The sequence below is a fragment of the Leopardus geoffroyi genome, chromosome B1 (assembly GCF_018350155.1).
Source record: "Leopardus geoffroyi isolate Oge1 chromosome B1, O.geoffroyi_Oge1_pat1.0, whole genome shotgun sequence".
NCBI classification, from domain to species: Eukaryota; Metazoa; Chordata; class Mammalia; order Carnivora; family Felidae; genus Leopardus; species Leopardus geoffroyi.
The window spans coordinates 136,400,363-136,544,541 of record NC_059327.1 but is presented as its reverse complement, the minus strand read 5'-3'; the positions used below and the strand labels follow the sequence as shown (position 1 = coordinate 136,544,541).

Genomic DNA, 144,179 nt, shown 5'->3' with positions numbered 1-144,179 from the left:
GTCAAGTTGCTTCTTTAGTAATTCCATTCATAAATACACATTGGCTGTCTAGTAGAACACTTGAAATCTTGATAATCAAAAGCTTATTGTATGTTTGAAAAGCTTGAAAAGGAAATTGAAGTTAATACCAAGGGAGCATAGAATAAAGTTAGCGGTTTTCCTTCAAAACCAGCGGGAGGTCATCTAAAGTATAATGTAATGCACAACTTTTAATTTTATGGACTTTTTCTTCTTTTCTTTTTGTTTTGCATTTACAGTAGTAAGGTTAATTTATCATACATAATTAACTTGCTATCTATAGAAGAAAAAAATTCACAGTTGTACTGGTGTTTTATGATAGGACAATAGACATGTTTGGCATTATAAATTTCTTATTTGAAAAGGTTTCAGAAGTGAAAAAGTTAAGGACTTAATATAATTATACCTCTGCCTAGTTATTTATCTCTCCCCCAACACATACCCAACATACAATCACAAAACAGAAACAGAATCACTGTAATGAAAAATGGCCATTTAGCAAAAGAGAGTATGGAAAGCAATGGTCACTAGGCCATATATAGCAACAAGAAGTCCCTCTGGGCAAAAATCATAAAGATTTTTGTTATCCCACCTGGCTGCCTTTCCTTCTGGTCCCTGGGAATCTCTCCATTGACCTTCATCCTCTGTGGGTCCTGGGTTCTGCACTCTGGGACTTTCTTTTCTACCATTTTCTTCCATGACCACATCAGAGGTGGGCACTGGAGTTATGCCCTCTTTTGGGGGTTTCACAGTTTTTATATCCTGCTTCTTGCTGGCACAGGTTTTAGAGTCCAGGGATTATTTTAGGAGCTGGACAGACATTTGCAGACCGAGTTTAGTTTCTTTGGTCATACAATCACCTCAGAAACTTAGGTTTCTGATATGTTTGTATCTAATCTATTCCATGCATGGGTAATCCTAGCCAAATATTTGATCTTTGAATATAACAGTTCTCACTCTTCCTTTCCTAGGTGATTACTCCTTTCTCTTTCACCTAGAGAATGGCTACCTTATACCTGTCTGAAGACAACCTCCCTAAATTGATACGTGCCTCTGAACTGGCTCCCATCATCTTGCAGGGAGCAATTATCAAAAGGCACTTGGAAATCCTGTTGGGAGACAGTCCTATCTGTGGTTGGGCAGTCTTTTCCTTTTACCACTCGATTTAGAATACAAATGAAGTTAGGTTTGTCATTCCAGCAAGACCCCAAATTACTGGGCCCTTGGCAATTTGCAGGCCACAAGCCAAGAATGTTCCTTTCTACTTCTATTTGCAGATGAGCTAGCTCTGGCCTGAGTTTATCTTTCTCCTTTGGGATTAGGCTGAAAGTGACATGAAGTGGACAAACACACACCAACATTCTGAATTTTCTCTATAGCTGCAATCAGCACATGGTTTGCCTTCCAAAGTGCTGCTGGAAATGATTTAACAAAATATTTTGCAACATGTTATTAGATCTTTTACTACCCTAGTAAATTCACTAAGCCAACGACTCATTTTGGATGTATTTACTTGCAATACCCCATGGCCAGTTACCATATTTTAAATCATTCAGGATTAGCTTTAGTTGAGAGTGACAGAAAGCCCAAAATAACCCATCTTAAATAACACATTACAGTAGCTCCCCCGTATCTGTGGGAAACGCATTCCGAGACCCCCAGTGGATGCCTGAAAATCCAGGTAGTACTGAACCCTGTATGTGCTGGTTGTTTCCTATACATACATGCCTATGACAAAGTTTCATTGATAAATTAGGCACAGTAAGAGATTAACAACATGATTAATAATAAAATAGAACTACTGTAGTGATATACTTTAATAAAAGTTATGTGAATGTGGTCTTCCTCTTTCTCAAAACACATTATCATACTGTACTCACCATCCCCTGCTTGTGCTTATGTAAGATGACAGAATGGCTGCCAGATGAGATGCAGTGAGGGGAATGATGTAGGCATTGTGATGTGGCATTAGGCTACTATTGACCTGATGATATGTCAGAAGGATCTCCTACTTCTGGACCACGGTTGACCAAGGGTAAATAAAATTCAAGAAAGCAAAACTGTGGATAAGAGAAGTCTAGTATACAGTTTTCTCACAGATAAACAATACCTGAGAATAAGCATCCCATGGTGGTTCTGTTCCTAAGTGCTTAAAGGCCCAACCTTTGTACCAACCACAATATTTCCCCAAGATGTTGCCCAATCCTCATGGTCCAAGATACCTGGCATCAAATCCACAATCCAAGCAGCTGCCACTTTAATCAAACTTCTATGGGGACAAGGAGGAAATGAAGAAAGGCATGCCCCATTTCCAAAGTTGCACAGACCACTAGAATCTACTCCCATCGCTATACCTGGGAGCAAATGTAGTCTTTATTTTGGGTAGCCATGAACTTAGCTAAAAATCAGCAGTCTGTTATTATAGAAAATGATGAGACTTGGTTTGGGGAGGCAAGAAGAGTAATCACAATTGAATAGATTGGAGGGTAAGAGGGATCAAACACTGGGATGGCACCAGACTTGAAGGCTGCATTTCAAGCAGTGCCCTGTGTCCCTGTGCACAGGAGCATAGTGTGGGGAGGCAGTGGTGAGGCTGGATAAACAGATATACCTGAGACCAGGAATTATAGAATAAAAAAGTTCCCTGGTTGGATGTGCTATCTGGTGGGGACAGGTCTCAGAGGCTTCATAGAAAACCTGATGAGAGTCATCAAATTGTTATGTAATGTGGAAATGAAAGATGCTGTTTGAAAAAGCCCATTAAGAAGCTCTCAACAGCTTGGGAAACAGTAGTGTTTCTTTTAGCAGAAACTGACTTTCTGCTAAAAAATGTGCTAACCTAGTCAAGAGGTGAAAAAAATGTGCTAACCTAGTCAAGAAAAAAAATGTGCTAACCTAGTCAAGAGGTGAAATGGAACTTGAGAATAAAGATCAGACAAAATTTAAAATTCCAGGCAGCTGAAAAAAAAAATTCCAGGCAGCTGGAGGACAATATGAGAGGAAAAATGACTGTGAGTATAGAAGAAACAAGTTTGATGGAATCTTTGTGTTCTCAGATATACACATCTATGGTGTGGACAAGAATATATTTTATACAGAGACTTAGAAGTGGACTTCATATTTTGATTTAAATTGTATATGTGGGGGGCGCCTGGGGGGCGCAGTCGGTTGAGCGTCCGACTTCAGCCAGGTCACGATCTCGCGGTCCGGGAGTTCGAGCCCCGCATCAGGCTCTGGGCTGATGGCTCAGAGCCTGGAGCCTGTTTCCGATTCTGTGTCTTCTTCTCTCTCTGCCCCTCCCCCGTTCATGCTCTGTCTCTCTCTGTCCCAAAAATAAATAAACGTTGAAAAAAAAAATTAAAAAAAAAATAAATTGTATATGTGATCTCATAGGCATTTTCAAAGCCTATGGATTTTTGAATAATGACATATCAGTTTACTGGAAAGATTTACTTTCCTCAAAATAAAGTGATATGATAGAGGTGACAGGGGACTAACTATGTATGATAACAAGAACGAGATGGAAATTCACACATCTGATTGCAGCAGCTTTATATCAACCTCTAAGAAATAAAAAAAGCAACAGAATGAGGCTGAAGAAGTGGGACCTAGAGCAATGGCTCCCAAACCTGACTAGATAGACTTAGGGGAACTTACAAAAGAACTGATTTCAGGGCCTCCTGCATGGCCTGCCAGATTTTATAATCTAGTATCCAGGACTCAAGAATCTGTATTTATAACTTAAACAACCACTCTCAGACTGTTCCCTCTGGAACTGGCATTTGGGAACTATTGCTATAGACAGAGACAAGGATGATAACAATGACACTTTCCAGATCACTTTGCAGATCACAAAACTGGCACAGAGAAAAAGCCTAGCATCTAGTAGGAGCGGCGCCCACCCACCATCATCTGCATGTTTCATTCTGGTGAATCAGAGCATCTGATGCTTTCTGGGCTTGAGACCTTGATGGAAATGCTATCTCCCTGAATGTTGAGGAAGAGATGAGGACAACGTGTACCTGGATTTAATTCCAAGGAACAAGCAGAATAGCCATGGATGGTGATGAAGAAGAGCTGAGCACCTTTCAGTGTGTGTCCCTGAGACACTCACAGACCCACAGTAGCTCACACCCAGGCCTTGAGAAAGAAGAGCAGGGGTGCTACCAGACCCAGAAGGAAAATCCTAGAGAGGACAACCTTATGAGGAGTGGGGTTCCAACTAAAACATTGCCATCCCCTGAGACTTCACAGGAAGGGGCCAGAGGAACAAATACCCAAACCTCACTTTCCTGCCTCTTTCCAATTTCCTATCCAGGCTCCTATCATTTGTTGAATCTAAAGGAAACCAGAGGGCTCAGAAATCTGCAATATGACTCATCCTGGAGAGGAGGGGATGGTGAGCATGTACCTGGAGGGATACATGAAGATTTCAGGTGCACTGAATGAGTAGAAAGTAGCCTGGCCCCAATATACAAATCTGTGTGACTATTTTTCCTTCCACAATCATGTCTGTCCCCTACATCTCAACCCATCCCAGAAAAACCTCTTACAGAAGCATCATCTCCATTCATAAAGATAAGGCCAGTCTGGCTAAAGAAAAGAACAAGCTATAAAAAGAGAGTGGAAATGCTAAGGCAGAAAACACAGGCATACCTGTTACTGGAAACATGTTCATTTAAAATGGACCCCTTACTGGGCACCTGGGTGACTCAGTCAATTGAATGTTGAACTCTTGATTTTAGCTCAGGTCATAATCTCACAATTCCTGAGATTGAGCCCTATGTCAGGCTCCGCACAGACAGCGTGGAGCTTGCTTGGGATTCTCTCTCTCCCTGTGTCTCTCTGCCCATCCCCACTCATTCTGTCTCTAAACAAACAAACAAACATTAAAAAAAAATAAAATAAAAAAGACCCCTTATTTATTCCTTCTTTCAGTGATGTCTGGCTAGTAGATCACACTCAATGCACCCTGGTACAGATGAGGTGAACCTTCATCTCAAAGAATAAATGATGGTTGGAAAGGATGGAAAATACAGGAGTCTAGATTAGGCTCATTTATTTATCTGAGGCTCAACTTTTCTTTTGACATCCAGGCATTTATCTCAAGCAGAAAGGAGCAGAAAGAGTTTATTTCAGTTTTATTTGCTAGTGTCTCCTTAAAGCTATGTCCACAGTTGTCATGTTGAGAAGCAGTTAGTTTGGTCAAAGAGCTAGGGGGTCAGTTCTAACTTAGAAAAGACAGAGTGTATAGATAGAGTGAGAATTTATGACATCTGAAAATTGGGCATAAGGGGTTTCATGGAGATTATTTCAAAGAAAAGGTTTTAAGAGGTTGTATAATCTATGTCTCCGGCTTCTGCAAGAATAAGTCACTGTGACTGTGCTGCTCTTGAATTAAATATCTCAAATTTTCCAGCTAGCATGGCCAGCAGAATTAGGTGGTGACATGGGAAAAGTATTAGAGACTTTCAAAAGGCACTTCTTTGAGTTTTCCCTTACTAAGCATCAACAAATCCTATCTTCTCTAATTCACTAGCACCCTTTTTATTTGTGCTTATCACAGTGCTGGATACATAGTAAGAAATCAATAAGTTCTTTTTTGTTTGATTAAAATTTTCCAATGTACAAACACAATTCTCTGTCAATATTTATTCAACAAATATATATTAATTCCTACAAATATATATTAATTCTTGTGCTAGGCCAGGCACTAGAGATAATGAAAAAAATAAACATGGTCTCTCCTCTCAAGGGGCTTGCATTCCAGTGGGGGAACCTGGTGTTAATTAAATACTCATGTAAATAAATACATAATTACAAACTGTGATACAAGCCATGAAAGAAAACTAGAAACTTCGAGTGGTTTTAACAGGAGCATGTAATTGAGTCTAAAGATCAAGCATATCTTCTCCAAGGAAGTGATGTTTCAGCTGAGATGTGAAGGTAAGTAGGAATGAACTCCTTAAAGGAAGGGAGTGTTCCAGACTAAAAAAATAAAATCAGGAAGGATGAGTGTGAAGAAGAAGGGTGCATTCTAGGAGATGAACTCAAGAACCAAAGAGGAGTGGGTGAGAGATGAAGCCAAAGAGATGGGCAGCAACCAGATTATAAAGAACTTTATGGGTCAGACTATTTGCTTTAAGAGTCATTCTACTTTAAGAGTAATTGAAAATAATGACCTGAAGAGAATCATGGTCTAAACTGTTTTTAATTTTTTTTTTCAACGTTTATTTATTTTTGGGACAGAGAGAGACAGAGCATGAACGGGGGAGGGGCAGAGAGAGAGGGAGACACAGAATCGGAAACAGGCTCCAGGCTCTGAGCCATCAGCCCAGAGCCCGACGCGGGGCTCGAACTCACGGACTGCGAGATCGTGACCTGGCTGAAGTCGGACGCCTAACCGACTGCGCCACCCAGGCGCCCCATGTTTTTAGAAACATCACTTTGAGAAAGGATGCTGTCCAGGGAAGAGATGATGTTAGTTTGGACTAAAGTGGTAGTGGCTAAAACAGAAGGAAACGAAGGAATTAAAAAGCTATTTAGAAGTCTACACTGATAAGACATGGCAATTTATCAGATGTGTTTGTGTTTGCTTGTGTGTGGGATAATAGAGAGAGCTGTCAAGAATAATAGTCCCAGTTCTCTGCTTTTATACCTGAATAAATAGCAGTGTGATTTCTTGAGATAGCACTGGTGGAGGATAAGATTAGAGGAAATATCATGAGTCAAGTGTTTGGTATGTTGACTTTGAGGTACCTCGGAAACATCCAAGTAGAGGGGCTTAGAAGGCAGTTGGAGCTCAATGGAAAGATCTGGCAAGGCTTGGAGGGAGAGTAAGTTGTCTTGCCCAACAACAATTCCCAACATGTTTCTCTTTCGCCCACCTATACTATACAAGTTGGATAAGCAGCACTCTGTTTCCTCGTCACTTTTGTATGTTGTGATGGTCACGTGACAAAGATCTGGTCAATGTGATATAAGATTGAATTTGTTAAGGCATTGCCAGGAAACCTTTGTTCCCTGAAACATATACTACCTCACCTTTGCCTTATCCTATCTCTTTGAATATGGGTATAATGGGTGGAGTTTCAGCATCCATAGTGTTGCCATAAGAGAAAATGCAGGAGAGTCATAAAGACTTGAGCAATAACGTCATTTAACAGCTGAAACATGCCAGCAAAAGCTACCTCCAGACTTTATGAAACAAAAACAAAACTATACTCATTTCTTTGAGTATAGTATACTTTCTTGTTAATTGCAGAAAAATATTTTCTAAATGACCCTGATAGACTTATAAATTTGACAATCACCAGCATATGGATGATAATTAGAGCCAGAAGAATTGTCAGCACAAATCTGAGGAAATTCAATATTAAATTCTGCCTAAAAAACAGCAAGCAAGAACAGGGTACTGAGAAAGAGTGTTAAAACATGTAGGAAGAAAACCAGAAGAGTGTATAAAACAAACAGAATGTGTTATAAGATGTTGGAAGATGAAAGAGGGTGTTATAAAAAGGAATGAATGGTCAATGGTGTAAGATGCTGCTATTAACTGACTCCTAAAATATCTACTAGATTTAGTGGCATGTTGGTCACTGGTGACTGTGATGAGAGTCATCATAGTGGGATTAGTGGAGTAGGTTAAATAGCAAGAATAGGCCAGGGTGCCTGGGTGGTTCCAGTTGGTCCAGTGTCTGACTCTTGGTTTTGGCTCAGGTCATGATCTCATGGTTCATGAGTCTAAGCCTCACACTGAGCTCTGCACTGACAGTATGAAGCCTGCTTGGGATTCTCTCTCTCCCTCTCTCTCTGACCCTCCCCACCTCCTCAAAAATCAATACATACAAATTTTTAAAATTAAAGAAGTAGGCCAAGAAATGGAAATAAGAAATACGGATAACTCTTTTGAGAGGTTGGCTGGGCTAAAAAAGATGAAAGGGTGGCAGGGAAGTTGAGTGCAGTGGAGTTCTATTTTGATTTTCAAATGGGAGATATTGGAGAAATTTTAAATATATGTGTATAAGATCATCCAGAACAGATAAGGAAACAGAAGAGAAAAAGGTTATTGGTAGTATGGGATTCCCAAGAAGGTGGGAGCAATTGAAGATCATAGCACATGTAGAGGGATTGGTCTTAAAACATTAAAAATATAGGCTCATAGAGTCAGGTAAACTCTGATCAATGAGATATCCTAAACATATCCAAGCTCTTATAGGTGGTCACCATTGCTTTCTGGATGTACCAATTATATAATTCACAATATTAAAGAAAAGATCTCCATGGAAATACGGAGAGCTCCCATAGTGATTTGGAGATATTACAGGACTGGGTAACTTTTATTATGTGGTAGATATATCATATTTTAGGATCTGGCTCTTAATTCTTACTTTGGTTGGTATATCATATTCTAGGATATAGTACTCTCAGTCTTGGTGTATATGATGGTCAGTTGTATATGTCAACTTGGCTAGGCTACAGTCCCCACGTGTTGCTGTGAAGATGTTTTATAGATGTGATTAAAATCCATAACAAGTTGACTTTAAGTAAGGGACATTATCTTAGACAATCTAGGTGGACCTGACTAATCAGTTGAAAGGCCCTGAGAGCAGAGTTGAACCTTCCCCCGATGAAGAAGAAGTTCTGTCTGTGGGCAGCAGCTTTAGCTCATGCCCTAGAGTTCCAGCCTGTCTTCCTGACAGCTTAACCTATGGATTTCAGATTTGCCTAGCTAGCACCCACAACTGTGCAATCAATTTCTTGTAACAAATCTTTGAATACATATCTTTTCTTTCCTGGTTCTGTTTCCCTGGTTGAACCCTAACTGATACAGTCCACAGTATTAGAGAAAGCTTATTTGTCAGAAACACCAAAGGTGGGCCTGATTCTCAAAGGCAGAACACTGAAGTGGTTAACTGAAACACCAGAAATACTCAAAGTTCACTATTGGTATATTCTCCTCCCATAGCCACACTCACATCCTCAGAAGACCTATGGAGTCAGACACAGAAACAGGGACAGTTGAACACAGAACTACAACAGGCTAAGAGGATCTATGCATCCATCTTGGCATAAAGACCCTTCCTTGCCAGAAGCAGCTGAAATAAAGTCCCTTTGATAAAGCACTCTTTCAAAGGGGTGTAAGGACAGCCATGAATGGTATTTGCCTCCTTGACTTCTTCTTTTCTAATAGGTAAGTAATGCTCCCTCATTGGTAGGCTTCTTTGCACATTTTGATACTGATGTGTTCAATATCCAGTTCAATCTCCCCGGCTTGGGCCTCTTTCTACCTACTTCCAGTGGTCTTTGCATATCTCTCTGACCCCCCTTTCTGTTGATGTTACAAACTAGCTCCCACAGGGTGGTGATTTTTCCCTATTTTGTGAAAGCCCATCAAAAGCTTTTATGAAATTAGCACTGCCATCCTGGACAGAAGGGTTGGAGCAGTTGGAAGAATATGCTTTCTTTGTCCGGAAAGTGGCAAAATAGACTGAGGATCTCAGACTTACCTGTTGTTCATCTTCAAGAAACTAGTTAGACTCCATCACACAATCCTACTTTCAACTTTCCCCTTTCATATCAGTGTTTACAACATGACAGTCTCTTTGCTGAAAGCTCTGTATGCATTAGTTTCTATAATCCTTATAATAAATTTCTGAGCTTATCTTCATAGTATGGGTAGGAAGTCAAAGCTCTTTTGCAATTTGCCTAATACAATTTAATTAGTAAGACACTGGGGATTGGGTCTGGGGTCAGGCCTGTGTGAACCCAACCCTGGTGCCCTCCTTTAGCAATTAGCCACATCTACTGCGAGACCACATTGAATCAGAAAGTTGTTTTTTTAGTGCCAAGGCAGATTTCTTCCCAGCCTCCTTTGGAATCTGCTATGCTTATGTTAAATACTGTTTTCATTTCTGGTCTCTCTTTTTCTGCACTACATGATTAATAATGTTAAATCTATTTTTTTCCTTCTTGAGACCAAATGTATATCAGTTCTTTCTAATAGTTTTATCTTCCTCTTTTTTCCCTATATCTCCTATTCACTACCATACAAATTCAAAAGATGGTATGGGTTTCAAATCATTTATCAGTATCTAAATGTTTAAATTTTGAAAAAAAATCACAATTTTGGTGCTATTTTTCTTAGACATTTTGTTTTAAAAATCACTTTATAATTATAAAGCATATTTATTCTTTTTTTAAAGTTTATTTAGAGAGAGAGGAAGACTATGTACACGTGTGTGTGAGCAGGGGAAGGGCAGAGAGGAGGGAGAGAGAGAATCCCAAGCAGGCTCCGTGCTGTCAGCACAGAGCCCAAAGTGGGGCTTGATCCCGCAAACCATGAGGTCATGACATGAGCTGAAATCAAGAGTCAGGTGGTTAACTGAATGAGCTGCCCAGGAGCCCCCAAATCATATTTATTCTTTCTAAAAACTTTCATATACATTATTTTGTATGATCCTTATAGTATCTTTAAGAACTCAGTTAAGATAGATCTTATTATTCTCTTTTCTTCAGACCAAGAAACTAAAACATAAAACTTAACTAATTTTTCCTTTTATGGAAAGATAGATTAGATATATGTAAGTTTACCTAGTAATACCTACTAGAGCTAATCCATACAATTGAACACATGGGAACTTAATGAAGAAATCAAGTCATCCAATTACACAACTGTGAGGACAACCAAATAAAATTAATGTGTACAGCCCTAAAAAGAAAATGTACTCTCCAATCTGATCTTGGCTAAACCAGATTATACCAGATTATACTAGCCCAAAATTGAATTACATCGTTTGGCCTAATTCTTGGATTTTTCTGCATACTTTTGTGAAGGTAGGCATAGAGAGAGAGGTAAGCTTGGTTTGCATATACTTTTCAAAAAGCATCCAGAAAACAAAACCAGGTAAAGGCATATTCTGAAATTCCCCATAAGTTTCATTTTATTCTTTACGTTTCCTCTTTCTCTCTTCCTGCCTAATGAGTCCCCACGATACCACACACACTCATACACTCACACACACACACACATATCTGCATGCTCCATAAATAACTCAGTGGCTATACAAGCACTAAAGGATATTAGAATAGCTCATTGACTTTCTTGGGTATGCTTTCCTCTCCTTGCCATTGAGTCTTCTTTAATGATGAAAGAAAAGACATTTATTTTTCCTCAGCCCCACCTATTGAAGGCATTTATTTAAAAATGCCTAGTTTTATTCAAAAATGACGCCAAGTGTCTAGGAGAATCATTTACAGTTAACCACTAGCTGCACAACATTCAGATTTTAAAATACCTATCTTCCAAGCAATTTGACTAAAATGCAGTGCTTGTGGGGAGCCTTCCAACTCTGTGCTGGGCTTCTTATCCATTTAGGTGTAGATATGAGCGTATCTCCATGAGGGAATGTACCTTTGTGTGCTTCTGTGTGCCCGCTTTCTTAATAATATGTGTGGATGGTATTATTGGGGTCACAAAGCTACCTAACTTACTGTGACCCATTATTTTGAAACTGCTTCAAAAACAAATTTTTAGGATTTTTGACTTTGGAAATTAAAAAAAAAAAAAAAAGGAGAGGAAGCAGCAGCAGCTAAGGAAGGAAGAAAGAAAAGAAAAGAATAATGAAAAGGAAGTCACTATTACTTCAATCTGATCCGGATATCCAACCTTTAAAAAAAAAAAAAAAAAAGTGTTCAAACCCCAAACCCGACAACCAAGAAAAACTCCAAGAAAACAATAGATATTTTAAGCTGAAAGTGTTCCAGATCCCTCTGACAAAGAGCCTCCCGAGGATTACAATGCAGTCAATGTTGCTTTAATTAAATTTAATGCTGTGTGAAATGCACTCCAAGAAACTTTGATGAATGACTGGGGCAATTCACGGAGCTCACTAAAGGGCATCCAGCCCTTGCCGCGGTGTCAAGCCACGATGAATTGGTTAGTACAGGCATGTTTATAGACTGCCTCGGGAACCTTGTATCTGTGTGGTAATGTCAGAGATAATGTTATGATTCGCTGGACCTAAGGGGGCTTTGATGACACGGTTAATGAGATGTCCCAGAGAGCATCCCAGCAGGTTGTGCTCAGACCTCCCACATCAAACGAGGCAGGCTTGCCCCTCCGGAGCTGCTGCCCTCCAAATCCCTCAGCTGGCCTTTTCTTTCCTTAGGGTCTTTCTCTGCTTTTCTTTTTTTTCTTTCTTCCTTTATTTTCTTTCTCTCTTTTTCTCTTTCTTTCTTTCTTTCTTTTTCATGTTTTTTTTTTCTTTTCTTTTCTTTTCTTTCTTTTTTTTTTTTTTTTTTTATGCTTCTTAGCCAACATTCACTTTGTCTGGCTGTTGAAATTCAAAAGTTGTTAGTTTTTAATTTGGCTTCTTGTTGACCTGACAGTGAACAAAAGATTTTCTGGGATTGGGTGGCAAGTAGGAGGAAAAAAAAGATGCTGGGGAAAGGAGTAAAGAAAAAAGAAAAGGACCCTGGCCTAGAAACATAACACACACAAACCACCCTACTAAAACAAAAAACAAAAAAATGAAAACAAAACAAAATACAGTTTTGTTCTTGCAGACTTTGGTGACACAATTTTGTCATATGGTTGGAGGCTGTGATAAGGGAACTGAAACTTCATTTGCTTTACTCAAGTCTAAAAGAAGAAAAATTCAGAAAATCCATTGATAAAAATTGAAAATTTGTTAGCCAAGGCAAGCACATAAGCAAGTACTTCGTTTATGATTATAAGGGACATGGTCACATTTCTAACAATTTTTCTCCTTATTATAATCTGTGGGTGGAAAAAAGGTCCTTCTGGGAATTGAAAAAAGTAATGGTGGCTGATAAATAAACATGATTGGAATATATCTATCTCTGCAAAAGTCCCCAGACAGGAAATGAACAGACAGTATTACCTCATTAAAGAGGATATGCATAGCATAGAAGGGGTGACAAAACTATATCAAATAACCTTTCCTGAGAAAGAAAATTGTTTTGTTTATTTTATACTTTAAAGGCATTCCAAAATATTTGCCTGTCTAAATGTAGCCAAATATATCCTCCTTGGGGAGAAAGTAGTCTTTATTATTAACATTTTAATATTTTTTCATAGAAGAACAGAGTGAAACTATGACTCTAACCTTTAAATTTCATAAATATACTTGCTACTGCTTCTTTTCTTGTTTCTACAGAAATCACTTGAAAATTCATAAGGAAAACAACAGAAGTATTTCCCTCTTTTCTATTGTATTCTTTCTTAATTTTTTATAAATACTACTAAGATATTCTTAATTCTTGATTGCCAAAAGGTGATTGATCCAGATAGAAAACCTCTTACGGTAAGTGACGTTTATTTAAAATTATACTTGCTTTTGCCTAATAACACTATAATGAGACTGAAATTAAATCACAGGAACAAAAGTGCCACACATGGCTTGCCTGGCTGTTTGCTAAAGAGAACAGAAAAGAAGCAAGAAGCTAATCTATTTTAAAACAAGTCTAGCTCCAAGATAGTGTGACGAAATAATCTTTGTACTCATTAAGGATCAATTAGTACTTCCTGTAACTGGAGACTTTCCCACAATTATAACCTAAAGGACAGAAGATCTCAGACAGCTGGATGAGAAATGTACACCTCAGTTGTGAGCTGGAAAGAGTAACGTTTTAAGTAAGATGGTATTATTTATTACAACAAAGTAGAAGTATGGGTTGATAGAAGAACAATAATTGATGGTTGCTTTAGTAAAGGTAATGATTTCAAAACATTAAATATTTCCTAAGGTGGAGAGGAAGAATTAAATTTAAGTGATTAAAGAGCAGAACTGGAGGTAAATGTGATGCCTCTGTTACATAAGGGGCAGCTTGCTGGAAGGTCTTTGTGAAGTGTATTTGCTTGTTTGTACATCTAGGCCCTGACATATCAGACATATCAAAGCCCTGACCACAGACAAGCTAACTGTGTGTTTAAACTTAGCATAGAGTATCAGACAATGCCAGACAGGCCTCTTTCTTTTGCAAGTGACCAAAGTCCAACTCAATCTGGTTCAAATAAACTATTAAAAAAGGAAATATATTGGCTTATATTAGTGGAAAGTCTTGAGAGATATGTGCCATCAGGTAGGGCTGCATTAGATTTCAAGCGGTATCCTCAGAACCAGTTCTCTCTCTCTGCTGTCCTCTACCTATTGTATGGATTTCATTTGTAGTTCCACATGATCACAAGATATCTACAATTGTTTCTGCTTCATATTTTTTTCAGGTTCAAGTCAAATGGATAGTCAGACCTGAGATTCACTCTGACTTCATGGGCTTAGATCATGTGCCCACCCCTAAGCTTACTATCATCATCAGAATTTGGTGCATTAATTGACTTAGGGCTGGGCCACATAAGCCACCTCTGGATCTGGCATAGCATCCCACATAGGTCACATGGACTCAAAATAGAGGGAATAGATACCCAAATAAAGAATTACACTGGGCTGCTGGATTAAGGGGAGTTCTATGATGAAGAAGCAAATAAAAATTGACTCCAATATGCCATATCTCACCATTCTTGCAGTAAATATGACACCCTTTTCACAATTTGGAAAGTCTATCCATATAGGTTTGGGCGGGGAATAATAAAGAATAAAGAGGCTATGTCTCCTTAAAATGGAGTTAGGAGACAGTACCAATTGTCTAACATGGGTCACACCTAAGTATAGTTGTACAAATATTCATTGCAGTCATAAAGAACAACATCAAAAGTGGGAAAGAAAGCACATGGTGATGTTGCTATCATAGGAAAATCTAGGTTTAGCTCATCAGCCTCTGTCACGTTTTGTGTATTTTCTTTTGAGGGGTTAAAGCCACAAGGAAGAAAAGAACCAAGTAGTTGGGCCTGGGCCTGCTAGGGTAGGCAGTTGGACTGGGAGAGAAGGAAGAGTGTGGCCAGGCAAATGGTAGGGCACTAAGGCAACTACATCTCTGAGGCACCACCAAGTGACTCTATGACACGGCATGGACCAGTGGTGAAGATAAGAAGAAATCACAGGCACAGATGGAGGAAGGTAAAACAAAGCCTCACATGCCACGTGAGAAGAAAACAGGCAGTATACGTTTTATAAAAAATACACTGCAATCCACAAAGTCCAAGAGTTTTCTGGATTGCAATCAAGACCAGGAAGGCCTTTGACTCTAAAAAGTGAAGTTTCATTAGCTGCAAAAGAGGGTCAAGTTTAAAAACACTTGACTAGATAGAAGGCATTGGTCCAAGACTAGGTATTGTATTCATTTACATCTAGCTTCAGGTAATACTTTTGTAAATTTTGATACAGAAATAAGATAGCAATTGTCTATTAAAATAATAAAAATTGTGAATTATAGTGTTTTTTAAACTGGAATTGGTTAGATTATGTTTTTTCATCTCATACCCCTCTCTGATAGCAGGTACACAATTACAGACAAAGGACCTTGTAGCAAGTGAACAACATCAGGAGAAAAAGCATTATAAATTTAGTGCTAATTCAGCAGCTATAAATGTCACAGGTTTATTCACTATGCTACTAGTTTTGGCTGCCTTGCTTTTTTCTTAACCTTCTAGACCCTCAGTACAAACAGATTTCACATTTGTGTTTTAATACCAAAAATTTCTATTCTTCACAATAATAAGAAAGACCTGTGAAATGTAATAATATATTTTTCTTATGTAATAATCATGATAATTAAATGAGATAGCTTTTAGTCCTTCACAAAGCACCTAACACAGGGAGTGAATCACTTAGCAAGTGACTTGTTCTGGCCAATTTCCCAGCCTGCAATTTTAGGGGTCTTCTTGAATGTGTGGGTTGGTGACAAAGATAAATATATTAATCCTGGGAAAGTCTGATGAATTTCGTTAATTAGCTCTACAATTTGACTTTAAACTCCTGAAGGCACAAACTTACATACTTAAGGTTTCCTCAAAGCTGAACACCAGAAAACACATACACTGAGAGCACTAGGGTAAAAAAAAATTTAAGTAGACAGATGAGAACTTCTCTTTAAAAAAAAATAAAAAGGTAAGAACTTGAGGTTTCTGAAAATTGGTATTTTGGTATGTGATTCCTAAAACATGTAAATCACTTAGTCATCTTAAGTTGATACAACACCTCCCAGAGATGGTGCTTGAGTTGAATTTTAAAAAAAAGTAAGTGCACACAAAGATAATCATTCCAGGTAGAGGATCAGCAAGCATAAAGGCACAGAGATAGGGGCTCTATATTGCCATAGAATAATATTATATGTAGATTTCACAGTACAGGTCATTCTCCTCCTTGGTTAAGTTTATTCATACGTATTTTTTTTTCATTTTGGTGCAAATATAAATGGAATTATTTTAGTAATTTCTCTTTGTGCTTCCTTATCAGCATACAGAAATGCTACCCAATTTCTGGGTATTATTTTGTATCCTGCAAATTTACTATATTCGCTTATTCTAATAATTTTTTTGGTGGAGTCTTTAGATTTTCTATATATAGCATCATGTCTTCTGCAAATAGTGAAAGTTTTACTTCTCCCTTATCAATATGGATGCCTCATTTCTTTTTCTTGTCTGATTGTTGTGGCTAGGACTTCCAGTACTATTTTGAATAAAAGTGACAAGAGTAGACATCCTTGTCTTATTCCTGATCTTAAAGGAACAGTTCTCAGTTTTTCATCATTGAGTATTATATTAGCTGTGAATTTTTGACATATGGCCTTTATTATGTTGAGGTATGCTCCCTCTAAACCCACTTTATTGAGAGTTTTTATCCTGAACTGATGTTGAACCTTGTCAAATGGTTTTCTGCACCTATTGAAGTGATTGTATGATTTTTATCCTCTGTTTTATTGATGTAGTGTATCACATTGATTGATTTGCAAATATTGAACCATCTTTGCATCCCTGGAATAAACCCCACTTGATTGTGGTGTATAATACTTTAATGTATTGTTGAGTGTGATTGGCTAGCATTTTGTGGAGGATTTTTTCATCTATGTTTATCAGGGATATTGACTTATAGTTTTAATGGTTTTTGTTTTGTTGTTTGTTTTTTTGTTTGTTTTTGGGTTTGTTTGTTTGTTTGTTTTTGCTGTGTTTGTCTGCTTCTGGTACCAAGGTAATGCTGGCTTCATAGAATATATTGAAAAGCTTTCCTTTCTCTTCTACTTTTTTGGAATAGTTTGAGAAGAGAATAGAAGAATAAATATTAAAATGTCCATACTATCCAAATCAATCTACTGATTCAATGCAATCCTTATTAAAATACCAACAACATTTTTCATAGAACTAAGATAAATAATACTAACATTTTTATGGAACCATGGAAGACTCCAAATAGCCAAAACAATCTTGGAGAAGAAAAACAAAGCTGAAGGTATTAGAATTCCAGATTTCAAGATATGCTGCAAAGTTATAATAATCAAAACAATATGGTACTGGCACAAAAATAGACACATGGATCAAGAGAACAGAATAGATAGCCCAGAAATAAACCCATGCCTATATGGTCAATTAATCTATGACAAAGGAGGCAAGACTATACGATGGGGAAAAGACAGTCTCTTCAATAAATGGTGCTGGGAAAACTGGACAGCTACATGCAAAAGAATGAACCTGGACCACTTTCTAACACCATTCACAATACACTACAAATGGATTAAAGACCTAAAGATGAGACCTGAAACCATAAAATACTAAAAAAGAACACAGGCAGTAATTTCTCTGACATTGGCCATAGCAACATTTTTCTAGATGTGTCTTCTAAGTCAAGAGAAACAAAAGCAAAAATAAACTGTTGGGACTATATCAAAATAAAAAGCTTTTGCACAGCAAAGGAAACGATCGACAGAACAAAAGACAACCTACTGAATGGGAGAAGATATTTGCAAATGATATATATATCCTATATATATCCAATTAATATATATATCAATATCCAAAATACATAAAGAACTTCTACAATTCAACACAAAACAAACAAACAAAAACCAAGCCATCCAATTAAGAAATGGGCAGAGGACTTGAATAGACGTTTTTCCAAAGAAGACATACCGATGACTAACAGACACATGAAAAGATGTTCAACATCACTAATCATCCAAGAAATGCAAATCAAAACCACCATGAGATATCACCTCATATCTGTTAGAAAAGCTAGAACCAAAGTAACAAGTTGGTAAGGATGTGCAGAAAAAGAAACCTTCGTGAACTGTTGTGAGCAGTGATAGGAAAGAGGTTACTGGTAGAAGGAAAGCCAGACTGGTAGACAAAAAAAAAAAAAAAAAAGGGTTATAGAGGTTTAACTTTCTATGAAAAGATACTTGTTATTTTAGATAGCTTCAACGGGAACCACTGAAGAAATTTTAGGAGAGAAAAAAACAAATGAAGCAGGAACAGGAAGCAGGAAGACCACTGGCAGGGCATTGATGAGTGGACATTTGTCACAGCCCAGGTTGCACATGATGAAGACCTGACCAAGGGCAAAGGCAGTAGTATGGAGGAGAGGTGATGGACACAATAGATAAGCATAAAAGTTTCCAAAAAACTGTTATCATAGTGGAATTTTTTTTCCAAACAAAATCTTGTGATATTACATGGAATTATGGCAGGTTTGTTTTGTTGAAGTGGAACCCTGCCCTCCCCTCTCACTCACCTCACATAGTTTGAAAATCCCTGTGAAATGCCAAGCTTTGGGTGATGGTCTGAATGTGGGTCTGAGCTACAGAATGTTGTCAGACAGGACTCTGAGTTTCCTGATATAGGCAACTTGGTAGATGTGATGTTCTTCCACATGGAGGGGACACAGGAAGAGCAAGAGACCATGACCAGTTCTTCCTGCCAAACCCCTTCTTTTTGTCCCCACTTTGTTCCTTGTTCAATTATCCTACTGAGATTTTACAATGAAAACTGCTACTAGGGCAGGAGCTTTGATCCAGTTAAGAAGGTGAGGTTACCAGTGAAGTCTAATGACCTCAATGTTAAAAAACTAAAAGTAACAACAAAAGGTGATCCTGCTCACCATTTTTTCTGGAAGTACAAAAATCCTAATGTCCAAAGATCAATTCTTATTTTCATATAGTTACCTGTTGTGGTTTGAATTTCTTTTTTGAGCTAAGTTCTAGTGACAATAATTATTATTGTGTGTGTGTGTGTGTATGTGTGCATGTGTGTGTGTGTGATGTGTAATAGATAATATTTTTATATAAAATATATTTATTTAATACAAATTTTACATATATAACTGAATACTTATTTAGATTTTATTCTTTACATTAATTTAAATTAATCATTTATTCTTTAAATTAATCATTTATCCATTTAGTAGCAAGCTTACTAAGTGCTTGCCATATACCAGAGACAAGGCAGTGCACAAAAGCAGGTCTATTCTCTTCTCTCATGGAGTTTACATTCTAGTGAGTTGAAAGAGCCATTTCTTGACTATACTTCAAGGATAAGGTCTGTTAGAAAATGGAAGCCCATTATCCACTCTGCCATTCCAATCTGGCAGTGCTTGATTCAGTGTTATAACTTGCAGCAACATAATAGGGATCACAGAGGCCATAAGAGTTGGGCAGTGACACCAAAGAGATGGAGTAATTTGGCCTTTGTGTTTCTCATCAGCATTGTTTTGCACTTTGGATCAAATCTTGACAGGATTGTCAGCCTCCCTTCAATGTCAAAAAGGTAATACAGGCTTCAGTTTTATTGAAACTTGGGATGTTGGGCAGGTAAATGATGACTAACTTTGGCTAGAGGAAGACTGAGTGACAGTGAGAATGACAGGAAAATTGCCTCCCACCAGGCTGTGTTTTACACAGAAGCACGTGGGGTTGAATACCACCTCTCTCTCCCTTTCTTTTGCATAGGCCTCCAGATTTGTACAGAAATTCTATCCCTTTTTGCCTTTCTTCATCTTTGTTCATGGGATAACACAGAACTAGGCCTTAAAGCCAAAATGGGCTGCAGATTCTATCCTTAGCACTGCTTTTCTCTTAAATGTATAGGACTTTATTCTGTTTAAATAGTCAGTAGAATTTCTGAGTATTTATTGAACTTTCTTTTACTTTACCTACACAGCTTGAATCCCACATTTATCCATTTCATCCAAGTCTTTGAAATGTGCCAAGTCACCTTGCTATTTCTAACTCAAGATTACCATATTTCTATAGTTCTGATGATTTCATTCCTCTGCTAAAAAATAAAATAAAATAAAATAAAACCCTTATCTATCACATTCCTTAGGAGACTTTGATCCTATTTCCAGGATCCAATCTTTCTTTCTAGTCAAATCTTTCTGTCTCTCCAAGTCCTTTCTTTGGCAGTAAGTCCCTTGCTCACATTGTTAGTGCCATCTGGAATGCCCCTTGTTGACTTCCACCTGCCAAAATAACTGCAGCTATGGTGAGGATATCCCATGTTATCTCTGGACTTGAAGTTTCTCAAGTAGATAAGAAACCATTCACCCTATTTGATTCAGTTGGTTAATATACCTCATTTTCCCATAAAATTTCTTTCTTCAAACAACAGCCCTCACTTCAGAGTTCCAGATTTATGCTACTTTAAATGTCATTAGTGTCATGTTTTTAATGCCGGCACAGATAAAATCAAGTCTACCTTCATTCTTGGTAATGATTTTGACATGAAAGCATACATTGTTTAAATGGAGTTGTATAGTTTAACCCATGCAGAATGAACAAAATATAAGAAACCTAAATTGACAATCAAGGGTGTGAAATTGTGAAACAAAATGACTAGTGAATTGAGTCTCCCTGAGGAAAGAACAGGGATCTCTTTAAATATCTTGAATACCAAAGGGAACTGAATTTAGATCATTGCCCAAAAATCCACATAAAGATTGACTATATCTCTGAATTCTGAGTATGGCAAAGCTCTAGGGAGCTCAGAACAGTGCCTGAAATATATAAAGTAAACAATAAACACTTGTTGACAGATTCACAGTGAACTCAGAAACAGAAGAACCAACTCTAATATTGAGCAAAACAAGAACTCATGACTTGATTTGAAATGCTCTCTCTGCAGAAAAGTATCTTGATGACCTGGAATTCCACCAGAATTACCTCCTTAAAAATGTGCCACTTTCTTTTCCCTTTAGATTTTCCACAGCTCCTAGCATGATGCTGATCAGTCAAGTATATGGGTATATATCTGATATAGAGTTTCTACGTGCTTCAGAGTATGTAATAAAATCCTAGCTTAATTGATATATCTCTTGGAGTCTTAGGAAAGGGTGCCTCCTCAAGCATGCCCTCTTGAAAGTCAAGTAGCTTTTTAAACTATCATGAGATAACTCCTCAGGGGGAAAGAGGCAGTGGAATTTATGACAATGGCTAAGAGCAGAACCCCTCAAAAATAAGGTACAAGAGGGGCACCTTGTGAGGATTGCATGAAGGAGGGAGAGGGGCTCAAAGAAAGGCCTGCTTTGGACAGTGGCTATATAAAGCCACAATGATGGAGAAGGAGACCCTAGTGAATAGGGCTGGATTTTCCCCCTTTCTTTTTGCTCAACATTTCCTTCCCTCCTTCTCTTGCTTCAGGCAAAGTAGCACATGGAAAAAAATCTCTCTTATAGACATCTTCCCCTGCTTCTCTTTACTTTCCTTTGGTTCTGCACTTCTTCGCTGTGCTCTGTGTCCCAGGAGACTAGCTTCTGTTGAGTATCCCACTGGAAAACATGGGCAGCAAACCAGAAGAAGAAAATAGAATGAGGTCTGAGTATTTTTTCTTTTGGTTCTCACTCTGTGGGGTTGTTGAAGGTGGAACTAGACCAAAACTCCATAGTCCCTGGCATCTTCTTATTTTCTCTCCCTCTCCCTTCCTCCCTTTCTTCTGGTAAGTGATCCCTTCCTTTGCCCTTCAGGTCTTGGGATGTAAGTGGCCCCCACATTGTATCCCTCACTTGGGATGTAAATGCCTGGAGTGGAGCATTATTCCTTATGATTTCCCAAATCCTTTCCCAATCCTTCATGAAAATATGCTTTTATTAAACTCATATTAAATTACCCAGCCTGAGTACACCATCTATTTTCTGCTAGGATATTGAATGACTCAACTTTTTCTTTTTGAACATTTATTTTTATTTATTTATTCTGAGAGTAAGAGAGAGTGCAAGAAGGAAGGGGCAGAGAGAGAGGGAGAGAGAATCCCAAGCAGGTTCCATACTGTCAGCGCAGAGCCTGATGCGGGGCTTGAACTCACCAGCTGTGAGATCATAACCTAAGATGAAATAAAAGTCAGACACTTAACTGACTGAGCCACCCAGGTGACCCTCAACTTCTTATCATACAGGGAGACTCATCTGAAACATGTGTATTCCCAAAGAGGTAAATATTTGATTTGGTAGCTCTTTGTATGAACATTTTGTTATGAAAGACTCACTTTTTGGTAGCTGTCAGATAAAAAATTTTTGAAGATCTATTTACAAATGGAATCCTTTATAAAATCCCAATTCCATAGGATGACATTAATCAGCTCATTAGGTAGAAAGGGGGAAGTGGGTTTCTTCTTACCTCTTATCAAACTATTATTAAATGTTTCTCTCCAAATACATATAATTTTTTTTCTTAACTGCCTACTAGAGACTCAAAGTCAGTATTTTATGGAAGAAATCTCTAAAGAGCAAAGACATTATTTTTCAGGCTGCCTGGCTTCTCCACAATTGAAAGAAAGAAATTAGATTGCATCAATTAAATGACTTTAATAAATTCATTGTTTTGCAATGTTGGAGTGGTATGTGGCTTTTGGAGGAAAGCAGGATATAGATTCCATTTCTCTAGCAGGACTCATTGCTGCTTCATCATCTTCAATATAGTAGCAGAGCCTTTTATTTTATTTTATTTTTTAATTTAAGTCCCAGTTAACACATAGTGTAATAATGATTTCAGAGGTAGAATTTAGTGATTCATCACTTACATATAACACCCAGTGTCCATCCCAACAAGTGCCCTCCTTAATACCCATCACCCATTTAGCCCATCCTACCACCCAACACCCCTCCAGCAACCCTCAGTTTGTTCTCTGCATTAAGAGTCCTTTATAGTTTGCCTCCTTCTATGTTTTTATCTTATTTTTCCTTCCCTTCTCCTACATTCATTTGTTTTGTATCTTAAATTCCACATATAAGTGAAATCATATGATATTTGTCTTTCTCTGACTGATTCATTTTGCTTAGTATAATACATTTGCTTGAAAATGGCAAGATTTCACTTTTTGATTGCCAAGTAATATTCCATTCCATATATGTATATGTATATACATATATACACACACATATATATATGTGTGTATATATATCTATACATATATATGTGTGTGTATATATATACACACACACACACACACACACACACCACATTTTCTTTATCTATTCACCACTCAATAGACATTTGGGCTTTTTCCATAATTTGTCTATTGTTGATAGTGCTGCTATGAACATTGGAGTGCATGTGCCCTTTTGAGTCAACATTTTTGTATCCTTTGGATAAACACCTAGTAGTGCAACTGCTGGGTTATAAGGTAGCTCTATTTTTAATTTTTTGAGGAGCCTCCATACTGTTCATCAAATCTTCGTCAACATCTGTTGTTTCCTTAGTTGTTAAATTTAGCCACTCTGACAGATGTGAGGTGGTATTTCATTGTGGTTTTGGTTTGCATTTCTCTGATGATGAGTGATGTTGAGCATCTTTTCATATGTCTGTTAGCCATCTGGATGTCTTTTTTGGGAAAGTGTCTGTTCAGGTCTTTTGCCCACTTCTTTACTGGATTATTTGTTTTTTGGGGTGTTGAGTTTGATAAGTTCTTTATAGATTTTGGATACTAACCCTTTATCAGATATGTCATTTGAAAATATCTTCTCCCATCTCATTGGTTGCCTTTTAGCTTTGTTGATTGCTTCTTTTGTTGAGCAGAAGCTTTCTATCTCGATGAAGTCCCAATAGTTCATTTTTGCTTTTGTTTCGCTTGCCTCAGGAGACATTTCTAGTAAGAAGTTACTGTGAATGAGGTCAAAGAGGTTTTTTCCTGCTTTCTCCTCTAGGATTTTGATGGATTCCTGTCTTACATTTAGGTTTTTCATCCATTTTGAGTTTATTTTTGTGTATGGTAAAAAGAAAATGGTCCAGGTTCATTCTTCGCATGTCGTTGTCCAGTTTTCCCAACAACATTTTCTGAAGAAACTGTCTTTTTTCCTTTAGATAGCCTTCTCTGCTTTGTCAAAGATAAGTTGGCCATACATTTGTGGGTCCATTCTGGGTTCTCTATTCTATTCCATTGTTTTTGTGCCAGTACCATACTGTCTTGATGGTTACAGCTTTGCAATATAGCTTGAAGTCTGGAATTGTGATGCCTCAAGTTTGGTTTTCTTTTTCAACATTACTTTGGCTATTCAGGATCTTTTCTGGTTCCATACAAATTTTAGAATTGTTTGTTCTAGGTCTGTGAAGAATGCTGGTGTTATTTTGATAGGATTACACTGAATGTGTAGATTGCCTTGGGTAGTAACAACATTTTAACAATATTTGTTCTTCCTATCCATGAGCATGGAATGTTTCTCCATTTCTTTGTGTCTTCTTCAATTTCTTTCATAAGATCTCTCTACTTTTCAGTGTACAGATCTTTTACCTCTTTGGTTAGGTTTATTCCTATGTGGTTCAATATCCACAAATCAATCAGTGTGATATATCACATTAATATAAGAAAGGATAAGAACCACATGATCCTCTCAATAGATGCAGAAAAATCATTTGACAAAATACAGCGCCCTTTCTTGATAAAAACCCTTAAGAAAGTAGGGATAGAAGAAACATACCTCAAGATCATAAAGGCCATATACAAAAGATCCATGGCTCATATCACCCTCAGTGGTGAAACACTAAGAGCTTTCCCTCTAAGGTCAGGAACATGACAGGGATGTCCACTCTCATCACTGTTGTTCAACATAGTAATGGAAGTCCTAACCTCAGCAATCAGACAGCAAAAAGATATAAAAGGCATCCAAATTGGCAAGGATGAAGTCAAAACTTTCACTCTTTGCAGATGACATGATACTCTATGTGAAAACCCTGAAAGACTCCACCAAAAAATGGCTAGAACTGATACATGAATTCAGCAAAGTCGCAGGATAAAATCATTGTACAAAAATCAGTTGCATATCTATACACCAATAATGAAGTAGCGGAAAAAGAAATCAAAGAATTGATCCTATCTATAATTGCACCAAAGTATCATAGGCTTTTAAACCAGAGGAAACAAAATAAAGGATTTTCTGGGGCATAGATAATCATACCCCAAAATGTGGCTAGACCAGCATGTCCAATACAGGAAATCAAACAAGGGAAAAGCATGGTTACAGAGCTCAAATTTTGACTCCAATTTGATGACAGTGTAATTCCTCTTCCCCAGTGACAAAGTAGACCAGGCAAATTGTCTGAACTTCTATTTAAACTACCTAATCTCCTCCCAAATCATATAAGAAGATCTTCAAATTGTGAAAATCTGACAATGGCTAAGTTAACAGTCAAGAGTAGTCTTTCAGAGTTTTCCTTTGAAGCAAAGTGTTTATTAGTGAAGGTTCATGTACAGCTCCAAGAATGGCTTCTACTTCACACTTTGGCTTTGTCAGGGCTCAAGAGTTCAGATTTGTTAGCCTTATTTTGGAAGGATTTTGTTCCACATTCTTGTATAATGATTTAGGCCCAGGGGTTCTGGACCGAGACTAGCTGGATTCAAGTGTTGACATCATTTACCTTTATGTGATGTCTTATTTCCTCAGTTTCCTATCTGTAAAATTAGAATAAAAATAATGCCTAATAGGATTGTCATAGTAATTAAATGATATAATGTATGTATTAATTAAAGTTATTAAATTAAAACTCATTGAAAGTTATGGAATGGATGAAATGCTTTTAGAACTGAGTCTGGAACATGGTAAATTCTCAATAAATGTGAGCTATTTATCATCATCATCACTGTGTAAAGTATTAAACATTTTGTAAAGTGGTTTGAAATATTAACCCTTTTTATCATTATCTTTCCAGATTTTGCTCTTCTAGCCATATTATGTATTTATCAATAAACTGTCAGAATAATATTTTCCACTAATTCTTTTTCCATGAGAGTATATATTGCTAGCAGTGATGAACATCTTGACAATAACTGTATCTTTTTTTCTCCAGGTGGAAATGTCAGTTCATCTCTTGATTGTTCAGGGGAAGAAAATGAGGGCATCATAAAATAGATGTGTGTGTGTGTGTGTGTGTTACAGGTTTCCCAACAAAACTCTTTTCACATACTGTTTTTTGTTCTTTTGTTTCTTTTTGAATCATTTGCTGTTGGCAGCCAATGTTTACCTCCAGTTATTCAAATGATAAGTATTTCTAAATAGCTTTCTATACTGCACATATGGGATAGAACAAGTTAAAAAAAAAGTGCCAAAATTTTGAATTCAAAGAAATTTTAGACCATTTACTGAAAAGATGAAATGTATCTGTCACTGCCCCCATCACCCACACACTGTCATCTATGACAGACATTGCTAACAGACTGTTAAAATCATACATGCAATCTTTTTTTAAAAAAATTAATGTTTATTTTTATTTTGAGAGAGAGAGACAGAGCGCGAGCAGGGGAGGGGAAGAGAGAGAGGGAGATCCAAAATCTGAAGCAGACTCCAGGCTCTGAGCTGTCCGCACAGAGCCCATTGTGGCGCTTGAACCCACAAACTGGGAGATCATGACCTGCCAAAGTTGGAGGCTTAACCAACTGAGCCACCGAGCACCCCTGAGCAGTCTTAATTACAGCCTCAGAATCCATTTAAACAAGGCATGCTGAGTAATTGCTTCTAATGAGTAATAAGATAAAACCTAATGGGCAAAATATAATGTGCCCCCCAAAGATCATGCACTTAAATAGCAGTAGAGTTAAATTTAATACTCAGTATTTCCAGATGTGAAAATTCATGTTTATGACACACTGAATAAAAATGTGATTAGAAACAAATTTCATGAAACTCTCCACAGATACTTCTATTTGTCAAAGCAGAGTGCATGAAGAGAGAAGCTTTATCATGTCTCATGTGAAGTATGCTTTGGGTCTTTATCTCAACAGGGGTCTGGGAATGGCTTTAAAATCTGTGATTTTACTTACTTCATATCTCATTTTAGCTTTCATAAAAAAATCAGCCAGAGCCTTAAAAATCCATAGGAAGATTTGTTTTGTGTCAGAAATAGAGTTGATTGATGAGCTAGAGATGTATTTTTGTCTTCAGTGTTGCCAATGGTAACATCAGTGAAATAATTTTCATGCTTGCCAGGCTTCCTGAGCTTGCTTGTCTTGCCATGAGGCCTCTTGAGAGTCTCAATCACCTTTTCCCCTCAAGTTCCATCCTGGGTGCTTCAGTTTTCATTTGGCTATGCTGAAAGGTCTAGCAAGTTTCATGTCTGTTATTGCCTCAGGGTTCATATTCAGGGAATGTTTCCTTAATTAGTAGATGACTCAATCTGAAGTAAGTCCAACAGACTCTCTGGCAAGTATCAGGAAGTAGCAATATTAGAAGGTTATGTAGTCATCAGATGTAATGCAGAGATGGAGAGAAAGACAGGTGCTGCCCTATATGATGCAGAATCTCATTGGTTCTCACTGTGAACAGTAGCATCCCTTTCTGCTACCTCTCACAATACCAGATCTGATGTAGGAGCATGGGAGAGAGGGAAGGTGGAAAAGGAGTGTTGTATCCCACTCCATTTTTTTCCAAGCCAGTGTGTTGCATTCAGTTTGATTTCAATTTGGAGACACTTTTGTCCTATGAAAGCTAACCCTCCTCTTCCCTACTTCCCAGAGGGGTATTCACATCAACCAACTTTATCACATTCTCTCTGCGGAGAGTGGAACGTTCTGCCTGGAGGATTCTTACAGACACTTCTAACAATTTTTCTTGGAGCACCAAAGTTATAGTGGCATAAGGACTAGATGACATTTCAGAGTAAAAAGATCTGCCATACCTATCCCTTTCCTCCTTGTTGAGATGGCTATCAATCATAATAATTCTACCTTGGATTTACTAACCTAGACAGTGTTTGAGGGCCTCCAGATGAATGATCTCGTTTGATTTCTCATGCTTTGCATGTGAGAAGAGGCTAATTGTTTATGAACTAACCATTACAGGAAAAAATTAGAAACAAAAAGGTTAGAATGACTAACAGTGAAGAAGGAGAAAAATTAAGTACTATTTCAATTTGCCCCATATAGGCATCAGAATAAAGAGGGTACATCAATACTTACACAGAATTTATTCCATTAAGAATGAGTGCTGGGATGCCCAGGTGGCTCAGTCGGTTAAGTGTCCAACTTCAGCTCAGGTCATGACCTCATGGCTCGTGAGTTCGAGCCCCGCATAGGGCTCTGTGTTGATAGTTCAGAGCCTGAGCCTGCTTCAGATTCTGCCTCTGTCTCTCTCTGCCCCTCCCCGACTTGCACTCTGTCTCTCTTTCTCAAAAATAAATGAACATTAAAAATAAATAAACATTTAAAAATTTTTCAAAAAGGATGAGTGTTAAAGATGATTCATAAACATTTGTCTACCAAAGACATTCTGTGGGCTTCATGTTTTGAAAAATAACCTGGAAAACTGCATTTATTAAAAAGCAATTAATTCTGTTCCCATTTTCATTGATAATAACTACATTTACATACAGTCAATTGACATAATTCGGAGTTGCTATAAACAGTCATCCTAGGAATAGAATTTCATTAGATTTTTGAGGATCATCTCAATAGTTCCCTGTCGGCTGTTATTAGTTTTATGATACCAAAGGACTTAAAACTAAAGTTTGGGAACCATTGATACAGTCTAGCCTCTTCCTTTTAAAGATGAAAAAGTTGGGGTGCCTGAGTGGCTCAGTAGTTTAAGTGTCCAACTATGGCTCAGGTAATGATCTCACAGTTCGTGGGTTTAAGTCTCAGGTCATGATCTCATGGTTCATGGGTTCGAGCCCTGGGCCAGCCTCTGTGCTGGTAGCTCAGTCAGTCCCAACCCTGCTCACACTCTCAATTACTCTCAAAAATAAATAAACCTTAAAAAAAATTTTTTTAAAGATGAACTAGTTGAATAAGAAAACTTAGAACTCTTGGTTAAAATTAAAAAACTAGTTGATGTTGAACTGAAACCAGAATACAAGTATTCTGTTTCAGTGTTTTATTCCAAAAATCTATAAATCAGACAAAAATAAAATCCTATTATGAACCATGCAGGTAGTTTAAAAATGAAGTCATTAGTCAAAAGAAAAACAGCATCACAGGCTTGATGATTAATGGCAAATGGCACTTAGCCTCAGCATTGCGGAGGCAACAGAAAAGGAGAGGACTATGGCAAAACGAAAGGGCATGACCTGTCAAAGAAAGACAATCTACCTTGCTTCAACTAATGGTGGTCATGCTGGTATGTTAACATTACTAAGTCTTCATGCTTAAAAGCAAGAGATAAAAATTTTTATGTGAAATCTCCCAATGTTCAAATGTTGCCAATTATTTCAAAAACTTTATTTTTTTTATTTAAAAAAAATTTTTTTTAATGTTTATTTATTTTTGAGACAGAGAGAGACTGAGCATGAACGGGGGAGGGTCAGAGAGAGTGGGAGACACAGAATCTGAAGCAGGCTCCAGGCTCCGAGCACAGGCTCTGAGCCTCAGCACAGAGCCCGATGCGGGGCTCGAACTCACGGACTGTGAGATCATGACCTGAGCTGAAGTCGGACGCTCAACCGACTGAGCCACCCAGGCGCCCCTCAAACACTTTAAAAGTACCATCTGGGCCAACATTTTGAGAGCCAAAGAAAAATATATGTGTGAACTGTTAATTTGCGGTTGCTCATAAAAGTAATCAATAACTGAACATGTGCTTATTGATAAGTTTATGAGATAAGAAAATTCCCTGAAGATCTTAGCAGACCTAGGGTTAGGGTTAGGGTTTGGATTAGGGTTAGGGTTAGGATATCCTTCCATTTACCCATGTGATAATTATTTGAGTTTTGAACTATGGGTGAAACACAATATTGGAAGCTGTGGGAGGCAATGAGCAGGACTACAAATCTGAGGAGAATAGAACACATAGAACACAGCTATCAAGGAGAGTTGAGTAATACAGTTGTTCTCAGAGTGGCTGTATATCAGAATTCCCTGGGTCTAACCTGTGAAAATTCTGACTCAGCAGTTCTCAAGTACCATCAGCAGTTAATAAGAAATAAATAAAATATTGAGTAGCAAAATGTCAGACCACATGAATTGCTGGTGAAGCCAATATGTATGATATAATGACTTCTAGTAACCCTAGGATAAAAGAGTAGAAGTAAGTGTGGCTGTGGAGGAAAGTAGATAACTGGCAAGGTGATCATAGTTGGAATAAATGACTGTTCGGTGCAGGATGAGGTAGTGGCTGATTTGCTGGTAGGTAAGCAGTATATGGGTCTTGACATAGAAATTTTGGGTCTGTAAACATTGTACTCATAGTGTTTCAAGACAAACAGAGGGGGCTGATGTCTTAATTTTCCAAGGTTCATATGAGATAGTCCAAACAATCTTGTGAAAACTGTTTGCTACACCCCAATTTCCTCATCTTTTAAATAAGGGAAATATTGCTGAGGAAGCAGTTTGAAACTTGTAGAAGCAGTTTTCAGTATGAAGGAGAAGTGATGCACAAATGCAAGTGTTATGTTTTTCAAATTTGTTATTTTGGTATTTTGAGTGCTAAAAGGAGTTTCTTGGAGAAGTCTTTCTCTTTCATAAATCCAATCAGAAATGTTCAATTCCTGCACACATGAGTAGGCAGCTACAACTGGGAAAATGATTCTGTGATTCCACATATTTCTTTGACAAGTCACAAATGGGTTTTAGTGACCAGCTGCAGCTTGTGTGTTAAATTCAAATAATTCATTCTTGGCACAGTTATTTTTTACATTCCCTTGCATTGGAAAAAAAAATTATGCTGCCTACCATTACACATTGTAAAGGCGATAGGTTATATCTATTTGGAGAGGATATTGCATGCTAAATGCATACAATGAAAATGTCAATGAATTCAATAGTATGTTTCGCCTCTGATCAGTGGTGGCAAACCTACTTTGGATCTTTAGTCAGTGGGTCTGCTAAGATCTTCGGGGAATTTTCTTATCTCATAAACTACAGGAAATGTAAAATGGAGATGACTGTTGACTCCTTTCCAGGTACTCAAATGAAAACTAGATTTTAGAGCTGAAGTTGATCTGGAATTCTTTTCCCCTCCCAAGGGTTAGCAACCAATAATAATAACAACACAGACAGACCATCAATCTGCTTAGTACACTTCTGGTTTTCAGAAACAAAGTTTTCTCTTCAAGTCCAAAGATGCTCTCACAGTGGACTGAATTCTTGTGTTGAAGGGAACAGTTTATCCATTAGCGTCCTGAGATCCACTTAATAAAGAAATACATTTTAAACTTATTTTATCTTTATGCTTATTCAAGCCTATGATGATGTAAATACACCTTAAGCGCAAAAAAAATGTGTATCCAGAGTAAGCAGAGTAAGAGATGCTTCAAGATAGATAGAATAATGATTAGGATTATTACATTGGAGGTAGTTTGATAGAAAAGCATCCTTGGGTGTTTGCATTTAGTCACTGACTAAATCAACATAGAATTTCTACTGACCTAATTAATCTTAAATTAAGCGTGCCTACTGTTTACTATGATTACCTCATCAGACAAGCTGTTTCAGCGTCTGTTTTTCCTCATGGTGAAAAAGGTTCTCTTTTACTTCAAAAGTGAGTTTTCCTGCTCTTAAGCTCAGTTGTTTGGCCATTTCTATCCAAAATAAATACTTCTTTCTCACCTATTAGCTGTTTAAGGCTGAATTGTGTCTTTAAATGCATGTGCACGACTCTCAGGGCAGACTTTTGACTTCAGTGGGAGCTATGAGTCTTTGAGGGCCTGATCTGACCCTGTGTTTGTGCTCAGTATATAAGTATTTATGTAATGTTTTCATTTCCTGACCCGCTCAGTATCATTTCTTTGGCAAAATATATTCATTTCCCTCACATTTTCCCCATCTGTTATATTCTTAAGTCTGTCTATTACTTTGCTTACTTTGCTTTGATCTTTTTTAGTCTGGATATCATTTCCCAAGGACAATGTGCACACACACACACACACACACACACACACACGTAAACCCAAAGAATATATAACATTTGTTTCCCACTCTACAAAGAATTTACATTACCTCATATAGCAATTTGTTTTACATAGAAAAAGATATGCATTCACGTACAGATTTTACCTCTACATATATCTCTATGAGGACAAGATTATTGGTCTTTTGCTGTTCTAAATAGAGACAATGAGTTCTTTATTTCTTAATTTTATGAGAAAGAGATTGATACGAGAAAGAACTAATATCTGAGTTTTCTTCATTTCCCTTCTCTGGGTCTAACTCTTGGATACTATCTAGATGGGGAGATTTTCAGTTTTTATTTTGATGAATCCATATTTGTTTTTCCTTTGTTCCCAAATAGTATGTTTGAAAACTTTGCTAGCTTACCATTATGGAAGACGTTAACATTCAAGAAAATATCAAACTGAGTATCAGGCATCTGTGGACTCATTCTGGATTCCAGGTGGGTGTTTGAGACACAACAAATGAAAAGGCCCATTTTAATATATTTGCCTCCTCTTGTTTTCTCACTTGACTTCCCAATCTAATTTCTTTGCTGCCAAGGGTTCTCACTCATATCACCATTTAAAATTTAAAAGCAATATATATTTAAATGCAAAATAATGTGCTTATATGGAGACTCTGCCACAGTGGAAAGTATGACAGTGGGTTTCATTTCAAAGAGTTCTGGATGATCTCCCGAGTGGTAGAGCCAGAAGTAAGAAATGTTAGATCATTCCAAATGACTAGAAATAAAACAAATATTATTCCCTGTTTGATCGTGGTATCTTTCCACATTAGAGAATTTTTGTTTTTATTCATTCCCTCTTTGTCATCTTCCTCTTGAATGACCATGGTTGCTGTGAATAGCACAGACAGCAGCTTCCAAATTTATTTTAACAGTAGGAAAGATTTTAAGTCATCCCTGCTCACATTTTGAGGAAACTGAGATATTCTATTAGTAATGTGCATGCATTTCAGGTTTTCCTTAAAAGCCTCCTTATTGACTCAAAATACCCTTCTGAAATCTTTCTGTTTTCTGGAATGATAATGGAATTCAGATGGGGAATCTACTCAACATCACATCTTATCAATCCACTCAGAGGCACCCAGTAGAGTGATCAATTACATGGAAATTGCTGCTTGCACAACCTTTCACCACAAAGGTTAGCAATGAAACAAAAATGTGAAAAGCTCAATAAAAACTGGAAAATATTTTATATCATGCAGCATGAATACTTACTGAGAATGCTCGTATGTTTTTTAATAGTAGTTTTTAGAACACGTAAGTAAGTTTATGTCTGGAGTCGGTAGTGACAAGTGTACTCCCAGAGCAAATATCAAATTCTTGTGGCAATGAAATAAGTGAGCAGACTACAGAAGGTGTAACTTTGAATGTATCTACTTCAAGCCTTCAGGTTTTGTTTTTAGGGTAATTCCCAAAAAAATAATATTCTGCTCTTACCTGTGGAAGCAACACCAGTAGTTAACTGAAATAAATCTACTTGTCTGGCACATAATTTTTTTCCTTCTGAGAAATTTCAAAACGGAGATACGTGTATGAGTGTGAGGTATATGTGCATGTGCGAAACCATACAGTTTGTGAGTGCAATTCACATTCTTGAAAAATTATGTGTATGTAAGTAGAAATGAAATCATATTTTAAATGATCCATTGAATTCCATCTAATGTCACCCCTCTGAGAATTATTTTTAAAAAGAAACTTTTTATGTTTATTTTTGAGACAGAGAGAGAGAGAGAGAGAGAGAGCACAAGTGGGGGAGGGGCAGAGAGAGAGGGACAGAGGATCCGCCCAGGATCCTCACACTGACAGCAGCGAGCCTGATGTGGGGCTTGAACTCACAAACAGTGAGATCAATACCTGAGCTGAAGTTGGATGCTTAACTGACTAAGCCACCCAGGCGCCCCACTCTGAGAATTACTTTTAAGTAAAGCCTACTTTAATAACATAGTTACCCCTACAGATATACGGGATATACAGATGAAGATTTTTCTGAACACTGTATATTCTGTAATTAGTTATAACCATGTATAAATATTGATAGACTTTGAAACTATACAATTTAAATGAGATAGATGGAGAGAATATTTGATATAACCTTACAGAATTAGCATCAGTATTTTGGCAGTTTTCTGAGGCAGGCATTAAAAATGAGGATGATGAATATGAAATCCGAGTACGTATAAAAGAACAATAATGTGCTCACCCTTCCATTTCCTTTTCCTTCTCTGTCTCATGCTTCTATTTTTGTGTAAGTTCGACAAAGAAAAGTATAGGCTTTGGTATTGGTGAAATTCTGTTGAGACAAGTGGCCTCCTAGAAGAATTGAGCAATCCAACCTTGGCAAGCCCTTGACCTTGTGGCTGAAATTGTCTTTGTGGATGATGGGATTTTCTTGTAAACTTTCAAGTCATATGAAAGGGTGACAATTTGATTTAAAAAACAATTTGATTATTAACATCTATATTCTTTCACTTTTGCAACTGGGTGGGACACACTTTCAGTACAATTTACTTACAGTTAACAAAGCAAATATTTAGCATCACAGTATTAGATGTTAATGACTTTATCTAAATCTGTAATTCTATCAGAGGTAAAAAGCATTATACTGATTTTCAAAACTCTTGACTCAACTGTGGGGTTAGAAAAATGGGAGGAGTGATAGAAGGCTACTATAAGAAACCTGAGATGGTACCTGATACAACATAAAGATATGGAACTAGAGGTGGATGAAGCTGACAACCACAGAGGTCATAGAGAAATCGTTTACATGCTTTTAAGCATTCTCTGTAAGAATGGCATCCTGTGATAAGAAATTGTAATTATGCATATGAAACTGGGCTTTCAGTTTTATATATGAAAGATAAACATGTTTGTGCATATATATTGATGAAGCAATAAGCAGTAAAGTCCTAATTAAAATTCATTAAAAGAAAATTCAAGTCAATATTATTAAAATCAGAGAACATATTATCTATAATTAAATTCATACCATAAATTAATATCAATTATTATCATTTAAAAAGTAGTTATATAAATGTTAAATAAAAAATAATTCATCATGGATAAAGAAATCGTGGTTTATATACACAATGGAGTACTACATGGCAATGAGAAAGAATGAAATATGGCCCTTCGTAGCAACGTGGATGGAACTGGAGAGTGTGATGCTAAGTGAAATAAGCCATACAGAGAAAGACAGATACCATATGTTTTCACTCTTATGTGGATCCTGAGAAACTTAACACAAACCCATGGGGGAGGAAAAAAAGAAAAAAAAGAGGTTAGAGTGGGAGAGAGAGCCAAAGCATAAAAGACTCTTAAAAACTGAGAACAAACTGAGGGTTGATGGGGGCTGGGAGGGAGGGGAGGATAGGTGATGGGCATTGAAGAGGGCATCTTTTGGGATGGGCACTGGGTGTTGTATGGAAACTAATTTGACAATAAATTTCATATAATAAAATTAAAAAAAAAACATTCATCTTTCTGGAAAAACTATACACCAAAAGTCACATTAGAAACCCACTTCAAATTAACTTTAAATTTAACTTCCTAAAACAAAATGAGTGACACATCTTTGCTGTCTATAATTCTGTCAGCTTTTCCACCTGGTTTTCTAATAGTCTATTTGGCCACTAGTAGAAAAGAAAGAAGTTTCATAATACATAGTGTCTCAGCCTCACTGGTGGGTATACCAGACATTTACTATTAAGAGTTAAATAATGTGCATTATTATTATTTAGTGTATACAATATACTTATTAAAATTTTTTTAATCTTTATTTATTTTTGAGGGAGAGAGACAGAAAGAGTGTGAGCAGGGGAGGGGCAGAGAGAGGGAGACAGAATCTGAAGCAGGCTCCAGGCTCTGAGCTGTCAGCACAGAGCCCAACACAGAGCTCAAACTCACGAACTGTGAGATCATGACCTGAGCCAAAGTTGGATGCTTAACTGACTGAGCCACCCAGGTGCCCCAGTGTATACAATATATTAACTAGAGGGATGTGTGTGTGTGTGTGTGTGTGTGTGTGTGTGTGTGTTAGAAGCTTGAATGGCAAATAATTATCATTTAAAGAGCATTGTGGTCCACCATTAGTGGTCAGATGCAGCTGGAACTTAGTTGGCAATTAGGTGTGTGGAGTTATGTACATAACGAAAGATCTGCTGGATTCCTTGCTGCAAACTTTCTAAAAAATAAAGCATATTGAGACTGTATGAAAATGCAGGCATGCTAGTGGCATATAGATCAATAAAACTAATCAATCTAATGTAACTAGGTTATTACATTGAATTTAGTCAAATCTATTCCATCTCTACAAGTAATCTGAGATTACAACTCCAGCTCTGCCTGCTGGACCCACATACACCCTGAAGGATGAAATGTAACCATTAGTAGATCCTTTGGGTTTATGTTGATATAAACTCTACATTCTTCTAAAATCTGACTGAAGGCCCACACAATTGGATGTGTGCTGGTCAATATAGGGTTGTAGAGTGGATAACTACTAAAAGTTGATATAAAAAAGTTGAAGATTGGTCCTGCATTTGTTATTGCTAAAGACATTGCTTACAATACTACTTGGTTGTCCAGGTGCTAAATATCTGTTAGTACTAGTATCACTATGCAAATCTCTTTAAGGATGGGAGAGCTTCTAATCAAATACAGAGAAACTACTGATCTTTAAAATATAATATATTCATATAGTGGAATACTACTCAACAATGTAAAGGAACAGACTATTGATAAACACAACACTTTGGATTAATCTCCAAAATATTATGCTGAAAGAAAGAAGCCAAGAGAAGTCCGTATAAAAGAGTATAAATTGTATGATCCCATGTATGTGAAGCTCTAGAACAAGCAAATCCATGTCAAAAGAAATCAGAACAAAAACAGCGAAAGGGGCAGAAGGACCATTTTTAAACTGATGGTTATGTTCTACATCTTGATAGGGATGCTGGATTACATGGATGTATCCATTTGTCAAATCCCTCAGAATCATAACATTTCAGAGTGGTCCAACTCATTGTAGATAAATTACCATAATATAAAATATTTAAAAGAAAAAAATGTGATGTTATTTTACTTTCCTTTTTTCCCAGCAAGGTCAAAGGCTTATTTTGTTTTATTTTATTTAAAAATTTTTAATGTTTATTTTTTTTTTTTAATTTTTTCTTTTTCAACGTTTATTTATTTTTGGGACAGAGAGAGACAGAGCATGAACGGGGGAGGGGCAGAGAGAGAGGGAGACACAGAATCTGAAACAGGCTCCAGGCTCTGAGCCATCAGCCCAGAGCCCGACGCGGGGCTCGAACTCACGGCCCGCGAGATCGTGACCTGGCTGAAGTCGGACGCCTAACCGACTGCGCCACCCAGGCGCCCCTTTAATGTTTATTTTTGAGAGAGAGAGAAACAGAGCATGAGCAGGGGAGGGGCAGAGACAGAGGGAAACACAGAATCTGAAGCAGGCTTCAGGCTCTGAGTTGTCAGCACAGAGTCCGACACAGGGCTTGAACCCATGAACCACGAGGTCATCACAAGCTGAAGTCGGATGCTTAACAGACTGAGCCACCCAGGTGCCCCAAAGGCTAATTTTAAATAGTCACAGATGACTAAGAGCACCATATGTTAGCATACTCTTTACCTCTTATTTCACTTTAATTACTTCTAATTTAATAACTTCATCATACATTTGTCATGTTATAATGTCCCTCAAAGTCCTTTTTTTTTTTTTAAAAAAGGCAAACGCATGCATCTCTACAATCATATTTGCATACAACAAAAATGGATAGAACTCTAAAAGGTACATTTCACAATTCAGAACAAAACTTAAATAATCCTGACCTGTTATCACTTTCAGTTTTACTCTTTTTCAATTACAGAAGTCTATCTGAATAGCTCAAAAAATAAATTCGACTCCTGATTTTAGTCATCACATCAAAAATATATTCTCTTTGGAAGAATGCAGCATTGCTCAAGTAGAATATTTACTTGAGAACAATGTTATATGAACATTAAGTATTTGATTGTGGTTTCAGGGGCTGTATGAAATTGTCCAAGTACTTCATGGAATTCCAAAATCTCTCAGCTTATATAACATTAAAGTTGTTTGAGTATGCATGATTAATATAAAATGGGAAAATATGGAATTTTCAAAGTTATTACTGGTCATAGTTAACATGTAGATAAAGGGCATGAATTGGAGGGGCATATATTTTCATTTCTTTTTTTTAAAAAAAATTTTTTTTCAACGTTTATTTATTTTTGGGACAGAGAGAGACAGAGCATGAACGGGGGAGGGTCAGAGAGAGAGAGAGAGACACAGAATCGGAAACAGGCTCTGAGCCATCATGAGCCATCAGCCCAGAGCCTGACGCAGGGCTCGAACTCACGGACCGTGAGATCGTGACCTGGCTGAAGTCGGACGCTTAACCGACTGCGCCACCCAGGCGCCCCTATATTTTCATTTCTATCAATGTTTGGACCTATTCTAACATCTGAGATGGACATGAACTGAGTAGGAGAAGGTTTTGTAATTCTTCCTTTAATTCAGATTTGCCTATAAGCTTTAATCTCATTATTTACAATCTTCCCAATAATGTGAAAACTCTTGGTAGGTGTAGCACCAAGGAATGTTGACAGTTGATTCAATATGATATCCACTTTCCTCAAGACAGGATGCTCAACATTTAGTAAAAAGTGGATTTCACAAATTCCTAAGTTCATGAGAAACTGCTACATAGAAGCTGCTATTTCATTAAAAACACTATTCAGCCATGAGAAAGAAGGAGATCCTGCTATTTGTGACAACATGGATGGGCCTGGAGGACATTATGAGAAGTGAGTTAAGTCAGACAGAAAAATACAAATACGTGTATGATGTCACTTATATGTGGAATCTAAAAGAAGCTGAACTTACAGAAATAGAGAGTAGAATCGTGGTTACCAGGGGCTGGGAGGTGGGGGAAGGTACCAACTTGGAACTAGTAGATAAATGAATTCTGGAGATCTAATAATCAACATAGCAATTACAGCCAACAATACTGTTTTAGAAACTTCAAAGTTACTAAGAGATTAGATCTTAGTTTTTCTCACCACTAAAAAAATTAATAGTTACAGGACCTAATAGAGGTGTTAGCTAATGCTACCACGGTAAACATATTGCAATATATAAATGTATCAAATCAACACACTGCTTAAAATTACATAATGTTTTGTCAATCATATGTAAATTACAGAAAAGAATAAAAGGAAAAAATGCTCCATTCTTAGATATTTCCCTATTATTTTCTGACCATCTTTATTACCTTGTAATGAATGGCTTCAAAGTCTATTGCATAACCACCCACAATCTTTTAAGAAAAACTATGTCAAGTTAAATTTCTATTTCCAAACAAAATTCACCCCAACAATTTGTTAAGGAGAAAAAAAAATGTTTTTAATGTGCAAATCTATCATTGAACTTCTTCAGTTGTTTGGGTTTTTTTCCCCCATCTCGATGCTGAGAGAGAATAGTTTATCTTTCACTAGGCAAGTTTTTTTTTTTTTTTTTTTTTGCCAAATAAGTTACTGTGTCGTAGCATAAAAACTGCTTACCTATGAAACTGTGCTGTTTCATAGTGCAAACATGTAGCATGGCCACTGGCTAAAGGAATCAAAGTTGATTGCTATTTTGTAAATTTATACATTTAGCCTCCTCGTAGAAAAATGCACTGAAATAAAACACCTACCACCTGTAAGATTTGAAAAAATACGAAAGTTCGACACCAGACTGTTGGTGAGGCTATAGGGAAAATAACACCCCAAATATTGATGGGGATGGGGTGGTGGTTAAAACTTCGCACAACTTACATAAAGGAAATCTAGCAGTATCTACTAAAATTATAGTTGCATTTACTCTTTGCATTCATTCAAGCATTTAATGCTATGTGTATATTTGCATACATTCATATAATGGTAATAAATGCATATAATTGCATTTATTCCAGCAATCCTACTTTAGTGAACCTATCCTACAAATATACATATGCTAAATGATGTGTGTAAAAGATTATTTTGGGGGGTATTGTTTACAATAGCAAAATACTTGAAACAATTGAAGTGTTCATTTATATGGAGCTGGTTAATAAACTATGGTGCAACCTCTCAATTAACATGAAAATGTAAGGAAGCTCTCTCTAAATATAAAAAAGGATCACCAAAATAATTGTTCAGTGAAAATCACAAGAAATAGAATAATGTATTGAGAATTCTACCATTTGTGAAAGAAAAGAGATGTAATAATATATATTTATGTTTATGTTTGGATGAAGAAATACTGCAAAGTACATGAGCAACAACAAAAATGTGGATGCTTTGAGGGAGAAGTGGAAAATGGGATAGATGGGCACGCAGGTGGGTAGCCACCTGATGGGAATTACAAAATGGACATTTCTCTTGTTATAAGTGAAGGTAGTTATAAAATGCATTTTCTATCCTTTAATAGGAAAAAGCCTGTATGTATTCTTTACCTATTTTTCTACTGAGAACTTAGTCTTTTCTTTCCCCCAAAGAAGTAGCCCTTTGTAATATTTGATGCAAACATTTGTCTTTCAACTTTCTTTTTGGTTGTACAGCTTTTCCTTGACTTATGATCAGGTTACATCCTGATAAACCCATTGTAATCTGAAAATATTGTAAGTGGGAAACTCATTTACTACATTTAACCTACCAAGTATAGCTTGGCCTAACCTACCTTAAATGTGCTCAGAACACTTACAGTTGGGTGAAATCCTCTAACACAAATCTATTTTCTAATAAAATGTTGAATATTTCATGTGGTATGTTGAATACTGTTCTGAAAGTAAAATACATGACTATAAGAATGACCATATGGGTGCAAGACAGTTGTCAGCGTATGGGTCATTCACTGTCGTGATCATGTGGCTGACTGGGAGCTGAGGCTTACTGCCATTGCCCAGCATCACAGAGTCACTGTACTGCATCCTGCTACCTCAGGAAAGGATCAAAATTCAAAATTTGAAGTATGGTTTCCACTGAATGTACATATTGCTTTTGCACCATTGTAAAGCAAGAAAATTGTAAGTCAAACCATAGTAGTCAGGGATCATCTATATTTGTCAAACAGAAAATTCTGAGTTTTCTGTGGGTGAATTTATTGCCTCTTTTGTGTGTGGTGTGTGACTGAAGATTTGTGTCATTCACAAATGTTTTCCTCATTCTGGCAATAACAAGGCAAGCATCTATATTTTCTTCTGGACTTTATTTAAATATATTATCTATCTGATTTTATTTTGATGCAAAGTGTTAGGTAGGAAGTCAACTTTTTTTTTCCTGGTAGAAATCTCTTTGTAACTTATTTTGCCACTAACCTAACATGACATCTTAAAATACACCAAATTTCTGTACATGCTTATGTCACTAATACCACACTTTTAGCTAATACCTTTAGAATATATTTTAATGTCTATAAAAGCTAATTTCTTCTCATTGCTGTAATTTCTCAGAGGTCTGTTATTCTATTTTTTTAAATGTTTATTTATTTTTGAGAGAGATAGTATGTGCACACACACCTGCGTGTGTAAGTGGGGGAGGGGTAGAGATAGAAAGGGACAGAAGATCCGAAGCTCTGTGCTGACAGCAATGAGCCCGATGCAGGGCTCGAACTCATGAACCATGAGATCATGACCTGAGCCAAAGTCAGATGCTCAACTGACTGAGCCACCTACGCACCTCTCTCAGAGGTATTTTGAACGTCCTTGTTTTTTATTTTTCCATATGATATGTAGAATCAAGTTATCCTTTTCTGAATAAATACCATTTGCAATTTAATTGGAATTACATTTAATTTAATCCCTGAAAACCATGAGAAACTTTCCATTTTGTCTTTTTTCATCATTTAAATTTTTTCTTCATGGATTTTACACATACCTTGTTGAGAGATTTTTAGTCCCTCATCTTTCTGGTTGTTAATATAGCTGTCAATCTATTTATTTTGATGAAAAATTAAGCAATATTGTGTTACAGTGGGTTAATTCACTCTTTGTCATTCATTGGATGAACATACAAAGATACTGACTGAAAGGTTTGTCAACCTAAATAGTCTGTGACTTTTACTTATTTTCCCATGGATAATGAACAACATATCTCATATGAAATACCTCTGTTTCCATGATTTTACAGCATCTTGTTTTAAACAGCCATTTTAACTCTATTGCCTATTAACAAATTTAAGCCATATATCAACTATTAATGTGGCTTTTATTTTTTCCCTCCAATCCAGGCATCAATAAATTCTTTAAAAATCATTTCTTTCTTTCAACTCGCCAAACAACGGTTGTGGTATATGAACATAAAATGAGTCTAAAAATTTAAAAAGCAATCAAGGCTAATAAAAAGAAAAATTGTGTGTACTTGGTGCTTAAATTTCAACATGCATAGTAACAGCATGCAGGGAAAGGAAAGCAAGGGCCATGACAGATCTCATAACTGCCTTCACAGGATGCAACAGTAAATATCCCCTAAATAATAAGACAGCAATTTGAACAGAACAGTGCTAGATTACTTAAAGATCATCCTTCTCATTCATGAGAAATTACATGACTATGAAAATTATGCATTTTGTATATCCACTTGACATGAAGGGCCTAGGAAATACCACAGCCATCAATCAGCTGCTTTCAGTAATACAGAAATTAACGTACATTCACTTTCTTGCTAAGGCTCTAAACTTCTATTTAGTGCCTTTTTTCTTATTTAGTCTTGATTTAATTTTACTGCACTTTTTATTTTTCCATATTCTTAATACCTGTATGCCACTACATATCATGTTAGACGACTTTTGTAATAATATGTTTATAGAATATGATAGGATACAAAGCACATATGTAGACATGTATTGCCCATGTACTGTAAAGGACAGGCAGGAAACTAGAAGAATGGGGAGAGTTTGTTCAAGAGAGTTAGAAGAAAAATACAAGAGTTTATCTGAAAAGCAAGGTAGAGTCAAGGAATACGTAGTGTTAAAGTGCCTCACTGATGCTAAGATAGTAATTGTGTTTTAGAGAAAGGACTGATGTAGCAGAGATCTCTAACCTTCTTTTTTTTTTTTTTTTTTTTTTCTTTTGAGTTCTTGTGTCTATCTAACTGAGTTTTAAATCTAATGCAGGGTTTTGGTAAAGATTGATTAGATAATAGGTTAATTCTACAAGGTGATTAAGCTAGTCCCCTGGGGGTGGTAGGCAGTTTGGGGAGATGTATTATTCCTTTCAGACCCACAGAGTGCCATTTAATCCAGCTGTTCAAACACAGAGCCACTTAAAGTGCTTTCTACCACTCAGAAGGAAATTCTAGATAATATAGATAATCAGCACTAATGACATATCCAGCGTGACAGGGGATCTAGATGAAGGTAGAGATTGTAAAGGGTCAGAATAAGGCATGCATGAGCAGGGAGCAAGTTCCATCATGGAGCTGAGAAGCAGTGTTAGGAAAAGATTGCTCTATAAATAATGAGTCCTAAGAATCATTACCCAGATAGACCCCAGATGACCAACTAAAGGGTGCACTTGGGAACAGGGAAAATGGGTATTTGCTTTCCTACAAGGTGATTCATTGATTCTGTCACCAAAATTCTTGCTCTGGGCTGTTGGGTTTCACACTATTATTTTGAAGACATTACTTAGTTTTGACTATTGTTTCATCATTAGGTTCTTCTACCTTCTTTGGGCAAAGAAGAATGTATAATTTTAGAGGGCGTGACAGTGGACCGTGGGCATCATATTGAGATTGTACATGTACAACGGGCTCCTATTTGGGTCTACAATTTTTCCAGCACACCAGATATTAGCACATACACAGGAATTATCAGGCCCAGATGGTATATTCAGTCTCCTCATCAAATCCAGCGGATGTAGGTATAAGAAACATGCATGGTTCTTGCCAAGCTCTCTACTGGATGGAATTGAGTTCAGGATGTCCATTGTACACAGAAGCATCTGCAGGAAGAAAGCTATATAGTTCATCTGGCAAAAGCTGGTCAGGATCCCAGTATGCACTTCCAGTAAGTTATATCTGGTATTAGAGCTCATATAAGGAGAGATAGACTCAACATCTTATATGAAGAACCTGGTGTACAAAGGTCTGTAGTAAGTTTTCATACCAGTAAATTTGACCTGCAGGTTCAAAGGTTCACCAAGTCCAGCTAAGTCAGTATTTCTCAAACTTAGTAAACATGAGAATAAACTGGGTGAGAGAGACTTGTTAAAAGTGCCTATCTCTGAGCCTCACTCCTGGTGATAATGACTCAGTATATCTGAGATGGGGTTCCACAATCTGGATTTTTTTAATTTTTTTTTTCAACGTTTATTTATTTTTGGGACAGACAGAGACAGAGCATGAACGGGGGAGGGGCAGAGAGAGAGGGAGACACAGAATGGGAAACAGGCTCCAGGCTCTGAGCCATCAGCCCAGAGCCCGACGCGGGGCTCGAACTCACGGACCGCGAGATCCTGACCTGGCTGAAGTCGGACGCTTAACCGACTGCGCCACCCAGGCGCCCCTCCACAATCTGGATTTTTAACAAGCACACCTACTGACTTGAATATAGGTGGACTCTAAAACAACACTAAGAAAACTTGTGCTGGGAAGTCACCGACTAAAGTCACCCCAGGGGTAGATGTGAGTGGAGGAAGGTATTGAGGTTGAAAATTGGCAATTTTTACAGGACTGGATGTTCTAGATTGTAGCTAAGGTTGAACTTCAACAGAAATAGTGGGAGAGAAGGCAGGATAGTTGAATGGCTGACAAGGCAAAAAGCCCTAGTTTCTAGGCTAGCTTCCCATGTTGGTATTTTATCTGCCCCACTGAATTGGAGATCATATGTCAACCTGGATGGCATGGCCACTTTAATTTCTGGAGCATTGTGGAGAGTCCTCCAGAAACGGGAGACAAACTGAAGACTGCCCAACATGAGGAAATGTGTCATCTGAATATTTCTGGAAAGTAAAGGACCCCTTAGAACTGGGGCTGGGTTTCAGTTTCTTCCATGACCTCTCTACCACAATGGAATGTCATTCCCAAAGGACTACAGTTTGGTTAATGAAGCTACTGCAGTTGTGCAATTTTTTAACTCTGTATATTAGGTGAAGTTAATTGGTATCCTTGAGGCTTAGTATCTCCATCCGTAAAGTTGGTATAATATCAATACACTGAATTGCTCTGAAGAATGAGGAAAATAGATATAAAAGCATCTTGAATAGTGTCTGTGTATACAGAGGTTCAATAAGAGGTAATTCTTGTACTTTTTTCTTTAATTAACATCATGAAGTAGTGAAATAATGTGGATTTTATAGTTAGACCTGACTTTAAGTCTCATCTTGATCACTTCCTAGCTATATGACCTTGACTAGTTCACTTCATTTCTCTACATCAAAATTCTTTATTTTTTAATGTTTATTTTTTATTTGAGAGATAAAGAGAGAGAGAGAGAGAGAGAGAGAGAGAGAGAGAGAGGCAGAGAGAGAGGGAATCCCAGCAGGCTCCACACTGTTAGTGAAGAGCCCTATGTGGGGCTTGATCTCACAAATCATGAGATCATGACCTAAGCCAAAATCAAGAGTTGGCTGCTTAACTAACTGAGCCACAAAGGTGCCCCCCAAAATTACTCATTTTAAAAATAGAATCACAATGCCTGTCTTGCAATATTGTTGTGAATATTATCAATAATATAGGAAAAACACCTGGAATTTTATAGAAATTGATCAATAAATAATACTACTCCCCTGCCTCTTTCCTTTCTCTTCCTCCTTCTCCTGTTCTTCCTGCAACTCCCTTTTCTATATATTTTAAGGTTTTAGAGCTCATGAAACCTGTGGGAAGGGAGCTGATCTCCCACCCTGATTTCAACTATCAGCTTCCAAAATTTGCACAGGAAAGCTAAAGCTGAAAAGAATGTGGATTCATAAGTCAACATTAGCAAGGTCTCTCTGAATGTTGGTCAGTCTCCTATGAAACGTCTGCCTGCCCTGATTTAATAGTTAGACCTCCTGTTAGTTCACTAAGTCTGTGCAAGAGGGCTGTATCAGTTTACTATTAGGTGATAATCTTGCAGCCCAAGAGTTACCTGGCTTGATGTCCAAAGGTGCTGGATCTTCCCTGGGTGAGTATGTGTGAGATGCCATTCTCCATAAGTCTTCCAGTCAATCCTTCCCTACTAGACAGGATCAACGACCATCAGTTTCTGGGCCAGGAAGCAGGTATTAAAGTGCTTGAGAATGAAATAATAACCTTTATATTGCAAGAAAATATTTGCCAACTTCCAGAAAAGCCCACATCTTTTGGACCTCATAATCTCACAGAAAACTTCCATTTCATGAGTAAGGAACTCTGGTTAGTACCCATTAAGTTGCTCAATCATCTTTCTCCAATTTAGGGATAATGAAATAAACCCACTTTTATCTTGTAGACTACAGGGACCCTAAAGCCTACATATAGGCAATGACCAGCACATGGAAAATCTACAATTCCCAAAGATTGCCAGGGACATTTTAATAGGAAAAAAATGAATGTGTTATGTACCCACAGATTCTATCTTCTTTCCAAATGGAGGTGTTTCCATTTGAAGGGTAAGGTCCTTCACTGTATTACCTCAAAGTGAAAAGTCCCCAGCAGAATAATGTCACAAGGGATGCTCAGGGCTAGAAACCAGAGTCTGGGGAAATTAGTACCAACCAGGTATACACAGTGAATTGCTAGCTTGGTCTGATATCTGAGGAGGAGCAATGGGGATTGTTAACCACCACCAGTTAAGGAAATCTACAATTAAATACTACAGCTAAAAGAAGTAGGTGTCAAAAGTTAAACTGAAGAGTGTTAGGAACTAGAAATAAAGGGCATGTAGGGTCACTGGATAACTCCAATGGATTGCACAGGAGAATATATTCCTTGCTTGTAGCTATTCTTATTGGGCCTCTTTAATGAGTTGTACTGTTCTAAGTATATGTTAACATATTTTAATCATGAACAAATCACCATTCAAAGTCAAATGCAAAACATTTCACTTGAGTATTCCCTACAAGCCAAGCCTTGTGCCAGATGCTGCAAGAATACAAGTCAAACACCACCACGTTCCCTACCCTGTAATAGCTCATGGTAATTGAAGAATGTGTATCTTTAGCAACTACTTTTAACATGCCACTGATCCAGGAGTAGGGGGTATGAAGATGTGAGATGCCTTCCCTCCATTTGGGCTTAGAGTCACTATATCAGATAGAGTAGCAAACTAGATGAAGAAGCCAGAGTGTGGAGAATGTAACAGAGAAGGATATAACAAGGAAGGAAGCAGCAATGCTTTAAAATGACTCCTTATTTCTTATTAAGGAATCTGGCTAGAGAAAAATCCAGAGAAAACTGCCAGTATTTGGGGTTCCTAAGGAGTAGAGAACCCTATCTCAGGTTTAACTGAGAACCTTGGCACATTTCTGATATAGAAATGCGGTGGAAGTTCTGAAAAGAAATGAAATTCCCTTCAAACCGAAGGACCAGAATGTATAATTCTATAGTCAATTAAGAGGTAGATTATGAGAAGAGAGGAGGTAGAAAAAGGAGGAGTAAACAAGAGTCAGGAAGCCATGACGCTTTTCAGGATAACTTGGGTTGAGATAGGACAGCCAAAAGACATTTTAGGAACAGAATGTCTATTTTATTTGTATTTGTACCTGCATATCTCTATCTATCTATCTATCTATCTATCTATCTATCTATCTACCTATCTACCAACCTACATACCTACCTATCTATAGAGAGAAGAGATATATTTTATGAAACCATAGAAAAATACTGTGTTCCAAAATTGGGATGATAATCTGTGGAACAGAGTCCATATGTGAGATGACAAGAAAATTCATAAACTAGTTCAAAAGAAGCAGCATCTTAAAGCCAGAATAGACCATGAACAGAAGTTTTTTCATTCTCTCTTTCTTCTTTCTTCAAACCCTAAATGTGAAGATGGTGGTAAGCTTTCTAAAAGATGTGCAACAAGCTTTGAGCCAACCTTATCAACATCTTATAGTACAAAGTGACCCCTGTTGGTATTTGTATTATATTTAAATTTGAAACTAAGAAATATGGACTTTCTACTACATTCAGAGTCAAATCGTTAAAAGATTTTGAATCTGAGGAGTAATTCATTTGAACACTAGTAACAAACATACCACATTTTGGCTAAAACATTTTAGGAAAATTTTTTTAAGTAACAAGACACTTTTATTCTTTCATTTTTATTATTTTTTACAAAATTATTGACAATATGCCTATGTTGTACTTTTCATCTCTTATTTATTTTATAAGTGGAAGTTTGTACTTCTTAATCTCCTTCACCTATTTCACCTGTTACCCCAACTAGCTCCATTCTGGCAACTGCTAGTTTGTTTTCCGTATTTTAGTCTGGTTTTTTTTATTTTACATAGAAGTGAAATCATAAGACATTTGTCTTTCTCTGACATTTCATTTTGCACACTTCCAGGTCCATCGATGTTGTCACAAATGGCAAGATTTCATTCATTTTTTATGGCTGAGTAATATTCCACTGTATATACCATATCTTCTTTATTCATGCATCTACCAAAGGACACTTCGGTTGTTTCCATGTCTTGGTTATTGTAAATAATGCTGCAATAACATAGGGATGCATACGTCTTTTTGAAGTAGTATTTTCATTTTCTTTCAGTAAATACCCACTAGTGGAATTACTGGGTCATGTGGTTTTTCTATTTTTAATTTTTTGAGTACCCTCCATGCTATTTTTCATAGTGGTTGTACCAATTTACATTCCCACCAACAGTTCATGAAGGTTCCCTTTTATGCACATCCTCACCAACATCTGTTACTTATTGTCTTTTGGATACTAGCCATTCTGATTGATATGCAGTAATATCTCTTTGTGGTTTTGATCTGATGAGCAGTGATGCTGAGCATTTTTCATGTGCCTGTGGGCTATGTGTATGTCTTTGGGAAAATGTCTGTTAAGGTGTTCTCTTTTTTTAAATCGGATTGCTTATTTTTTTGGTGTTGAGTTGTAAAATTTCTTCATATATTTTGGATATTAACTTCTTATCAGATATATCATTTACATATATCTTCTCCCATTCAGTACGTTGCCTTTTTGTTTTCTTGATAGTTTCCTTTGCTGTGCAAAAGCACATTTTAGTGTAGTCCCAATAGTTTATTTTTGCTTTTGCTTCCTTTGCCTGAGGAGACATATCCATAAATATGTTGCTAATGCTGATCTCCAAGAGGTTACTGCCTATGTTTTCTTTTAGGACTTTTATGATTTCAGGTCTCACATTTATGTCTTCAATCCATTTTGAGTTTATTTTTATGTATAGTGTAAGAAAGTGGTTCAGTTTCATTCTTTTGCATGCAGCTGTCTAGTTTTCCCAGCACTATTTATTGAAGAGACTGTCTTTTTCCCATTGTATATTCTTGCCCACTTTGTTGTAAATTAATTGACCATATAAACGTAGGTTTATTTGTGGGCTCTCTATCCTGTTCTATTGATCTTGTGTTTATTTCTGTGCCAGTACCATACTGTTTTGATGATAAGCACTTCTAAAATTTGACTCTTTTTAAATTGGGCCAGAGTTTGGGATGCATATGGTGAATATATGATTTTTTTTTTATGATAAGACAGAGGAAGGTTAAGAGGTGGCATAGGAAGATCCTGAACTCACCACTTCCATAGACACACCAAATCTATAGCTACATATGGAACAATTCCCCCTGAAAAAGACCTGAAAACTAAACAGCTGCTTCACAACAAAGGATAAAAGGATCACATCAAAACAGGTAGGAGAGGCAGAAAAACAGCCTCACCAAAAATCTAACCCCAGACAGCAATCCACAACCAAGAGAGACCTCACAAATACAGAGCTTCTCCCTGAAGAGTAAGGGATTTGTACCCTACATCAGACATCCCAACCCTTGGAATATGCATTGAAGAGGTTAAGTCCCTAAAATGTCTGGCTTTGGAAACCAATAAGGCATACATCTAGGAGAACCATAGGGCCATAGGAAATGGAGAGTTCACTCTTAAAGAGCTCACACCCAGACATACCGCAGGACCTACCACAAAACAGCAGTTTGAAAAGTGCCTAGACCATACACAAAGGAAGATTCCTTTGCTAATCCTAAAGTGTCTATCAGAGAGGCAGAAGCCTGTTGGGACTCTCCCCAGGGAAGGAGGCACTAGTGAATGTTATTTTCACAATCTCCATCTACCTTGCTACCACCAGTGGGCATGCCCCACCACCATGCTCACTGGCAGCCCCCTAAAGCTACCAGGCACACACAGTCTACACAGGGGACACCCCTTGAGTGCCTAGTTCTTGTAACCAGGAAGGCTTGTGCTTCTGGGCCCTACAGGTCTGAAACATTCAGAGACACAAAGGCTGCAACCCCAAGGCACTGCACAGACCACTGTGCCCCAACCTTTCTGTGAAAAGGCCCATTTACTTGTTTTGGAGCCTCTGCCTGAGAAGCAGGTTTCTGGTTTACTACATATCTAGAGGCTACAGAGGCTACAGAAGTGATTTTAGGGAATGTAGATTGGGAGGCACCAGATTTGCACTCTCCCTTGGCCACAGCTTGCCAGTAATTCCCAGAAAAAAAGCTTACACACTTGTTTTGAACCCTAATATTTTCCACCAACTATCACCAAGGGGACACATCTAGGTTGCCTGGTCTAGAGGCCAGCAGTGTTTATGTTATGGTCCCACAAGACAGTATATATTTGCATACTTTAAAAGCCACTGCCTATGAATATGACTTCCAATCAGCCTGAAACTAGGTGCTGACAGATCCTTCCCTCTGGATGGGACTTGGTGCATCCTCAACTGAGACTTATCAAGAATCAATCAGGCTGATTAGCCAATCATGAAGTTTCAAGAGACAACCAAGAACTGGGCAAGGTTATATAATAAGACTCATCTCCTACATAAGGCCACTCCTTCAAGATGAGAGAGATAGCTGTTTCCCACCTAATGCATAGAAAAAATGCAGAAAGTCAAGCAAAATGAGCAACCAGAAGAATATGTTCCAAATGAACAAGGTAAAACCCCAGAGAAAAGAAACCTTAATTAAATAGAGATAAGTAATTTACCTGACAAAGACTTCAAAGTAATGATCATAAAGATGTTCACCAAACTCAGGAGAAGAATGAACACAGTGAGAACTTCAACAAAGAGATAGGAAATATATGAAAGTGCGAAAGAGAAGTCATGGAGCTGAAGAATACAATAATCAAACTGCAAAATACACAAAAGGGATTCAATAAGCATACCACATAAGGTGGAAAAAAGAATCAGTGATCTGGGAGACAGAACAGTGGAACTCATCTAAACAGAATAGCAAAAAGAAAAACGATTATTAAGTTTTATTTATTTATGTATTTATTTTGAGAGACAGAGAGAGAGAACATGAGCAGAGGAGGGGAAGAAAGAAAGAGGGGGAGAGAGAATCTCAAGCAGACTCTGCACTGGCAGCACAAGCCTGATGGGGAGCTTGAACCCATGAACTATGAGTTCATAACCTGAGCCAAAACCAAGAGTCAAATACTTAACTGATTCAGCCAACCAGCCACCCCAAGAGAACAATTTTTACATTTTTATTTTTTTGAGTTTATTTATGTATGTTAAGGGAGAAAGAGAGGGAGAGAGAGAATGAGCAGGGGAGGAGCAGAGAGTGAGGGAGAAGGAGGGAATCCTAAGCATGCTCCATGCTGTCAGCACAGAGTCCAATGCAGGGCTCAAACCTATGAACCATGAGATCATGACCTGAGTTGAAATCAAGAGCTGAATGCTCAACCAACTGAGCAACCCCGGTGCCCTGGGAATCCAAGAAAATAATTTTCAAAGGTGACGATTCTTAAGGGATTTATGTGACCATATCAAGCAAAAATAATATTTGCATTATAAGCCCCAGAAGAAGAAAGAGAGAAAAGGGCAGAAAACTTATTTGAAGAAATAATGGCTATGAGTTTCCCTAACTTGGGAAAACAGACATCCAGATCCAAGAAACCCAGAAAATTCCAAATAAGATGAACCCAAAGAGATCTACACCAAGACAGATTATAATTAAAATGACAAAAGTTAGAGAGGAAGAGACAATCTGAAGCGCAGCAAGAGAAAAACAACTCGTTACATACATACATACATACATATATACATACATACATACCCCCATAATGCTACCAGCAGATTTTTCACTAGAAATTTTGCAGGCCAGAGAGAAATGCATAATATCTTCAAAGAGCTTAAAGGAAAAAACTTCCAATCAAGAATATTCTACCTGACAAGGCTGTCATTCAGAATTGAGGAATAAGTAAAGTTCTTTAGATAAGCAAAAGCTAAAGTTCATTACTATTAAACTGGCCTTATAAGAAATGTTAAAGGGGCTTCTTTAAGCTGAAAAGAAAGAGCACTAATTAGTAACTACAAAACCTAAGAAAGTAAAAATCTCACTGGTAAAAGTAAATATATAGTGAAGGTAGTGAATGAACCACTTATGAAGCTAGTATGAAGGTTGAAAGAAAACAGTAGTAAAAATCATTATAACAATAATTAGTTAGGTAATACACAAAATTAAAAGATGTAAAATGTGACGTCAAAAACATAAAACATTGGGAGGGGTGTTAAAAATACAGAGTTTTAGAATGCATTAAACTTATTACAAATGTAAAAAAGACTCATTGATATATATCTATATATGCCTCGTGGTGACCACGAGGTAAAAATCTATGAAGAGTACGTTAAAGAAAGATAATGAGAAAGGAATCTAAGCATCACACTAAAGAAAGCCATAAAACCACAAGGGAAGAGAGCAAGAGAAGAAGAAAGGAACAGAGAGGAACCACCAAACACCTAGAATATGTCTAGGCATTAAAAATGCCAATATAAGGGCACACCTAAATACTAATTGGACTAAATACTCCAATTAAAAGACACAGAGTTGCTAAATGGAATAAAAAATGAGAACCATCCTTATGCAGCCTATAAAGCTCACTTTATATGGAAGGACACACACAGACTGAAAATGAAAGGATGGAAAAGGGTCTTTCATGCAAATAGAAACTTAAGAAAAAAGCTTAAGTAGCTATATTTCTAGCAGCCAAAATAGATTTTAAAACAAACACTGTAATAAAAGACAAAGAAGGGCATTACATAATGATAAAGGGTCAATCCAACAAGAAGATCTAACATTTGTAAACATTTATGCACCCAACATAGACGAACCTAAATATAAAAAGTAAATATTAACAAACTTAAAGGGAGAAATTGCTAAAATTACAATAATAGTAGGAGACTTTAATATCCCACTTACATCAATGGACAGATAATTCAGATAGAAAATCAAATAAGGAATATTGGCCTTAAGTGATAAATTAGACCACATGGACTTAATAGATATATACAGAACATTCTATCTAAAAGCAACAGAATATGCATTCTTCTCAAGTGCTTGTGGAACATTCTTCAGGATAGATCACACGTTAGACCACAAAACAAATTTCAATAAATTTAAGAAGATTAAAATCATATCAAACATCTTTTCCAACAACTATAGTATGAAACTAGAAATCAGTTACAAGAGGAAAACTGGAAAAATCACAAATATGTAGAAATTAAACAACATGTTTACTGAATATTCAATGGGTCAATGAAGAAATGAAAGGAGAAATCAAAAAATATCTTCAGACAAATGAAAATGGAATTACAACACAGCAAAATCTATGGGATGAAGCAAAAGTGGCTCTAAGAGGGAAGTTTATGACAATACAGGCCTCCCTCAAAAAATAAGAAAAATCTCAAATAAACAATATCATTTTACATCTAAAGAAACTAGAAACAGAAGAACAAATGAAGCCCAAAGTTAGTAGACAGAAGGAAATAATAAAGATCAGAGGAGAAATAGAGACTAAAAAGAATAAAAAGGTCAATGAAACTAAGAGCTGGTTCTTTGAAAAGATGAAAAAAAATTGACAAACCTTTAGCTAGACTCACTAAGAAAAAAAGAGATGGCTAAAATAAAATCAGAAATGAAAGAAAAGTTATAATTGATATCAAAGAAATACAAATGTTCATGAGACTATTATGAATAATTATATGCCAACAAAGTGTACAATCTAGAAGATATGGATAAATTCTTAGAAACATACAATTTTCCAAGACTCACTTATGAAGAAATAAAAAATCTGAATAGACTGATTACTAGTAAAGAGATTGAATAAGTAATGAAAAACCTCCCAACAAACAAAAATCCAGGGGCCAAACAGCTTCACTGGTGAATTTTACCAAACATTTAAAGAAGATTTAATACCCATCTTTCTCAAACTCTTCCAAAAACTTAAAGAGGAATGAATGCTTCTAAATTCATTTCATAAGACCAGCATTACCTTGATACCAAAATCAGACAAGGTCACCACAAAAAAAGAAAATTACAGGTCAATATCCCTGATGAACATAGATGCAAACACCCTCAACAAAATATTAGCAAACAGAATTCAACAATACATTTAAAGAACCATATACCATGATTAACTGGGATTTATTCCAAAGATACAAGAATGGGCTTAACATCAATGTGATATACAACATTAACAAAATGAAGGGTAAAAATTATATGATATCTCAATAGATGCAGAAAAATCATTTGACAAGATTCAATATCCATTTATGATAAAAGCTTTCAACAAAGTGCATATAGAGGGAACATTCCTCAACAAAATAAAAGCCATATAGAACAACCCACAGCTAACATATTCAATGGTAAAAAACTGAAAGCTTTTCCTCTACGATCAAGAACAAGACAAGGATGCCCACTCTCACCATTTTTATTCAACATAGTATTGGAAGTTCTAGCCAGAGCAATTAGGTAGGAAAAAGAAATAAAAGCTTTCCAAATTGGAAAAGATAAAGTAAAATTCACTATTTGCAGAGGACATAATTTTATACAAGACACTAAAAACTCCACCAAAAAAGCTATCAGAATTAATAAATGAATTCAGTAAAGTTTCAGAGTACAAAATGAATATTCAAAATATCTACTGTGTTTTCATATACTAACAACAAACTATCAGAAAGAGAACTTTAAAAAATCCTATTTACAATTGCATCAAAAAGATTAAAATACCTATGAATAAATTCAACCAAAGAGATGAAAGACCTATACACTGAAAACTATAATACATTAATGAAAGAAATTAAAGAAGACACAAATAAATGGAAAGCTATTCTATGTTCATGGATTGGAAGAATAAATATTGCTATAATGTCCATATTACCCAGGGCAATCTGTAGATTCAGTGCAATCCATAGTGAAATTCCAATGCCATTTTTTCACAGAAAAAAAGGAAAAAAATCTAATATCTATATGAAACCACAAAAGACCCCAAATAACCAAAGCAATCCTGAGAAAGAAAAACAAAGCTAGAGGTATTATGCTTCCTGATTTCAAAGCTATAGCAATCACAACTGTATGGTACTGGCATAAAAACAGACACGTAGATTGGTAGAATAAAATAGATAGCTCACAAATAAACCCACATATATATGGACAATTAATTTATGACAAAAGAGTCAAGAATATACAATGGAGAAAGGATAATCTCTTCCATAAATGGTGGCAGGAAAACTGGAGAGCTACATGTAAGGAATGAAACTATGTTACACCACACACAAAAATAAATTCAAAATGGATTAAAGGCTTGAATGCAAGATCTGAAACCATAAAACTCCTAGAAGAAAACAGACAGTAAGCTCCTCAACAGCTCTTTTGTTGATGATTTTTTTGCATCTGACTCTAAAGGCAAGGACAACTAAAGCAAAAAGTAAACAAATGGGACTTCATCAAGCTGGAAATCTTCTGCACAACAAAGGAAATCATCAACAATATGAAAGACAACCTACTAAATGGAAGAAGATATTTGCAAATCATATATCTAATAAGGGGTTAACATAAAAAACATATAAAGAACTCATACAACTCAATAACAGAAAAAAATACAATCTGACATGGACATTTTTCCAAAGAAGACATATAGATGGCCAAGACACATGAAAAAATGCTCAACATCACTAATCACCTGAAAAATATAAATCAAAACCACCATGAGATACCTCCTCACACCAGTCAGAATAGCTAGTATCCAAAAGACAAGAAATAACAAATGTTGGTAAGGATGTGGAGAAAAGGGAACCCTCATGCACTGTTGGAGGGAATGTAAATTGGTGCAGCCACTATGGAGAACAGTATGGAGACTCCTCAAGAAATTAAAAATAGAGCTACTATTCCACTTTTGGGAATTCATCTGAAGGAAACAAAAACACTCACTCAAAAAGATATATCCACCACTATGTTCAGTGCAGCATTATTTACAGTAAACAAGATGTAAAAACAACCTAAGTGTCCATTCACAGATGAATGAATAAAGACAACCCCCCCCCAACACACACACACAAACTCAGCTATTAAAAAAAATGAAATCTTGCCATTTGTGACAACATGAATAAACTTTTATGGTATTGGGTTAAGTGAAATAAGACAGACAGAGAAAGAAAAATACCACATGATTCCTAAGTAGGATCTAAAAAATAGAACAAACAAACAAACAAAAAACCAAACCAAAACTAAACTAAAAGATGTAGAGAACAGATTAGTGGTTGCCAGAGGGAAGGGGACTTGAGGTAGATAGAGGTGGTCTAGAGGTACAAACTTTCAGTTATAAAATAATTAAGTTATAAGAATGTAATGTAGAGCATGGTGGCTTTATAGTCAATAATATTGTACTGCACACTGAAAAGTTGCTAAGAGAGTAGTTCTCATCATAGAAAAAAATTGTAATTTTATATGGTTACAGATGGTAACTAGACTTATTGTGGTGGTCATTTTTCAGGATACAAATGTTGGATTATTATGATGTAAACCTGAAACTAATAAATTAATATTGGAGGTCAATTATACCTCAATTTAAAAATTAGGGGAAACTGGGTGAAGGGTATATAAAAATCTTTTGTACTATCTTTACGACTGTTCTGTAAATTTAAAATTATTCCAAAACAAAAATCTTATTAAAAATTTTTTTTAATGACAGCATAGATTCAGGAAAACATTCTTTCACAGGTTTCGATTTTCTAAAGAGTATTTTGTACAGATACTGGCTCTGTAGTTTTATTTCCTTACAATAATTTTGTATGAGTCTATATGTGTTTTAATTTATGGCCAGTAGCAGAATTTCAAGCAAGAAAAACTTCACTTAATTTTTGTTCCTGAATGTAAAACATCTGACAGTATTTGCCGAGAAAACTTAAGTTGCCTTGCTTTGTTTGCATAAGAAAAAGGAAAAGTCCAGGGCATCCATCTGCAAATCAACATCAAAGGCTTTTCACAAAATGTAGGGAGGTGACATGTATTTGGAGAAACAGTATGAGATCCTTCTGTTACTAGGGCACTGCTGGCTTCGGCTTTCTACACTAACCACAGCCAAGGGCAACTGAGGTTTATGTGTCTTTATTGCTGAGGTAGCTGGTCTTTTAGAGCTGAAGCCCACAGCTCTGTATTTTGCCCACTCTCCACCCTTAACATCTGTTAATGATGGAGATTCACAGCACATTTTCTATGAAATGAAGCCATTTAAAAAACTTTCATAAAGTCGAAGGTTTGGGGAAAAAAAGAAGAAAAAGTCATTAAGTAAACACATTTTTTCTGAGACCTGATGCTAAATATGCTATCACTTGATATGAGTTGTTTGATACAGATAAAATTTTATTCCATAGAATTATGGCCTTGACACTTGACCAAAAAGTCTCTATTTCTTTCCCATTATTAATTGGATTATATTTTTATTTATTCATAATGAGATGACCACAATCATGCATTTTAGAGGTAAGGGGATAATCCAGATCAACCATGAGTTCCAAATTTCCAAGATTCTAATAATATGTATTCTAAGCAAGAGATGTCTTTGCAGGCATTCATAATTCTAAAGTATCAATATTTTGGAAGACAGATAATTCACACTGTCCCAAAGCTATGATAATTTTATATAAAAGCTATACAATTGCTTTCCTTCCTTTTTTCCTTCCTTCTCTGCTTCCTTCTTTCCCCTTCCTTCTTTTCTTTTCTTTCCTTTTTTCTTTCTTTACCCCCTCTTTACCCCTTTCTTTTTCTTTTCTATCTCCCTTCTCTCCTCTTCCTCCTCCTTCTTCTGTCTCTAATACTACTTTAATTTTTTTTTATTGAAGTAAAACATAATGCAGAGAATCATACAAATTGCAAGTGTGGCAAATTCTAACTTGGCAAATTCTCACAAAGTGAACAGTGTTGTGTAACCAGGCATCCAGTTCAAGAATAAAACTCTATTAATATCCCAGAAATCTTCCGGCTCCTCCAGGTTTTTAAGCACTCTCCTCACCTCCCCTCTAAAACCTCATCACTATTTTGATCCATAACACATTGATTAGCTTTTGTTTCTAAACTTTATACCCTTTATACCCTTTATACCCTTTATACAGTATGTACTCATTGTGACTTGCTTATTTTACTCAACATTATGTGTAATTTATCCATGTTTTTGCTTATAGCAGTAATTTATTCATTTTCACTGATGTGTGATTAGGAAAAAAAGAACAGATTTAGGAAAAAATTTCTTCATGCAATTTGGTTTTTAAGCAGGATCTGTAAATAAGAACATATCACACTTTAAATTTTTTTTTTAATGTTTTTATTTATTTTTGAGACAGAGAGAGACAGAGCATGAGCAGGGGAGGGGCAGAGAGAGGGAGACACAGAATCTGAAGCAGGCTCCAGGCTCTGAGCTGTCAGCACAGAGCCCAACGTGGGGCTTGAACTCACAGACTGTGAGATCATGACCTGAACTGAAGTCGGACGCCCAGCCGACTGAGCCACCCAGGTGCCCCAAGAACATACCACACTTTATTTATCCATTCAATTGTTGATAGGTATTCCAGTTTGGGGTTGTTAGGTTTTGTTTTGTTTTTTTTTAATGCTGCTAAGAACACTCTTATATGTGTTTTTTATTTCTGTTACATATATACCTAGGAGTAAAATTGCTGGGACATAGAATATGAATACGTTAAGATTTTGTAGACATTTCCAGAGTTGTACAAAGTGGTTATACTAAGAATTCCAGTTACTCTACAACTTTGCCAAGACTTAGCCAGATCATATTTGTTTTATACTGTCAGATTGTATTTTATTTTGTTTTAGCACTAGTGATAGATGTACAGTGATATCTCAGGGTAGTTTCATTTGCACTTCTCTGATAATAAGGATGAGACCCTGTTCATTTGTTTATGGGCTATATGAATATCTTTTTTTGTGAAGTACTTATTCAATACTAAAGAAAAAACATAAAAAGAAAACTATATACCCACAACACTTTTGACACCAAATGTATGGGTTTTCCACACATTGCAATCCTCTAATTCTCTGTAGACACCAACTGACTGTCCTACAATTTAATTCAATTCGGGCACTATCTTCTTGGAGTTAGTGCCAGATTCCACAAACGAAAAGGCTCAGTCCTGTAAGACTGCCCCACTTCAGATGCCAGTTGCAGTTCCCAGGTTATTGCCTGTACTCCTGACTGTACATAAACCCCTCCTCAAGTCCAGTGATTTACTATAACAGCTCACAGAAAAAGGGAAACACTTCACTCACTATAACTGGTTTATTATAAAGGATACAACTGAGAAATAGCTGAATGGGGAAAGTATGTGTTCACGAACGCTGAAGCTCTCTGAACCCTGTCATTAAGGATTTTTATGTAGGTTCCATTACCTAGGCATGATTGATTAAATCACCGGCCATTGATGATTGAACTCAATCTCTAGGTCCTCCCTGGAGATTGAGGGTTCAAAGTTTCAACCTTCGAATCACCTGGTTGGTTTCTGTGATAACCAGCACCCTGGCCTCTAAGAGTCACCTCATTAGCATATACTCAAGCTATGGTTGGAAGGGGCTTATTATAAATAACAAAAGATGCTCCTTTCACCCCTATCACTCAGGAAATTCCAAAGATTTTACTAGCTCTGGGCCAGGAACCAGGGACAAAGACCAAATATATTTTTCTTATTATCTCTCAATGTAACAAGACTTGCCCATTTTAAAATCAGTTTGTCCATCAGTTCTTATTAATCTTCAGGAATTCTTAATATATTTTGTACATGAATCATTTGACAGAAATGTATGTTGCAAATGTCTTCTCTCATTCTGTGGTTTGTCTTTTCACTTTGCATTCCTTATAAAGTTCAACATATCAGTATTTTGTTTATATGATTAGTTTTTTATTTGGTTCTGTTTAAGAAATCATTCCTCACCCACAGTTCATGAAGATATTCATTTTCCTTTGCTAACTTCTAGAAATTTTATTGTTTTATATTTCAAACTTGGGTCTTCATTCAATTTTGGAATGGTGTATGGTATGAGTTAAGATTTATTTGTAGATATCCAATTGATCCAGCACAACTTATTGAAAAGACCATCTTTATCCACTGTGGCATAGTTTGACTTTATTATAAATCAAGTTTTCATATATGTGTAGGTCTATTTCTGAACTGTGTTATCTGTTTCATTGATTTATTTGTCTATCTCTGCACCAAGAGTACACTGTCTCAATTACTACCTTAAAAGAATTCTTGATAACTTGTAGGGTAAACTCTCCAAATTGGAATCTTCCTCAATATTGTCTTGGCTTTTCATGGGCTTTGCATTTCCATACAGACTTTAAAATAATCTTGCTAATCTACCATCTCCCACATACAATTCTGAAATTTCAATTGAGATTAAAATGGATCTATAGATAAGTTTGGGAAGATTGTACTACAGTATAGTTCTGGGTAGTTAGTCCCACTGAATCCTCTACTCAGCTTGAGATATAAAGTTATAGGTATGTATATACATGTTTACAGAAATATGAAGTTGAAATCAGAATTATGATGTTGGCTCTTTAACACAAATTGCTTTAAGTATGGTATTTTAAAGAAATATCTTTCTACAATGACTTTTCTGTTGGTATGTCATTCATCCACCTTCCTGCCCCAGATCTCATTGTATAAGCAATTTTCAATAGAAGTGAGGTGGTGAGATGGGGAGGGAGGAAACCCAGTGCCCACTGGGGCTAATTTTGGTTAACTATTGCTGCATACCAGGTCAGTCCAAATCTAGTAGCTTAAAACAGCAACAATTATACAATCTTTCATGGTTTTGTGCAGTGACTGGGCTCAGTTGATCTGTGCCTCTGGTTTCACTCAGGTCCACCCAGATAGATTGTGACAAGGTTGCAAATAGATTGTAACAGAGGCTGATGTTTCTCTATCCAGAATCAGTGAGGATACAGAGGCAGTTGCCCTTTCTTCCTAATCCAAGTTGCCCCTCCGTGTCTCTCCTCTTCATGTGACTTCACTAGCAAGGTAGCTGGGCTCCTTATATGGCCATTCTGGGCCTTCCAAAAACAAATGGTCATTAATTACCTGACTGCCTATGTATAATGTGGAAGGAGACTCTACAAGGCTGTGAATACCAGGAAGCATGGCTCATTGGAGACTGTCTGGGGATTAACTGCCACAAGAGCTTTATCAGAATCCCTGGGGAAGTGTATGTGTTACTTGATTAAAAGAATTTTAACTACTATAATAAAATATGTGGGAAAAGAGTAAAACATTTACCTCTATAAAAAAACAAACAAAATAAAGTCAGACTAAACTTTGCTGTCTGGTGGAAAGACACAAATCATAACCCACAATTCTCAATTTAGCTGTATGATCACCTAGTCATATCAAAATCTTGAGGAAGTCATGCCTTTGTTTTGTTTTGTTTTGTTTTTTGAGGGGGAGTAGCACATCAAAGAATATAATGACATATTTAACTAATAACAATTAGGATATTAAAACAAAACTCTGATATGCTTACTTTCTCCACTTCAATTGAGGTTTGCATTTATGTTGACTTTCTGCTAAAACAGTCTTTTACCATGTATTTTTATTAGATTAAAAAAACATAGCATGTTCAGGACTAATGCATATTTGCTTTCAGAAGTTCCTTCTCTAAGACTTCTCCCCTCATCCTCACAAACATGTTCAAAGTTGAAATTTTTGCATTACTCTACAAAAGAACACATAACTTTATTCAAATTTGATCCTACTTTCTCTTTATGACCATCCAACTTATTCCCTTGACACAGAATTAAAACAATAAAACTCCCATTAGTTTTCATATTCATTAATGATAACATCTAAAATTTCAGACCTTCCTTTAACTGGGAAATTTTCAAGACCACTCCTCACAGAAACAGCACAAGGTCATTGAGGCCCTCATTAAAGAGTCTGACCCTTGGGAAGGTGTGAAGAGGCATTCTTCCAAAGATGATATTTTCACTACCCCACATGGAGTTCTACTTCCATAAATAAAACAGCCTAACTTGAGTAAGTTAGGCCATTTGAAGCTAATCTCCCAACACTACAGGCTGTGCTAAATAGCATAAGAAGATATATGTATGATACAGCCGATATTTTGAATGAAAGAAATCTACTGACAGAGACTTTTCAATAGCACCTTAATAAACCCAAGAATGCTTAAGCAAAAAATTTGTTTGAAATAGATTTGTCTTTTTTGAACAATAAATACTGGGTAACTTTATTCAGGTTTTGGTCAAATCTAAGATATAAATATTATTCATCTCCGAATTCAAAGCCTAACTCATTACCTGGCACTCAGAACATATTTAATCACTATTTGAAGAATAAATGAATCAATCAATGAATACATTATATGCCCTCTAACCTTCTTCCTTACCCTTCAACTGGAATCTTTGATGCCACGTGATACAATCTTTATGCCTTGATTTTCTACAACATAATACTGAAAATAGAATTGCAATAGAAAACCCATGTTTTCTTTTGCCCTTTATCTCCAAATTGTTAGAGCCTGGATTCTGTTAAATGTTAGCGAATCATATTCTTGAAGGCTAAATGGAAATATGCTCCATTCTGTAGTCATAATTTGGCTCCTACCATGTTTTTCCACATTCAAAAAGAGATAATAACTGAGAATGTTCAATAATTAATGAAAGACATGAACTCCTAGATTGTAGAAGCAGAGTGAGCTCAGAGAAAAATTAATAAAAATAAATCCAAAGAGCAGAGAAACTGTAAAACGTTAAAGTCAGACAGAAAAAAAAAAACATAACTCAGAGAGAAAAGACAGATTCCTTCAAGAAACAATAAACTACTCATCAGCAACATCAGAGACCAAAGGACAATGGAATACTATCTCATAAGTGTTAAACTATTAAGTAGGAGGGAGGGGAAAATAATGATATTTAAAACACACTGAGAGAACTGACCACACAAACATCCACTGTAAGTACTACTAAAAGATATACTTTAATAAGAATAATTAAATCTAAGAGGAAAAGAGTGGTTTGTGTGAAGCAATATACACAAATTGGTAAATATAATTAAAAATATTTAAAACAAGCACTAAAAAATAAAGACAAATTGGATGGTGTTTAAAACAAGAAAAGATAAAAATTCTAGAACACATGGAAATGGGAGTTGGTTATCAGATTTAAAGGAATTTAAGAGTCTTCTATTGTTTGAAAGGAGTATAGAGATATTAGACTTTATTAGCACAAATATGTATGTTCAAATTTTGAGGGAAGCCATGAAAATGAGAATGATAAGATATAACTTCCAAATCAGTAGAGGATGGGAAAAAGATATTTAAAAAATAAATGAATCTTGACAACATGGATGGACTTAGAGGGTATGTTAAGTGAAATAAGTCAGACAGAGAAAGAGAGATACTGTGTGATTTCACTAATATGTGAATTTAAATTACAAAACAAAGGAACAAACAAAAACCGAGATGACTCTTAAATACAGAGAATAAATGGGTGGTTGCCTGAGGGAAGGTGCGGGGGGAGGATGGGCAAAATGGATAAAGGGCATTGAGAGGTACTAACTTACAGTCACAAAACACATAAGCTGGAGGCATCACAATTCTGGACTTTAAGTTGTATGACAAAGCTGTAATCATTAATACAATATGGTATTGGCACAAAAACAGATACATAGATCAGTGGAACAGAATGGAGAACCCAAAAATTAACCCACAAAAGTTTGGCCAACTAATCTTTGACAAGGTGTGAAAGAATATCAAATGGAAAAAAGTCTCTTCAGCAAATGGTGTTGGGAAAACTAGACAGTAACATGCAGAAGAATGAAGCTGGACCACTTTCTTACACCATACACAAAAATAAACTAAAAGTGGATGAAATACATAAATATAAGACAAGAAACCATCAAAATCCTAGAGGAGAAAACAGGTAGCAACCTCTTTGACCTCGGGTAAAACAACTTCTTACTAGACATGTCTCTGGGAGCAAGGGAAACAAAAGTAAAAACGAACTATTAGGCCCTCATCGAGATAAAAATCTTCTACACAGAGAAGAAAACAGTCAACAAAACTGAAACGCAACCAACAGAATGGCAGAAAATTATTTGCAAATGACATATCAGATAAACGGTTAGTATCCAAAATCTATAAAGAACTTCTCAAACTCAACACCCAAAAAAACCCAAATAATCCAGTGATGAAATGGGCAAAAGACATGAACAGACACTTTTCCAAAGAAGACATCCAGATGGCTTACAGACACATGAAAAGATGCTCAACAACACTCATCATCAGGGAAATACAAATCGAAACCACAATGAGATACCACCTCACACACATCAAAATGGCTAAAATTAACAAATGAGGAAACAACAGATGTTGGTGAAGATGCAGAGAAAGGGGAAGACTTTTGCACTGCCGGTGAGAATGCAAACTGGTGCAGCCACTCTGGAAAACAGTATGGAGTTTCTTCAAAAAATTAAAAATAGAACTATCCTATGACCCAGCAACTGCACTACTAGGTGTTTATCCAAAAGATACAAAAATACTGACTCGAAGGGCACATGCACCCCAATGTTCACCGGACTATCAACAATAGCCAAATTATGGAAAGAACTCAAATGTCCATAGATGAATGGATAAAGAAGATGTACAATGGAATAGTAGTTGGTGATAGAAAAGAATGAAATCTTGCCATTTGCAACACTGGATAGAACTGCAATGTATCTATCATATGCTAAGCAGAATAAGTCAGAGAAAGAAAAACATCATGTGATTCCACTCATGTAGAATTTAAGAAACAAAACAAATGAACATAGGGGAAGGGAGGAAAAATAAGATAAAAACAGAGAGGGAGGCAAACCATAAGAGACTCTTAAATACAGAGAACAAACTGAGGGTTGCTGGAGGGGTATTGGGTATGGGGATGGGCTAAATGAGTGATGGGCATTAAGAAAGACACTTGTTGGGATGAGGACTGGGTGTTCTATGTACGTGATGAATCACTAAATTCTACTCCTGAAACCATTATTGCACTGTATGTTAACTTGGTTTTAAATTTTTTAAAAAGGAGAAAAAAATAAAAATAAATACAGTGGAAACATGTAATTAAGAAAAACAAAACAAATAAAACAAAACAAAACAAAACACATAAGTCACAGAGATGAAAAGTATACCATGGGGAATATAGTCAATAATATTGTAATAACATTTATTACAGACAGATGGTGACTATACTCATCTTGGTAAGCTTTGAGTAATGTATAGAATTGTCAAATCAGTATGTTGTACACATGAAACTGTTATAACACTGTATGCCTGTGCATCAGTGTATAACACTGACTGTATACTTCAATCAATCAATTAATCAATCAATCTAATGAACAATGGAATTTAAAATATAAAGCATGATATCTAGGAAACACAAAATAAAATAATACCAATAAGACATGATAAATCAACAATCACAATACATGTAACAAATTAAGCTCACTATTAAGGAAAGACACTCAGACTGGATTTTTAAAATCCTGTAATGTGCTATGTATAAGTGACACTGGGTTTCAAAAAGAAATCTACATATATGATGTTTATATTATGTGGACACTTAAAGTTTGAAAATAGTTATATACATAATAGTTATATAAATAAAATTATCAGAAAAAATTTAAAAGAAAAATGATGTAGCCATATTAACACTAGAAAATTATAAAGGTTATTACAAATTATGAGAAATGTAAAGAGTCTGAATTTCATGATAAAACAGAAAGTTACCAGGGAGATTTAAAACTCCTGAGCCTGTATGCACCCAACATTATAATCTTGAACTGTATGAAGCAAAAAATTACTATGATCACAAATAGAAACAAAAACATAATTATATTAAGAGATTTGAACATATCTGTCTCAAAAATTAGAAATAAAGCAGCCAAGAAGTAGGAAAAATATAGAAGATTCAAGTAACACACAAGGGAAGAAGTTACTCTAATTTCTCTAGAAGGATTATATCTTAAAGCATACATAAACCTACATATGTGAAATTGACCTAAAAAAAATCTTTCTAAGTCACTAAGGAAGTCTCAAAAAATACCAAATAATTAATATAATTCTGAACAAAATACTTTTAGTACAATACAGTAAAACCGAAAATTAATTTAAAAAAATGCTAAAAAATTCATGTGTCAAAGGATAATTCAAACTATAAATAATATTAACAATTAAGGCATAATAAAAATACTTTATATCAAAATTTTTGTGATGCAGCTAAAATTATATTTAAAGGATAAATTTATAACTTTAGAAAACATTAGAAAAGAAAAATTAAAAATTAATGAGCTAAGTACAATTTCAATGTAAGAATATTCATAGCAAACTAAACCTAAAGAATGTATGTAGGAGGAACTGGTTAAGATAAAAGCAGAAATTAATATAGTAGAATCAAGTAAACAAAAGCCAGTTATTTGGAAAGACAAAAGGCAAAACTCTGCCAAATGTGACCAAACTCAGGGTGGTTGGAAGGGACAGTGTCAAGAAAAGGAATCAATATTAGAAATGGAAAAATGGACATACCTACAGGTAAAAATAAAAATTACAATATAAAAGGTAATTAGGAATAATTTTATGCTACTAAATTTGAAAATGTGTGCAATATAGATAAATCTGTGAAAAACAAAGCATAAATGACAATATTTATTCAGTAAGCAATTAAAACACTGAATAGACCTATCCCCATCAAAGAAATCAGTCTCATCAAACTTGATCCCAAGTAGAAGAAAAGGGCCCATACAATTTTACAAATTTATAGGTGAGTTTTACCAAACTTCCAGGGAGAAACCACCCCCCCCCCACTTATATAGATTAGTTTGTGTACTACAAAAAGAAGAAAAGCTCTCCTAATGTTGTAAATAAATATTTGTGAAAGTTATTTTGTAAATGCTAATATGTACGTCATAAATAAACTGGAGTAGGAAAGTACAAGAAGAAAAATTTATAAGGTATTCTCAACTATAGAAGCAAAAATTTTAATTTACTAATTATTTCAGTAATGTACTTTTTAATTAACAATGACTAAAGAAAATTTATATTGGAACTGAAAGAATGATTTAACATTAAGAATTCTATCAAGAGCAGTGCCTATGTGGCTCAGTCAGTTGAGTGTCAGACTCTTGGATTTCTGCTCCTCATGATCCCAGGTCATGCGATCAAGCCCTGCAACAGGCTCTATGCTGAGAGTGGAGCCTGATTAAGATTCTCTCTCTCTCCCTCTGCCTTTCTCCCCCACTTGCTCTCTCTCTTTCTGAAAGAAAGAAAGAAACAAACAAACAAACAAACAAACAAAGAAACAAAGAAAAGAATCTATTAAGCAATTTAATACATTATTTCTTTAAAAGTGAATTTATTGTCTCAATAAGTATGGAAAAATATTATATAAAATTCAACAACTATTAATAATTGTAAAAATACCTTATACCCACAAGAAACTGAAGGGAGCTTCTCAAACCTGATAAAAGACAACTAAGAAAACCCCACAACAACAAATCTCTCTCACTGGCGACATGTAAAGAATGTGTCCTTTAAAGTTAAAATAAAGGAAATAAACCCATTACATTTACTTCTTTTTTTTTAATTTTTTTTTTAACGTTTATTTTTGAGACAGAGAGAGACAGAGCATGAACGGGGAAGGGTCAGAGAGAGGGAGACACAGAATCTGAGCGGTCAGCACAGAGCCCGATGCGGGGCTCGAACTCACGGACCACGAGATCATGACCTGAGCCGAAGTCGGACGCTTAACCGACTAAGCCACCCAGGTGCCCCCATTTACTTCTTTTTTAAAATATTTGTATTTATTTGTTTTCAGAGACAGAGTGCAAGGGAGGGGCAGAGAGAGAAGAGCAAGAATCCAAAGCAGAATCCACCCTCAGCACTCAGCACAGAGCCCACATGCGGCTTGAACCCACGAACCATGAGATCATGACCTGAACTGAAATCAAGAGTCAGAAACTCCACCAACTGAGCCACCCAGGCGCCCCATCTATTTAACCTTGTATTAATTATTGTAGCTAGTGTAATAAAGCAAGAAAAGAAATAAAACCTGTATGAGATTTTTATGAAGAAAAATATTGATTATTATTGAAGGAGATGAAAGATAGCTTAAATAATAAAAAGGTTTATAATATGCCTGAAATGAAAAAGTCAATATCACAAACAGGTCAATCATCTCAAAATAAACCTATACATTTATTGCATCTTCAAAACCTTCAAAATCATTTTTCAAATAACTTAATAAACTGAACTTACAATTAAAATAGGAAAATAAGTGGCCAAGAACTGTTTTAAAAAAATCTATGAAGGATAAAGCAGGAGGATTACCCTACCAGATATCTAAAATCTGGTAATGGTTAGTAGCAAATAATCAAAATAGTGTGGCAGTGTAAGGATAGACAAGTAGACTAATGGAACAGAGAATAGCACCTATAAGAAAATGCATGGATACATTGGACTTTTACATTACAAATGGAGAATAAAAAAGACTATTTGATAAGAAATAATGAAAAAATTGGTCATCCCTATGGGGAAAAAGTGTCTTTCTTTCTTTTTTTAACTTTTTAATGTTTATTTGTATTTTTGAGAGAGACAGAGCATGAGTGGGGGAGGGGCAGAGAGAGAGAGAGAGGGAGACAGAATCTGAAGCAGGCTCCAGGCTCTGAGCTGTCAGCACAGAGCTCAACGTGGGGCTTGAACTAACCAACTGCAAGATGGTGACCTGAGCTGAAGTCACTTAACAAACTGAGCCACCCAGGTGCCCCAAAAAGTGTGTTTCATACAGAGTACAAAATTCCAAAGTGCTTAAAAAGTAAAACTTTAGAACATAAAGTGATAGTATCTTTTATGACCTACTAGAAGAAAAAAAAAATTCTTAAAGAAGACATGAAAACGCATAAACCTTAGAAAATTGATAAATGTGAGTGCATTAATATTCAAAGCTTCACTTCTTTTCAATCCTCTTCAATTTGCAGAAGATACAATGCAAGTAACAGACAAAAGTTGGATCAAAAATATATGAAGAATCTATAAAAGGCAAAGAGTTTTTTTAAAAGAGAAAGAGAGCAAGAGAGAGGAAAGAAGGGAGGAAGGAAGAAAGAAACAGGAAGGAAGGAAGGAAAGAAGGGAGGGAGGGAGGGAGGGAGGGAGGAAGGAAGGAAGAGAAAAGTTGCTAGTGGTATGAATAGGCAATAGAAGAGGAAACCTAACTAGCTAATAAAACATAAGAAAATATAACCTTAATAACCTAGAAATTGCAAATTGAAACAACATTCTAACAGGTGGGTAGATTTTTAAATCTGGTGAGAATGAGAACAAATAGAAAGTGTTCTACACTGTTAAGAATGTAAATCAGTACAACCTGTTTAACAAATAATTTAGTAGCATCTAAAAACTATGAGATATATATATCTGAGGTTCTAGTAACTCTACTTTGACTTTTGCATCCTATGGAAATTCTTATTCATATGCTCAAAAAGACATTGATGGGGAGGTTTATCACATTTTTTTGTAGCGGTAATAAAATGGGAAGAAACTAAATGCCTATTCATTTACTGTTCTAGGCACTTTGAATACAGAAGGAAAAAAACAAAGTGAAACAAAATCTCTTATACTCCATGATTCAAGAATTCCAAATACTATTATTTTGGTTTGTGTGTCAGTGTATATAACAAATGCTATATTCTATTTTGTTTACCTCTAATCTTCCAGTAAATTAACTAGGAGCATGTATTCTTTTCCACAATATGTATAAGAAATTAAAAGGGTGTTTTGGTCTATTGCTTAAAAAGTGAAAGCATTTTGGTACATTTTAATGACATGAACATCTGAATGATTGTGTGGAATAGTAATGTAATCAGGTTGTGATGATAATAAGAAAAGTAAAAAGAAATTTGCAATTGTCATGTGTTATTTGTATACGAACATGATTTCAAAAATGTCACTGTTTCAATTGACTAATGAAGGATTAGTCACTAAAAACTTGATAAAAACAGTAGCCCAAAGGAAAAATTGAGCCTTACAGTTAAGAGAAGGCAGCCATCAGACCTTCCATAATGCAGACTTTGAGATTTGACAAATCTGGTCTTCAGTCCAGGCCCTGCCACACTTTATCCTTTGCCAAATCATTTAACTTCTTTGAACCCATTTTTCCTTCTGTGAAATGTGCCAATGCTTACTTCATAGGACCACCTCTACCAACTTGGACACAACCATCAGTGTGACTGATGTAGAGACCCACTAAGGTTCCTTTAGATCCTGGCAAGACCCAAATACTCACATCATGACCACATGCTTTCTAAGAAACTCTGGGCAAATTTATGAGCACAAGAAATCAAAAATTTTCAGGTTATCATTCATTACCTGGATTCTCATGCCATGTAGCTTTATACATCCCCAAATTGGACTCAATTTCACAGTGCATTCCAAATTTCTGAACCTTTTAGAGTCTGTCATGAGAAAAATTTCTAGAGCTTCAATCTCTTCCCTAATGTTTCTCTTCACTTTCTTGCTTTATCACAAGTTTACTCTCTCTTTACCAACACCCCTGTGGAACAGTGGCTGCTTCCCTCCTACACACCTTCTGCCAATGGGCTGCTCACCATGCATTGTTTCTTCTCTCTCTTTTAAACTTCACACTTCTTCTGGAGGTCTTGCTACAGACTATACCACACTCAACTCCTCCTTGAAGCAACCATCCCCGGATCTCTGTAAGACCTCATTTCCTGCAGATTTTAGTAATTGGTCTCTCTCAAACACTACTATCTTAATAATTCGTGGTCATTTCAACATCCACATCAATAATCTTTCCAAGACTTCTCAACTTCTTGGTTTCCTTACTTCCAGTAATGGACTCCACTAACCCAACTACTCCATTATTTCAACCTTATCATTACCAATAATCACATTCCCTCTATAATCTCAATTTCAATTATCCCAATTCCTTTCTTCCCAGTTTACATTTAAGTGCTTCTATTCAAACAGTTTGATGTATTCACATCTCTAACCCTTAACTGTACTATCTGCTTATATGCACACTTCCTTCTTTAAAGGCTCAGGAATGGTCTATAATGGTCTATAAATAAAATCATTCCTCTGCATAAACCTTCAGTGGCTTTGGCCTCCCCTTCAAACTTTCTCGATAAAACCCCAACCATGGTTTACTCTGCATCTACCCTTAACATGGTTATAATGGCTGCTCTCACTTTGAACTCATAGTTGATGTTTTAAAAATATTAGATCTGCAAAGCAGGTAAGTAGGAGCTGCCAGTTCATGTGGGCAGGACAGTAGTAATGGGCCAACTTTCTGTGTAGCGTGGATGCTATTTCCTGCTGCTCTCACCCCCAGTATTCTTAGAAAATTCTAGAACTTGTATTCAACTGAAGGAAATCATCCTTTTTCTGCTTCAGGATAGGCTAAGTGATATCTGAGTAAAACCCAGAGGTGTGTGTCTATTCAGGAACTTCTCCAGGTGTACTACCATACAGGCTCAGTCATGAAAGCCATCCTAGAGAAAGAAAGAAAAGAAAGAAAGAAAGAAAGAAAGAAAGAAAGAAAGAAAGAAAGAAAGCAAGAAAGCAAGCAAGCCATCCTAGAGAATCCAATACTGTTCTGCTCCCCGTACAACCCAGAAAGCTCGAAGCCACTACATGTGGCAGCTCAGATCAGCAACCCACCATCACTGGCTGGGGCAAGTCCCATTTAGAAATATGAAGTTGACAAAGCTGTTTTCAATACCTGGCAGGGTTCGTTTTCCTGACTTTTCTCCTTTCTGTTCCAATTACTTCTTTACCCTATCAATATCGGCTACTGGAAAAGAATATTACTTAGTCTTATTCCCCTTAGTCTGAGATTAAATCAATTATGGTATTAAAAGGTTAAAAAAATTTTTTTTAATCATTTAGGGCATTAGCAGACACATGAGGACATTTTTTTTTTTGATGGGGAAACAGTTCCCTCCTTTGTCTATACTGTTTCTGGGCTGGGTTGGGCTTCCTGGATCCACTTTAAATGTACATAGTACACAATCAGCATTTTTCTGTCCATACTCATTAATAGCACAATGGCCTGGAATGTGATAAGTCACTCACATAGTCTATTTGACCATTTGTCATTAATTTTGACACTGTAACTGTTCTGGGGGGTACATTCAAGTTTTCATTCATTGATACCCATAAAATCAATATAGATTGAGAATCTACAACATTCAAGTCCTTGTGCTAGATGCTAGACTGAAGATGAGAAATAAACAGCTTTGCTTAGTTATCATAAGAAGTAATAATTATAATCATGTACACTACAGAGGAATAATTTTTGTGAGGGGTATTAAAATTATTATACATAAATAAGAGTCTCACTATTCAATGTATTTAAAGCACCCAATAGAAGGATGCTAATTAAAAACATATTATTATAGTCTTTCTTTGAAGATCTTGAAACGTTAGTAAATATCTTTCACAAAATGTGCCTAAGAGATAAGATGAAAGAAAGAAACAGACGTGGAAACCTGTAATTCAGAAGCCATAGAATTTAGCAGCTGAAAAGCACATCAAAATTCAGTTAATCAAGTTTTCTGGAGAATGCAGTGATAGGGGCCTTTCACCCTCAAACAACCTTTTTGTCCACAAACTCTTCAAGATGCTCGCAGGGAAGATCAGGAAGAATCCCAAAAAAGCTTCCCTTGTAATGCCAGCTTGATGAAGGAGACGGTGGCCCTACTAAAACTATCCCCAGACCCATATCTCCTATCTCCCTGGTGAAAAAGTCTTAATCTACAGAGGAAAAAACAACTTTACTTCAGTGTACTTTAGTACACTGGTTGAAGCCCACTGCATCTGGAGTAAAGGAACATGAAATATAAAAATGTGCTGCCTTTTTGGGAAAAACAGCAATACATGCTAAGCCCAACATTAGAGCTAGAGGAAGAGCCGGAGCATTTAGAAGGACCCCAGATGCTGAATATCTGCCTTAGACTCAAGTTTAATCATAACATCAGAGAACGCTTTCTGTTCCACACCTCCTACCATCACACATGATTGTCTACATTGAAGATTTTACAGAATCTATAAAAAATGCTTCTAGAAATGTCAAGTTCAGTGAGAACACAGGCTATGAAGTCAATATAAAAAAGTCATTTATTTTCCCACATACCAGCAATGGCAAATTGAAAATTGAAATTTAAAAAATACTACTTATAATAGGGCCAGAACAATAAAGTATGTAGGTATAAATGAAAGAAAATGTGTGCAATTTCCATATGTTAAGTACAAAACATGATTTAAAAAGTTGAAGAAGCACTAAGTAGCTAGAGAAATAAAACCTGCCCATGGATTTTAAGATTCAATATTGTTTAGTCTGTAGATCTTTAGAATCAATGCATTTCTAATCAAAATCTCAACAAAGTATTTTGTAGATATTGACAAAATGATTCTGAAATTTACATGGAAATGCAAAGGAACTAAAACAGGCAAAAATAATTCTGGAGAGGAAGAGTAAAGCTGTTGTTTAATTAATAGTATCACGTCAATGTTACTTTCTTAGTTTTGATAAATGCTGCACGGGAATGTAAAATGTTAACAATAGCAGAAACTGAGTGAAAATTATATGGAAGTCTTTTATACCATCTTTGCAATTCTTCTGCAAATCTGAAATTATTTCAAAATGAAAGTTGAAAAAAAATCCAGTTAGATTCCCATTCCCCAAACTGGTGAATTTTTGAAAATAAATTGGTAATTCCAAGCCTGTTCTGCATAAGCCCTAAAACTGAGTTTTGCAGATGAACATTTTGCAGATGGGCTAAGGCAACATCTTGCGTCCTGTTGACCTTTTTCTCCACTCTCCACCTCCACATCGTCACTGCAATGGTTCTGCTGAGGACATTGGCAATCAGAAGAAGGGCAGGACTTGTGCCATTGCTCAGGCTTTCCATGTAAACAATTTTTCCCTCATCCTGTTTTCCTTAAAACTTTGACCTAATTTCTTTCACATGCTGAGCTAATTCTCATGACTGTTTAAAGGCAGCTAAAAATATCAGCAAGGTCTGCTAAAGTTCAGAAATGAAGACCCCATTCATTCAAGCCCTATACTCTTGAGTCATCATTTCTTTAAATGCATGACCCAATATGTTCCTTTCTCTCTTCTATTGATAATTTTACATTAAGACATCATTAGAGAGCAGCATCCGGGCTACTTTGCAAACCGCTCTAGCTGAACTCATCTTTTTTCCCTTTACTAAAAAATGTGCTTAGTTCACATTATGGATTTTCGATTAGCTATAATAATAGAGAGTAGGTGCTCACAAGACTTAACTGCTGCTTTCAAAGCTAATCTTGAAGTTCAATGAGCAAGTTGTTTCTTATACTTATGAAAGGCACATATTTATTCCTTCAGAAACTTAGTCTGCCAATCCATTTCTCAATAATCTTGACTCTGAGGCATCTCTTCGTACATGGGAGTATTTGTTCCTAGAGAAGCTCCACCCAGGCCAAGAGAAACGGGTTTACTAAGTAGGAAATGCACCTTGGTTTCTCCTTGTTTCCTTCCAGCAATCATCTTAGCCATTCTGCTTCTACCAATAGAGAAGCAACAAGGCTGATGCCTTGGGCAGAAGGATTCAAGGAGTAGAGAAAGATCCAGAAATCTCTTTAATCACTAACAGAAACCATCAACACAAATGTGGATCCCAAGGACAGCTTACAATGACTAATTCTGAGGATCAAATACATTAGCTTTTGCAAAGTGTAAAGCAAGCAAGTCAGTTACTGTTCTTTAGTGACCTTTTCTCTCTATAGCATCCTTCTTAGGATGGATTTTAGAAACATATCTCTTTCTAGTTCTGTGCTCTCAATCAAAACCTACTTTTAGGCAAAATCTTCTACCAGTCACTCACAGTCTAGTACGAGTTTAAGCCAACATAATATTGCCTCCAGGAATATCTGTATTTTGAACTTTAGTCCTAATTGGGAAATAGGTGATATTTTTCCAAGATTAAAAGCCTTTAGCTATTGATGATCCTAAAAGAAGTGGACAGAAGCTAGACAGATGGGAACCTTAGTGCAGTCTCAGAAATCTATCTGCTCCCAGGTTGGCACAAATGAAATTACTCCAAGCTGTTTGTGACTTACTATAGTTTCAGCTTAAATCATCAGGGCAAGTGTTATTTTTCCATCTCCCATTGTTCACCTTGTTGCCACTTTAATCTTGGTTCAATTCCCCAAAATAGGAATTTTGTCAGCGGGTTAAAGAAGGAATGAGCTGACAAATCCACCCATATTCAAGGCATGTGCTGATGTCCTCTCCGGTTTTAATGAGCCATATGGTTTGGTGCAGTGGCATTTCTCTCCCTTCTAAAACACCCGTTAGCTTGTGTGGCATCCATCATTTTGCTTGTTGACTTAGTTTCGTTTTCTGTTTTTCTGGCCTGCTCGACTGCCTGTAACAGCATTAAATTATTCTTCTGATCTTTCCATTTTCCTGAGTTCACAAACTGGAATTTATGGAAGTCTTTAAACATAAAGGGTTTTCTGATAAAGATAGATGCCAATAAAATGACAAAGGTCAAAGGAAAATTCTACACCTTAAGGAGGCAACACCCTTCATAGAAATGCCATATTTTCATCTTTTACATTAGAGAAAATATTGCAATATAGAAATTTAGAAATGAAACAGGCCTTATAGAATGTGCAGCCCAAACTCATTTTACAGCTGAGGCTTCAAAAAGGTAAGTCACAGAGTTATTTGAGGGCAGAAGAGGAACTTGAACTTACCACTGCCAGCTTACTTTACTGTTGTATTCACTGCATTGTGCTGACTCTTAATTATATATTCTTAGTGATGAAAGAATGTGGTAAAAGGGGAATCGCTACCAAGTCAGGAAAAAAATACACAGAATGTTTTCAAATTTCCTTTTTAAAACCAGTCTACTTTAGAGTAATTTGTCTAACACTAAATGACCATTTGATCATGAACATCAAGCCATGGTATGGGGTGGAGGAGATATTTTATTTCTCTCACCCCCCCCCCCACACCTATATCCATATGATCCCTGAGCCCTATTCCTGCTCCTTTGCAGTGTCCTTGCTGCCACCCTTTTGTTCATGTCACCCTTCCTGTAGTTCGTATGCTACAAAGGTACACCTACATCTTGGAAGTAGACTTTTTAAACTATTGATCTCCTCTTTCTCCCTTTCAATCAGTGATGATGAAAAGAGCCACTAAATTAATCTTCCTGAAATACCACTTTCAACATGACGTTATCATTTGACTTCTACTTCGTATGACTTATTATCCTGTAATATTGAGGCCACGGTTCCTTCACTGTTTTCCTGTTTTCTAGGTTTTGTTTTGTTTTTTAAAAAATTTGGCCCTAGTTTAGCCATCCCAAATAACTTTGGTCTCGGGCACAGATGAGAGTTGTGTGGTACTAGAAGAATGAAAAGGGGCTTCAGGGATTTTCACAAAGTAAAGGTAGCCCTATTTTACTTCTGTTCAAATTACTTTCTCTTATATTCACATTTCCCCAGTGAAAAAGGTCAAGCAGTGACACATCACTCACTACTGTTTTCATTTTAGCCCTTCTGTCTTGACATTGTCATGAGAATGAATTACCTGCACTTGCCATGCAAGTAGTAACATGGTCTTGCTGTGCAGCTGACCAGCAATGCTCTTGGGAGTTTTCAGGCTTTGGCCTGGGTTATGACTATTTCCACTTGGGAAAAAAAAACCCAGCCTTATATATATGTAGTTAAAGCAGCATAAAGGATTTTCTTTCGGTTTAGTAAACATCATTAATGTCTTTGCAAGCACTGTGTTCAAGGCTTTGGCAAGTTGACCTACATCAGAGAAAATAAGACCAGGAAGCTTAACATAATTCCAAAAACCAGTTTTTGTCATTCAAATTGTGAGCTATCCCTCAATATTTACCCAATATATCTTATTCTTCCCACATAAATCATATTTTCTGCAAAAACAACAAACAAAAAAAACCTCTCAATTGTTACCAAAGACTGTGCCTTATTTTTTATTAGTCTTAGGTTGAAATTTATCTTCTAAGATCACTTAGCTACTTTGATTACAGCTGTTTTTCCTCTTGAAATTAGTAGAATGTATAATCAAATGAAATAATGTGTACAAACATAATTTTAAAATATGTAAATTTCTAAGTATATACAAAAATTATTTCATATTTTTAGCAGCACTATTCAATTCAACACTTTTGAGTAAGTTTGCTGTGCCACATGGTCTTCTGTAAGACATCACAGATACAAGGAAGAGTAAGTCATAGTCCCCATTACCAAGGGTCTCATCATCCAGCAGAAGAGACTGATATATAAGAATCCATTGTAATTAGATGTTGCAATATGAGTTGCAATATGAGCATATAAATAAACTGTCACATGAATTTTGTCATGGAAATTACAGGCTCCTAACCTATAGATTTTTTGGAAACTTTAAAAATCTTCCCCCTTGCAATATAGAATAGGGATGGAAAATAAACACCCTGCTTCGTCGCCAGAATTTAAAAGTCACAATATTTTACATAAACGTCCAGATTTTTGGCTTCTGGCAACTTAGGCCCACATGACAAAAATTAACTATAGCTTAATAGTGGCTTCCCACAGCAGTCTAGCTACTCATGGATGCTTCAGTTTGCCACAGTTACCAGCATTTTGCACTCTTTCCTCTGCACAGAGAACAGGTGGCAGTGACTTGTTTCATGCCACTTGCCTTGTTATTTTCCTTACATCGGTCCACGTCACTTGTTTCTTCCCTGCCAGGCATTTGAGTTCATATCAGTTCTCTAAAGGCAGTCCCATGAAAATCAGAAGTTAGAATGTCCACAGTCACCATTACTATTCAACATTATTCTGAAAGCTTGAACCAAGACATGAAAACAAAATCTAAAGCATGAATATTTGAAAGCAGAAAACACATTTGCAATAATTTGGAAGTCGTGTAATCGTGTATCTGGCTAGGCCAATTCAAGTGTTATTAGAAATAATGTTCAGCAAGATGCTATGTTATAGGATAAATATACATATAACAATAACTATCCCATTTAATACTAATAATTTGTTAGAGAATATCATGGATTTTAAAAAATCCCACTCACAATGATAAAACACCTGTTATATAAGAATTAATTCACTGGGAAATGTTTTGTATCTGTGTGAATAAAGCTATGAATTTAAAGTCCAGAAATTATCTAAGCATATGTAAGAATTTGGTACATGGAAATAATGGCATTTTGAACCAAGGGAAAAAAACGGTTGGACAATACCATAAATCATGATAGGATGATGAGTTAACTTTAATTGCAGAAAAAGAATAATATAGTTCTAGCTACACTCATGCATACAAATGTATTTAAAAAGCCCCACGTGTAAATGAAAACCATAACAAAGAAGAAAACAAAAGTTAATGGTATACTTATTTCAGTGAAGAACTTTCTGAGCAATGTGAAAATAAGAAAATAATAAAAAATTTGATAGATCTGAAACTTAAATTGTATATATTCTATGTATTACAAAGATACCATGAGTAAAATAACAAGATCAAAGACAAACTAAAAACAAAATTTGCATCGCATCATATCATAGTCAAGGACGCATATTTTTATTGTATCAAGAATACTTACAAAATGATAATAAAAGGTAAATAAACCAATGAAAATAAGCAAAGGCATGAGTAAGAACTTATAATAAAAAATGATAAGCAATACATTTTCATACATCCAGCCTCACTACAACAAAAAGCAGGTACACTACAACCTTCATTAAGTCGATATTAAGTGGTTTATGATGATGATGATGATGGCGACAACTATACCAGTATTGTTCACTCCAAAACCATCTAGTATTTTCTGATTACATTTCCTTTCTTATATAAATTTCCATTTTTCCTGGAGTCAATAATTAGTTATCAATCACATGTTTGATATGTTAGATGGCTCCTAATTTTCTTATTTATTCTATTCTACTTTCCATCTGTATTTTTTTTTCTCCCTTCTCAACTCTTAATTTTAACTTTCAATCCTTTCCCTGAATGTGTTGTTCGGGCTATACCTGCTAGTATTTCCTGGAGCTACTTTGTATTCTGTGAATGTTTATTTCTATCTTTCTTACTGCTTTACTATGTAATACCTTCTCTCATCTCTTGGGAAATAATATAGATATTTTTTTTTATGTTTTCTTCTGTTTTCTGTATTGTTTCCAAATCCCCTCACTGCTTTTTTCTGTTTACTGGTTTTGGTCTCTGGTTTTTGTATTAGAGGCTTTTTTCACATGTCCTGAGATCATTGTCTATCTGTTCATGTAGATAATGGCAGACATGGTGCAGTCTATCAATGATGGTTAGGGAGTTAAAAACCTGGCTATTTTTCTAGGACACTCCAAATGGTCAGTATAAGTGTTTTTCACAAGTCATTATATTTCCCCAGAAAGTAGCTCTCCAATCTTCTGCCTGGTTGCTGGTATTCTGGAAGCCAAGGGGAAAGGGTCTGTGTCAGAAGAGGATTTTCCTAGTAGATCTCCTCAGTTTCATTATAGCACCTCACCCCTGCCTTTTCAAGGTCTGGATCCAGGGCCTCTCTGGTTGAGTTTCTTCAGAGTAAATTTCAGGTCATCTGGCCCCTTAGGAAGGGGGATTTGAGTATCTCTGATATATATGCAGGGCGGGGAGGTCCTTCCGAGGTTCTCATAGTTCCTTGTAAAGACTTTCAAGCAATACTCATGTTTTCAACCTTCTTATGCACCCTCTTCATCAGCGGTAACTAGTGTCTCTTTTCTTGAGACTTTCAGGTGTTCAATGGATAGATTGGCTACCTTCTTGCTGGCCTTGTTGGGCTAAGATTTTGTCTCCCACTCTACCAAGTCAATAATCATCTGCCCATTAGCTTTACAGCTTCTGGAGTTTTACTGTCATTTCTCACTTGTTGTCCTTTCCAACCATGTTGTTTTTAATTTTTGTAAGTTTATGCCACTTCTTTTCTTCATTACTATTTTAGTTGGAGTTTAGAAGGGACCGGAGATAAATGCTTGGTTTCTATTTGATATGTTCAACCAGAAGTTACAGTTACAACTGAAAAAAAAGAGCACTTAGATTGTAGGTACAATTTTCATAGTTTTTTACAGCTGGAAAAGGGTTTAAATATTATCTATTTCAAATTATTGCTTTAAGTAGAGGGAAAGTAAGTCACAGATAATGTGAATGAACTACTGGAGATATCTGGGTTATTAGAAGCAAAGTCAGGACCCTCTTTATATGCACCTTTAGCAAATGCTTTTTAGTTGTGTCTCAAAGAACTGCCACCCACTAGTAACTGGCTTTATCCACAGTGCACAGGACTAGACTCATTATCTCTGCTTCCACTTCTGAGCCCAATCCTTGTTATAGCTGACTGGAGCAAGCTAGTTTATCAAATCCAACCTGGGCCCCAAAATTCTCTCCCATAGGCATTTGGAGTTGAGACCCAAAGACACTACTTTCTCCGACTCTAAGATAGTCTGTTTAATGAGAAGAAGAAAGCTCAGATGCGGATGGTAGACATCTTTGGGCACCATGTGTGTAAATGGGATTATTTTATTAAACTGGCACACACTAAATAAGAAAGACAACAAAAGTGGATATTACCACACACCTTTTAGAACTGGGTTCATTTGTTCTTAACTAGTAAGTTTGTCACTATCACCTCTTTTTCCCCTGAAAAAGTCTTAATGACAAGTGGCTCCAACATGAGTAAAAACAACAGCAGAGATGTGTGTTTCTCAGAGTGGACTCAGTCTCAAGTTGCAACTCAAGATACCCCCAACACCTAAAGATGACAACTCTTCAACTTTTATGCTGCTGTGGCTTTGAGTAATTTGGTAAAGGACAAGGAGTGTTACAAGGAGAGTTAGCAAGACTGACTACAGAAAGAAACAGAGAGAGAGAGAGAGAGAGAGAAGAGAAAGAGAGAGAGAGAGAGAGAGAGAGAGAGAGAGAGAGAGAGAGAGTAGGCTACCATATAAGAATGTATGTGAAAATAAGGACATAAGCTACCAACATGATTGTGTAATTGTGTTTGGAGGATGATTGATGAAGATATGTCTGCAACATGTACTTTTGTAAGGGAAAAAACAACAAAAACAAAAAATCCCCAGTGCAGCTGGACCCCTACTGCTGTCCTTTCCCCATCTCTTTCTGGGGTGGATATATGGCTTCAGTTTCTTTCAAGTGTCATCTGGTGACTGCTGGGGCTTTCTGTAACTCTCCAGGACTTTTTAGTTTCTATGAGCATTAAAAACTTTCCCAGTGGCTTAAGGAAACCACACACATACACTCACTTGAAGCTCATCACAAGAACAAATCCACCATGTTGCTGCTTTCTCTTATCTTTGTAAACTGGTTGTTCTCTTCTCCCAAGAATTTCATCCTTCTACTACATGAATTTGGTTGAAGAAGAGGTTATAACAGAAGTGTAAAAGGTTGATTAGTGAAACAGTAGAAGAGTTTTTAAATCCCAAGTTAACGATTTACTCCAGAGAAGCTGGTGCTCCCTGTGTTTCTGTTCTTGTTTTCTAAGAAGCTAGAAGCAGGTAAAGCTGCCCCAACAAAAAAATCTAGCTCACAATCCCCCATGGCTTCAAATAAAAACAAGTATGGACCAAGAAAAAACATAAGGGAGTAGAATTCATGAAAATAAAGCAGCAGAACAAAATAAATGTAATATATCCATTTCAGTCTTTCTGGTTCTTACAACAACAAATATGGCTGGCAACGTATAGACTAAACACTGTGAAGGTAATTTAAAATCCATGGTCTCATTTTAATGGAAAATGTCCTCACACCTGCCCTTGCTCCCAAGGAAAATTGACCACTCCATTCTTTGTCCACGCACAGTAACATACACGCCAATTTATTATGGAGTCACTGTGTTGCACTTATTTGTATACACACCCATGTCACTGCCACCCCTGGTAGACCATGAGCTTCTTAAGAGACAGAAATGTCTTAATTTGTCCTTGGATTAACACATAGTACAGGGCTGGTACAACTGAGGCATTTGATGTTGAACAAATAATTTTATTTTTTTAACTTTTTCAATGTTTATTTTTGAGAGAGAGAGAGAGAGAGAGAGGGAGAGAGAGAGACAGAGACAGAGACAGAGACAGACAGACCATGAACAGGGGAGGGGCAGAGAGAGCAGGAGACACAGAATCTGAAGCAGGCTCCAGGCTCTGAGCTGTCAACACAGAGCCTGACGCGGGGCCGGAAGTCACAAACCATGAGATCATGACCTGAGCAGAAGTCTAACACTTAACCGACTGAGCCACCCAGGTACCACAATCACCAACTCATGGAGCCAAGTGATCACCAGTCAACCTTGGTTACCCCAAGACTTAGTGCTGGGCAGAGAGGAAAATGGGGCTCATTAGACATGAATTCTGACTCTGTTACTTTAAACTAGTGCCATGAGAAAGTCACTTAATTGTTTGAGCCTTCATATACTTACCTGTAAATTGGGCTAGAGTATCTTGGAGATGATAAGTGTAATTAGATGAAATTATAAAGTCATGTCACCTAGTTCACAGCAGGAGCTCAGCAAAGATTGTATCTTCTATAAGCAGCAACCTTCTCTACTAAGAAATTCTGGGGCTGGGGGAAGATTCCTAACAAATCCCCCCCTCCTTTTAAAAAATAACTAATATAGCTTTGTGGGCTAGGCTATTTGAAATGAAGAATGAATGCTGATATGCCAGCTACTTTTTTATCCCTTTTAAGTTTTATTTCTTTTATAATTGATGTACTAAACCAGATTTTAATTGTTTAGAAAATGTCTTCGGGCACCTGGGTGGCGCAGTCAGTTAAGCGTCTGACTTTGGCTCAGGTCATGATCTCATAGTCTGTGAGTTCGAGCCCCGCATCAGACTCTGTGCTAATAGCTCAGAGCCTGGAGTCTGCTTTGGATTCTGTCTCCCTCTCTCTGTTCAAGCTCTGTCTCTCTCTCAAAAATAAACATTAAAAAAAATTTTTTTTTTTAATTTTTTTTTTTTCAACGTTTATTTATTTTTGGGACAGAGAGAGACAGAGCATGAACGGGGAAGGGGCAGAGAGAGAGGGAGACACAGAATCGGAAACAGGTTCCAGGCTCTGAGCCATCAGCCCAGAGCCCGACGCGGGGCTCGAACTCACGGACCGCGAGATCGTGACCTGGCTGAAGTCGGACGCTTAACCGACTGCGCCACCCAGGCGCCCCAAAAAAAATTTTTTTTAAAGAAAATGTCTTATGTTGAGACTATCTATGGCTTTCTTTAGAAAGGGATTTCTGTAATTTAGGAACTCGAACAAAGCAGACTCCATAAATATGCAATGGATGACTGAATGAGTAAAAGACTTGATCAGTCAGTCAATCAGTGTGGCTAACGACAACTCCTGGAGAGTAGAGAAGGGTTTTTTTCCACAGGAAAATATAAACACTCCCAGTGTCCCAGCTCAAGATACTGTTAGAAGGTACAGAAAGTAGAGGAAGACACTCAAGACAGTTCTTTTCAGTTTATATTTATGATTCTGGTTTATTATGATCTTGGTCTAGTCAGCAGCCAAAGAATTTGGATTGCAGTTGGAATTTTTACTCCATGAATTATTTTGCTCATTTGGGAATTACCTCCTTATGACTCCATCCACCTCACAGAAGCTGCTATTTCTTTGGTTCCAACAGCTAAATTGCCCTGCCTTGAGAGTCAAAAGGCCTGGCTCTGCCATGAGCCAGCTTTGCAAAATTGTATATTTTATGAACTTCTTAGATTCTTTGTATTCTTACCTTAGGAAACAGATGGTTAGAATTGACAATTATTAACATCTCTTCTGATTCTAAAATTAGAAGGTTATCCCACAAACTGGTTAATCTGGGGAAGTGACAACAATAGAAAACTCAGAAAAGCTGAGTGGAGCTGCCTGGCACGCTGTGTGGAAAGGCTGGGTCTGTAGGTCGGGAGTCCCCAGACAGTGGGGTACACCCCTGCGCTCTGGACTGCTCTGGGTTCTAGGTTTCCTCGCTCCAGCTGTGTGAACCTGAGAGCTCTTTTGATTGGTTTCTCACCCTCTTACTCACTCTGCCTCTTCTTTTACTCTCCCTCCAATTTTTTCTCTCTCCTCTGTACCAGTTCTTACTCAGTTTTGTGAATTAAAACTGCCTCACAATTCCCTCTGGGTTCAGATCTCCAGCCTGATGGTGGGATTTATAATGTCCCCTAGATGTGTTTTTCTTTTCTTAGCTGCTGACAGAAACAAAAATGGGCAAGAGCCCTAGCGAGGGCTGGGTAATGAATGAGGGATTAACAATTAGCCCTGAATATAGATGTATTCTAGGGTATTCGGTAGAAGCTGAATGCTGTGTGGGGAGAGAGTGCTGTCTGTGTGGTAGGGAAACATTCTGAACTCTCAGCAGGGAGGGAACCCTGCAGCTTTAGTGCTAAAGGGGGGAACTGCCAACGATAAAAACAAATCTCCAAAACCTAAAGCAATGAGAAAAAGTCTTCATCTGTCCTGTGACAGGAAGCACAGATGTCTAAATATACAAACATCCTACTCTTAGGGGGCAAATACTAGTCAAAAGGAGCTCTCCTTCTCTTGAAAAATATTATGTGTCTCTAGAAAACTTTGGTGATTTGGTTGAGAAGACAAGGATATTATTAGAAGTGAAAAGATACTTGAATTTTTCCTCTTTCTCTGAAATTAGGTCAAGCAAACTCTTAAGTGCATGCTTCTAGAATGTCTCCATGTTTCAGAACTCTTGTCTTCAATTCATATTATTTTTATTTTAACTTCATGCTGAGAAGAAAGATTAAGCTAGAAGGGTCTCTAGCTCTTAGCACAGTGTCTCCCAAGTAGCAAGTGCTTCTAAATGTCCATTGAATTAAGTGTCTGATGAAGGCAGGAAAGTTGACTTGTTTATTTTACCAGAAAATAAATAGGAAAAACTCCAACAGAAACTCTTTACGTATAAAACTGTACCTTCAGTGAGCCTGAGGTAAAAGCCCTCCCCATCTGATGAGGCCATATAAAAGCCCTCTGACCGATGAGGGACCTTTCCCTTAAAAAGAATGAAATAATAATTTGAGTGGAGGCTGGAGAAGGCTAAAGGGCAATTCTATTTTTCATGGTCACTTGCGATGCACAGAAGCAGCCCAGAATGGGTGATGCCACAGCCACTGCAATGCTGGGCAAGTGTTACAAGCACCAGGGACCCTGCCTGTCATTTTCATTGATAATTATGACATACCGTTTATTCCGCCATACACTCTACCCAGTGGAAACAAGTCTTCACCCACCTTGTGCAGTGCAGATATCGAAGGCTCATTATTCCCGCTCAATCAGCTTCGGCCAGTGTGTAAATATTGAAGCAAGTCTAAGGAGTCAAGGAAGGGAATGATGATTACTACATTAATACTAATGAGTGGAACAGAATTGGGAATGTGTTTAGCTAATGTTGCTGCTGAAGGAAATGACTTAAAAATGAGAAAGCGATCAACACAATGATCATTGATTTTTTAAAAACGACCAAGATATAAAATCCACATAAAGTAACAACCAAAAAGAGAAATATACGGCCCTAGAAAATGTGTGTCTGTCTGTCTGAACATTTAGTTCATTCAAAAGATTCTGTGTGTGACTCCAGCAGCTCCTATATGCTAATAAGAACAGTCTACACACAGCTTTCTTGTTCCTCTCCCTTGTTTGTAGCCTTTCTCCGTACATAAAATAGATGTATATATACCCACAGCAAATGCAGTGAACACTATTATCAACATACACCTTGACTTTTACTGTAGTGGATGCCAAAGGATCCAGAAGTGGGTCTATAAAAGTGAAATTTGGGGGAAAGGGAACACAGAAGAGAAAATAATGACAGCCATGTGAACTTATGAAAGTCATTTTTCCCTTGCACCTCATTAAATGTTGTAACACCATCCTTATCAAACCCACCCGATACTCACACAAAAGCCATTTATTTGGGAGCAGACATGGTGCTTATTTATTTTAAGGGGTCTGCCCCATATTCAGTGGTTGCAATAGCTCCTCACATCCCTCACTTTCGAACGTTTGCACTTCAAAAGAAACTAAATTTCTTGCTATGGTGAGGAAGGTTTAGAAACAGGCTATTCTCTAAATGCTTTTTTTGTTTGTTTGTTTCCACAGTAAATCTAACCCCCAAGTTCTGTCCAAGCTTTAAGGATATTTTGTCAGCAGCATTTCATTTTCCTCTACGGAGCACTGTGGGCTTTTTGAGCCTGGCACCGAGCTGTGCTGCTGGCATCCAGAGCCCGACAGTTGTCAGTGTCTCGGAAGGTCTATGCCTGAGTCAGACACAGCCAGCACTTCTACGAGTTAGAAGCTCACACCCAGTGCTTCTCTCTCGGCAGACACAGGGAGGCAGTGCGGGAAAGCTTGGCTTCTGCAAGCCAGGAGGACAGAGACCACTGCTGCAAAGCGTCCTTACCTTTTCCACGGTTAAAGTCCTAAAGTCTCCTCAATTGCTGGTTTAACTTTCATAGAGCTAAGAAATTGTAAAGAAAAAGGTCAGGTTACCTGACCAGTGAAACAACCCCCGCCCCACCAATTTTTTTGAATGATGGTGTGTTCAGGGACAATGACACTTTATAAAAGCTATTAAAAGTGGCAATTATTTAAAGCAGTCTTATAATACATAATATATCCAATACCCAACACCCAATATGCATCACAGACACGTACCTAGAGTTTCCTTGATGATCCTGCCCTCCTAAAAGGATTTACAAAAGCACTTTAAAATACATAATCTCACTGACTTCTTCCACTAGTCCTTGAGATTATAATAACCATGGATTTGTTTCCATTTCATAAGGAAGGAAACTGAGCTTAGAGATTTTGTGTGGTTTAAGGACATCACACAGTGACCAGGGAGCAGTAAACTGGCGAGCAGTGAGTCAGGACTTCAATCTCTGTTGTCTGACTCTATGTCAAAGGTCATTCACTTTACCCTTCTCAGATTTTCACAGGTATCAGAAATTAGCAGTTTCCCAGACTGCTTCTCCTAAGATCCTTAAAAGGGAGTGAATTAAGAGGTATTACCTTTCCTTTGTCCAGCATAGAAAACAAGATATAAGGTTTACAACATCATAATCCCTATCCCAAGTGTAATCTCCCACCTCACACCCAAGTATTCCAACAATCTCCTTCTGCTTTCCTTCTCCAACTATTCTATGAAACCAGACTTTTGCTCTTATTCTCCATTCTGTTATCCTCATTCCCATGGTTAGTTTCTTCTTCCTTACCTACACCTTGACCCTGTCAATGAGTTTTCAAAATAGGTGGCTATCTCTTTTTTAATATTTCCCCAATCTACCTGTTCTCCCAATTCCCATTACGATCACCATGGATGTTGTCTCTTTTCCTAGAACTGGGATTTTCCAAACACATGTCCTTATATCCATATCTTCCCTGTTCTAATTCATCCTGCATAGCACTTCCAGATTAACCATTCTAAACTGCGCTGGAATTAAATCAGTGCCCAGCTTCAAAATTTTCAGGGGCTCCCCTTGGCTTTTGTAAACAATATGCAAACTGTTTTCTGCATGCAGTTAACAAAACACCACAAAATCTGACTTTACTTCACTTTCCAAATGTAGCCCTTCTGTTTTCTCTCACTCAAGCTTTGCCCCTTCTAGCTGTCCACATAAAGTGGTGTACTTTTTGCCTTGCCCTTTCTCACTATGCTTGCACCTCCAAAATCAGTATTCATCAGAATCTAAGTCAAACATGGGGTCTTTCATGAGGCCTTCCCTGATTCACACAGAGACAAGCAATTTTTCTCCCTCAAACTCCTATCCACAGTCCAATGCAAATTCTTTTACAAATAGACTAAGTATAAATAGTACATAAATGAAAAAACTTCCAAAGCACCTCTCATCAATCGTCTCTTGAATTATAGTTACTGGTATACATATTAATCTTCTCTCCCAGGGTATAAGTGCAAGAGGGCAGGGACCAGGTCTCTTTCTTTGAATTCACAGCAGCCCTAGAACAGCTTTCACATATTTGGTGTTTAGTAAGTAAGTGGATTAATGAAGAATGGGTTGTGGATAAGCCAAACTTTCCCATTTGCCTCCGCTATACTATACACATAATATCATGTAATATTTAGTTGGATTTTCTATCACTCAATAAATTAATTTTTCATATTTACTAATTGCATAATATATGTCAGACACGGTACTGGGTACTACAGTAAACAAAACAGACATGTTCCAAAGCACTAGGGAAGATAGATGATAAACAAACTAGTAATTCTTGAAGATAGTGATGAGACTATAAAAACATGCAAAGCAGGTGCAGGGATCAAGGAGGGGCTATAAAGGAAACCTAGGCTGGAGTTTAAGCACAGTTTCTCAGGAGATAAATGAGACTGGAGGGTGAGAAGAAAGTGCCATTCAAAGGCCAGAAGGAAGTTTATTCCAGATAGAGGAAACTGCAGGAATAAAGCCAAGAGGTGGGCAAAAGCAGAACATGTTTTGGGAACTGAAAGAAAACCAACCCAGCTGGATTATAATGAATGAATGGAGAGGGTAGGCCAAAACTGGGTTGGAGAGGGAGGCGAGGACCAGACCACACAGGTTTTGCAGACCCTACTAAGGAAGTGGATTCTCTGTGGCAAGACATTATATGGGTAGAATACTGTGATCTATTTTTGCCTTTAGACCATTCTGGTAACTGTGAAGACAAAAGATTAAAGAAAGATAAAAGCAAAGAAACTGGAAGGGGGACCATCGCAGGGGTCCAAGCAAGAAATGATGTGACTTAAGCTCGCACAGCAGTGTGCTGGTGTGGGGTGAAGGACAAATCTAACACAGCAACCACAGAGCTTGTTAAACATGAGGCATGAAGGAAAGAAAAGAATCAAGGTCAGTGCCCAGGTTTCTGGGCAATCAGGCAATCAGTGTTGCCATTTACCAAGATAGGAAAGATCAGAAGAAAAGGTTTGAAGGGAAAAAAACCCATTAGTTCAAACTTTAAAGTCATCTTACACTATAATTATCCATGTGACAAATACTTGATGCATGTTTTTGAACACCTGTTATGCTGGACACTACATTAGATGCTAAAGTAAATCAGATAGACAGAATCCCTGCCCTTATAGCTCATACCATCTGGAGAAGAATACCAATGTCTTTAAACATTTTTTCAAAATCAGATGGCTTACAAGATGGTGTGCAGGCATGCAGACTCTGTGGCTGGAGATTTTATAGAATGCAATGTCACACTACTTTAAAGATTTCTTTTCTTTGGATCCTTTGTTCAGATTTGAAATACAAAATTTACTTACTATTTTGCAAATGAATCCTAGGAATCCATGGAAGCAGAAGTCCAAGCCAAACACATAATAACTTTGGGAACAGCTGCTCACAGTTTGCTTTCATTATGGCTCTTAATGTCTTTTAACCTCAGCCTCAATTATCCTCCTTGACAAGCATGGCTGGAACATGGTCTGAAGTCATCATACCCAATCTCTGCTGCCATGGCTAGGCTTCTCTTTAAAGTGGCCCCTTCGAAGAAAGAAAAGATGAGAGTGTGAAGTATCATCTTACAGCCTTATCAATAAGAGTGTGAGACAAAAAAAGAATCTCAAACTGTGAAACTTCTGAAAGTTAAATCCTGCTTTTCAGTCTGAATGGAACTTACATGTACCCAAATGTTCCTCTGTATACACCATAGTTTATGATCACATCATTCAAGAGAATAACCTATATAAGGTTAAAGGAAAATGCAACATCTTTTTAATGGTTTACCCAAATCTTCCCCAGCATATCTGCAATAAATTATGTAACCAAATACATCACACATTCAGTAACTGACCACGTGTGGAAAACTCAGACACTGAGCCCAAGTTAATAAAATATCCATAAATTAAAATTTGGCCAAGGACTTTTTTTTCAGGATTGACTGGCAATTTATTGATCATGCTCTTAAAATTCCTATCATAAAGTATCATATTGTGAATGTGATGATATTTTGCCTTAGAATTTGTAACATTTGCCCATTTATAAGGATTCCTTTTTTCTTATAACATGTTCAGATTGGGTTTATTAATTTTCTAAAACAACAGTTTACATGAATTCACATTCTAATAGTCACCTTCCTAATGCTGAAAATCTTGTTCTCCTTAGAACATGATCTGCGATTTTCTATAGATGCTTGCCCTGGCATACTCTCCAACTGTTTTCACTATTCACTGAGCCCAGCAGAGAAGCTCTGACCACATGCACTGGCTAAATCACTATACTTCGTCTCTGGTAATATCAAATATATACAGCGGTCAGCTGTCTCCCTTTGATCTTCAGCTAGCACAAGTGCTTTCTCACTAAGTTGTCCTCTGTGGTTTGTTTTTGATATTTAAACAGTTTGGACATCTCTAAAAGTGGAGTGACATTGACACCAAGATAAGGTGCCAATCAATTTATTAAGTGATTTTGTACAAAAATGGCAAACTTAACGTGACCCTGGAGCATGACTGATTCACCCAATAAGAAGTGTGAAGAAAGCCATTCATCTGTTCCTGTCCCTTCTGGCTGAGGACATCTACGTGGAGCTCTTCTCGAGTTGGAGCTATCAAAACTCAACAGAAATGAGAGATTTTTTAATTAAAAATTTTAACTAATAAGCATCAGCAATATCTTTATTTCTACCTTTATTTGTTTGGTTAAATTATGAATGTAGAGTAGATCACGGGGACTTGCTCCACGTCCTTAGGAGGGACATTTTTTCTTTTAAGACGAGACTTCAATACGTTGCAAGCCATCAAAATTACCAAACATAACATTTACAATAAATAATTTCCAATGAAGGAAAAATGAGTTATAACAGGCAAATGTGTTTCATTTATCTCAGACTAGTACATCCTGGGTAGCCTAGAGATAAACCTAGCTTAAGAGTACTGAATTTTTTAGCATTTTGTGTTTCAAAATAAAATAAACAATGCCTACGTAAGAATGAACTATGGTTACCTTTATTCCTTATTCTATGTGAATGCCAAAACAATAGATTACTCTGAAATAAGATAATAAAAAAGTATGACCTTTAGATAGCATTGTTCCTAATAAAATAGCTAACTCTTAGAATGAATTGGCCTGACTGACTCACAAGACCAATTTTACATAAGTGGACTCAATCATCCGTGTGTGGTAGGATCAAAAAGCAAGTGTAATTTAAACCAGTTGCCTACTGACCAGACACAGCAAAAAAAAAAAAAAAACAAAAAAAAACAAAAAACAAAACTAGGGACAACTGACAGTTTAGACAGAATGTCATATTTAAGGGACAGATGAGAAAGAGATTATTAAACTACGAGGAATGATCAGAGAAATAGTTGGAGAATATTATGTAATAAAAGCCAATTGAGGTGGGACTTACAAGATGACAGAGTCCAAGAAATGATAAGAATAATTCAATTATTATTGACCCCTAAGCCCTGAGAATATGGATTATCCTGGTGCCCAAGAAGAGAGGTTTTCAGGCCTGAGAGCATCCCATTACCATCTTCCAGATTGTACATAACCCTCTTACATTATTTATTTAAAAGATATGTTTAAGTCCTAACCCCCAGTACCTCAGAATGCGACCTTATTTGGAAAGAGGGCCTTGCAGAGGTAGTCATGCTAAAATGAGGTCACTGGGGCGGGCCCAAATCAAATATGCTGGTATCTTTATAAAACAGAGAAATTTGAAGACAGAGACAGACAACTCATAGAGGGAAGACGATGTAAAGGTACAAGGGAAAGACAGCCACATGACAAGGGAGAGGAATCTACAAGCCAAGGAATGCCAAGGATAGCTGGCAAACACCAGAAGCTGGAACACACAAGAAAGGATTCTCTCCTACAGCCATCAGAGAGAGTGTATGATCATGCCCACACCTTGATTTTGGCCTTCTAGCCTCCAGGACTGTGAGACAATAAAGTTCTACTGTTTTAAGACACCCGGTTTTGCAAACCTAGGAAACAAAATACACTCCTTATCCTGAAGTTGCACCATAGTGACAACCACTTGACATCCACCAACATGATCCCCAGGCAGGAAGATTTACAGACCAGAAAGATCTCATTGTATCGAGCTGCCCACGGCCTGGTCCTGATAGGGACACCTTCTTTGGAGAATGCTTGCAGAATGTCTTTTGAGTCAGACCTTCCTCCCCACCTTTGACTTGTCCACCCACTGGTAAATGGTCTAGAAACAAGGTGGGGGTGGGTGTGCGTAAAATAGTGAACAAGGGAAGAAGCATCCGGGACTTGGAATTGGGATCCGGAAGTTTAGTTGTCCATCACTTATCTCATACACTCATTACTTCAGCATATATATACTAAGCACTTTTTACATGCTAGTCATTGTGCTAGATGAGTAAGGAAATAGCTGTGAATAAGACAGACAAAGAAACTACCCTCATGGAGTTTATGTTGTAACCTGATTTCACTCAATCTCATACAAATAGATGTTTATTAAACAAGTTAATAAGAGAGTTTAGTCCTGCTTACATCATGCTTTGAAAAAGCTGGATTCCTCACATGGTTTGGAATAATTTGAAACTGCCTTTCAGTTAATATTTATTTTCTATGGACACTATAGTTTAAATAAGCTAATTTACAGCTTCTCAAAGCCTGCCCTGAAAGAGTAAGCTAATATACCTCCTTCAATAAATGTGAATGTGTGTGTGTGTGTGTGTGTGTGTGTGTGTGAGAGAGAGAGAGAGAGAGAGAGACAGAGAGAGACAGAGAGAGAGAGACAGGGAGGGACTAGGAATAGAAACATAAATTATGCTGCTAATACTTATATGTGCAGCTGGCATTTCTACTGTCCTATCTCTTCTGACAGTGCCCTCCTCTGGAAGCTGTTAGGATAAGAGCTACTAATGTCGGCTGTGCCACACAAAGGTGATAGCGAATTGATGAGCCTGTAAAGAGATTCGAAGGCGAATAGGGAAATGCATTGTTAATGCTATTAAATATTACTTAGCCTACAGCAAGCTGCATGTTCAACAGTTTAAACTTTAATTGCTAGCTGATGCAGAAACAAGCCTGGATATATGTAAATCCTATTGAAAGCTAATATCATTTTGGCTGCTCAGATGGATTAGCAGCCACTACAATTAGCAGCATGTGCAGCTAATGATATTAGGGGAGAATCCATCATGCAGCAGTCTAGGCCTTTAAATCTGAAAAGTTCAGGCTCTTCTCCCCACAGAAACCCCATAGTGGGGAGTCCTGCCAACTGATGCAGCAGACTGCAGGGGTGAGCCAAGCAGCTTACAGAACTCAGGAGACTGACTCCACTATCACCTTGAATTGTTCTTCCTTATGCCCTTTCTTGGCTATTCCAGCTAAGCACTTTATGGCCAGTGCCCCCTCCTCCCCACCCTCCAGGGATCAGAGTAGAAGCAAAAAGAAGCCTCTTCAGTTTCTGAACTTATGACTCACTCTGGGTATGGTGGTTGCGGTAGAAGGAGAAAGAGCAGGGATCTTCCTCACATGTGGCACCACCAGACGCAGGTTATTGTATGGAGAATTTACTAAAATGTTTATGATGACATAAGAGAGCCCCAGTGAAAATAATTCTCATTTAAAACTTTACTACTTTAGAGTAATCTATGGAAACTGTCATATTTTGAGTGGAACTTCTGTATCTGTTCTACAAAAATAAGCTTAATAATGCCCTTTTAGGTCACCAGCTATATGGAACATGACTGGTAGTAATTTCTAAAAAATTATTTTCTGACCCTGATAAATACTAAAGTCAAAGTACTTGAAAGAAAGACTTCCCTTTATTAGTAAAATTTCTAAAATATGAAAGGTTGTAGTTTTATTAACCTTGTTTTAAAAAAACTACTATAGTCCATTAAAATAGAACAGCACATACCACAATTAAGCTAAAATGGCTACTTACAAATAATTTTAGATAATCTAATTTTGAGAAGAGAACTATTTCATAATCAAAACTCTAAATACTCATATAAAGAGCTATTAATATCTTGATCTATGAGGCTATTTATTTTAGACATTTTCATCAATGAACTCTAAATTTTAACTAACAATAATCATGTTTAGCCACAAATTCTGAATGTATTTGATAATTATCAATTAGGAAAGTCTTGCCTTATCAATATCACATAAGTAGTGATTATTAGTTTGTTTTTTCAAGTTACAGTAAACCGAATGTTTAGGAAGATGAAGGCTTAGAGTTGCATATATAATTACAATTTTGTGAAAACATTTACTGTGGCTTACCTTTTAAAAAAATTTTTTAATGTTCATTTTTCAGAAAGAGAGAGAGAGAGAGAGAAAGAGAGAGAGAAATGGCATGAGACGGGGGAGGGGCAGAGAGAGAGGGAGACACAGAATCCGAAGCAGACTCCAGGCTCTGAGCTGTCAGCACAGAGCCCGACTTGGGCTCAAAGTCACAGACCACAAGATCATGACCTGAGCCGAAGTCGGACGCTTTAACCGGCTGAGCCACCCAGCCGCCCCCTGTGGCTTACCTTTTTATCAAAACTACAGGAGATAATCAACTCTCACTGTATTTTGTACAAAAACTTATGTTACAAGAAGATGATGAATAAAGATCTAAGAACAAAAGGTTAAGCTACCCTTTTCACGTCCCATCATTTAGAAGAAACTTTTGCCAATTTTGCTCATCTTGGATTTGTCCTATACGGATCTCATCTTAGCATGGACAGCAGCCCTCAATGAATCACTGTTAGTACAGAATGGAGATGATTTGTTGTCATCAGCAATCCCTTCATGTTACTCTGAGAAAGCTACATTCAGTAGAGGTTCAAGCATCTCCACTCTGCTGGAAACTTCCATCCCATCTCACGCACTTCTCAATTGTTTTATATTGAGACGTCTTTAGAGTTTTGTGGGACAAAAGCAAAACTGATGGCATTTTCCCTACAGTCTTTTTCACAATAAATTGTTGATACCAAAATTTTCCCCTCACCAGCCCTTCTCTATTCTGCACTGTGTTCAGAAGCATGTCTCTAGTCTTCCATAAAGAAGAATGGGATTCTAAGATGTGTGAGATGTCAGGTCAGAGGAATGATTTGATGGCAACTTTGCACATATGAAGAGTGAAAACAGCAATCAAAAGGGGTTACATTCATTTGTTCTTAAATTTAGCAGACATTTGTCGAGGACCTGTTGAGTGCCAAGCACTGATATAAACATGCCTAAGGTATTTCCCTTGTTCTCAAGAAACTTACAGCTTATTGAGGGAAAGAGTGCTTAAGTCTAACCAAGATAGAAATATTCACAGGCTCAATGGGCACATACAACTTAGACTGGAAGCAGCCAGAGTCTAAAAAAAGTTTAGTGCCAAAGAAAAACTTCAATGGTGAGTATTATAATATACAGTTTAGGTATCAAGAGGGATTGCAAGTTTGTGGTATTTTTAGGAAAAAAATTTTAGAATGCATATGGCTTTAATTATATGTGTGTGTGTGTATCAAGTTCATCTGAAGCTTCCAAGAGAGTTGGGTCTAGGAACACCACACCAACTTGGTAACTCTGACCTTTCACTGTGACCTTTTGCTGTCTGGCACAGAAGATGTGTTCCCTGTTCCACCGCTCAGCTCATCCAGTTTCTGCAAACATCAACACCCTTCTGTGTCTTCTCAGAGGTCCCTCAGCATTTTACCAAAGTTTACCTTCACATCTTGAGTTCATCACAAATCAGCTCATTTCTCATGACTATAAATGATTTGGTTCAGGAATGTTGAGTGGTAAAATAACTGGAGAATAGATTATTTCTTTTCATCTCCCCTCTTTTTCAAAAACTTGAGTGTAAAATATCTTGAATCTTGCCACCAGCCAGTTTTTTACACTGTGTTACACTATTACAGTGTAAGCAGAGGAAAAACAAAACAAAAAACCAAGTGCTTATTTTAGCTTACCGTGATGTCTATTTGTGGGTAGTGCACAGGTATAGGAGAATGTTTAAAAATAAAGGTAATGGGAGGTGCCTGGGTGGCTCAGTTGGTTAAGCATCCAACTTCGGCTCAGGTCATGATTTCATGGTTCGTGAGTTCGAGCCCTGCATCGGGCTCTGTACGGACAGCTTGGAGCCTGGAACCTGCTCCAGATTCTGTGTGTGTGTCCTTCTCTCTGCCCCTCCCCCACTCACACTCTATCTCTGTCTCAAAAATAAACACTGAAAAAATTAAAAATAAAGGTAACGAATGACTATTTCACAAGGCATTTTTGGAGGAATTATTCTAGACAGAAGCCTTGAATGTCATGATTTTGAAGTGAAACCTCCAATGTTGCAAATCCAATATAACTAAGACCCATTCTCTTCTTTTGAACTTGTTTCTCTTCTTGTTCTTTCCAGTTTAGTATCACATTCCACTTGGTCATATAAACTAGAATATTAGTTTTACTTTGACTTCTTTCCACACGTATTCTCTCACATTGGCCAAAAAAAACCCATCGCTTTCCTCTTTCCAACATCTTTAAACACTTTCCCCCACTTCTTTTCCCATTGCTGCCACTATCTCAGTTGTACTAGTTGTCACCTCTCGTCTGGACTATTGGCAATGGTACCCTAAATGGTCTCTTGCCTCCAACATTCTCTTCTATCACTTTTACCCTTCACACTACCAGCAGCATTCACTTCCCAAACATACTGTTGCTTAAAAATCTTATGACCTAAAAGATAGAGTATGAAATCCTTAGGGTGGTATTGAAGCCATTTTCCAGTTTAGAACCAAGGAGAATTTTAGACTCATCTTCTCCATTTTCACTGTGAACATGTGCGTCTAAGCTCCGGCCAAGCTGGATTGATCCAGTTATACTGAGAACTTATACTTCAATGTCTTTATTTATGCTGGAGCACCACAGCACTCATGTTATCTAGCTCATACACTTCAACATGGTGAGATATTTTTTTTCTAGGCTTGCTCAATGTGACCTCCTCTCTGAAGCCTTCCCTAATTCCTCAGACCAGTTACTCATTGAACAGCTCTTACAGCATAGACCTCAAAAGGTCTCATAGGAAAATGCTTTATATCTTTATAACTTTTTTCCTTCCAAAACATTTAGTGAGGGGCAACAATGTACCAGGCATTGTAATAGGTGCTAGGAATACAGAAGTGAGCAAGACAGGTAAGATTAGTTTCATGGAATTTCAATTTTAGTGGAGAAAATAAGCAAATAGGTATCAATCAATCAATCAATCAGTCAGTCAAAAAAATAAATCCAGAAACATGAGCAGAGTAATGTGCTAGTGTAACTGGGGTTGGGGGGGGGGGGTAAGGCACAATTTTATATTGGCTGTCAAGGGAAAGCTTCTTTTAGAGTTACTATTTGAGCTGAGACCCAAATAATAAGAGTGTCTTTCAATATCAGTTTTTGGTTTTTTGCTTTAGTTGGGTGTTGGTGTAGAACATTTCAGGGGAAAAAAAATGAGTCTCCATCATTTAAAGTTCCTGCACTTATTTCAGAGAATATTCTGAGAACCTCAACAACAACAACAACAACAACAACAACAACAACAACAAAATCTAATTTTACCTACTGCTCCATAATAAGCCAACTCAACCCAGTGCCTTAAAATAGCAATGACTTACTTCTCATGAGTTTGTGGGTCAGCAAAGGGTTAAATGATCTAGGCTTGGCTTAGCTGGAGAGGGTTGACTCCAAGCTTTTCTCATCCTCTTCTTCCCACAGAAATGACAAAGATATAAGAGCAAGCAAGCCGCATTGGTGCAAGTGCTTTTAATAACTCTATTTGCAACACATCTGCTACTACCTCATTGGCCAAAGTAAGTCACATGGCCAAGCCCAGGAACAAGGTGGGAGGACAGGACAAAGTTGCATACCTTAAACCATGGAAACAGAAATGGGAGTAAATTTTTGCTACAGTATCAAATGACATACCTGGATTCTAGTATTGCATTTACCACCAAGTGTATCATTTTAGGCATGTCACTTGCTCTCTCTGGGTGTTAGTATCCTCATGTGTAAGATTCAGCTACTTGACTAAATAATTTCTAGATTCCTTTCAAGCTCTAAATTTCTTAAGATCTTTTAATTTTGGAAGGCTAGACAGCACTTAGAGCAACTGCACAAATACTCAAATCTGTTATGAAAAGAACTAAAATCTATCATCAGCTCTTATCAATAGTTCAAAAAACGGTGTGTTGACCTTAATGATATTGCTGAGTAGTAAAGATAACAATGGAAAAAAGAGAACAACAATGAGAATAGGAAATCAAGAGGATCACAGGTCATTTACACACCCCTACATGGACTATTTTTCAACACTTACAAGAGGATGGTTGTGCACTCAGAAAAGTGTAACGTTTAAGCATTTGGGTCCTGGAGTGAGTACACAGAGGCTCGGGTGGGAATTGTTTGACTGTCTCATTCACGATCTGAGCGATCTATCTTGCAGTGCCTCGGTTTCTCACTTTTCATAAGATAACAATAAGAATATATATGTCAGGGGCACCTGGATGGCTCAGTTGGCTAAGCGTCTGCCTTTGGCTCAGGTCATGAGGGTTTGAGCCCCACGTCAGGCTCTCTGTTGTCCATGCAGAGCCTGCTTCGGATCCTTTGTATCCCCCTCTCTTTGTCCCTCCCCTCTTTGGCACACACACTCTCTCTCTGTCAAAAATAAATAAATAAAAACGTCAAAAGGAATATATACATCATAATATTGATGTATTACGTGAAATTGCACATAAAGTGCAGGAGGAGTACCTGGAACACAGTGCTCAATAAGTATCAGCTCTATGTATTATTTAAGCTACCTGAAAGCGAAGTATATGCATGTTTATATATATGCATTACATGTGTATATAGCATATGTGTGTATATAGTGTGTGTATAGTACATACACGTATGCATTTAAATGTAAAAGTCTCCATGACTTCACTCTTTCTGGGCTCTATAGATATCTGCACCTTCAATCTCTACTCCAGAAAATTCTAAGATCTCCTCCAGTTTCTCCAGGTGAGCGTTGGGCTTCGAATGTGAAACTACTATAGACTGGTCAGTAATCTTAGTGGTTCTTTGAGCAGGTAAAGCAAACTCAGAAGGATATCTTCCATTAAAAAAAAAATGCCCAGAAAAAGAAGCAGCAGCCTTTTTGCCTCCTTACTGTAGGCTTTTAGGCATCACGGTTATGAAATATGGCTGCAACATTCTTTTAAATCCTTTTAAGTAGCAGTCATCCTCCTCTCCCCTCCCTATCACCCTCCTCCCTGATACTATTAAGCCCTTCACAGGTATCAATCGTAGGGAAGTAGGAAGAACTGCGCTTTAAAAGGATTTTAAATAATGTCTCCAAGAAATATAGCAGCAGATTGTTCAATAGGGATTATCAGCCAAGAGTGTGCTAGAAGGGGGGAGGGTTCTCTCTTTTAAAAGGTCTTTAAATAATGTAAGTGTACTTCTTGGCAACATTACTCAGAGCCATTTAAAGAGCAGATATCTCTGCTGCAACTAACCACCAGGAGTGTGCACCCGCAAAAGAGACATGAGAGAGACACACAGCGATGATATTGCCACACCCTTGACACTATTGTGACACAAAGATTGTAAACTTTATCCCAAATGTTGAGAGTACCAAAGACTTACTTCATAAAGAGATCCTCTCTCCTTCTAGGAGTCAAGATCAAATAACCTCAGAGAATATTTGAACATTTGCTCAGTTACCTTTGTGGGAGGAATGATTTTTCTGTGCTTTCTAGAAGTTCTTGAGCAAGGGTCTACTGCTCTATTTTATCTTCTTTGCCCCTTTCTAAAACCAAACATGAGGTCTCAAATCATCAAAATCCAAACAGCATACTTCTTTCAACCATTCCATCTCCAACTCCCTGCCAGTCTGGCCTCATTAATATCTACAGGATGGGTAGAGGAGGAAGCGGTGTGGCATGGGGTAGAAATTCAGGGCTTTTGCTTTCCAGACAGAAAATCTCAGTTTAAAAGCTGGTTCTGCCACTACTGGTGACTTTAGGAAAATGTTATTTCTCCATCTTGGCCCTTAGTCTTCACGTATGCAAAACAAGTTTAAACCGTGCCTGTTCCTGGCATCATTGTTAGAGTTCAATGGAATCTAAGAGTGTAAAGCACTCACCTCCATGCCTAGTACATCCTCAGTGCTCAATACATGTTATTCGGCATGCTGTGACTTAAAAGCCATGATTTTGTGAGCGTAATTTTAGTTGTTTAGGGTACAGGCTGTCTTGATATACATGACTTGGTCAGCCCAGGGTTTGAGTCTGATACACAGCTGGTACCAAGGATATTTTTTTTTAATGTTTATTTTTGAGAGAAATAGCACATGAGTGGGGGGGAGAGAGAGAAGGGGACAGAGGAACTGAAGCAGGTTCTGCACTGATAGCAGAGAGCCTGATGTGGGGCTTGAGACCACAAACCAAGAGATCATGACCTGAGCCGAAGTCGGACACTTAACTGAGTCACCCGGTGCCCCTGGTACCAAGGATATTTTAAGGATTGTTTTTATGATGATTGTGTTCTGCCTGAGATCTGGGGTTCAAGCAGAGGTTTCCTCTTGAGATGGAAGAATAAACAACCAATTCCAATATTTAATGTAACATGGAGGGTCCCTTATACCATTTTACAGATAGGCCTTGTACAAATTGCAATGGAAGGAAATTGCAGGAGAATGATGTTGCTTCTTTGCTTCAGAGATCAAATATAAAGCAGAAAAGATGGCTCAAAGACTCACTGCTTTCCTTTACAGCCTAGAAGAATTTCAGAAGTGAAAGGTACCTTTAACCAGTGGATCCCATTTACATTACATTCTTGGGAAACTGTGAAATGTTAGGGCTGGAATCAAAGAATACCCCCAAAAAAGGACATTGAGCTGACAGGTGAGTGGAAATAATGCAGCTCAAATGATGGGAGGGAAAATGATGTTCTTCTAGCATTCAGACAGTGGAACAGGTCTTGTGTCATTGACCACAATGACAGAAAATCAAACTGAGCCCCATTAAAGGAAAAAAGCCATCTATTTTAGTTAGCCCAGCAGGCACCTGAAAGCTCCTCTCAGTATGAAAAAATGGAAGGGCACTTGAGAAGACGGAGGTCTCGGTTCTAATGACTGTGTTTGCACCTCCTGGAGAGGATGGATCTCTCTTTTAAATATGAAGGATTGATTTTGAAAATAGTCTTCTCTGCTGTGTTAGTTCTTTTCCTGCCTTTCAATGACAAGAGGACATGATTAGGTGAGGACCTTTTCAGTTAACTGAGATGAACCAAAACAAGGAAACCATTGTTTAACAGCAAAAAACTGGCAAGGGCATTATTTGTTCTAATGCCTTAATTAATTCCTGTGTATTAAACAACAGTGCTTCAATTGGGGAAATTTAAGATAAAGCATCAGAGAAATACGAAAAAAGAAAAATGCTTTTTGAGATTTTCTTAAAGCACTTCAAAGAACTCTTTGCCATATCATTGCTACCTGGAAAGAAAAGCTAGAAATTATCTTTTTCCAGTTGGCGCTCCAGGTATCTTGGTCTTCCTGACCATCACCTGTTTGTGGAAATACACATTGACTCTTTGGTCCTTATGAAATAGGGTGAAAGTCCAAAGCAACTACCTGGATAACTAAAGCCCCCCAAACTCTGGCTTCAGCTATGCTGTGGGCAGTCCATAGAGAATTTTTAAAATTTTGGTATCAATTTCCACAAATACTTCTCCATTGGCTTCACTATGATAAATGGCAGTTTTTCTAAGCCATAGGCCCCTATCATTATTATTGTTGACATTATTATTATTATTATTATTATTATTATTATTATTCTGCTTTACAAGCTAAAATGGAAGGGGTTATATTTACATACCCTTCAAGTACAGCATGTGGAGTATTTTTTCCTGGTCATATCTTGATTTCAATGTATTTCTTAACTTCTTGATAGAGTTCTAATAACTCACAAGCCAACTTAGGGCAATCAGCATCTTACTGATGTTCCCCAGATAGATGGTATTTCAGGACTTTTAAGTCATATTCTGGGAACATTTTATCTGCCTACTCATTCATGCCTTATATTTGAATTTTACTTCCTAGCTGAATGTAAATATGTACTAAGTTCTAAATAACTGCTGCCATGGAGCAAAGCAAAGATATACATTTGTCTACTAAAAACAAGGTAAGAAACCATTAGAATATCAGACCTCAAAGCCTGGCTTCACCCAGGAACAAAAAGAAGGGGGTGGGAGGTAATAGTTCTTTGGTAGTAAAGTGTTACTGGTTTTAGAGCACTGAGGTAGGTATTGAGAAAGAGGGATGGAATGGCGCATATAGAGAATGACTTCAGAAGGTTCTACCACTACTCAAGAATGACAAGATAAAATCCAGCTTCTGAGTCCCAATGTACATGGTAAAAGAATAGAATTTCATAATAAAAGAGGAAAAGCATGCACCCATCTTAGGTAAAAATCTTTTGGGGTCAATGCTGAATTAAATCCAATGACTCATTGAAATACTGGCAAGTTCCTGCCATTGGCATTGATGCTTTAAACAGAGATGGGGGGCACCTGGGTGGCTCAGTCAGTTGAGCGTCCGACTTCAGCTCAGGTCATGATCTCGCAGTTTGCGAGTTCGAGCCCCACATCGGGCACTGTGCTGACAGCTCAGAGCCTGGAGCCTGCTTCAGATTCTGTGTCTCCCTCTCTCTCTGCCCCTTCCCGCTCATACTCTGTCTCTCTCTGTCTCTCAAAAATGAATAAACATTAAAAAAAATTTTTTTTAAACAGAGATGAGACATTTGAAAGGTAGCAAATTTGATTCCTCAGCATTGGACCAGCCACAGTTTTTGCCTTACTCAGCCTGGTGGTTGTGTTGATTCCAAATCATACGAAAAGAGTACACCCATGGCTTAAAACATCCCCACGGCGTCTCGATGATTAACTCAGCAGCTTGAGCTATTCCAAATGTTGCTCTCTTGTCGGAGAAAAAGAATAAATACATTGGGTGTGAGTGATGGCCAGCGAGGGAAAGCTGGAATGTTTGCTCAGCCTCAGTGTTTTGCGAGTTGAACAGCTTTCCAAAGCCACTTTTTTTCCCTCTCCAGATGTTCCTAAGGAAGATGCAAATGAGCATATTTTAATGTTGCAAAACTGTCAAATCCTGTCCAAGGAACCTAACAGAATGTCATCAGGTCCAGCAGGTCTCCTTTCGGATGGGGAATGTCTGTATTGCTATCAATCATATAATCAGAGGACTCCTAACAAAATACATACTATTTTCCTCTTTCAAAACTACAGGCATTTCTCAATATTTTCATCCACACTATCTTAAATTAGTTTATTTTCTTGTAAATACTAGCTCATAAGTGTTATCCTATAATGTAGTTGCTGACACATTATTTCACAATATTACCTCTGATATTTATGGGTGACTCTACTTCACAGATGCGTAGCCTGAGAAACAGAGAATGTAAGTAGACTTGCCCAGCATCTCTCCCGCCTGAATGGAAACAAGTATAAAAAAAAAAAACAACAACACACATTTCCCCTTTAGTTTTCCCTCAAGCTATCATTAGTTAGTTTTGGTTGTTTGTTTTCTTCCCAGGTTACACCATTTTTAAGGTGTTAATAGTATCACAAGGTTTCAGTTCTGAGTATAGCAAATGAGAGTTCAGAGATTCTCTGTTGATCTCCTGGCAGAAAGAAAGGGCACTGCAGGATCTGTGCCCAACCCTGATTCATCCTATCCAATGAGAGCATCTGTCCCAGTCTGGATTAGCCAGAACTGAAATTTGAGAATATTTTCAGAGGCTCAACTAGAGGAAGGCCTTAGAATTTGGGCTAATAAAAGAATTCTGTGGATGCCAGAAAAGGAAAAGAAGTGAACACAAAGGTATAATAGAAAAGGCACAATCCCTACAGTATACACAAGTTATGACTCTGCCTTGCCAAAAAGCTGATTAAAATAGAAAAACTTACTCATCTAAATATTTGCAAATATCTTCATCACCACATAATTTAGGAAACATGAAATTTGACTAAACAGTCCAGGTTTCATCAGATTTTTTAGCTTAATATGAAGTCTGTCTAGAATGTCCAAAATGAAAAATAAATCCATCAATTATCTGGTTCCCTTCTGATATATTTGTTATAGTTAGTGAGCCAATATTGGTATATTATTAACTAAAGTCCATAGTTTACTTAGTTTTTACCTAATGTCCTTTTTTGTGTGTGTTCTAGGGAGCCCATTCAGGACACCACATTACATTTAGTCATCATGCCCTCCTTAGGCTCCTCTCATCTGTGATAGTTTCTCAGGATTTTCCTTGTTTTTGATGATTTGACATTTCTGAAGAATACCAGTCATGTATTTTGTAGGATGCCTCACTATTGGAATTGCCTCATGTTTGCCTTGTGATAAGACTGGAGTTATGGGAGTTTAAGGAGATCATAAAGTTCTCACCCCAATAAAAAGATATTTGTAACTATATGAGGTGATAAATAGCAATCACTCACTACACACACACACACACACACACACACACACACACACACACACTTATATAACTCCAGATTATATTATAAATATAATCATTACATTATATACCTTAAACCGATACAGTGTTACATATCAATTATATCTCAGTAAAATCAGAGGTCTTAATAAAATCTGGAGTTATGGGTTATTCAAAGGAAAACCACAGAGATAAAGTGCCATTCTCATATTATATCAAGGGTACATGCTATCAACATGATTTATAGTTACTGATGCTAGCCTTGGTCACCTGGTTAAGGGTGTGTTTGTCAGATTTCTCCACTGTAAAGTTACTCTTTCCCTGCCTTTTCATAGTATATACTTTTGGAAGTAAGTCACTATGTACAGCCTAAACTCAAGGAGTGGGGAGTTTTGCTCCCCCTTCCTGAGGATTGAGTATCTGTAGTTTATTTTGAATCCTTCTTCATCCTTCAGAGATTTTTCTCTTCTTCATTTATTAACTTATCAAATCATTTATTTATATCAGCATAAACACATTGATATTTCATTTATACTTCAATATATACACACATATACACTTTATATATATAAAGTATATACTTCATATAACCTGAAGTATATAATATTATATAATGAAGTGTAATCCAATGCTACATTATTTACTTTGTTGCTCAAATTGTTCCAGCTTTGGCCCTTGGGTATTCTTTCAGTTGGTTTCTGATCAATGTGTGGGATCTTTCTTTCCTGCTTTCTTTCCTTCCTTCTTTGTTTTTTATTCTTTTGAACATTTCCTTATTTTCTCACACTACAAGATGCTCTAGCCTCACCTTTTATATCTCTTGTTGCAATCCTAGAATCAGTCATTTCCCCCAAGAAACCTTTACCCCTTTTATCAGAGAATAGTATTACAAACCAAGATCTGGGTACTAAGTGTGGTCCTTGCTCCTATAATGTCATTTCTTTTAGGCCATCTCATCTGACAGAGCAAAAATATATGTTTTTATACTAACCCATGTATATACATAAATTCATAAGTCTTTCTATATGTAACCATCTGTAGCTATATTAAGTGAAACACATATTGAACTGGTATTTTCAGCTCTAATCCACTTCCACATGGATCCTTCTCACATCTTCTTCTTGTTTATGTGCAAACTCCTACTCCAACAGTGAGAAACTTGACCCTGCCATCAATTTTCTTAATCCAGTATACATGTATAGCAGTATCAGAATTGCTAATCTGAACTCCTTTGAGAAACAACTTCATCAACTTCAGTATAGTGTCATATACTATCTCTTTGTCTTCAGTCTTACATACATCACTTTTCTCCAAAGATACTTAGTTCAGCCCCTTTTCCCCATATTCTTCAGTGAGTTTGTATCATACATCTGTAATATAGTTAGATGTTCTTGTCAGGGTCTGCATTCTTTCCTGAGCTCCCCTAACCTTCTAAATGACTTTAAAAAGTTATTCCCAAGGCTCAAGGCAGTGGTTGCCCCACCATTTGACCAAGGAGGCAGCCCCGATGATCTCTGAATCACCTTTGGGTTCAGTCTTCCCTTTTCTCGAAGAATAATGCAGCTGAATAGTTCTATTTCCATCCTGTTCCCTTTGGTCCAAACTGGCAGTGTTTGTTGGTATAATCCCTTCTTTATTCCTGGCTTCTGTGGAGATGTCTGATTAGATCTGTGGTTCACATTTATAGTAATCCCCTTATCAAATGGTTGTCCAGCCATACCCTCAGTGTTCTCTTCAGAGTATATTTTCTCATTAAAATTTTTTTAATGTTTATTTATGTTTGAGAGAGAGAGAGAGAGAGAGAGAACGAGTAGGGGAAGACAGAGAGAGAAGGAGACACAGAATCCGAAGTAAGCTCCAGGCTCTGAGCTATCTGCACACACCCCGACATGGGGCTCGAACTCATGAACCATGAGATCATGACCTGAGCCAAAGTCGGACACTCAACAACTGAGCCACCCAGGTGCCCTTCATTTTTTGCAATAGACATAGGCTGAGCATTTTCCAGATCCCTCAATTCTGGTTTTTTTTGCTTAACGATTCCTTCAATTTATCTCTCTCCTCTCAAATTTTCTGTAAGTAATAAGAAGAAACCAAGTCACTCCTTCAACACTTTGCTTAGAAATCACCTGCACTAAATACTAGAACACCAACACAACTCAAACAAATTCTTTGCCATTTTATAACAAATACTACCTTTCCTCCAGTTTCCAATGATTTGTTCCTCATTCCACCAGAGTGACCTTTAATATTCATATTCCTGAGAACTTTCTGTTCGTGATGATAGATGTATTCCCTAAGACCATACAGGTTTTCTCTTTAACTCTCATCTTCTTTCTAAGTTCTCACCACTTAACTTCCATATTTCTACCAATATTCCCTTCGTGAGCTAATCTACGCTTTTTTTAGTATGCACCTCAAAATTCCTCCAGTCTCCACCCATTACCCAGTTTCAATGCTGCCTCCATATTTTTAGTTATTTTTTATAGAAGCAGCCCACTTCTTGGTACCAAATCTTGTATTGATCTGCTTGGGCTGCCATAACAAAATACCACAGACTGCATGGCTCAAATAACAGAAATTTATTTTCTCACAGTTTTGTACAGTGGACGGTCAAAGATCAAGCTTCTTGCAGAGTTCAGGTTCTGGTAAGAGCTCTCTTCCTATCTTGCAAATGGCCATCATCAACTTGCTGTGTCCTCATGTGATTCTCCTTGGTGTGTGCACAGAGAGATATCTCCCTTTTCCTCTTCTTATAATGTTACCAATCCTATTGGAATGTAGCCCACCCTTGTGATCACATTGGTGGCTTGGGCCTCAACATATGAACTTGAGGTGTGAAAACACAATTCAGTTCATAGTAGTACACATTACAGCTCATTCTTTGCGCTATATACTTTTATGCATTTTGACAGATGTGTGACATCTCATATTCACAACTACACTATTATACAGAATAATTTCACTGTCCTAAAAATCCCCTGTGCTTCATTATTCATCCTTTACTCCTCCCACTGAACCCTTGACAACCACTGATCATTTTACTCTTTCTATAATTTTACTTTATCTAGCTATTTCGATCATTATAGACAAGCAAACTGTGCAAAATTTCTGTACCTAGATTATGTATATTCGAAGTGTACAAACATAATCTCTCAAGACATCTAAAAAGTTAAAAGTTTGAACTAAAAGAACTTCTAGATCCTATTTCATCTCAGATACTATAAGATATTATGATTTGTCCTGTTATTTCCCTATCAAGAGTGGAAGCAATTCTCTAAGCTTCTGTTGACATGAACTTACAACTGCTGAATACACACAGACCTCTGTATGTTATCTCTTATCCATCATAAAATAATGTCTCATATTTCCTTCTTGTTTTCTCTAATTTAAACTTAGAATTCATGACCAGACTAAAATATATGAAAGTACCAAGTTGTAACTGATGTTCAAAAATGCAATTACATGTATGATTAGCTTCAAGAAAATCCATATAAGTAAACTCACTCTATTATTCCCATTAAAAAATAATTTACTGAAATATTTATTTAAATAATACACCCTCTCAGTGCATTCCAAATTAGATTAAATTAACAAAAATGAATTTGATATGTCACTCCTCAGCTGATTTATAGCTACACCTCTGCAAATAAAAATCATCAACCTGGCAGAATGATAAAATAACAAAACTTATAAATCTAGTTTTTCATATCTTTTACAAAAGCTTTATTAAGGAGACTGCTCTTTGTTAGGAACCAAATCCTCCTATTTACAATAATTCTCTCTTAGTTTGTGTGGAAGTTTTAAAATATGTCTGCAAGTTTTCTGACATGCTTCCCATCAAATCTGAGCCAATTTAGTAACTGGCTTATAACCAAAAAAATGTAACAAAAGTGATCCTACACAAGTGCAAAGGTTAGGTCCAAAAGAACCATATAGCTTCTACCTGATTCTTTTGGGAAACACTTTGGAGGAAGCCAGCAAACATATAAGAAGAGTCACCACCTTGAGACTTCCATGCTGCAGAGGCTACCTGTGGGATCCCAGGTCCCTACTTTCAGCTGAGCTCAGCAATTGAGTTATTTCAACCCAGGCTTCAGATTTGTGCATCAGGAGCTTTCAGGTGATTTCGGACAGTAGCTGCCATCGTCAGCCTTTGAGTATTGCCACCTGAGGTCCCAGACATTATAGAGTGGAGACAAGCCAACCTCATTGTGCCCTATTTGAATTCCTAACCAAAATAATCAATTCTTTATGCCACTAAGTTTTGGGGGGGTTACTGTAATGGTAGTAAAAACTGGAAGAGTTTGTTTCTCCCCAAAGCAGACCCTTGATTAGGATTTGATTGCAAGTAGATTATTTGGGAGCTCATCCCAGGAAACAACACTTTGAGAGGAGGAAAAGTAGAATAGAGAAGGAAGAAAGTCAATATAAGTATGTCAGTGAGTAAGTCACAGCTGTGCTCAAATGGGATCCCTTGCTGCTAGGGACCTCTGGAAGATGGTGCAGAAAACGCTTCTAAGTTGTCCTACCTGATGTGTAAGGAAACTGGGGTATTTATCCATCAACATTCATTCACCATTGGTTGAGAAGTGTTCTAGGGTGTTAATATCCAGGCATCTGACCTGCCCTACACATGGGCTGAGCACTCTCCTGCAGAAAATTCACAGGAACTTAAAGGAAAAAGTTGTGAACTTGGAATGATGAGTGCAGAGGGGGATATAAAAAGAGCCTCAAATCTGCTGAGCAGGAGTTTTTAAACTGACATCCATTGAGCCATGATTGGATTTACAATGGTCTACCAACTTTTGGAAACTATTTTTCAAATTCCACATATGTGAACATGTGTATATTTTTCTATGAGGGAATTCCGGATTTCGTCCAAATGGTCCAAGTGGTCTCTGAGGCAAAAAATGGTTAAGAGTAAGAAGCCAAGATAACAAAAAGGGTTATTCACCTTAGGCTCTCTTTCTTATACCAGATAACCAGAATCAATAATAATTGTTTTTGTTATTAAATAATAGATCGGTATACAGTAATTAAACAGTAAGTCTTAGGAAACTGTATGGAACTATAGCAACCAAAACTTACTGGCAAAAAGATTGATTATCATACTGTTCCCTTGGCAGAAGAATTTTGGCAGATGAAGAAACTAGGGAATGTCCAAGAAAAAATAGTCATACTTCAACCACTGCCAAGATATGTGGTTTCACAAACAATACTTAGGCATCTGGTGGACAAGGTGATAAGTTATATCTTTATGAATAGTCTAAGAATGACACATTTAAGCACTCCTTTCTCATCAATGATGAATATTTTTATTAATACAAGATAATAAAGCAATAATACTCCAATGGCAACCATAATAAGAATGGAAATCAATAAAATGCATTGATACCAAGACAATCTCAAAGGCATGTCCTCAGCACTACCCTCAAGCAAAGTTTTCTTCTTTTAGTCAACTCCCTCCAGACTCAAAGAAAGGAGATCAGTTCCAAAAAAAAAAAAAAAACAAAACACAAAAAAAACTGTCAAATTATGCCTGATGGAATTTGGTATTCAGTTAATTGATACCTTAAGACTACCTTACTACATCTCCAAAACTGTAGCCACTCAAGGGTACTGTTTGACTAAAATTTTTATTTTTTCAATTAGTTATGTTGGCTTTTGCATCTCATTTCAATTTACAGCTATAAGACTAGTCCACCATTGACCATACTCCTAAATACTTCTCAAGTATTTTGTATGAATTCAAAGACAGTAAAAGCAAAGTGAATTTGAGTATAGTTTACAAATTCCTAAGCTAAAAAGTAAAATGAAAGTACTTCTAACTCTAGGGTTGCAAAAGACATCATTTGATTTCCTTTAATAAAAGATGCCTGCCACCTATGTCTGAACCAACTATTTAAACTGTTTTTCCCAGCTCTCGGAGTAAGGGGCTGTACCTCCTGTTACCAAGCCTCTCTGCACTCCTTCACCCCATGAGCGAGTCACTCATCCAAATACTGTTTTGTTAATGTTTTCCTAAGAGTGTCTGTTGATGATAATTTGTTACTAAGAAGCCCATAATGACTTTTAATTATAGTATCTACTGTCACATACTATCATTTAAATCTCAATGGATGTCACTTTCTCCTTCTCACTCAGAAAAAAATACAACATTTTCCCCTTCAAACATCTGCATTAGCACATAGTTTATGTTTTCCTTGGATAGGCTAAGTGAGTTACAAAAAGCTGGCTTCTGAAATTACTATCTGATTTGAATTAGCCCAAATATGGAAAAAATCCTATTATCTGTCTGTCCATAATCTATATATAAAAGACACAATCCTATTTCAATAAGTACAAAAAAACTGTGTTGTAATGTTATTGGAAAAAAGTCTTAGAATATAGCTTTGTAGTTCTTAAATGTCTTCACAGCCTTTCAACTGTGAAGTTGATATAAATATTATTATAGAAAATGCCACCATATATTTGAACTACTTATCATTTTGCATGCTGCAATAAATTCCATGGAAGTATTACGCTCTCCCTTATCAAAATTAAAAACCAATATAAAACATGCGAATACTAAACTTATCTCAATCAGGGATTGGTAAGATATCCCTGGGAAAGTTGTATTATTAAATTATGAGCTCATTTATATATGCTTATTACTATCTGGCCACATGATTAGACTTCAGATACAGCTAACTGAAAGCTTTTTTTTTAATCAGTAAGGCACCAATTGTTTTATCACTTTAATTTCATAGAACAAGTATGGTTATCTTTTTACTGATTTATCTGATTTTATTAATTCATTGAACCATTTAAGTTATTTGTATATGTGGACATAATTTTTAGCTTATATACAAAAGAAAAAAATTAGAAAATAAATTATAATAAATTTGTCAGCTATGTCTCAAGGGGTTATGACTAGTTAAGAAATGGTAATGACCACTTAACTGCAAAGAAACTCACTAAGAAGAATAACATACATTCTAAATCCTCCTCTGATGGGAAAAGGAGAAGATAATCAGTGGTAGACTATGCTAGTGGGCTTCTCTGAGCAGCACCAAGCAAGTGTATCTTTCACCTAAAGTTGCAGGCAATCAAAGTTGCACAGTGTCAAGAGCCAAGTGGGAGACATAAAGGAATCCAAGACCAAAACAGAGAGAAGAGTTTAAATAGGTCCACCAGAGCAGATTTTAAGAATAAAAGACACCACGAAGTCCACACTAACAGCCACAAAACCAAGAAGGGTGATTAGGATCAGGATGAGAAGAAACAAAGACTGCACCTGGGTAATTACACTGGGCAATATATGGGCAATCGTTGAGCAAGATCTGAGGGATATGATGCATGAAACACCTGGAAGGAATCATTCCCATCCTACCAATACACAGAAGCCGGTGGAATGGAAGACCAACTACCAAACCAAGTAGAATCAGAATGATTACCTGGAAATAATGAAAATGTAAAGCACAAGACTGAGTTTCAAAACTCTAGTAAAAAACAAGGATAAGAGGGGCGCCTGGGTGGCGCAGTCGGTTAAGCGTCCGACTTCAGACAGGTCACGATCTCTCAGTCCGGGAGTTCAAGCCCCGCGTCGGGCTCTGGGCTGATGGCTCAGAGCCTGGAGCCTGTTTCCGATTCTGTGTCTCCCTCTCTCTCTGCCCCTCCCCCGTTCATGCTCTGTCTCTCTCTGTCCCAAAAATAAATAAACGTTGAAAAAAAATTTTTTTTAAAAATAAATAAAATAAAAAAAAAAAACAAGGATAAGAACAAGGAAACATTCAGCTCCTAACTCTGTAGGTTTTCCATGTCAATCATAGATTCTGCTTTTCATATGGAAATCAGAAATAAGAATGATTGATGCTGACTTAATTACCAAACCACAAAATAAAATAAGAACTCACTGAAACATGTACACTACCGATAAAATTACAGTGTTTCCAAAAATCTTATTTTCTGAGTACATAATGAAAGACTAGAGTGAAGAAGGTAAATATCTATGTTTTAAAGAAAAATACTAAGAATGATAAAAACATTTCATTTTAAAGATAGAACCAATGTTTCTATCAGGTGTAGATAAAAACTAAAGCTATCAACCTGGAAATCTTCCAGCAGGTCCTGAAACATTCTTAACTCTTGGGTGAATACTCAGCACATAAAAAATTAAAAGACTTTCATCAGTGATAGGTTATTTTCCCATTTGTAAACAATTAAGAGTATTTGATTACTACCAACTATTTGATAATCCATTCAACAAATATTTACAGGGTATCTGATATATACTCAGCACTTTACTACAGGTACTAATCATGGTTCCTCTCCTCAAGTAACTCATAGTTAGTCAGGAAGATAAGAGAGAAACTCAGCAAAGAATCAGAGAGCAATTCAGCATTAAGCTATAATGTTGAGCCATATTTTGGTTATTTTAGGAGAAAAGGGACAGGATACTGGCTGACAATATCCATTTGAAAAGGGATGATAATAATGAGAAAGTGGAAGAGAAAGTGAAGAAAGGGAAAGAGGAGGATGACAATCAGTTTTTGTTATGTGTTAGGCACTAGGCTATGTTCTTTACATACAGTAGCTGTTTTTTATAAGCTCATATTAATTACAACAATAAAAACATCTAATAATTTTTACTGCTCTTATTTTTTGAGTGCTAGACAAATATTTACAAATATCAACTCCTCCAACCCTTACAATGTCCTGTAAAATGGGTTTTTCCCCCACTTCACAGATTGGAGCCTCTCTTGGGTTGCACTCTAGCACCACTATACCATAAATTATCAGTGTGTAGCCTGAAGGTGGATTAATCTCCTTTATTTTTAATTTAATTTTCTTCTGCAGAACTAAGAAAGTTTAGAACTTTCTGAAGGAATACTACTAAAATAAAATAAGCAAAGGTAAAACACAAGAAAAGAAAAATTAAAAGGCAATACCATGACCTAAACAAACAAAATACAAAGTGTATTGAAAGATCATGTGTTCAATTTGAGAACACATGTGTTCAAAAAGATCATGTGTTCAATTCTTAAGCCCATTTCTTCCAGTTCTCTTTTCCTAGATACCTCCTACTCATTCTTTAGGATTCAGGTCAAGAGTCATGCCCCTGACCAAGACACGCATGTGCAGACACACACACACACACACACACACACACACACACACCTCATCATTGTGAAGTCTGATCCAAGTACTCCTTTGGCTTTCCATACATAACACACTACATCTCCCTGACTTCGAACACATCATACTTCAAGGTTGACATATTGTCAACATATTCTGATACCCATTTGATGGAGATAATTCTTACCACCTCTGAGGAAAGAGCCTCTCTGTTTTGATCAGTGACCAGACTAAGAGCTCAAGGTAGGAGAGATCTCAACTTGATGCAAAAAGGTCAAGGGAACAGAGATGGGGTGAGAAAAGCAGAACCCTAGAGTTATTGAGCACCCCTGATGGGCTGAGCATTTCGCATTTAGATTTCCCTTATTCTTACAATCACCCTACCAGAGTTTATGCACTAACATTTTAAGGTTCTGGAGCTCTGCCTCAACTACCTCTGTACATTTAGTTTGACTCCTAACAAGTATCTAAACCCCTACAAGATAGAAGCAGCTAAATAATAAGGGGAAGGAGAAAGTTACTAAAAGTCATAAAGATACCAATGGAGGATCCAACTTAATCAAAATGAATGCAAAGAAATTACAGAAGGCAAAGAAACTCAAAAACACCCTGACACCCATTTAATGTTAAGGCAAACAGCCCTAAATTCCTCAGTAGTTCCTGAGAACATCATTGTATAATAAAAACATTTAAGAATTAATGTTAGGGGCGCCTGGGTGGCTCAGTCAGTTAAGTGTCAGACGTCAGCTCAGGTCACGATCTCACAGCTCAAGAGTTTGAGCTGCACATTGGCCTCTGTGCTGACAGCTCAGAGCCTGGAACCTGCTTCGGGTTCTGTGTCTTGCTCTTTTCCTGCCCCTCCCCTGCTCACATACACATACACCCACTCTCTCTCTCTCAAAAATAAATATTTTAAAAAATTTTTAAAGAATTAATGTTAATAATGATTGCTATCACAAATAAAGATCAGTTTATATTAATTATACTTTATTTTACAAAAATTAATGTTTTGTAATTTATTATTATTATATTCAACATTAAAATATTAAAGCTAGCACAAATAAACTGGCCCTCAACAACCTAAAAATTCCAACAAAATAAAATAACTCACTCCTTAGCAAGATTAAAGGTCTCAAGATTTCCTTGCATCAGGCGGTTGCTCACATATGAGAGGCATTTCTTTTTTTAAAAAGTTAAAGAATTGTGAAGGCTGATGTTTAGAATGTTTATTTCTCCCAAGTCTGCCTATAAAAATACAGTGAAACTTTATTAAATAGTAAGCCAGTAAAATGCAGTGTTAAATTATTTGCACAGGGACTGGACTGAAGTTTGCATTTGCATTATCTATGTATAATTGCGAAAATTATTAGTAAATCAAAATCTCCAGGGGGATGCTTAAGCAAATCAAGGGAAGGATTGATTGGCATTCATTCTCTCTCAATCTCATCTTTGGAGAACACACTGAGATTTCCAAATATCTAGAGGCACAAAGGGGGTTACATGAAAAAAATAGAGTGAAAGAATAAGGTTTTAAGCAAAGCATACAGGCTGAGTGAATTATTCAATATTAAATGGCTTTTCAAGTTGCAAGACAAGAATGAAGACTTTGTCACTTCGTTCTGGGTGACATGTTGACAGATAGCTCAGCAGAGGACAAAGTTTTTATATGCCTGTAATAAGAACATTAACGAATTTGACAGTAGACAGCAGCTTGTACAAACTGCTGTGCTGATACCATTCTCTGTCCAAAGACGACAAGTAATGATAATGATGAAAATTAAGCAAGGAGGGTGAAATTAATCAGGTTACAAAGAATACTGAAAATAAATACAGATGGGGAGATTCCTATGCATCTGACATCTTCAAAATGACTAACATTTTAGATGTATGGTTATTACCAGCCAAGTGCTTTTCCTTTATCTCTTGTTCTCTATTCTCTTACCCAGCCCAAATGAACCTAAAATCATTCCAGGATGCATTTGGTAAAGCCTTATCTTTTAGAAGACAGTAGAGAATGCTTTAGAATATGTCACAATAGAGAGTTAAAAGCCAGGAGTGGAGTATGAAATTAAGTTTGTGAAATGACCTGTGAGTAAACACAAATGACATATATGTGCATATTGTGCTTATTACATGCCAGGCACCTTACTAAATCCAGAATTAAACAAGATACACAAAATCACTGTTTTCCTAAAGTTCACGTTCAAGTGGTTAAAATAGAAAAAATTAGTCAAATAAATGGACAAGCAAATTAACAAATATGCACATACATTTCCTTATGAAGGAAATAAGATGGTGAACTACAGTGACTGAGAGAGGTTATGATAGATAGGTGATCAGAGAAGGCCTCTCAGAAGATATCAATAATATCTCAGTGAATTTGGAGAAAAGATCTAGGGCATTTATGGCACTTTTGCAAAGAAATTTTAGCATGATTGCTGAATTAGATATAAAAGCGGCTAATGTTCAATAGGCCATCACTATCTGGGGTTATCTGTTCCACTGGACAGATATTATGTGCATCCCTATAGGGAAAAAAACCCATGAGTAAAAAAGGGAACTTTGCTAAGTCTATAGTGAGCTGAGACCTAAGGGATGAGAATGAGTAAGTCAAACAAAAAGATGGGGATGCTGGAAGGATGGGGGAGCAGTGAATGCTCTAGACATAGAGGGAAGAGTAAGTGCAATGGCCAAGAGATAGGCAAGGATTAGAAGAACTGAAAGGAGGCCAGTGTGGCTAAAGCAGAGTGGTCAAGGAGGAGAGCAACATGGGAGGAGGCTGATGAGGAAGGGAAGAGCCAGTTCATGCAGAAGCTTTTAAGTTGGATTTTTACTGTAAGATTAATTGGAACCCACAAGTTGGAAGGGATGATCATATATATGTTTCTAATAGGTCACCCTTACTTCTACATGGAGGTGGACTGTACGGGAGGAGAGTTGAAATAAGGAGTCCTGTTACTGTTAGTCTATTAGTTAGTAGACTGTTAGTCTATTTCAGTAGTTCTGGCAAGACCTGATGGCAGTTTGAATAGAAATGAAATGAAGTAAATGGACACGAGACTAATTCTGAGGTAATAAAAATTGGATTTGCTTATGAACTGATGCTGGAATGAGGCAATGGAAGAACCAAGGAGGTCTCTTAAGCCTTTTCCCTGGTTACTGAGATGGGAAATGAGTGGAAGAAAAAAAACAGGTGTGGGAGTATACAATCAGGAGTACCACACCATGAGTCATGTACAGAAGGCTGGGAGAAAGTGTTCTACACCACAATACTTAAGACTCTAAACTGAATCACATGGTCAAGTAAGAGACAGGATGATATAAGGGAAATGCTCCGCAAGAGGAATTAGAAACTCTAAGTTCAAGTATTTGTTTTACCACTTCCATTAGAATTATACAACAGATATGAAAAGGACACATACTCCTGCATCTCATTGACCAAAATACCCTCTACTAGATCCAGTGATTAGATACTCATTATCCCAGAAGACAGCCACTCTGTTTTTGGAAATCTCCAACTGTTAAAAAGTTCTAAATATTGAATCAATATTCAGTGCAACTACATACACCAAGCTTAACCTCTCAACCACCCCATAACTTCCCCTGGTATTCTCTTTACTGCCTCTGATACCTAAATTTGAACCCTGGTTATAACCATGTCTATACCTACTCAATGTCTACATTAAAAATAGCCAAAATTATAATTTTTGTAATGGTAATAAGACTTAAGTACTTTGACATTCTGTAATTATAAATTCTTAATCTGTTTGTAGTTCAATTTTCCCATTTATTATATGAGAAATATTGCAGATTTTGAGGGGTTTCTAAGGAAATCGTTTTCTAATCATTTTCTAGTCTGCTGACTTACACTCAGTGAAGCTAAAACATATAACTGAACAAAAGAACTGAGCAAAATAATTTAATTTTCACTTGCCCACTGATTTTCCATCTTTCAAAATTTTGTTTTCAGCTCTCGTTTTCTCATCTCCTCTAATTCATTTTTCAGCTATCATTTAGTAGGTTTGGGTAGACAATAGAGTTAAATCCATACTGTTCAATGTCATGATAAGCCAGAAATCTAACAATGTAAATTTCTATTTCTTTTTCCCCTCCAAAATTATTTATTCAAAAATTTGGTTGTTTCAAGAAATGGGCAGAAAACATGAATAGACACTTCTCTAAAGAAGACATCCGGATGGCCAACAGGCACATGAAAAGATGCTCAATGTTGCTCCTCATCAGGGAAATACAAATCAAAACCACACTCAGATATCACCTCACGCCAGTCAGAGTGGCTAAAATGAACAAATCAGGAGACTATAGATGCTGGCGAGGATGTGGAGAAACAGGAACCCTCTTGCACTGTTGGTGGGAATGCAAATTGGTGCAGCCACTCTGGAAAACAGTGTGGAGGTTCTTCAAAAAATTAAAAATAGACCTACCCTATGACCCAGCAATAGCACTGCTAGGAATTTACCCAAGGGATACAGGAGTACTGATGCATAGGGGCACTTGTACCCCAATATTTATAGCAGCACTCTCAACAATAGCCAAAGTATGGAAAGAGCCTAAATGTCCATCAACTGATGAATGGATAAAGAAATTGTGGTTTATATACACAATGGAGTACTACGTGGCAATGAGAAAGAATGAAATATGGCCCTTGGTAGCAACATGGATGTAACTGGAGAGTGTGATGCTAAGTGAAATAAGCCATACAGAGAAAGACAGATACCATATGTTTTCACTCTTAGGTGGATCCTGAGAAACTTAACAGAAACCCATGGGGGAGGGGAAGGAAAAAAAAAAAAGGAGGCTAGAGTGGGAGAGAGCTAAAGCATAAGAGACTCTTAAAAACTGAGAATAAACTGAGGGTTGATGGGGGGTGGGAGGGAGGGGAGGGTGGGTGATGGGTATTGAGGAGGGCACCTTTTGGGATGAGCACTGGGTGTTGTATGGAAACCAATTTGACAATAAACTTCATATATTGAAAAAAAATTTGGTTGTTTCATTTTAAATTTAAGACCCTCAAAGATAAATTCTACTATAATCATATAGATAGATAGATAGATAGATAGATAGATAGATAGATAGATATTTTTTTAAGTGAGTAGTAGGAAAGATTAAGGCAATACAGAACATTTAGAGGGTCTCTGGGCTGGTCCTGGTGTGGTTGATTCATGATCACCCAGTTTTTCAAATAACTATGCAGTGATCCAAAATAGATGCTCATAGAAAAGAGACACTGTCCTTTTAGGGGTTCATTATTGCTACATGGTTAACAGCTCTGAAACACTCAGGTGGTTGGTATAGTCACACAAAGGGAACTTTATACAAAGGAAGGAAAACTTTCCACACAAAGGAAGAGTTCATGTCTCTTCCAAGAAAAGCTCTAACATTTTGGCAGTTAAGGATTTCTGATGGCTCATGGATACATGTACTTAGAACTCCAATTTTTAACATATCCTCTAGTAGTAAAATCTTCTACTGCTGTGCACAACTGGTTTTCCATATGAATACTATGTACTAGATACAACTGCCTATAATATATTCACTATCTTAGGAGTAATCACATAATGGTAGATTTAATGACATCTCAAGGATAAATTCTCCTTGAAATACAGTTTCTTTATGAAAATACAATAAGGATAGGAAGGCATAATAAGGATTTGGGGGTCCCAGGTCATTGGTTTAGAAGCAAGTCTGGTATTCATTAAGCAAATGTTATACACTCTGAATATTAAATGATAATTCATGTCAAGGTAGGGAGACAGCAGGTGGCCAGTCTACTTATATTTCTCACTGCTTTCTTAGTAACATAAATATTATCAAGTAGATCATGAATGACTTCACAAAATATTCAAAGTGAAATGAGAGAAAAAGATGATTCTGCAAAAAAGAAGTCATGAAAATATTTCAACCTCTCCTGAATCAGTGAGATACATCATTTCTTTGTCCCTTTTTCCTCCTTCACTTTAGCAATTTTGACCATGGCTGTGCTTTGTGCAGAGCTATGGCTGCATACTGTCCTTTTTAGGATCTAGGAATCTTGAAGAGTCAGACCCCACCTGCTATCCTTGTTTCTCTTCTTCTTACCTGTAACTTTACATTTTCAGCCCAAAGTTGGGAATCTTAACAAAAAGCCAATCTCATTTTTATTCTTGTCATAGGTACAATACTCCTTTCTTGGCAGAAGTCCTGCTTTATCTTTTCAAGGCTTATTCCCATTCTGATCATGTTTCTTTCTTTGCTTTCAAGACTAGTTCTTAGGATATTTTCCATGTATATATAACCTGTATATGGAAAATGCAAAAATAGCTACAATTGTTTGTAGATACTCCTATCAAGGATGGAGTCTATAGCTCTACTCCTTGAATCTGGGCAGACTTCTGACTTTTTTTGGTGAACATAATGTAGCATAAGCATTATTGGGTGAGTTTCCATCTTAGATCTCAAGAAAATTGTGCATTTTTTCTTCTTGCTGCTATTGAATCCTGCCACCATATGAACAAGTTCATGCTGAAAGATACAAGACCATGTAGAAAGAGGTCACAGGACACAAGCTGTTCCAGTCAAGTCTATCATAAAGACTTGTAACAACCCATCCAATGACCATAGATAAATGAGCCAGCCCAGCTGAAACAGGCTGAATTCAGTCCAGACCAGAAGAATCACCTTGATGAACCCAGCCCATGGATACTGTGTAGAATTGTCAGCTAGATAAAAGGATGTTGCAAGCATTAAAACCAATGACACCCCAGTAGCAAAAAGCACTCCCTGAACCCAGATGTTGATTTCTAATATGAATCTTCAGTAAAAGAAACAAAGGCTCCTTGGAGAAATAGCTGATTCCAAGGCTGAGGCAGGAAATACTGAAAATGAGCCTGGAGGCTGACAGAAAGTTAAGAACTGCTAAACAAACAAACAAACAAACAAACAACAACAAATCAATCAAACAAACAAAAACAACTACATGGGCAGGGGTATACTGAATGGACACAGGACCCAAAGAGTTCCCAAGAGCCAAACCTGGAGTAATGTAATATACGATATAACCCAAAGTGGAAAATAAATACCCATGGGTGTATATTGATATAAATAACTGAATGAATGAATACACAAATGGAAGAGAATAGTTAAGTCTCCCATGCAGAAGAATTCCAAATTCCAAATTACGTAGATACTCCACACTGTGCGTGGTACTGTAGACCACACAATGCACATGCCCATATCAGGTTCCTTCACCTGATGCTTCCTAAGCTACCAGTTCTGTTGATATCTTCTCTAAAATATGTTGTAAATCTGTCCATGTCTTTCCATCTTGACAACTGCCAGCTACAAGCCACCATCAAGTCACCTGGACAAAAGAACAATCTCTGCTAAGCCCACTAGCTTCCAGTCTCACACCACCACAATCCATTGCCCAAGTAGCCAGAGAGCTTTTTCACATTGTGTGAAGTAAATAAATAAACTAGCCAACAAAACTCTTAAAACACTTAAAATCTATAAAGCCTTTGCATAAATACTTTTTTCTGACTGGGATGGTTTCTCTCCTAGCTCTTTGCATAGTTGGCTTCTTGTTGTCATTTGCCATAAAGGCCCTCTTTGAGTACCTATTCCAAAGTAGCAGCCCAGTCACTGTCTATTATGGATCATTACTTTCTTATTCCTATGATTGTCCTAGCTTGGTGGTGTCCTCAACAGAATGGCTACTCCTGCAAGGGGTCATCCAGGAACCCAGGCTGATGGCTGCTCTTTTATCTTCAATGTGTGAGTTTTAGAGTCACCCTGGGGGTGGGGGGTGGGGGATGGCCTAATCACTCCAAAAGGAGGAGGATCACATGGGAGAGGTTTTCAAGGACGAGGCCTGGAAGTAGCACACATCACTTCTACCCACATTCTATTGGGGAAATACTGGCTCACATGTAACTGCAAAGGAGGCTGGGAAATAAAATCTAGCTCTGTGCCTAAAAAAGGGGGTCTGATTTTTGTTGGACAGCTAGTAGTCTCTACTTTTTGAACAACAAATCTATGTACTTGATGCATACTTTGGCTATCTTGGAAGAAAAATGGGACATCAAATAAGATTTCGATTTAGTTAGGAAATACTAGCTCCTGAAAACCCAAATCCCCCACATGTCTTAGGACAGTAAGTATTTTATTATTCCAAATTACAAGGCAGCTTTCTCCTACCTTGAGATTCACCATTCCTTAGGGCTCCTGAGTCCTCTGCATTTATCCACAGATGAGGGAAGAATACAAAGAAACTCCATCCATTTCTTGAAAGTTCCACCCTATAAATCAAAGATCACTTTCATTTACATCCCATTAGTGAAAAGTGGTCACATGGCAAGACATGGATACAAAGGCAGTGTAGTCCCTGGTTGAGCAGCTGTCTTCCATTGATAGCTCCACACTAGGGAAAGGGCGTATCAATTTTTTTGGACTGTTGACCTCACCAAAACAAGGCCCAGCCATTTATCTCCAACTTAGAACATGTTACTAGAATCTTTACAAAATAAACTATTTTGAACACAAAATCACCTTCCCTCCTGTTATATCTTCACAGAATCAAATTTTGCTTTGAGACACAGGTTGCACGTGTAAATATGTCATTTGCTCGCTTAAATCATTTAATACATTCCATTGCTCTTAGAATAAAATGCAAACTGCTTATTATGACCTACAATAGCCTATGGGTTCTACCTCCTTCTAACCTCTCTAACCTTAAAAACTACATTCCTCCCCTTTGCTCCCCCTGCTCTGACCACACTGAGACTCTTTTAAATTATTTAAATGCCCCATTCCCTCTACCAGAACTTCCCTATGTTATTCTAGAATGCTTTCTCCCCAACTTTCCTCATGGCTGATTTATTCTCTCCCTTCAAGCTTAAGCCCAGTGGTCACCTCTTCAGAAGGGTATTCACTGGCCAGCTCTCTAATGGGGATCCTTTCTATTCCCTCCCCTTTTGTCATAGCAGCTGTGTCAATCTGTAGTGATGTTGTTGAATGGTTTGCTTGTTTACTATTTGTCTCTCCACTTGAACACAGGTTCCCTGAATGCAGGGACCATATCAGTCTTATTCACAATCATAAACCTATTGCTTTATAAATGCCTAGCACATAGTTAGCAACCAATAGGATTTTTTTTGTTTATTCAACCATTTATTTATTTATTAATGGATGGATAACCAGATGGATCCAGTCAAATCGAAACACATACCTTGAATGGGCTACTTCATCATTACTGATGAATAGGCTACTACATCATTACATATCAGAACCTGACCCTCTGGCATGACCTTAGTAGTACCCTCTGTATCAAGAAGGAAAAATAAAAAGACTAAGCCACCCTACATTGACACTTCCTGGCACTGATTTCAAATAAGCAAAGAGAATGCACTGACCAACTGTGACTTTCTAAAAGAAATTACCATCAAGTTACCCACAGTGCACAGGCTACCAAGGAAATATCCCAGGAGAGGTAGTGATGGGATAGGGAGCAGGGCATCTGAGCATTCACATTTCATATCAGTTTGAAATCAATGAGTTCTTCTGCCAACTAGATTCATTTTTTGAATAGGCTTGAATTAATTTGCTGTGAAAAAAAATCAAAAGTATGCTTTTTCTGGGGACAGAAAGATGTAAATGCAGGGGTCTGGCAGTGGGGAGGGGGAAGAAAGGAGATTGATAAACAGGGACAAAAAAAATGTTGGCAGCCAAAAAAGGTGCTGTATATTAGCTACTATGATCTAAAATGGCCCAGTAGAGATCAGCGTAACATCTGCCTTGCTCATTTCTCGCATGTCTACATATTCATGCCCAGCTTTCAGAATTCTCTGGAGGCACTTGAGTATATAGGAAGATGAGTTCCAATGAGCTGCAGCCTCCTGCTTTGCTGAAGGGATACAAACAGAAATCTTGCTTCCCTGATTCAAGTTCAACCTCAAGCATTTTTGAGCCTTTACTAACCAATGCAAATTCTAGGAACGAGTGATAGAAGAAATGAAAGATCAATAAAATACTCAACATAGGTTGGACAAATATACACAAACTGCAGTGGGGCCACATGATAAAACGGCAAGGGACCTGGAATCAGAACTTGAGTTTCAAATCCTGGCTCTACCTCTTGCAACTATGTGGGAAGTCACTGACTTGGCACTGACCCTCTTCATCTGTAAAATAAGCAGACACAAGGTGCTGTGAGGATCAACTAATATCTGTGAAATATCAGATGTTTAATAAGTGCTCAATGAATGATATTGTGTTTATTATTTAGAACAATCCAAGTACCCATCAAGCTCTTTTTCTTCATACCAAATTGTCTGGAGATTTGCCTGAATTATCTAGAAAACTATATCGGCACTGCCCTAAACCTTGACTTTGGTCATCAAACCACTGTGCTCTTGTCACTGAACAATACACTAAGTCCAATAAATCACATCTTCAAGCTTCTGTTTGTACTGTTGCTTCTGTCGCATCTATCCTACACGCTGCCTTTCAGAAGCCAATATTTCAGTTAAGCTTTGCTGGATACTCCCACTCAGATTTGATCTCTTTTTCCTCTGCACCCATTTCTCCATTTATTCATGCATTCCATAAAAAGTTATTGTTGACCTGTTAGATGTCAGGGAATTTTGTAGATGCCTAGGAAACAAAAATGAATAAGACACAGCCCCCATTGTTACAGTCTAGTGAGGAAGACTGAGAGTTGAACAGATAATTGCATTCAAGTGTGATACATGCATTAAAGGTGTGCACAAGGCACTTGGGAGCCCATGGGAGAGACTCTTCTCCAAAAGCAGTTGCTTATATCTCTGCCTCACAGTCACTTTGATTTTCTTCGCCTCATAGTTTATTGCTAACAGAACCAGCTTCCCTGTTACATTGTAAACTCCTTGAAGCCAGATGCTGTCTTATTTGTCTTTGTATTCCTTTAACGTCTTGCACAATATGCTGCAAATAGTAGGTATCCAATAAATGTGTTCTGAATGTATTATCAATATGTGGATGAACTGAAGCCATCAGCAATCAGCACTTGCAAATGATTTGGTCGGTCTTAAAAGATCTATATTCTGTGAAAGGCAACATATATAGTACACTGTTATAAGAATAAGGGTATTAAAGCCAGATAGCCTGAGTTCAAATGCCTAGACTAGTCTTCAACAACTGTTTACATTAGGCAAAGTACTTCATCAGCCTGTGTCTCAATTTCTTTGTCTGTTAAATGGAAGTGATAAAAACAGTATCTACCACATAGGGTTGTTATAAAGATCAAATTAGTTAATCTATTCATTAAAAGTACTTAGAAAAGTACCGTAATTGTAGCTTCTAATAAACATTAACTATCTTCTCCTCTTCCTAAACAGACTTAGAGACCTCCACCCCTGTAAAACACAGACTGCTGCAGGAAGAGCAAAACTTTGAATTCCACATATAAAACATAGTTTTTGGTTTTTTTTTTTTTACTTCTTGCCAAGTCTAGCTGCAATGTGAGTCTCTTATAAATCCAGAAACTACTGATTTATAACTTTTACAGGCCATACTGTTATCTTTTCTGACCACACTAGAAAATATAATGCCATCTTAAGAAAGTCTCATTTGAAATTATTACCTCTATTCATTGACTGGTATCAATGTGGAAAGCCTCAATAGAAATAATAAGTAAAAATTGACACTATGTTCCTATTATGTGTCATGTACTTAACATACGTTATTTCCAATCCTTAGAACCATATGCAAGGTAGATATTGTTAGATCGATTCTATAGATGATAAAACTGAGGCTCAGAGAGATCAAAAAGGTCTTCATGGAGACGTCTCACTACTGCAAGTAGTTGGACACACTCTAGCTCCATGTCAACTGCAATCCTTTTACTCTTTACAGTATGGCTCGAACTAGTTTTAGTTTGCTGTTGGCTACATTACCCTCAATCTGCTTATTCAGCACCACTGAGAAAGACAAAATTTCCAGACAGAAGTAAAAATAGTTGGATTTAAATTTTATCATTGAAAACACTTTGCCTTATAACTTCAATAATTTAGTGTGATTCAAGGTGTAAACAAGGTTACAAGACTCCTGATACCACGCCCATCTTTCAGACACTACTATAGCAAGGTTGACTGACATATGGCTATGGACCTGATTTTCTGAGATTGGTAGGCATGGACATTCCAGGGCCCCTGTTTGCCAGTTTCAATATTTAATAGCTATTAAACGTACTTTATCCTTTTTCATATATTTAAACCCTCTTTGCATGCTAAACCCATTAGCTTTTATTCTGTCCACTACAGATTTAGAGAACAGCTGTCCACTGCCATCTTTATAATTATCCTTCATATGGTCTAAGGCAGCACTGTCCAAGAGAAAATAATGTGAGCCACATACATAATTTTAAATTAACTAATAGCCACTTTTTTAAAAAAAGTAAAATGAAGTAGGTAAAATTAATTTTAATACTATATTTGTTTCCTGTAACTGCTATGACAAATCACCACAAACTTGATGACTTAAAACAACACATTTATTCTCTTCAAGTTCTGAAGGCCAGAAGTCCAAAATAAGTATCACTGAGTCAAAACCAAAATGTCAGTAGTGCTGCACTCCCTCTGGGGATTCTAGGGAAAAATTACTGCTTTGCTCTTCCAGCTTCTAATGGTTGCTGATGTTCCTGGCTTATGCCACATCACTCCAATTTCTGCCTCTATCTCTACATCACCTTCTTTGTGTGTATGTCTAACTCCCTCCACCTTCACCTCATAAAGACACACGTGATTGCATTTAGGGCACTCCTGGATAATCCAAGATAATCTCCCCATCTCAAGATCCTTAACTTAATCATATCTACAAAGATTCTTTTTCCAAGTAAGGTAATATTTACAAGTTCCCCCAATTAGGGTCTGATATGTTAGAGGCCATCATTCAACATTTTATTTGACCCAATATATTTAAAATAATATCATCCCAATGAGTAATCAATATCTCATGCTAAGTCTTCCAAATCTAGTGATATATATATATATATACATATATATATATGTATATATATATAATGTGTTACGTAAAATGTTAAAAAAAAACTATATATAATATATACAATACAAAACATAAAATATCATATTTATATAAAATTTTCAATACACCTCAATTAGAATTAGCCATATCTCAAGTGCTCTACAGCTACATGTGGCTACCATGTTGGATAGTGCAGTTAGGATTGCCTTAATTTTCTTATCAAACAAGTTTCTTTCTTTGCTCAGAAGCAAAGAAGATTCTACCAATTTCCTCAATAAAGTTGTCCCCATTCAGTTTTTTTTATCACCCTGGGTATAATTCTTGTATTTTTGCCTCACAGTATTGCTGTGCAGATTAAATTATGAAAACTCTCTGGAAAACCGTCCTTTCCAGAGCCACCCAAATTTATTGCCAAAGTTTTCTGCTCAGTATCTCATAGTCATTCACACTCATACACTTGGCATAACTGAGACCTATAACAAAATAGCAAAAATGAAGGAATAGGCCACTCTACAGACTAGAGCTGGGAGCCTAAGGAGTACAGCTGGTCATGGATAAAGAAATATGAGGAAAATAGGATCAATGTTTAAAGAAACATTAAAAATAAATGTCCCCATTTCAGCACAGAAAAGATTCATTCATTCACCCATTCAACAAATGTACTATCCCAGGCTCAATGCCAGGTGCTGGGAATGCAGTGCTTAATGGTGAGGAAAAAAAATATATAGTCCTTTCCCCCTTGAAGTTTAGAGTCTAGAGAGGAGGCAAAAATAAATTAAATGGGAAAACTGCAACTGAGGTCTTTTCTACCAAGTAGCAGAATGTGGTTCTCTGAAAGGGAGTTTGACCTTGTCAGGGGGGTCAGGGAAGGTTTCCTTGAGGAAATGATGATTAAGCTAAGATATGAAGCATAAGTAAGAATTAATTCAGTGAAGAGGAGAGAAAGACATTGCAGGCAAGGGAATCGCATGCACAAAGTCCTTTCTGCGGAAGGAATAATGATGAGATGACGGACAAAAGGCAAGATGCGTGGAGTGCAGAGAATGAGCAGGGGGACCAGGCACAAGATGAGACCAGAGAGGGAGGAAGGACCATGATGTGACCATGTAAGAGAGTTTGTCTTTTTCCTAAAGTAAATAGTAATCTACTGGAAGCTTTTGTGCTTTGGAAAGATCACTGTGCTAGGGTATGAAGAACAGATTGTTGAGGGGACAAGGGTAAGACTTAGATTGTAGAGGGGACAAAAACATATACAGGTGGAACAGTGAGGGGGCTACTATAGGCAGGAGATAATGGCATCGTGTAAAATATGGAGTCATCCTTGAATCCCCTTTTTCTTTCATATTTCACATTTAATCCATTAGGAAATGCTGTTGGCTGAATCCAAGTGAATCCTTTTATCATTTCTAGTGTTAAACTCTGATCCAAGTCACCATAATTTCTCCTCTGAACCCTACCAACTATCGTGCCTGGTCTCTGCTTCCAACATTGACCCTGTGGTTTATTCTTCCACACGTGGAAGCCAAAGGCTTCCCCTTAAAGGCTTACCTTAAAAAAATTTTTTTTTCAACGTTTATTTATTTTTGGGACAGAGAGAGACAGAGCATGAACGGGGGAGGGGCAGAGAGAGAGGGAGACACAGAATCAGAAACAGGCTCCAGGCTCTGAGCCATCAGCCCAGAGCCTGACGCGGGGCTCGAACTCACGGACCACGAGATCGTGACCTGGCTGAAGTCGGACGCTTAACCGACTGCGCCACCCAGGCGCCCCAAGGCTTACCTTTAAAGGTTAGTCAAACCACGTCATTCACCAGCTCAACACGCCCTGCCCCCAGTGGCTTCCTATCTCACTCACCATAAAAGCCCAAGTGCTTCAAGGTGTTTCATGATCTGGCCCCTTACCAAATCTGACCTCATCTCCTACCACTCTCCCTTTTGCCACAATGGTCAGCTTGCTCTTCTTTAAGCAAGCCACATATCATCCTAACTCAAGACCTCAGCACCTGCCGCACCCTCCGCCTGGAATACTCTTTTCTTAAAGACTCATGGTTCTTCATCTAAAACTCATCATATATATCTCCATTTAGCCCTTTATCATTTAGTTCCATTATCTAAAACTATAACTCCATATTTTATACCAAAGAAGGTGAGAGAGCAAAACACAGAGATACTTCGAAGGAAAGCATTCCAGGCTGTGGAAATAGCAAGAACAAAACTCCTAAGAAAGGAGTTCAGGGAAGAACAAGGAAGAGCCAGGCTGGAAGCATGTTGGTAGAAGGTGGAGTGGGAAGGGGAGGCTATACTTGAGGTAGAAATGACAAGCTCACGTAGTACTTGCATGCACATCATCGTGAGGACATTGCTTTCACTCTGAAGTGAGAAGTCATTGAAGGATGCAGAGTAGAGACGTGGTGTGACCTGACATATTTTAACAGGTGTCTTCTGGATGCTGTATTGAAATTTCACTTAAAGAGGACAAGCGCAAGAGCAGGGAGTTTAGTTATGAAGCGATCATAACAACCAGATAAGAAATGATGGCAGCTTAGACAAAGCTTGTAGCAGTGGTGACAAGTGTTCAGATTCTGGATATGTTTTGAAGGTAGACCTGTCAGGATTTGCTGAAAGAACATATGTGTTGTGTAAGAGAAAGAGACTTGGGGTCTGAGCAGCTGGAAAATGGAGTGGTCATTAACCGGGATGAGGAAGACTACAGGTTTGGGAGTAGTTATCAACAGCTGAGTTTTTGGATGTTGGCTTTGAATGACCTTTGACATCCAAGTAGAGATGTTAAAGAGGCAGTTCGAGGTACTCAGGGGAGAGGGCCAGAGATACAAATTTGGGAGGCATCAGTGTAGAGATGGTATTTTCAGTCATAAGCTTGAGTGAGGTCACCAAGGGAAAGGCAGCTGCTAGCAACTAAAGGAATCCTCTATAAAGTGGGAAAGAAAAGGAGTAGCTTCACAGTTGTAACATACTGACAAAGTGATGATTCTGGGCTATAACCCACTCAGTGACAAGGGACCCTCAATGGGCAGGTGAAGGAAATGGGAGTAATGTGGGTACATGGTTGTTCCAGGGGTCTGAACTACCAATGCCATAATTAACCTGGCAGAGAAATGTGTGTCCAAATTAGCTCCCTGGTCCCAGCTATCTGAAATAAATGACTCAAGACTCCTTCAGGACCAAAGCCTTTATATGAGTTTCAGTACTGAGGTCACCCCAGAACTGATTTATTGTCCTGGGAACAATTTTATGGGTATGCTTCCTCCAAACACATCACTTTTGCTTTTATACTTCTCTCCAGCAATCTGTTAAAGCTCCTAGATCATAATTATTCCAGTGATGACCATGATGACCCCAATTCTCCAACCATGGCCAAAGGGCAAACTGTTATAAACCCAAGAGGGAACCTCTGTGCATCCAGTTCCAGGGTTGAGGAGATGGTAGTCCTGATCCACCAAGGTCAACTACTTCTCACCCCTATTTTAATGTCAGCTTGGTTTCTATGGGTTTCTGACCTGGATCATGAAAATGGAAATCAGAGCACCCATTTTATGGGGAGTGGAAGACAGTAAAACACATGGATGTAATGAATGGAGAAGGGATTTTAACATGTCAAGTGCATACGTGCACTCAGCATAACTTTTCCTTCCACTACCTGTACTGCTCCTATCTCTCCACCAACATCATTATCATGGTCATCATCATCATCAAACAGTGGTTTTATGCAGCACACCCAGAATCCTGAGTCACACTCCCCCATCTCTTCCTCCCTCTCCACAGTCAGACTCAAGACTTCTAGTCTAAATGGGCAACCAGAACCATAGTGCGGGCAACCAAAATCAAGGAGAAGAAGACAGTCCCAGCTTCCATACTTTGCTTATCCTTTACCTTCCTACCCCATCTCCTACCATTTTGTAAAATGGTTATTCTGTATCGACCTATGGCTCATATGTGCTACCTAATTTTTCTTTTTAATTGTGTTGCTAAAAGTTTCAGGTAAACTGAACCCTAGAGTTTTTTCACTGTGAAATGTGTATTGGACACCTCAGGTGCAGAGTAGACAGTACTGAGATAAACAGGTGAAGGTGACAAGGAGGTAGAGGTTCCACTGGCACTATGAAAGACTTGACAGAATTTTTATGTAGATTAAACCACTTGTTCAATTAATTCATTTAAGAACTTTGTGAGGTCCACCAACTAATGTTCCAAGAACATAGACGATATATGAACGATGATGAACAATGAACTGAGAATATAATGATGAATATAATGTTCCTTCCATTCATGGAGCTTAAAGTATAGTGAGGGGACATATGGTAATCAAATACCTGCCTCCATAATACATAATGTATACCATGTTGACATGGAGGAGAAGAAAGAAGAGCTATAAATCTTTTAGTGTGGACATGGTAATAAAAGAGGATCAAGCAAATTTCTCTGCAGAAGTGACATTTAAGCTAAAATATGAAAAGTAAACAGACATTATCCAGGAGAAAAGAAGTATATGATATGAGAGGGGGCCTTCTTGCAGAAAGAACAGCATGTGCAAAAGCCCTGAGGCAGGAAAGGAAACTGAAAAAGGCTGGTGACAAAACAAGAGCAATAAAATGAAGAATGGTGGTTGCCTGGGGCTGGGGGCCAGAGGAGGAATTCAGCTGCAAAGAGGCATTTGGAGAATGTTTTAGAGAAATGGAAATGTTCTATATGTTAATTGCAGTGATGGTTACATGACTATATGCAGTCATCAAAATTCATTGAATTGTATTGCATATAAGTTATTCCTCATTAAAACTTGGGGGTCGGGGGACAATAAGCTTTTCAAGTCATTTTCTTTTCAAGTCTCAATTTAAGGTTAGTATTCACCTGACTTAATCCGATACGAAAACAAAGCAGAGAAACACACAGAACAACTAAATTAAATGCCTTTGTTTCAGAATTTAGTTACTTGTTCATTTGTTCATGGCTCATATATTAAAAAAAAGATTTTAGGGGCACCTGGGTCGCTCAGTCAGTTAAATGTCCAACTTTGGCTCAGCCTGATGTCCGGCTCTGTGCTGACAGCTCAGAGCCTGGAGCCTGCTTTGGATTCTGTGTCTCCCTCTCACTCTGTCCCTCCCTCACCTCTCAAAAATAAATAAACATTTAAAAGAAATAAAAAAAATAAAAATGAAAAAAAGATTTTAGTTGGAAGGGGCAGATTTAGGATTCTAAGAGCCATTTGATATTTATATTTTCACTTCTGGGATTAAGGCACTTGAACTTCTGAGCCTCTTTCCTCATCTGCAAAAATTAGGAGAAAAACATTTCTCATACCAGGTTGTTGAATGAATTATCTCATTTAATCTCCTTGGAAGATGTCAGCTCCAATGGATATATAGTAGGTCCTCCTTCACCACCATTCTTTTTGGTATCTAACAGGCAAACACATTGCTAAGTTTTTCTGATAAAATCTACTTCCAGGAGAGGTGATATGTGACTGTAGGTATTGTTCTGGCTGTGGGGTACCTCTGTGGCAGGGCCCTAAGGGTGGGCAGAGCTGAAGCAGTGGGGGATAGGTACCACTGGACCTTGAGGAGGTATCATCTCTACCTTAACTTGTTGCCTGCCCCATCCCAATATGGCAGAAACATTACTACTCAGGGGCTCAGCACACCTATCTTCATCCAGAACATGTCTGAGATCACATCCATGTGAAGGGACAGAATCAAATGAGAAATGTTCCAACCTCTCCAGAGAAAAGTGAAAGAAAATGGCAATAAAACTATTCAATTCAGATGCAAAAAATAATTGCACACCTAAAGAGCCTCTTGAGTTTTATCCAAATTCTCTTTTCTCTCTTCTTTCATCCTTTATATTTTCTCTTTTTCATTTCCTTACTTTAACTTTCCAAGTCCTAAACATAAAATTTCTAACTTTCTAAAGTCAAAAATAGACAGAATTCATTGTTAAAGCCTGAAACAATTCACTCTGACTGCCTTTAGTTTTCACTTACCCAAGAAAACCTAGTTTTCAATGGATAAAGGCCACCCTTTCAACCAAGTTGGGGTGTCTCTGGAGCAAGGAATTGTGCTGATCGTCACCATAAAAATGCACAGGCAGAGGGCAGACAGGCAGATAGCTTTTGGGAGACTTGTAGACAAAGGAGGTGTTATGTGTAGTACAACCATTCACTGCAAAGGGATTGTTTAAGTGGAGATGGCTAGTGGACATTCACACAAGAGGGAGCCTTCATACGTAAATAAAGGCTGGCTGCCGTAGAAACCCCTCCATCTGTTGCCGCCCGTTGCCTGACTTCTAAGGCGCTGGCTGCACTAACTGAAAACATAGATGGATTTGTGCCCCACATGTTCACTTTTAGGAATCGCTGAGAATTTTGGTTTTTTTTTGTTTTTTTTCAGGTAGGACCGGCCCCAGCTAACTCCCCTGCTCCTCCATGCCAAAGGGATATCCATTTGGGGGCTTTATAGCTGCTGTTGTCTTGTGACCATTAATTCTTGATGCTTTTCCTCACTGAAACCTTCCCCCTATTTGGATAGCTCTAACCATAAATATGGCTAGTGATTTGTTAAGCTGCTAAGCTTCTCTTACTTTAGGGCACAATTCAAGGCAAGGCATGAGTAAATAGATCTCCTTCCTCTGTAGAGAGAAAAAAAATGAAATTGAGCATGGATGTGAGTTCTGGAGAGGGTACTGTTTTGGCCTTGCAAGCCCTGCTGTGCTCTAAAGGTATTAATATGTCCTCGGTTTCAGTAATTAGAGAGTAGAGGATCCTGGGCAATGGCAAACCAGCTGCATGAAACAATAGCAGCCTCCACTTAAGTTTCCTTCTCCTTCCAGGCTAAGGCCAAACTCGAGGTGTCAAAGCAAAGGCAGACACAGATCATAAGCACTAATATTTCTGGAGTATGCACAGAAGTTTTGAACTGAAAACTGTTGGCAAACTGGCTTTACCCCTCCTCTCCATCTGATGGAGATAAGACAAATATATTTGTCAGCCCTGTTTTGCACCTGAAGGAAACATGACACAAGTGTGCAAAATAATACATACAGTCTCAAAAAGAATAGCTAATGGACTCAACTCCTCACTAATAAATTAGAGTTCTTTCTGTTAGGTCATACAAACTTGAAAATAACCACCTGGCTCTTCCAAAAAACCTTTGTGCCTCCCACAGTACAATAAAGTGGTGGGGGTGGGGACAGAATCTGAATTCATGTTTATGCTGCCTAATGCTGAATCACATTCATGAGGTACTGTCGCCAGGAACTAAGAGATTTCCATTTATTTGCTGGAGGAAGACGGTGTATTACAAAAGCTGCATAAAGATAGAATCCAGAAATCAAAACTTTTTTCTGCAGTATCTCTCAATGCTTTTGATCAGGCCACCTGAACACACCCTGCCTTATATGAAATGTAAAGAAAGAACTGTCTTCTGCAAAGGAGAGTTCTATAAGATATGTGTAGCAAACAGAGCTAATTGGTTTAAATTACTAAAGATCCTATTATCTAGCATCTGTTTATTCATACAATGATACTTATTGAATAAAGGCAGGCAGTTATGGTTCTTTTTGATGCATTCTGAAACACCTGACTTTTATAGGGTGGGTAAATGAAGTTACTTAGCCCTGAGCCAGCTTTGGCTTCTAAATGAAAGCCAAAAAAAGAATTAGCAGGGATGCTGGAAATCACATAAACACAGCTGAAGAAAACATATTGTCTTGATTTCAGCTTGAAATCTGTGCTAAATTAGTAATAGGAAGTTTAGCAGCAATGCCTCATTTCTTAAAACATCAATTGTTTTTAGGTTTTATTGCAACCCTATTCACTTTTGTGGGAATGAAAATGCTGAATACATTTTAAGCTGGACCTAAAAACATAATCATACATCCAAAAGATGCATTCACTAACCTTGTTTATGTTCTATTTTCTGGATAGGCAATAACCATGTTTATTTTGTTAATAGTTGATACCAATATTATAAACAAAAAACTGTTTTGAGATTTTTAAAAAATCCCCAATAACCTCTTAAAACATTTAGTGTTAAAGTACACTATGTAGATGTCATTGGGAGTAATTTTAGGGTCCTAAAGATATTTTTTGACAGGGAACCCAAATCAGGATTTACATAATACATTTTGATCTTGTAAAAGGTACTCATAACTCTTGTTCAATTTCTGCTTGCTTTTTCAAGTTCACAAAAGCTAAGAAATGGGGGCTAATCCAAGATAAAAGTAGGAACAGAGTGATTGAAGTGTTCCTCTATTTTGGGGCACCTGGCTGGTTCAGTCAGGAGAGCATCTGACTCTTGATTTCATGAGTTCAAGTCCCATGTTGGTCATGGAGCCTACTTAAATAAATAAGTAAGTAAGTAAATAAATAAATAAATACTTCTCTGTTTTGATAAGGGGACTGGGTTAACATGCAACTGCCGCTGTTGACGTCAGCGTCACAAACTAAAGATGAACATGGGTGGGCTGCTCTTCAGATTCAGGTGACATTTTTACTTGTTAATGAGGATTTCTTTTTCTGCAAAAGGAAGAAAAATTTCATTTTTAGTTTTAGGGCTTCAGGCCAAGAGAGATCTTTTCTACCTTCTCTGTTGCCATGCTTTGACAAAAACAACAAAATTCCTTCTTTTTCATATTTACCTTTGTATTTTTGTTAATATCCTTTGACTTCCATCTCATTATGACTTTTGTACCTCCTACTAATATAGAGGAAAAACAGAGTCACTTAAATTAATGTGTGTTTTTAATTGTTTATTTTAGCCTTTCTCTTGAAACCCACATTTAAACTGAATCATGACTGTGAAAGGTACCAGGTTTCTTGGGTCTGAAGCTGTTAGCTGAGGATAACTTTGTGACTATGTCTCTAAGGACATTTAAATTTTTTTTCTTTTGTTTGGGTGTGGTTTACTTTCCCACTACCTGGTTGTTGAGTGAAGTAAACCTAGTCATTTGTTCCTAAAAGAATGTGGTTATTATCCATATCCTTAGACTACAACACTAGCTTCAAAAAAATGTCTGAGTAAACCAAAATCTCTGCAATAATAATTGGATCTGGATTTACAGAATGTATTTTGGTGACCCCTTCTTCCTATCAAGAGAAACATATGTGGTAAGAGATGCTTTTCCCCTTTAGCAGACAGAGGAATTGTTCCTACCTTGATGGGATGGTGCAATAGAGTAGAAAACCAATCAGGCATTAGAAAACCTTCTGATTAAGCCATATGCTGCCATTTAAGACCATCTTTTCTCCACCAAGAATCTCTTTTGTTATTATTTTTAATTCCTTGACCACATCTTTGGAAAAAATTAAGTCTGCCAAATACACGGTATTTGCAAAGCAAAAATTAAATATTTATCTCATTTTTCTGTAATAAATAATCTATACTGAGTATATACCCAATCAAATGAATATTCCACACAGCCCAAGATGACCATGTTACCATTCTAAGCAGCCACAAAGCAACAAATTTGATGTTATAATTATCTTAGGTAGCTTGATTCTTGACTGAAGGTAACTGTATGATTTCAATTAGGCTTCTTGAAACATTTAAAATAAGTTCTGATTTTCTATTTCTATATTCTCAAACTCCACATGAATCCAAAGCCCAAGGTTGGGAACCACTGGCCTCATTTATCTGAACCTCAGTTTTATCTTCTTCAAAATGGAGGAAAATAATTGCTTCCAGGCTTACTTACCTCATGGTTGTTATAAAAAGGGAAATAAAATCACATGTGTTAAAGAGCAGTCATGTTTGTAGTAGGTAGTCTCCCTCCTTGCCCACAGATTATTGGACCAGGAGTGGACACCTGTCTCATAGGACAAACTGAGCTCATCAGATCCTCTCTCATAAGATTTTGAACTACAACACTCAAAATCTCGTTAAGTGATGATGGGCACTTGCACTAAAAGGGCATAGAGAGTCATTCAGTCACTTATTCATTTCCAAAGCAGACACTAATTACCTGACAGAAATTAGGCACTGGGTTGAGTCAAGGATAGAGTCCAAATGAGCCAGAATGTATGGCAAGAAAAGCAAAGATCATGCATAATGCAAAATTATGGGGAGCAAGCATTAAGAGACTACTACAGAGCAGATTTGCAGACCTGAAGGCAGAACTGACATGGCAGACAAAAGCAGAGAGAAAGACCTGCTGAGCAGCTGCCTGACAATTTCCACCTTTCCAGAGTCCTATCTGCATTTTCTGCTCTTAGCTTCTGTAACATTCCCTGACATCCTTTTAATAAAACCCATCTTTGCTTAAGCTTTCTGTGTGGGGCTTGGTTCCTTACAAGCAAATGCACCCTGACTAAAAGAGGTGGCATTGTTAATTTTTAATGTAAACTTGAAACACTTAAAAAAAATATATGATCTAAAAAGTAGAGATGTTTTAAGGCCAAAAGCATTAAGGTTAGTAATCAAATTCAGCTTTGTTCTTCTCTCCTACTACTGACATGGTCCCCCAACTTCTCACCCTAGAAAGTGCATGAATGGTTTGGAAGAGGGGGTTAGCATATCATTTCCCTGGGTCCCAACACTGGAGGGAAATGGGGCTAACTACCAAGTGACCCAGCCGACAAATTCCATTTCCGAGCAAACACATCTCCTCCAGCACAGGAAGATTCTGATTTTATTTAAATCCTGCTCAGAATTAAATCCCTGCAACATCAAACTGAAAGGAGAGCTGGGTGTGAGATGGAGAGAGAAGAGGCTTCCTAGACCAATGCGTCCTAATGAAATGGCATGCATGGGGTGACTGCTAAGTGCCTGGAAAGGGAGGTGGCAGGGGGCAGATCTGATGGGTTGCAGGCACCTGGGGGAGAAGCCAAAAAAGGCAGGGATTTATTGTGTTTGGTTGTCTTTCTGAACACATCTGTCTTTGAATCACCAGCCTGTGTAAATAGGTCAGGATGCAGATTTTGTGAAGAAAGTCATAACCAATTCAGTAAGGCTTCAGGGATTTTAAGTCATCATGGTCAAAATGTTCCTCTGGGCTGACTTGCCAATAGGCCCTAAAAAGTGATGGATTGTAGTTAAAATCCCTTTCAGGTCATAATGAGAAGGGGAAAGCAGGCTTTAAAGTTGTCTGCTCACTCTTAGCACTTTCTCATTCCTAGTTCATTGCTTGCTCCACTTCTGAAGGCTATCTCCCATTGTCTTAGGTTTCCAGTGTGCTAGTGAAATCATATGCACCTCTCATAAAATTCTGATATGTCCAAAAAGTCACTCACATCTAAGCACAAATGACTGATGAGGTTACAGGTGAAAACACTCCTAGAATCATGCATTTTAACATAAGACAAAACTGACAAGAGAATTGCTCTCTTATCATAAGGGTTCAAGCATCTGTGAGCTGCAGAAAGATGGATAGAAGTGGGGAGGGATCCTCTTGAGGTTAATGTGAGGGACTGCACCTCTTCCAGTGAGGCAGCATCTGAGCAAACATCTAGCTACACTAGAACCTACTAGACGCAGAGAATGAGAGTGACCAAGAATCACAGGAAACTGGCCCCCTGGCCTCACTCCTTCCCTACCCCCCAGGTTGCCATTATGGTGGCATCTTCCAGAACTCCCCAGCAATCCACAAAGAAAGAAACAAACTCCTTGAAAAGCTTTACTATCAGATAAACTCTGGAAAGTCACTAACATTCAGGTTCAGAATGCTGAAGGAAGACGGAGTAGTATTAAAGTATTTTGTTGATGTTCATCAATTGGCAAAATGTAAAAAAACCATTGATTTTGAATGATGGGAGGTTCCCAGCAACTCCTGGCCCTCCTCCTTCCCATCCATGGTACCAGGAATCCCACCTCTCCCAAGTGTTCCCTCATCCACATCCACACTGCCATCACTTCCACTCCACCGCCCTCACTAATACACATAGTGTCCTTATACTAAAATCAAAGCAAGCATGTTGCGAAAAATCCATCCGAAGTTTGAAGTTAGGATGAGGCAAGGGTCCAAATACTATGGGGGTAAAAATGAGCTAGTAAGTCACATGCACAATTATAAGAGTGATTCACAAAGTGGGTACTGTGCTCTCCGGGGTTTTTGACTCATGAAAGCAAAATCTGTTTCCAAAGCAGGATAAGCCAGATCTTTATGATGCATGCTTTCTCACATATGACAAATGTTCAAAAATTAAGTCTATGCCTGAAAAACTGAAAAGTCTGTCACTGTAGTTTATGTTCCCCGGTAGGAGATGCAATTCCATTGTTTAGAGGCAAATGGAATAATCCTTTGCATGATGATTCTTTCAGAAGAGATTTGCTCTCATGTTCTTTGAACATACCTCCAATTGATTTAATAGCATCCTGGTCAGGGGGCTTCACTTCCTCTTTAAGGCAAGGTGAATTTTCATGATGTAAGGTCACGAGAAAGAGTTTCCAAGGACAGCAAGTTATCAGTCTTAAAAAAAAAATGGAAAGGAGATTTGGGTTTTGTTATTTATTTACATGAGGTCCAGTGCTAACGACCCTCTACCTCCATTATTCCGCCTGTATAGTATTTGGGGGTTCTTTGGGGATAAACTTTTCTGCCCCTACCTTTAGCCACAAGGTAAAATCAGAGTAACAGCACCAAGCCTTTCTGGCAAAGACTGCAGTTTGTTCTGGATAACACATATCAAACTAATATGATGCTGCATACTCCCTTTATATATGATCTTCTGCATTCTGGTCCTTATGGACCCTCAGCTGGTTTCCTTCTTTTCATTTCCCTATCCCTCATTGCTTAGAGTATTCTTACAAGGAGAACCTATACAACAAAGAGGGGAAACCCTGATACCATCATGTTTGGCACCACAACCATAACCACTGTGAAACCATTTATAAAAAGCCTATTATTCCATTTATAATCTGCTTTCATGATTGCTTTTAACTAACTCGAGGAGTAGCTGCACTAAGGTAGAAAGGTTTGTGACCCATCTGTTGAGTGTATAATTTCCTTTTCATTGGCTAGCAGAGCCCAATAAAAAAAATATTATTAGGTGCACTAACTCAATCAGCAAACAAATGACAGGCAGATGGTCTTCAAAAACAATACTGACCATGAATGCCACAGAGCCACAATGCGGGTCTCAGCTTTTAGGCAGCCTTTGTCTGAAAACACTCCACTGGGTTAAGTGATGCAAAATAAGACAGAAAGAGAGAGAAGCTGTTTGTAAATGAGGGAGAAGTTAACGGCCTCTGAAGTGCTCCATGAAAGGCTATGATAATTTTACTGGGAACAGGAAAAAAAAAGGCATCTTACTTAATATCAGCTTGAAATGGTGCTGAAATCCAATAGATCACATTCAAAATGATACTTCTGTTCTCTTTATTTTAGTCAGAGATATTTTCTCCAAAGGGCCCTTTATCTGACACAATTTTTTTAAGTTTTGTCTTAGCTGAATGATGCAATTTGGTGAGTAAAAGTTTTTGTTATGAGAGAATTTCACTGGAAGGAAGGAAGGAAAGAAGGAAGGAAGGAAAGGAGGGGAGGAAGGAAGAGACTTTTAGAAGCTTTTGAAAAATCAGTGAGGTCAGAAACTGGTATGAGTAATTTCAAAGTTATGAAGGATTTATATATATTATATGTGTAATATATAATATATATATATATATATATATCTTTGTATCTAGAGAGTATAGTACATTGCTTGTTATATAGTCAGCTCTCAATAAGTTCTCAATGAAGATGACTTGTGCATGAATTAAATATATATGTATATATGTATATGTACATATACATGTATATGTATATGTATATATATATATAATAGAGAAAGAAGGTATATAATAACCTTTAATGGTTAGTCATAGTGAGCAGGTAACTAGCTCCATGTTCTGGACAGCCCACCATTCTCAGGGCATGAGCTTTGGTTTGTCTGGTCAACAGTAGTTCAGGATATGAATTCAATAACCTGCACGTCTTCCTTGTAAGTGGTAGCATGCCTGCTTTCTGTAATCTCTAGACCAGTATCCCTGAAAAAAAAACAACTATGTCTAGCTGACATATAAAAAGTGTTTTTTTTCTTATAAAAAGATGCAAGCTTGAAGTAAAAAAATTAAAAGTACAGAAAAAAGGCACTTAGATCTCACCACCTGGAATAACTCTTAATAACATGTAATATATTCTCCCAGTATTTTTTTCTTTGCACTTGTTACATATTTGAAAACATTTCATTTTGCATTTTTTTACTTAGACTTATATCAAAGCTCTTTATAAATATTATTTTAAATGGCTGCATAATATTTCACTGTTTATGTAGAAGACAATCTTTTAACATCTTTTTTTTTAATATGAAATTTATTGTCAAATTGGTTTTCATACAACACCCAGTGCTCATCCCAACAGGTGCCCTCCTCAATACCCATCACACACACACCCCCTCCCTCCCACCTTCCATCAACCCTCAGTTTGTTCTCAGTTTTTAAGAGTCTCTTATGGTTTGCCTCCCTCCCTCTCTAACTTCTTTCCCTTCCCCTCCCCCATAGTCTTCTGTTAAGTTTCTCAGGATCCACTTAAGAGTGAAAACATATGGTATCTGTCTTTCTCTGTATGACTTATTTCATTTAGCATAACACTCTCCAGTTCCATCCACGTTGCTACAAAAGGCCATATTTCATTCTTTCTCATTACCACGTAGTATTCCATTGTGTATATAAACCACAATTTCTTTATCCATTCATCAGTTGATGGACATTTAGGGTCTTTCCATAATTTGGCTATTGTTGAAAGTGCTGCTATAAACATTGGACAATCTTTTTAACATCTTAAGGAAACGTGTGGTAACCTCTGTGTGTGTGCTAGTTTTATAAATTTGGGAAACAAATATAATCTTCTGAGCCTCAGTTTTCTCATTTGTAAATAGATATAATAAAAATAGCTACAAAATTATATTGCTGTGAACATTGACTTAAATAATCCATTGTAAGAGTTTAGCACACTGCCTGATACACAGTAAGCACTCAATAAAAGTTACCAATGATGATGACTTGGGCATAAGAATTATTGTTCACATTTCAGAGAATTGCCTTAAGAAAGATTCCTAGATATGAAATTAAGGGCAAAAGATTTGAATGTACATATGATCTTAATATATACCATAAAATTCTTCCATGCCCCACTGGCAATACATAAGTAGCCACCTTGCCAAGGCCTTACCTATAATGGGAATCATTCTTTTAAAACTTTGCTTATATAGGTTAAAATATTATATCATTACTTGCTAAATTTGGGGTTCCTTGTTAAAATGCAGAGTTTGTATTTCTAATAAACTCCCAGTTGATATTGATGCTGGTTTACTTTTCAATCTACTCAGGTACTAGGGGTATCCTGTATTTGACCCAAGCTATTAGAGCCCAAGAAAAGCATCTCCCCTTCATTATTTTCCATTTTTAAAGGGAAAAAGCTGCAGATGGATAACACCAAGAGAAGACAGCTAGCTGCCAAAAGACCTCCCAGAGTGTAAATATGCATGGTCCATGGTCTAGAAATGGTAAGGTCTGAAATTTTCCATTGTAATGACTGATGTCAGGATTTTGATCACCAGTTATCAATTAGTTTTGATTTATAAGCCCATTGATACCCTGGCATCTAACTGTTTATCTGCCAGATCAACTAGCTATCATCACAGATCTTTGGGCTCTGGTATCCTGCTAGCCACTCTGGCCTTACTACCCATTAAAATAATTAGCTATGCCTAGGTGATTAAATGTTATCACGTGCCTTCTGTGTTCCAGGGAGCTCCATTTCACGGTTCATGCAGGCTGCAAACGAAGCTACCACTGAGCCTCTCAAAGATACTGGAAGTCTCTCACCAGTGAATTCCATACTGCTTCAGTGAAAGTAGTGTCTTCCATGGCCTCCCAGAAACCAAAATGGGGTGGTAGAGTCTCTGTTCTCACACATCAATCCATTCCAATACTCCCACCTTCCTGGGCCTCTTACTCCTCCTGTAACACCTCGCCAATGTGGTCTGCGGTCCTACCTCATCAGCATGTCCAAGCATCAAGGGTCATAGTAGGACCAATTCTAGGTGTTCTTGTCAGTACCCTGAACCTCAAGTCATGGATGAGTGCTCCCATTTCAATACATTTTCCTCTTTCTAGCTATAGACGCTATTTCCCACCACCCCCATCCAACATGATAACTGCTCCACAGATGTTATTCAAGTTCATGAATATTAGCCAGGATGGGAAGGTCTTTGGTGTTTCAACCATTTCCTCATAGACTAGGAACAGTACTTTACTGTTGGAGCTATGCAAAAACCGAACATTCTTTCTTGGTCTAGAGGCAATGAAGGAAGACAAGGGCAGATCATGAGCAGGGCAATGGCATCTTGTGAGACACCCTCCTCAGATGAGGTCTTTGCAGGGTCTCCAGGCAAGGGGAGGTTGGTATCTTCTTGTGAGAGGAGAGGGGGCTGTTTCTGCCAGACTAAAGGAGATAAGGAACCTGGGGAGTTAAGATATTCAGGCTTATCTACCCAACTATCCCCAGATCAGGGCTCAAGATCCCACTCTTCTATTTTAAGGCCCTGACTTTGTCATATAAGATCTGTCAAGGCTTGCATTCAGTATCCTTTGCTGTTCAGCTACCCTTACAAGTAGATCCTGGATCTGATTTTCAGTGGCTAAAGGAGACAAGGGCCTCCTTAATCACTAGCCATAGAGGCCTTCTGATTTTCATATCATACCTGATCTTTTCTCTTTTTGAAGCTTTTAAAGGAGTTAACAAATGGCAACCATAAAATTACACAACTCTTATTGTTACCATAGCCTCCACAACACTCAGGTGCCACAGCCTTA

At 37.3% G+C, this 144,179-nt stretch overlaps 1 long non-coding RNA gene across 1 annotated transcript; it reads right to left on the bottom strand.

Annotated features, from left to right (window-relative positions):
• Window positions 1–135,775: 135,775 nt before the first annotated feature.
• LOC123583287 lies at window positions 135,776–141,327 on the bottom strand. Its single transcript, XR_006704819.1, has 3 exons — window positions 141,170–141,327; window positions 139,679–139,794; window positions 135,776–135,907 (listed from the first exon to the last, which is right to left on the bottom strand). It is a non-coding gene; the product is annotated as an uncharacterized LOC123583287 (long non-coding RNA).
• Between the last annotated feature and the right edge of the window lie 2,852 nt (window positions 141,328–144,179).